The sequence below is a fragment of the Trachemys scripta genome, chromosome 1, assembly GCF_013100865.1.
Source record: "Trachemys scripta elegans isolate TJP31775 chromosome 1, CAS_Tse_1.0, whole genome shotgun sequence".
NCBI classification, from domain to species: domain Eukaryota; kingdom Metazoa; phylum Chordata; order Testudines; family Emydidae; genus Trachemys; species Trachemys scripta.
The window spans coordinates 263,673,367-263,817,545 of NC_048298.1; the positions used below are offsets into that span (position 1 = coordinate 263,673,367).

General features: G+C 41.1%; 1 long non-coding RNA gene across 1 annotated transcript; it reads right to left on the minus strand.

Annotated features, from left to right (window-relative positions):
- Window positions 1-15,176: 15,176 nt before the first annotated feature.
- On the minus strand, window positions 15,177-118,505 carry LOC117871504. The gene is made up of 3 exons (XR_004644260.1): window positions 118,290-118,505; window positions 108,589-108,638; window positions 15,177-15,601 (listed from the first exon to the last, which is right to left on the minus strand). It is a non-coding gene; the product is annotated as an uncharacterized LOC117871504 (long non-coding RNA).
- Between the last annotated feature and the right edge of the window lie 25,674 nt (window positions 118,506-144,179).

A 144,179-nucleotide genomic window follows, 5' to 3' on the forward strand; every position in this document is an offset into this window, starting at 1 on the left:
ATGGGAGTCCTCCTGCAGTCTCCTGGACAATCTCACTGCCTCCAGCAGGCGTTCAATTGATGCCCATGGTCCCTCTTGAGTCTAACTACCTTTAGTTTCTGGCAGCATTCCCCAGGTCTCACCTCTGGTTATTGGCTAGGAGCAGTCTTCCAGGGCCTCTCGCCCATATCACGTTTATTATATCAGTCTGCTTCCAAACAAGGGAGTGGAGGGGGAAGGAGATGTCAGCCACTACCCTAGGCTGGGCTACTCTTGCTACTGGAACTCATTGGCAGTCTCTCCTCCTGGGCAAACTCCCTGTCCCCTTTCCCACCATCTTGCAATAGTAAGCTTCACCTTTTTAAGGTCCCCTTCTACAGATGGAGTGTGTTCTGATGTGAGCCTAATTGGTGCTGTCAGAATGTAGGAACACTCAGACTTTCTATCAGTGGGATGGGGCATGTCCCACTACAGGGACATCTATGCAGTGGCAGAAGGCCTCCCCTTATGCATTATTTGCTGCTACCTTAAACCATCAGTCTTTTGATAGAAAAGTGCTTTGGTTTGTGACTTGTGGTAGCACCACTCTGTTCCTGCTCTCCCTCCACGCAACCTTCGCCACACTCTGAGCTATTACACTGTTTTGCTTAAAGCCAGATTGCAATTTCCTAAGTGCAGCAGTCTTCTGTGGTGCACTCACTCACTCCCCCCCCCATTTTCTTTGTTAAACAGTTGATGTATTGAACTGATGACTTTCATTCATTCAAGCTGGGTGCTGCATGCTCCAGGATGTGCATTTAAAATGACAGCTTAACATGGACAGAAAGATCAGATATGATATTTTCTATATCTAGCAGAACTTAGTGAGTCAGTCTATTACAATGCACTATTCTACTGTAGTGGGAACATAGGAATTCACTGAGTTAGTCAGTCATCACTTACAAGGGCTGTAGTATGAGCACTCAACAATTCTTGTATCAACAATGTATTAAATAAACTGAGGCTCACATTTTCAAATGTGTCCACTAATTTTGAATACAGCATGTTTTGGGATCCCAACTTGAAACAAGAGGTAACAATTGGAATTAGTACAATTCTGACAATTAGTGGACAGTTGGAAAATGTAGGGCCATTTAGTTTGCAGTAATCAATAGTTTAAACCCACGTGTAAATAATCTGTTCAGCAGAATGGGGCTCCTGCCCTCCTGCTTATGCAGATCACTTGATTGTTGTACAATAGATACACTGGTCATGATGGGTGGATCTTGAGAGTATTTTGAAAGTTCCATGGGATGGTTTAATAAGAAAGCACTCCAACATTGTTATATGAATAATGCAGTATTTTTTAAAACTATGATTTGCTTATATATCAAAAGGAGTGCACCATGTTTTAGTGTAGAAAAATTGTTCAAAGCTCTCATTTCAGGTAAACTATATTAGTCTTAGTTTAGGCAGGAGAAAGGTTTCGCTGTATAATTCTTAGAGGATTTCATTTGTAATAAGACATTTTGCTTTTATATGCAGTTCTACCTGAACAATTACTCAGATGTTATATGCATTATTTTTTAGCTCAAATTCTTATACCAGGATTGAATTTGCCCTAGTATGCCTTTAAACTTCCAAGGATAAATAAACAGATTTGCATTATGTTATAATTATAATTCCTAAGATTATCTGGTAATCAATTATGATTGTCAAGTACAACAAATTGAAGAGACTTCAAATTTTGGTACTGTAAATCAAGATTGATTTTACAATCTGGTATAAATTGTTATGACCACTCTCTCACTGTTCTGACAAAAACTATAAATAACCTATTTAAACAGTTAAAACTTAAACTTATACATTTGTATAAAACTTTCCCTAAACTTAGCTATTCTTGTTTCACTATTTAGCCACAGAGAAAATATGCAAGACTCATTTAGAACAAATTCTAATTTTTCATTTAGTACTGGAAAGGAAACAAATATTATTAAAGCAGGGATCAAAGGGAAAGGGAAATGCAGCTGACAACCTTGTAGGCAAAAATTAGTAAATTTCCAGTAGATTTATTGGAAATAATTGATTGTCCATTCTTACCAATAGAGAAATTTCAAGCAGCTAAAAGAATCCAATAAGCAAAAGATATAGTATCCCAACAGAAATACTACTGTCTCATTAAAGAGAGCAAAATTTTAGCTTGAAGAGTCTAGGGCCTGATCCTCCACCTGTGTAAATCACTGTAGACTAATTGATACAAATGTACCTGCATTGCCTGATCAGTTATTTTATTTAAGATGATCATCTTCATAAACACATCTACATTCTTAGCTTTTTCCTTCTGGATAAGTTGATCTTGAAGCTTATCAAACCTATGGAGACTTGCCAACTTTCTGACCAAACAAAACCAAACACCCTTGTCCCGCCCCTTCTCTGAGGCTCCGCCCTACTAATTCCATCCCCCGTTCCTCCGTCGCTCACTCTCCCCCACCCTCACTCACGCTCTTATTTTCACTGGTCTGGAGGAGGTTGGGGAGGGTCCCTTTTCGACCAGATGTTCGGTTGAAAACTGGACACCTGGCAACCCTAATACTGTGACACTTAATTTGTTATCCCTTTCTATGCATACAGGCCATTCTTGCTCTCTCACTCTCTTTAGAGAATGATTGTTCCCCTTAATACCCATACAAGTTCCTTATATAATGTAAAACATGTAGCTTCTAGCTGAGACATTAGCATTATTTGGGGATAATTATTACAATTATGCATAGAGGCTAATCTCTGTGGGCTAGATCATGCTCTTAGGGTCCACTTGTGAAGGAAACCCTCCCCACATGGATCTCCCTCTCACCATAGAGGAAGGGGTCAGCTACTTTCATAGCTGGGTTTCCCCCTTTCCTCACAGAGTGACAGAGGCATGAGAATACCTGTTATCCAATTACACCATATGAAAACAAAATATAGATGTTAGGCCATATTATGGCTTCTACCCCAAGCACACCATTCTGGCTACATAGATGGGCTACAAAGGAACCCCAACAGCCTGGGAGAGAATTTCCATATCACAGGACCAACACAAAGCCAGCTGGGAACTCATTGGTGCTGTGATGCCAATGGAACAAGACTGCTAGGTAGCCACACGCAGCAGCAGGCCCACAGCTGACATTGAGATACAAGGACCCATACAGATTTCAGGATTAAGGGAGGTTTATGGGCCAGTAGTGGTGCAATCCAAAAAATTTGGACTTTGCAGATTGATTTAAAACATGGAACAAAGAAGCACAAGGGCTCTGCCTGTGAAAGACTTAATTCAACAATGTTTTGTATATTATAAATCCTTTGTTGAGTTATGAGTGAAAGATAGAAAACCCAACTGTAGAATGCACAATGCAAACAATGCAGAGCTGGATTCTTCCTTCTTTTTTTTCAATTGTTTTTAGTTTAGAAAGTAGAAGTTTGACACATTCTTATCTTAGGATAACATTTTTGGCAGAGTTTTTCAAGAACCAAAAGAAGTCATGGTGTTAGCAGCTGTTGGACTCCATCATAGTTCACACGATGAAAGGTTGTAGGTGCTACTTATTTAGAAATGTATACAGAACCACCTTGTGTTAGGAATGCAGAGTTGCAAGGAAAAGAGTACTGCCACTTCTCATGTAGAGTGGAAAACTGATAATTGTTAATATTTGGTTTGCATGTATTAATTTTAGTTTGTTTATGGGGTGGTGTGTTGGTGGCGGTCCGTTACTTCTCCATGGCTAAAAGACATAATGGTGTAAAAGTCTTTAAATGGGGAACAATATATACATACAAGGAAAAAACAGAAAGAACCTGCATGGAGAAGTAAAGGAAGATCCTTGGCTAAAATCAATAAGGATTGGACCCAAAGGACAATAGAGTTGGTTTCTAACGTTAGGAAGTTACTCTAACCTAGGAATTCATTTGAGATCAATAGCTTGTGTAGGTTTGATTTCAGCAGAAGAGTTTCAGTTCAATGCCTTATTGTCCTTAAGGATACATTTTATAAAGGGGTGATTGTAACAGATGTCAAGTTACTGGGATTCTCTAAATTAAAATGGAGTTTTTTTATGAAATCTTAAACTAAGTCTCTTATTTTGATATTTATAAATAGAGCTGAGCAATATTCATTATTTCCATCCCATGGGAAACTGACATTCCAACATTTGTTTTCATCCCAAAATGAGATGAAATATTGAAATTTCAAAACTTTATATGGAACAAAAATTCTGAAAAATGTTTATTTGAAAGTGTTTCATTTTGAAATCTTTGATTGAAAAAAAAACATTTGGTCATTCTTGAAGTGAAACTGTTTTGAGTCAGATCAACATTCAACTACATTCCCGTTGCCTTATGGGAGTTATGGTTTACCCTTCCTTTGTCTTCTATGGGCTGGGCTCCCCAGAGAACTGCATCTCCCACAATGCAATGTAGACCCAGCTGAACGAGTTGTGTGGTGTATCTTGGGAGTCACATGACTCTGGATGCATCAGAGGAGATGTAGTCCAGCCACGGTTCCTTGCCCATAGGGAAGAATGGGGACATCAGGCTCCATGGTTGAACATCTTTCACACTGCATCTATAGTGACATGATTCCCGAGATGCACCACGCAGCTCGATCAGATGGAAATCTACATTGCATTGTGAGAGATATAGTCCTTCACGGAGCCTGGACACAGGAGACTATAAGTGTCCAAACTACAACTCTCATAATGCAATGCACTAAGCAAATACAGTGTAATGGGTTTTCTGGCCAACTGAAAATTAAATGTTTTGATTCAGGTCAAGCCAGCCTGAAAAAAATAAGTTCCATCCAGCTCTATTTATAATTGACTCCTGGCTTTCTGCTCTCCCTTACTTGACTGTACTTATGAGTCTTTAACTAAACCCAGTATTTGCCAAAAATGAACACATCTAACTGAAATTTCACATCTGAGATCTTAGAATGGGGTAGCATTTTTCTGCAAAGTATGCAGTAAATTTTACAAGATGTTTACAAAACAGGAATAGCAGGGAGTTTCAGTTATGGAATATTTTCCTGAGGTCTTTTTGACCATCATAATATGTCTCAGGCTAGAAATTATACATTTGTTTTAGTAGGATTGTTTTGGTATTTGGAGGTTTGTTGTTGTTGTTGTTTTTACTATTTTGGAGGACTGAGAAGGGATTACTTAGTTATGAACAGCTGTTTCCATGTACTTAATGAAGTCTGCATGGTCAGCACACAATTTATGAACCACACATTGGGGCCATAAATCAGCCAAGCAGATTGGTCTCTGGGCTTTCTACACACAAGAGTTGTACTGCTTTAACTACACCTGTATATTTCAAGCGGTACAATCCTCCCTACTGCGGGTGCAGTTATACTGGCTATAAACATCTTTATAAACAGCATAACTTGTTCTCATAAAGGAGGGGAAACAAGCTATACTGATAATAAGTCATCTTTATACTGGTGCAACTTTGGCCATACTAGGGATTTTAATGATATAACTATGCTGGTAAAGAAAAAAAAAATCACTTCCCTAGCTGAAATAGTTATACTGGTACAAAAATTATATCTAGATCAGGCCTCAGTCCATATCTGTAGCAGGCACATCTTAGGATCTGAGTCCACAATATAAGAGTTCTCTTGGATTCCTCACTAACACCTGGTTCTCACATCACAGCAGCAGTGAGTACAACAGATAGTTCAAAAATTTCAGCCTAGGTCTTCAGGTGGTGTAAATGGTAACTCTATTAAAGTCAATGGAGCTACATGGATTTGCAGTTAGATGAGGATCACACCCATAACTAATACAGTCACCTTCCCGATAAGCTCTAGACTGACAAGCATTCAAGCATGATTGTTAAGCCTCAACAAAAGGCACACCTTTGAAAGCATCTTCCTCCCTTGAAGCTCACATACAATGTAATTATAGGCATTAGATCTCTGTGGGCCTTTCAATCCTACCTACTCCATTCATGTGAAACATAATTCCAATCCAACCTTGGCATGGCTGAGCATCTAGCACTGTCTAAACAGGTTTCAGTATGCTTTGTATTGCACACATGCCATGTAGTCCATTTCTGCAGCTCTCAATCCCCTGCCAGCATTCATACACCGTTCCAAATTGGTGAGTTGGAATACGTCCAGAGCATGGATCCAATACTTTTCTGGAGGACAAAGGAAGGTCTAGCAATATATGCTTTGGAAAATTTTTTGGTAAAGCATGCCCATGCCCAGTTATCAACAATGACATGAGAGAATGAATGAGATTGCAGACAAGGAAAATCTGTCTTTCAAGAAAATTCTACAGAGAGCTTCATCTTGCTCCCTTTGAAGTCAAGACTCCCATTTACTTTAATTGGAACAGGACTGAGCTGTAGTAGCAGGTTGGAGGTGCTTCTCGTGCATCATCAATAGTGAATAAAATATCAGAATCAGGACCGGCTCCAGGCACCAGCTTACCAAGCAGGTGCTTGGGGCGGCCACTTCGGAGAGGGGGCGGCACATTCAGCTGTTCGGCGACAATTCGGCAGAGGTCCCTCACTCCTGCTCGGAGCGAAGGACCTCCCGCCAAATTGCCGCTGCAGATCGCGATCACAATCGCGGCTTTTTTTGTTTTGTTTTGTTTTGTTTGTTTGGCTGCTTGGGGTGGCCAAAACCCTGGAGCTGGCCCTGAGCAGAATGAATGGTTTTATGATAAGATGCTTACTGAAATATAGCCACTGTAATTCCTGGAGAACTCAAGGTGACATGCATTCCTGTATATCTCTAATAAAGTGATTGGATATTCTGAATGTTAGACAATATTGTTCTGATTTTGATCACAAATAAATTACTCTCTTTGATGCACAGTATTAAAGTTGCTATTTGCCTGTGTGCCTTAACATGAATGTTTTGCTCTTCTATAGTATGTTCTAGTGCAGGATATTAACATAATTACAATAGTTAACCAATTTCTTCTCATGTTACACCTGGGAGCCAAGTAAATAGTATTAACCCAGTACTATAGATGGAGCAACAGAGCCACAGACTGATTTAGCACCTTTGAAAACCAGGACATCTATTTTGGAGCCTGTACGTAAACTGAGATGCTTAACATCAGGCACCAGTTTTGAAAATGTTGAATCTAATGACCAGTCCAAACTCATGGAAAGAATTTGTAGCAGAGCAGAAAATGGAAATTGGGATTCCTGACTCCCAGTCACACACTAAAGTCACAGTGCCATCATTTTCGTCTTAACAAAATAAATATTCTACTTAACTTGAAGGAGGTTTGGGAGTAGGGAAACCACTTAGTGCACAATGAGATCCTATCAGAAAGCAGATACATATCCAAACATAGATGAGGTGTGCTCAGGTGTTTTATAAATCAGTTCCTGTGCTTAGCTCCTCTGCTGTGTACACATCTGGTGATGTGGCAGCTACTCCTATCAACTTGTTGGGTGAAGCTACGGTCAGTGATGCCCTGTCATGGCAACCTTGCTCTACAACCTCAAGGAATTTAAAGCAAATAAAATCAATGGGAGTTAGGTGCCTAAATACTTCTGAGATCGGGGCCAATGTCTCGAAGTTCCTGCTGGGGTGTTGCATCTCCACACACATCCATAAGAAAGAACTTTGCAATAGAGACACAATGTATCACCTACACATACTGTACACTATATGTACACACAAAATAAAATATTTCTTTAAATTTTACGGCAAAGCCTCAATTGCATTGCACAAATAACATGTGAATAAAGTCAGAATGATCTTAATGACTGTTGACAATAGGACTCTAATATATTTACAATGTGATAATCACACTGAATAAATGAACCATATGTTAAAAGAAATAATGTATGTTGGCAAACATACCAGTGGAACTTACAAGCTATAATTAGGAATTTAACTTGAGTTAGCAATTAACAAGGGAAGTTTGGTGAAGAGGGGGATGGTATTTGTAAAATTAAAAGACAATATTGGAATTACAGCAGTTAGGCAGTAATGATAGGATTAAATTATTTCTCCTTCTCACACTCCAACTATTTCAAAGTCAGTGGATTTCCTACACAGTGGGTTTCAATCTGCTGGGTTTTACATCTCCTTCAGTTTTGCTTTGGGGTTCGGGTTTGTACAACATGTCAATGTAAAACTCATTTGAAACTGAACTTAACTGAATTTTGTGTTAGAAACCAGGCAAAAGTGAATTCCATCTCACTTCAGTGGAAAATGCATAACTACAAAATGGTGTGTAGCTGGCTAGGAAGTAGTACCGCTAAAAAGGATCTGGGGTCATAGTGGATCACCAATTGAATATGAGTCAACAATGAGTGAAGCAGTTGTGACAAAGGCTGATATCATTCTGGGGTGTATGAACAGGAGCATTGTATGTAAGACATGGCAGGTAATTGTCCATCTCACTCAGCAATAATGAGGCCTCAGCTGAAGTAGTGTCCAATTCTGGGCACCACAATTCAGGAAAGATGTGGCTAAACTGAAAAGAGTCTAGAGGAGAGCACCAAAAATGGCAAAAAGTTTAGAAAACCTGAGCTATGAGGGAAAACCGGTCATGTTTAGTCTTCAGAAATGATAACTCGGAGGTTTTCTGATAAAAGCCCTTAACATATTTGAAGGATGTTACAAAAAGAGGACAGTAATCAATTGTTCTCCATGTCCACTGAAGGTAGGCAATGGAGATTTAGTTAGATATTAGATATAAGAACAGGTTAGAAAACACCAGTCAGGCATGGTCTAGGTATAGTTGGGCCTGCCTCAGCACCAGGGACTGGAGTAGGTGACCTCTCAAGGTCCCACTGGGCCCTTTCTAGGATTCTATGACAATCATAATCTAGCCCAGGTTTACCCAACGGTTTTGTCAATGTTAGTAAACGTTATGGCAAATTTGCTCGGAGGCCCAAATTCACAGCCCCAAACAGGAATATTTTGCAGGATTTCAGGTTTCATTGTGAATACCTAGCACATATCTAGTTCATATTCTAAATTCTCCTGTGCATTTACAAATGAAGATAAAATACTTACCAGCTGAGTTCACCCATAGAAACCATAATGTTCTCCAACATATGCAAGTTGGCATTATCACACTGACCTAAACTGGGGCACATTCTGCTTGACTTATTAACTTTAGTGGGTCTATTTCCATAAAGCAGTTAGGATTTGGGGCAGAAACTTCAGCTCTCACATAATTATAAACATTAAATTGGACTGTTTTGTATTTCAATATTCCACAGTAAAAAATAAACACTAAAACAGTTAAATAAGTATTACAGAAGATTTGATATTTACACCCATTCAATTTCAATTCCTTTCATCTTAAATAAAAATGTATAACTTGAAAAGAATTTCAGCCAAATCAGATATGGGGAAAAGTCATAGTAATTTTTCAAAAAACTACTTTAAATGTATTATAGGGAGTACAGTAGGTGGTGACACCTATGTTAAGGTTGCCCAACACTTCCCATTGTAAGATCCTGTTTTAAGTTGCTTATAACTTTGCCAAATTTTAACCATTTGGGCTGACATTTTTCATGCTCAGTGTCTGCCTCAAGCTGAATATTATTACATTATTATCATTATTTAAGTTTAATCACAAATGGTTCCATCTTTTTTTAGATGGAGGATAAGAATAAATAAGTTGTTTTGTCCAGGTTAAAAATGTTTTATGTCTGGTTTGTTGAGAAGTTCTTGCGTCTCCATATATTGTGGTTGAGACTTGAAATTTGGCAAGGTGGGTTATCCTATGGTCAGAGATGTGTCTTTTTATTATCTATTAAAATCCACCTAAATTTGGCCAACTCACAAGCCTCAGAAAGCCTCCATTTTTTTCATGCTCAATAGAGGCTAAATAGAATGTGTCAGCTACGGAAGCTAAGTAGACATTTCCCTGCAATTGCTCTTCCTGGCTGCCAGAGCTGCTGTTGCACTAAATACAGGAGTTGAGAGCAGGGTGACTTCCTTTTTTGGGTTATTAATACTCTCCTGGGTGCTGCCTGGGCCCAATGAGAAGGAGAAACTCCTCTGCATTCCAGCCTAGATCCTGAGAAGCCAGGGCTTGGGGAAGAATGTGCAAGTGGGAGAGAGCTGGAGCTAGAGCACAGAGCTGGAGTAGGAGGCAGAGAGAAGGAGACTGGCACGAGGAAAGGAGAGGGGCGCAAAGAAGAAGACGGGCACAAGGACAGTCTAGAGAGGCTATGGGCATAAGTATCTGTAGCCACTGGAGTCAATTCCCTTCAGAAACTGAAACAAAGCCCCTGATTCCAGAATCTCAATATTCCTCTCCTCTGAGCAAATAGCTGTGAACTCAGGCAAAATGCATTTCTCAGCTTCCTCTAGTGCAGGGATTGGCAACCTTTGGCACACGGCCTGCCAGGGTAAGCCCCCTGGTGGGCCGGGCTGGTTTCTTTACTTGCCACGTCCGCAGGTTCTGCCAATCACGGTTCCCACTACCCGCGGTTCATCACGCAAGGCCAATGGGAGCTGCGGGAAGCGGCGCGGGCCGAGGGATGTGTTGGCTGCTGCTTCCCACAGCCCCTATTGGCCTGGGATGGCAAATGCGGCCAGTGGGAGCCGTGATCGGCCGAACCTGCGGATGCAGCAGGTAAACAAACCGGCCCAGCCCGCCAGGGGGCTTACACTGGCAGACCGTGTGCCAAAGGATGCCGATCCCTGCTCTAGTGTCTGCCTCACAACCTCCTACCGTTATCAATTACTCAGTTAGCTCAAGGGGCAGAGGTCTCTGTGGAGGATCTAGAGGTACCAGCCTTGATGATGAACAATGTGGCAGTCAATATTCTTCTACATCAGTGGTCCCCAAACTTTTCACGACTGTGCCCCCCTCTCCCCAGGAGGCAGGGCCAGAGTGGGGACATGGCTCCAGGGGGTCGTGAACAGGGATAAGGGGGCTGAGGCTGGGGCTGCAGCTAGGGGCAGGTCTGGGGCTGGGAATGGGACTGAGGCTGGAGGCAAGTCTGGGGGCGGGAGCAGAAGCTGCAGTCAGGCCATGGTCGGGGGCCAAGACTGGAGGCGGGGTTGGAGCAGACCTGGGGGCAGAACAGGGCTAGGTGGTGCTCCCTCCCCATCCTCCATGTGGGGTGGCCCTAGCCCAGTTGTGCCCCTCTGACTGTTGAAATCATGACCTGAGTACATCCTAAAGACTCAGATCCAAGACGGCAAATTAAAAATACATATACCTCTATGTAGATATACAAAAGGTAAATCTCACGATTTTTGAAAACTTGGGGTTGGCAGTACTCAACCATGCAGCCAGGGTTCTACTGTGGTGGGGCTAAGTTCTTCACTGAGCGGCTGCTTTGCCCTGCTTCATAGCTCCTGAACAGAGTAGGCTCCTGTGTAGCTTAAGAGCGGCACAGTATTGGAGGGTAGTTGTCATGAGACGTCTATAAGCCCTGCAAGAACAGGGCACTGTTCCTGCATGGCATAGGAGCTGCTTATCATGTGACAGGAGCTACCACATTGAGCACGTAGGGCCAGATTCACAGAATTATTTAGGTGTTGATCTGCTGAGCATTGCAGCATCTAATTTCTAGGTGCCTGATGCTCAGTGGAATTCCCAGCAAGTTAGTTACCCAGGCTTCCCATTCAATGCATGGGGGGAGTTAGGCATCTAGGGAAGTGATCCTCAGAAGCCAGCAAGCTGAAAGGGCAGCTGCCTTAGCTGGCCAGGGTGTGAAATGCAGAGGAAAGGGGTGTTGCTTAAGCCCAGAGCCTCATAGGTATTTAGGAACCTAACTCCCATTGATCAGGGCCTCTAGGTACCTTACTAATAGGTCAAAGGGAGGCACCTCCCTCCAATTGGATTCTGAGCCATGGACTGCTGGAGTTAAGCACATAAGCCAGGTCAGTAATTTATCATGAAAAACCACAGTATACAGGGAGAAGAGAGCAAAGACCCCACAATAGTCAATAGCCTAGTGGTTAGGGCATTCTCCTGAGATATGGGATATGAGATTTGACTCCCTACTCTGCCTGATTTGGAACAGGGACTTGAACCCGCAACCTTGGTGAGTGCCCTAACCACCAGGCTATTGGATATTCTGGATTGGGAGCGTCTCCTGTTGGAGCTCTTTCACTTTGTATAAATAATTTAAATATTCAGTGGAGCAGCGACATGAACCCAAGTCTCCTGCCTCCTAGGAGAGGACCCAGATCACCAGAGAACACACACACATCCACTTGTGACTGTTTGCTCAGGCTATCTCTTTTGACAGGTGTGAAGACTTAGAGCACATCTATGGGATCAGGCTTCACTATCAAGATAGTCCAGGGAATGCCTAATTTGAGAATCTTGCTTCGAGGCCTGAAATACTTTGAATTGAGCTTAGGCTCTGAGTAGTTCATTACTGTGGGGCAGTGTCCATGCATAGACAACTTTACACATCCCTACCATTGGATACTAACACAATGAGAGGACTTAGGTGCAGCATTTTGAGACTATCAGGGGTGCCTAAGTATTGGGCTTGGGTATCTAAGTATCTTTGTAAACGGACAGGACTATGTTAATGCAAACTAGGTATCCTTTAGAGTGCACCAGCATGTGCAGTTAGAGCAGTTAGAGCGCAACACATGGAAGTGCTCTACAAAGCAAACCCTTCTACAGCTGGGCACTGTGTACAAGCTCTCAGGGTACTCATACATTTTTCTAGAAGTCTACGTGCTGAGGTGATTGTACATCCTTTCAAAGAAGGAAGGATGGTCCAGTTAAGTCTCCTGCTTCACCACAGACTTCCTGTGTGACTTGGGAAAGCCACTTAAGTTTATAGCCATAAAGGTGAATTAGACTAAATGTTGCAACACAAAGTTTAGGTGCCCTGCAACCTCCTGGAAACCACAATGCCAAGTTTGGTGCCCAGGCTCCATATACAATACATGGGGAGAGTTAGGTCCCTAAGAATGGGATTCACAAAAGCCAGCATATTGAGTAGGCAGACACCTAAACTAGTCAATAGGAAATGTCAAGGAGGGGGGTGGGACCTAAGCCCTTCCCTCAAAGGGAGGTCGGCGACTACATCTGGACTGTTGGGAGACATCTCCCTCCATTTGGGATTCTCCTCCATCCACCATCTCCAGGAATTAGCCATTTAAGTCTGGTCGCCCCTTCCTCTCAAAAAAACTACGATAGTGGTGGTGGTGATGATGATGCCACCAAGTATACTCTATAGCAGGGATCAGCAACCTTTGGCACATGGCCCATCAGGGAAATCTGCTGGCGGGTCAGGACGGTTTGTTTACCTGCAGCGTCCACAGGTTCAGCCGATCACAGCTCCCACTGGCTGTGGTTTGCCATTCCAGGCCAATGGGGGCTGTGGGAAGTGGCACGGGCCAAGGGATGTGCTGGCCGCTGCTCCCTCCAGGTCCCATTGGCCTGGAACAGTGAACCACAGCCAGTGGGAGCTGTAAATAGCGGAACCTGCGGACACTGCAGGTAAACAAACCATCCTGGCCCGACAGCGGATTTCTGTGACGGGCCACATGCCAAAGGTTGCCGATCCCTGCCCTATAGCCTAGTGATCACAGAACTTACCCAGAGTGTGGGATGCTTGGATTCAAAGCTTCATGGTAATGTATACTGACAATGACTATCACTGGGCTAAGAAAACCAGGTGAGAATGACTCTATAGCCTGGTGGTGTGGGCACTGACCTGGGAGACAGAAAACCCAAGTTTCCTATGTCAGGTAGAAGGGGGGATTGAATGTTAGTCTTCCACATCCCAGGTTAGTGCTCTAGCCACTGGGCTAAGTATTAAAAGGGAGGCTGCTACTTGACGAATATTTTGGGTGGCTGAAATAAACTATTTGAAAAAAATAAAGCACCCAGCTCCATTTGACATAAATGTTTTATGATCTATTTGGGAAAATGGCGTATTTATCTTTTTTATAGACCAGTTATTGTTTTAATAATTTGTGAAAATATGAATCTATTATTTTTATTTTGCAATAGAAAAAGTAAGGACCCTGTCCAGCTCCCATTTAACTCAATGGAAAGGCTGCCATTAGCTTCAAAGGCAGCTGGATCAGACCCTAGAAATATATCTTCTGTGATGATGGCCATTTCCTTTTGGCACCTGTGATCATTCTTCTAAAGACTTTGAAACTGCAGTGTAGCACTGTTAGTAATTTAATGTGATTTTTATCCCTGTTCCCTTGGCAGCTTCAGTAAAAATTGCATTAAACCTTCCTCTTCTTAGCACTCCTATTAATGACTTTAAAAAAACGTGTCAGGACAATATTTATTATTAAAGAGCAGAAATATTTGTCTTTGTCTTTCTGCTTTTTCTCTTTTCCTCAGATTTTTTTATACTTTTATTAAGCCCTGAATGGGCTGGTTTTGTTCTATATCCTATTATATCACTTCTCCTTAGCCAGGATTCTGTCTATTGGTTAACTCTTAACCAGTCTTTTTTAACTTATTAAATACTTCTCTGCAATCCTTCCTAAATTAATCCCATCAGATGGTTGATAGTTACTCTGAGATTGAAACCATTTATGTGAACTCTTGTAGCCTTAAGGCTTTATTCAGACTACCTGCAATTATCTGCAACTATATGGGTATGCAAAAGTGAGGCTCTCTATATACAAGGCTTTTAAGATCAAAAAGTTGTCATTCAGGCCTTGAGATTTGACACTTCAAAGCATACATTAATAATAAAAGGATGGCTTTTTTTTCCAAAATGGCTGGGAATTTTGTTTTTGTTTTTTTAAAGCACTATTAAGTGAAGAATAACAGTTTTTATTAAAGTAAAATTATATTTAACTCTCCAAGTATTGAAATATATATATTACTAATTTAGGGGAAAGTATTATCCAATTGCATTCCATAGACTTGACAGGACGATTCTTCTGAGCACCAGGTGCAGCTGATGGAAACCCAGCACTTTAAAGAGGTTGCTTTGCTTTCTATGGTGGAGCAAAATTTCAAAATGTTGATAGATTAAGCCATAAAAATTAGGTGTCTCTTATTAATGCCATCTTGTCTTCTAAGAGTTCCCATGTGGCAAGGTTCTTAGCACAGTAATGGGGGGTGGGAAGAGGAGGAGCCTTCATTGTTCAAAATACTAATTTCAGTTAAATCAGACCACGCTAAATCTAAAGAACATTACCATTGGAATGCTTCCCATTTAAATATTATACTTTTGTCCTTATTTGAAATGGTTGGCTAAAAGTATACTGCAGAGACCAACATTTTTCAGCTGAATAGGTGTCTGAAGTGTGTTCAGTTTTTACTGGTAGGTGAACTCAAGACAGTACAACAATTTAGTTAGGGGAAGCAGTCAAATGTCTGAACCACGTTTAAACGGAACCCTTCTTGGATCTACAAAATTAGCCAGGGAATGAAATGATAATAGTATTTTTGTGGTATTTTAGCATTGCTGCTGTCAGCTAGAGCCAGAAAATGCAGAGGTGCATTTAGCATTTAGAGAATATGGTGACTGCTCTAGTAATATCTAAGATGGACAGATAGGTACGCCAATGGAATGATAAGCAGAAATATCAACTAAACTTTTTCTGGTCTTATGTTTTGTTTGAGTTCTGATCAAACTTCATGTTTATAATTGGTCCAGATTGCTTTGCCTCTTCTTATAACCATCATCTCACAAATCCATTGACAGTCCAAAATCCCTAGAGGTAAAGAGAGAGAGAGAGAGAGAGAGAAAGGTGATTATGACAATTACGGTCCTCATAACAGATGATTATTTGATTTCTCATGATATCAGAGTTTGTGTCATCTGGGTCTCTAGTACCACAAGCAGAAGGGGTCCAATGCATTAAAACTGCTCATGTGATGTAGATATGTGTGTGCTCACACACATCTCCCTACATGTTACAGTTCTGATTCACTATTTTAAGAGAAATCATAGAAGGAGGTAGTAATTCCTGAAAATGGAAAATGATTTTTTTTTTCTCAAAGGGACCCCAAACTATATCACCAGGCCAAACCCAAAACTTCGTTACTGTTAGATGTATAGGGAGACATTTGAAAGGGAGTGTTGCTGCAATTTTTTTCTTGTCAAAAGGAAGATATTAGAATTACATGCCATTTGTGTGTCTTCATTTGGACCAAATGTTGGCCCATTCTGCAGACGGCAGTAAGGTAATTCCTCATGCAATGGACAGCAGCGCAGTGGGGAGATCAGTCTTCCAAGGACCATTATACTACTGTGGTCACGTGGGTGGGAAATAGTGGAGCCTTGGCTCCACCCCACAAAGTGCTCACAGGCTAGAGGACATCCACTGTGCCAGATATAGGATTGACCCAGGATACTTTCTCCCCACATTCTCATGGCACAAAATAGAGGGTACACCATGAAACAGAGTATGACCGATTTACAATCTGCTTCATAAAATCATGGAAGATTAGGCTTGGAAGAGACCTCAGGAGGTCATCTAGTCCAACCCCCTGCTCAAAGCAGGACCAAACCCGTCTAAATCATCCTAGCCAGGGCTTTGTCAAGCCGGGCCTTAAAAATCTCTAAGGATGGAGATAACACCAACTCCCAAGGTAACCCATTCCAGTCCTTCATCACTCTTCTAGGGCTGGTCCCCACTTAGTCCGGACTTTGGACTAAGGTACGCAAATTCAGCTACGTTAATAACGTAGCTGAATTCGAAGTACCTTAGTCCGAACTTACTGCGGTCCAGACGCAGCCGGAAGTCTCCCCCCGTCGACGCCGCGTACTCCTCTCGGCGAGCTGGAGTACCGGCGCCGACTGTGAGCACTTCCGGGATCGATCCGGGATCGATTTATCGCGTCTTAACCAGACGCGATAAATCGATCCCAGAACATCGATGGCGTGCCGCCGGACCAGCCGGTAAGTGAAGACATGGAGAAATAGTTTTTCCTAATATCCAACCTAGACCCCACTGCAACTTGAGACCATTGCTCCTTGCTCTGTCATCTTCCACCACTGAGAACAGCCTATATCCATCCTCTTTGGAATCCCCCTTTAGATAGTTGAAGGATGCTATCAAATTCCCCCCTCACTCTTCTATTGCACAGACTAAATAAGCCCAGTTCCCTCAGCCTCTCCTCATAAATCATGTGCCACAGTCTCCTAATCCTTTTAGTTGCCCTCGTTTGGATTCTCTCCAGTTTGTGCACATCCTTTCTGTAGTGCAGGGCCCAAAACTGGAAGCAATACTCCAGATGTGGCCTCACCAGTGCCGAATAGAGGGGAATAATCACTTCCCCCGGTCTACTGGCAATGCTCCTACTAATGCAGCCCAATAGGCCGTTAGCCTTCTTGGCAACAAGAGCACACTGTTGACTCATATCCAGTTTCTCATCCACTGTAATCCCCAGGTCCTTTTCTGCAGAACTGCTGCTTAGCGAGTCAGTCCCCAGCCTGTAGCAGTGCCTGGGATTCTTCTGTCATAAGTGCAGGACTCTGCACTTGTCCTTGTTGAACCTCATCCGATTTCTTTTGGCCCTATCCTCCAATTTATCCAGGTCACTCTGGACCCTATCTCTAACCTCCAGCATATCTACCTCTCCCTGCATCTTAGTGTCATTTGCGAACTTGCTGAGGATGCAATCCATCTCTTCATCCAGATGATTAATGAAGATGTTGAACAAAACTGGCCCCAGGACCGACCCCTGGGGCACTCCTCTTGATACCAGCTGCCAACTAGATATTGAGAGGTTGATCACTACCCATTGAGCCTGACAATCTAGCCAGTTTTCTATCCACCTTATAGTCCATTCATCCAATCTATATTTCTTTAACTTGCTGGCAAGAATATGGTGGGAGACCGCATCAAAAGCTTTGCTAAAGTCCAGGTATATTCACTGCTTTCCCCACATCCAGAGAGCCAGTTATCTCATCATAGAAGTCAGTCAGGTTGGTCAGGTATGACTTGCCCTTGGTGAACCCATGTTAACTGTTCCTGATCACCTTCCTCTCCTCCAAGTGCTTCAAAATGGATTCCTTGAGGACCTGCTCCTTGATTTTTCCAGGAACTGAGGTAAGGCTGACCGGCCTGTTGTTCCCTGGATTCTCATTCTTCCATTTCTTAAATATGAGCACTATATTTGCCTTTTTCCAATCATCCGGGACCTCCCCCGATCACCATGATTTTTCTAAGATAATGGCCAATGGCTCTGCAATCACATCAGCCAACTCCCTCAGCACTCGAACACATTGCCTCCAGCCCCATGTCCAGATTGGTGCATGTCCAGATTTGTGCGTGTCCAGACTTTCTAAATAGTCCTTAACCTGTTCTTTCACCAATGAGGGCTGCTCCTCCACACACTGTGCTGCCTAGTGCAGCAATCTGGGAGCTGATCTTGTCTGTGAAGACCGAGGCAAAAAATGCATTGAGTACATCAGCTTTTTCCACATCATCTGTCAGTAGGTTGCCTCCCCCTTTCAGTAAGGGTCCCACACTTTCCCTGACCTTCTTGTTGCTAACATACCTATAGAAACCCTTCTTGTTACCCTTCAGATCCCTTGCTAGCTGCAACTCCAATTGTACTTTGGTCTTCCTAATTACACCCCTGCATGCTCGAGCAATATTTTTATACTTCTCCCTAGTCATCTATCCAAATTTCCACTTTTTGTAAGCTTCCTTTTTGTGTTCAAGGTCACTGAATTTTTATCTCTTAAGCCAACTTCTTGTTGCCATATCTTTCTGCACATCGGGATGGTTTGTTCCTGCACCCTCAATAAGGCTTTCATCTTCATATTAGCCTCCCCAGGATCCTGCCCATCAGTTCCCTGAGTGTGTCAAAGTCTGCTTTTCTGAAGTCCAGGGTCCATATTCTGCTGCTCTACTTTCTTCCTTTTGTCAGGATCCTGAATTCGACCATCTCATGGTCACTGCTGCCCAGGTTACCACCCACTTCTACTTCCCCTACCAATTCTTCTCTGTTTGTGAGCAGCAGGTCAAGAGGAGCATGGCCTTTAGTTGGTTCCTCCTGCACTTGCACCAGGAAGTTGTCCCAAACACTCTCCAAAAGCTTACTGGATTGTCTGTGCACTGCTGTATTGTTCTCCCAGCAGATGTCAGGGTGATTGAAGTCCCTCATGAGAACCAGGGCCTGTGATTTGGAAACTTCTATTAATTGTCCGAAGAAAGCCTCGTCTATCTCATCCGCCCGGTCTGGTGGTCTATTGTAGATGCTCACCACAACATCACCCTTGTTGATCTCGTCTCTAAACTTAACTCAAATACTCTCAACAGGCTATTCTCCAGTTTCATACTGGAGATCTGAGCAAACATACTTTTCTCTTATGTACAATGCAACTCCTCCATCTTTCCTCCCCTGCCTGTCCTTCCTGAACAGTTTATGCCCATCCATGACAGTGCTCCAGTCATGTGAGTTACCCCACCAAGTCTCTGTTATTCCAATCACATTATAGTTCCTTGACTGTGCCAGGACTACCCAGTCTGCTCCTCAGGCAATGCAACTACATACTGCCCCAGGAATACTGTTGATTATAAATCAACAACTATGTCCTGTATAACTAAATACAGAAAACCCCTTTAAAGGCCACAGATTAGTTTTGGCTATAATCCTGTTAGGAAAAATTTTGCAAACTTTAATCACTTTGAGTAATTTCATTGATTATGGTTGGCAGAGTCTGGCCAATGATAAATTGGGAAGGTGCTGCTGCTATATCCTCTCCGATTAATGACTTTGGAGGATGCTGCAGTTGTCTCATTGTTTTTGAGAAACTAAGGCCCACATTGGTTAAGGAAATCTGTTATTAAAACATTCATTTGTTCTGATCTATCCTTAAAGCCCCACCACCACTTAATTCCCCATGATCACGTCCTATCTCTAAATTAACACTTGCTAAAGGGTTTGTCTACACAGCCCACAGAGGCAAGCATCCCAGCCCAAGTTCACTGATGCAGTCTGGTGGAGCTCACTCTATCGCTCTAAAAATAGCTGTATAGGCAGCACTTTGAAGTTGCAGTTTGAACTGGAGCATGGGTAGTGAAGCCCATCCCTAGGCTTGAGTGCCTGAGCTTCAGCCGAAGTCACAACTTCAGAGCGCGGTCTACACAGCTATTTTTAGAGTGCTAGCATGAGCCCTGCTAGCCCAGCTCTGGGCTGGGAGGCTCGCATAGACATACCCAGAATAGTTAGGAAATATCTGAAGGGTGTTTTTATAGATATAATCACTTCCCATTTATTTGAAAATTTAGTATGTACTTCATCCTTTGTCCCATGCAGCCTCACATCCTCAGGAGCAATTTCCTGTAAACATCCACAAAGCTACCTCAGTATCTCCCTTCAAATACCTGCTTAAAAATCTCTTTTACTATGATGCCTACACAAATATAGACAACATGTAGGCTGTTGGGCAGGTCTACAATGGGACTTAGTCACCATGATGCTCAGCATTGCAGTTCCTAAATTTTAGGCACCAAGAAAATCACAGAGACAACACTGCAACTCACAAAGCCTGAGATAGGCAGTTAGGTTCCACATACAATGACTAGGGAGAGATAGGTGCCTTAGAATGCAATCTAAAAAGACAGCACAGTAGGCAGGGAGCCGCCTAAGCTAACCAATGGGAGATGCTGACCAAAGAGGTGTGCGCTAAGACCCACCCCGTCATAGAAATAGGTGCCTTAGTCTGGGCTTCAGGGATGCTCTTAGCTCTGCTAGAGAGCCACAAACTGGGAAAAGATAGGCATTTGACTGCCTAAGCCATATGCATAGCTCGATGTGATAGGTGTACTCAGAGGTGACCTAACTCTACAAAAGGTTTTTTGGGGGAAGAGGTGGAGTTCCCTTGTAATATTTATCCTAGTGGGTAGGTTATTTATCCAGGATATAGGAGACCCCAGGTTCAAGTCCTCCTTACTTGGAAAGGGGTCTGTCACCTCTCAGGTGAGTTCACTAGGCTATTCTAGAGTTATTCTCTTTCACTGTCCCAATTAATATTTAATTATTGAATTAAAGTGGAACAACTTCAATAGGAGGGATTGAAAAAAGCACACATCAGAATATTCCATAGCCCAATGGCTAGGACAGACATCCGAGAGATCCCTGTTCAAATCCCATCTTCTCATCAGACAGAATGGGCAGTTGACCAAGGTATTTCCCATATCCTGGGTGAGTACCCTAACTACTATGCTAAAAGATGCTAAGGGTGTGCCTCCTTCTTCCACCTTGCTGCTTCATGTGAGGGGCTCATGCTGGTAGGAAACTCCTCTGTCTGCTAGTATCCATCTGTTGTCTCTTGTTTTATACTTAGATTAAATGCTCATTGGGGCAGGAACTGTTATCTTGATCTGTGTTTTGTATGGTGCCTAGTACAACTGAGTTCTGGTCTATGTCTGGGAATCCCAGGCACAATAGTTACACAAATAATAAGTACTATCAGAAGAAAGAAACACCAGCAAAAAAGTAAATCCATTAATAAATGAATAGATCAAAACAAAAGTGGTATGGACAATTAGAAATTAATTAAGATTTTGTCAGCATGGCTGTTGATAAAAGCATGTAAGGGATATTTGGAAAATCTGAGCATATATAAATAAGCAGATCAGTATGATATGAATCCCACAGTCTTAAGGGAATTAACTAATAAACTCACTGAACCACTTGCAATTATGTTGCAAGCATTATTGAGATAAAAGAAATACCAAAGGATTTGAAAAAAGCAAATGCATAAATAATGAGATCTATAATTAGACTATGGTTCAGTGTCCTGAGGGAAGTTGCAAAAATCCCAATGCTTGAACCATTTAAAACAAGACTGGACAGAGCACTCAAGCATCATGACTTAATCCAAAGTGCATTGAAGTCAATGGAAAAAACAACTCTGGTATTTTCAAAAAATGGATATAGCCTAAAATGACTTTTACAATTCTCCAAAAGTGGAATAAAAATGATACAACAAACCACATAGCTCTCCAGAACAAACACAAAGAAAAAGCCCAGTCCCATGCTTACTAAACACAACAGCCAAACTTTCACCCATTGAACTGGGCTTTCTGGTCCTGATGCGCAAAGGATTGTAGGCACCTAAACTCTAGTTTTAAGCACCACTACAATCCACAACTCCACTGTGCTGCTGCCTGTAAGCACCTTTGTTTCTACTTCTAGGCATGCACACTGCTGCCTAACTTCAGATGTCCGGATGCCTATTTCCTGCCAAAGTCCTAGTATGAGCCACAAACCAGAGAGAGGTGCACCTCCACCTATTTTGCCTGCAATATCTGATCCAGTAGGCATGCTCTAAGCACACCTAACACCACACAAAATGTCACAGGAGATGTATCCTTATAAGCTTTAGCCTGTGTATTCACCCAGGATGTGGGAGACACTGTTCAATTCCTCCTTCTGACTGAGGAAAAGGGATATGAGTAGGGGTTCCCTTTCAGGTGAATAGCTTAACTTTTTCTCACAAGAAACAGTTTAGTTGCCTAAGCTGCTTAACTTTAAGAATGTGGTTCCTGGTTGTGGATCGCAGACAGAAATAGGTGCCTTCCTGCACCCAGACTTAGGCTCCGAAGTTTGTGATGGGGCTGGGCTTTAGAAGCACTCTCCCATCTACTTGTGAATGTCAACTATTTCTTCCCCTAGCCCTAATGCACTCCTACCATGCGACAAAATGTTCGTTTTTAATGTTGGTAAAAAATCAATATACCATACTTAGGAAAAATATTGCCCCCCCCATCTCCTCCAACTAAAATACCACTTGACTTCATCAACTGTGCTCTAAAACAATTTAAAAACAAAAACAGCCTTATCTAAAAATAATTACACATAAATTTTATATTTACCTTGATAATTAAAGTCACAAGGGAAATGAGATCTAGAAGCTTCATTTACATTTTTGCACTTAGTTTAAAAAAATGGACTTTAAGAATATATTATTTAGAAAATATAAACAGCAAAACCAAAATTTATTTGTTTGTTTTTTCCTGTAATATATAAAATCCCCTATTTCCACTCTCAGCTTAAAGCAGGCTTGGCCAGTGAATATGATTGAAACCAGAGCCATACATCACAGCAGAGGGTGTAGGAAGTTAAAGGGTCAGTTCCACATGCTGAGAAAGATTTCAAAGGCAGGGCTTTACTGACAAAAAAGGATCAGCAAGTGCTCAAGTTCACGATGCAGAGGCATCTGCAGAGCAAAAAAGCCCCATAGAAATGGTATTAAAGAGATTGTAGTTAATCATTAAGGTCCCTAAAATTCACATTTGTTCGTAAGTATGATTTTCTTTTGTGGGAGAAACATTTCTGAATCTTATTTTCATTGTTTTGCCGTGGGAAGGCAAGTTGGCGTGGAGGTGGGAGACAGTGAATGCTTTTCTGTTTCTTTAAATATTGTTTCCTCCTTTAAGTAAAAAGCTGCTGGAAGCATATTAGAAGGCAGTAGTCAGAGCTAAGAAGACAGTTAAGTAGCAACAACAATGTTGGGAGTAACAGGTCAGCTGCTGTAGCAGCATCTTCTTCGAGCTGTAATTCCCCTGTGGTTTTATAAAAGCATGTGAAGGAGGGGTGGTAGCATGCCTAGTCCTGGTGCCTGACCCAAAAGTCTCATAGCGGGTTCTTCTGACTTGGTCTCCTGCTTCCATAATAATTTAAAAACATTAGGCATATAGAATAGAGATGCAGCAAGGTCAGTGGAGGCTAAAAGTAAATCTCAAGTCTTTGTTTTTACAAAGAAATAGCACCTGCAGCATCTTTCTTCTTCAATGCAGCAAGAGTAGCAGCAAACAGCATTAGAATGTTATGGACTCAAATAATATGCAATCCAATGGTTTTGCTTCAGTCCAATCCATTTCACTTTGTGTTCTGAGTTCAAATGAGATCAACATCTCATAGAAAACCAGAGTCAAAAAATCTCTGACTTCCAACTGCTTTCACATCAAATCCACGGAAAGCTATCCATGTTGCATGATTCTGATGCAAAATACAAAAATGTTATTGTGCAACTAGAAGGATACTTGCGTGTGCTGTTTACCCTTTTTGTGGAAAAAAAAACCCACCCAAGTCTTTCCTGGATGTGAAAACCTTGATCCTGCAATTGACCCAGCACAGAGCTCAGCAATTGAGTTTGATCGGTCAGTTATAGGATTGAGCATTAATCTGAGGGCTGACCCATATTTGAGAACTTGTCTGTTACTGGCTCACTTTACATTTTCAATAGTCATAAATTGTTGATCACACACATAAGACCTCTACTCACTAACCAAGTAATCTTAGTATAACTTCAGCAGAGAGGGGTAGCTCGGTAGTTTGAGCATTGGCCTGCTAAATCCAGGGTTATAAGTTCAATTCCTGAAGGGGGTCATTTAGGGCAAAATCAGTACTTGGTCCTGCCTAGTGAAGGCAGGGGGTTGGACTCAATGACCTTTCAGTTCCATGAGTTAGGTATATCTCCATTTATTTATATTTGCCATAATGCTATCAGGAACATTAAGAATGACAAAATGAACAAAGATAAAAATATTATTAAGCCCTGATTTTGAGAACTGCCAAGCACCCACAACTTCTTAGGAAGTCAGCAGCTCTCAGGATCAGGGCCATAATTTGCTAAACAAAGTGCTCAAGATGTTACAAAGTGGCTCCAGAAAAAAACACACAACAGAAGCTGTCTGCAGCCTATGTTATCTTATAATGCAAGAGCGCAATAAAGGCTTGTTCCAAAGCAAGAAATGAAAATAGATGAAAGGAAAACAATAAGAGCACCATCAGCATTTTAAAATTCTATGTGGCAGAAAGTCAAATTGCAAAATTTTCATTTGAGAACTACTCACTGAGTTATGCCAGGGCCAGGGCTGGTTCCAGCATTTTTGCCGCCCCAAGCGGCGAGAAAAAAAAAAGGGGTGCAATGGGCGAAATTTGGCGGCAGCTTTAACACCACCACCTCATTCTATTCTTCGGCGGCAACTTGGCGGCAGGTCCTTCCTGCCGAGAGGGACTGACGGACCAGCTGCCTAATTGCCGCTGAAGACCCTGACACGCCGCCCCTTTCCGTTAGCCACCCCAAGCACCTGCTTGCTGCGCTGGTGCCTGGAGCCAGCCCTGGCCAGGGCTCTAATGCCAGAATAACTTTAACAGAAAAACATCAAAGCCTAAAAAGCTATTTTCATCTGAGAATAAAATTAAAAGCAAACTGACTCAAATAAAATAAAATAAATAAAGCAACACTCCCTCTTTACATTTGCCGACATTACTACCATGGACTCTGGGGTCAAGGTACTTGCCTGTCTTTCTTAAAAGACTAAATGAAAATGGTTTCTCTGTGCAGCTAATTAGTTACTAAGTGATTGAAGGGTAATTTATCTATTACATAAATTGGTTACTTATTATAGAATACAACCCTTCAGCCAACTAGCAGCCTACCAAAAAAATAGACAGGGGATAGAAACACTGAAATTTGGATTATGTATATATCTTCTTTAAAGGCCTGATCCCACAAATGCCAAAACTCTGGTAACTTTAATGGGTCAACTCACACAAATACGCAACATAATAATTTAGCCCTTGAAGGAAAATTACCCAAGTTTGTCAGTTTTTGCAGGATCAAGCTTTAAAATTGCAGTTAAAGAGACACATTGAAGATTTTCAGGATCAAAACGATAACTGACCTACTTTAAAAACGATAAGAGTGTCAGAATTTTAAATGTAGTTTTTAGAAGACACCCGCTCACTGGCAGAGAACTTACAGAAACTATTTATTTTTTTGTCTGGCAAAAAACAACAAGAATGGTTGTTGTGCCCTCTGCTGGCTCTGAAGTAGTAGCTAACTGTTCTTCCATCAATTGTTGAAGATAAGTAAAGCATAAAGCAAAATGATTGGCATGAGAAGATTTAATAGAAATTGATGTTTTAAGACAAAAATCTGGCATGTGAATTTCAGATCCCCTCATAACACAGGAAAATGTTTGCTAAATGGAGAAGCACAAGACTGATATAGTGGATAAAATATAGATACCTCCAAGACAATCATTAATTAAAATACCACCTATTAAAATAGCAATAGGAAATCATTGTTATGTTTTTGCAGGCTTTATTTTTGTTTTGTGAACTCACAAAAATCAGCTCAAATGTTGTGAAAACTTTATTTCTCTTCCCATAAATATACCTATATGTTTTACAAGGGCTGTTCAATTAATTTGTAGCTAAGGATGTGATGCAAACAATGTAGTCAACTGTGAAAAATATTTTTGCATGCTGTTTTTTTTTCTGTCCAGGAACATAAATAACCGAACAGACTAATGATGAGTTGTCTTGATCTCTGCAGAAGAGGCAGAAAGTGAATGGGTGGCACTATATATCAAAAACTTTTAAATACTAGGGAGCCACAAACTGATAGTGTGGTTAATAAATTTTGAGTAAGGTTACAATAAATAAAAACCAACAGAGGAATGGTCATGCCCAGACCAATATGGACAGGAGGGGAATGGCGAGGATGGAAATCATATACCCATTCTTAAGGCCACATTGTACCCGTGAGGCATTTTTACTATCCAAACATCTATTATACAATTCAGCCAAAACATAAGAGCTTCCCATCTTACATAGATGGCAACTTTACAGTCCAAAAAATAGACTGTTTCTTACTTACAGTCTGTAACTGATTGAGTCTGTATGCATCTACTTTGATGGACCTCTTAAAACTGTCCATTTCTGGATCTGAAAGCAGTAATCTAGCTAGCTTAATCTTGAAAGGTTACGGCCAAATTATTACTCTTAAAAGCAAAGATACATAGGGTGATGAGGATATGGAACACCCAAGTTGTGGTGCCTGTGTACACTGTGTCTCTGCAAAGCAAGTTGTCTTCAGGATATTGAGGGGTACCAAGAAGCGGTGGTACTTGCTTCACATGTAGAAAAGGCAAGGCTCTGGCCATTCCCACACTATATCCAGACACTCTTCTCTGGGGAAGGCTGTTTCATCAGCACATCTGGATTTTCATAGCTCATAACACTTGTAGTCCAACTCTCTAGATATGCTCTAGTTAAACTACAGCTATTAGACTTGAAGCTGCAATTAATTCAAGGAAGTCTTAAGGCCTGTGTTATGCAAGAGATTATACTAAATGATCACAATAGTCCCTCCTGGGTTTAAAATCTATATGACTATGAAACTGTACCTGTCTCCTGCAGGGGAGTGTGAGGAAGAAGGGACTTGCAATATTGTCTCCTGCCACCAGTATATCCACAGAGGCAACTATGATTTAGGTCTTAGCTTTTGAGTTCCTAAATTGCTCGCCAACAAATACAGATGTCTATATAACAATCCTCCCAGGCCTTTCTCCTCCCTTAATAGCATTGCTACTGTGGCTTAAGGGAACCATAAATCCTGTATTGAAGAGAATAAAATGTTCTGGGGCTGTGTTTGTTTGTGGCAAGAAATTTCTGCCCTCTGCTCTATGGATTGAATTACAGACAATTTTGTGCTGTCAGTCCTCAGGGGGATGACAAAAGAAACTGCATGGGTAGAGGACTCTGGAACTCTGCAGGGTTCATTTTAACATGTTTATGCTTTGGTAAGGGATTTCCTGATTTCTCTTGTTTAATTGAGATGAAATCAGGCTTGCTAACTGAACGAGCATACAATATCACAGAGATCAGCAACCTTTGGCACATGGCCTGCCAGGGTAAGCCCCCTGGCGGGCTGGGCTGGTTTGTTTACCTGCTGCATCCGCAGGTTCAGCCAATCGCAGCTCCCACTGGCTGCGGTTCACCGACCCAGGCCAATGGGGGCTGCGGGAAGTGGTGTGGGCCAAGGGATGTGCTGGCAGCTGCTTCCTGCAGTCCCCATTGGCCTGCAGCGGCAAACTGCAGCCAGTGGGAGCCGCGATCAGCTGAACCTGCGGAAGCGGCAGGTAAACAAACCAGCCCGGTCCGCCAGGGAGCTTACCCTTGTGAGCCACATGCCATGGTTGCCGATCCCTGCAATATCAGAAGGCTGTGGATAGATTGAGTATATATTCTAATGGCACAGGACTTCTACCCGCATTGTTAAAAACAGAACACAGAAGTAGCCTGCCTTAACTTTGTTTGTTGTATATTTGACCTTATCTAAGCATAAACTCCTCTAGTTTGCTAGAACTCAAATCTCCTGTGAAGCTAGCTGTCTGCAGTAAGGCTCCCATTTGCACTCTACGGTCCACAGTTCTCTCTGTGTAGTGTTCAGTGGTAACTTAGTCCCAAACCTACAAAGAGACATGGCCAATGAGTGCTGCAATGCCTAACTTGTAGACACCTAACCACCCAATAGAATCCACAAAGCCTGAGTTAGGCACCTAGGCTCCCTATACAATGCAGAGGGAGAGATAGGTGCCTAAGAACAGTATCCATAAAAGCAAGCATGCTAGGCAGGGAGCTGCCTAAGTTGGCCTAAATTGGGAGTAGGATGACCATATTTTCAAAAGGCAGAAGTGGGACACATGCAGGAGCCCTACCTGCTCCGTTACCCTGCCACTGCTCCTCCTCTTCCCCTTGAGGCTGTTCCGCCTGCCAGGCCAGAAGCCAGAGCTGGGCTGTGATAAAAGCTGCTCAGGGAGCTGCTATGTGGAGCCCCAGATTCTCCACCTGCCATGGGTTGGGGGCCGGGGTTCCCAAGAACAGCCCACAGCCTGTGTTTCTACCCCTTGGGGCACACCATCCTGGGCAGGTGGAGGGTCTCAGTGTTTAAGGAGCTTGCTAAAACCTGCTTTTTCTGTATTTTGTTTCAGTTGGTTGTGCAGAACAACAGGAGCTTCACAGTGCCCCACCCTGACTCTCTTTCTGGGAAGCTGAGCTCTTAAAGACAAAGTCCCAAGTACCACAGTATGGCCATATCAAGACAACTTTGTTTACATTCCCAGCTTCTCTTCCTCTAAGCCAGTAAAATTATCCTGCCAATTACATAGTACTCTCCAACATGGTTGTGTTGCAGCATTTTACTTCACTCCATTTTTCCTTTCTCCCTTTTGTTCTCTTCACTTAAACATGAAATGCCAACTCTTCATTCACTACATTTACATCCATCCCAGATCATTACAATTCTACACATATACCTCCAATTATTTTGTACAAAGATCAAATGTAGAATAAAGTCATTAATATGTAATAATGAAGCTTAACAATTTTCTCAGACTTAGTTAAAGTACTCTATAATCCAAAAGCAAGAAAGACTTGAGGCAGGAACAAACTTGATATTCAGTATAAGCAGAAAAACCGGTCACACGCTGGGCTAATGTTTTGCTTAATCATTAATTAACATTAGGCTAATGATGTATTTTCCAGACAGTTTATTAATAATCTCCAAATAAAAATGCATGATTATCATGGATTTAACATAGTATGACTATTCTCAATGTTGTATAGATGTCATGGGATTTACCCCTGTACCATTAGCCTACTGCAGATTTATTTGCACAGCTGTTGAATGAAAATCACATGGAAAACACTGTTGCCTTCAGATCATTTGATTCAGGCATGTCTACACTGCCCCACAGTTTGGTCTAAGGGGATGTGAGTAGCATTGTGCACTAAAGTGCTGCATTTAACTCCCCCAGGTCCCTCGTTCACATTAATGTGGTCTTCGTTGAAGAGTTTTGTCAATATCTAAATTTTCCGGGGGGTGGGTAGGAAAGACTGTGTTTATTTGTTCCATCAACAAAACAGAAACAAAATATCCCATGTGGTTCGAGTCAACATTATTTTCCTGTGTCCGCCTCAGCTCCCATTGTGCCTGTTCTTATACTGTGCTTACCATTGTGGTATCTGAGTGTATTAAGCAACATGACTGTGTTTGTTCTCTCATCCTCTCCTTCCACCTTGCAACCCAAGGAGGAGAAGCATGCATAGTGGAGTGTACTGTTTTGGTGGTGGTATTTTTTCTTTTACATGTACATGAGGACAAGGTAGATGTGGTAAGGTTTGTGATGGCCAGGGAAGTTCACTCCACAGTCTTGGAGCAGCCCCTGAGAAAGCTGCAGCTCCCACACAGACTAACTTTTACCCTTATAGTAAAGAAGTCCATTGTTCCTAAGAAGCATCACTATAGACCACAACCTTCATCCCGGAGATATAGAAGGTCTTTTAGAAAACACTGTCAGCTACAGAGATAGATTGACATGCATCATGGGAGATGTAGTCCAGCCAGGGGGCATGGGTCATAGGAAAGAATGGGGACAGGAGGGCTACAGCTCCCATGAAGCACCACAGCAGCTCAAGTAGATGTACATTAACACTGACCTTGCTCTAAACAAAAAATTTTAACATTGTCAAATGAAAAAAATTCTGAACTTTTTGTTCCACAAGAAATTATTGACACCCCAATTTGGGTTGAAAACAAATCTTGAGATGACAGAATTTTCTGCAAGATAAAAAATCTGTATTTCAATCAGTTGTACTGAGAAGTATTTACTCTCAGGAGTAGTCTCATTGACTCATTTTACTCAGCGAGATTGAAGAGGGGAAGAATCAATCCCAAAGTTAATTTTCTTCAGAGCCTTTTAGGTTTCTGCCAGTTTAAATATTCATTTCTTTGCCATTTTATGTTAATAAGGGCTAAATTCTCTGGCCATTTTATTTGGATACCTAAATGTGGTTGTTGGCTGCTGAGCATTTTTGAAAATCTGGACCTTAATGTTTTGAGGCTCTGCATGCCACATACTCCACATCACCTTGACACTGCCCTCAGGAGCATCTGAGATAAATGTCTTCTTTTCTTTCTCTGACTCTTGAATTCTCTGTGTCATGTCTCCCTTTCTTCCTGTCTATGAGCCACGTGATATGCAATATATGTTATATAGGGTTGCTTTGAGGTTTTTTTTAAGAACCTTCCTGATATCTACTAGTCTGCTGGGATTTCTTGTGGTGGTGTTTCTTTGTCTGATTATGTTAACTCTATTTATAGTTACTGTAATGGGCATAGAATCATTTTTAAAATTCTTTTTTAACACTAAAAAAAATGATTTTGTATTAAGTCATGGGAGTGAGTAGGAGGGAGAGAGAGATAGAAGTTACTGTGTAGCTTTACATTTACAAAATATATGTAATTGGAGAGTTGAGAGCAGCTTGCTGCCCTCAGACCAGCTGAAAGGAAAAGGAGAGACAAGCATTAGGTGAAGGACCTGTGCACTTTCCAGTTAACTTTTTATGTGGCTGTTTTCTTGGTGCAGACACAGTTTAAAAGGTGTTTTGCTTTAGGAAAGGAAGCTATTACCTGATGTAGTCTCAGAAGTGTGCATAGCCAGTGAGTTAAAATGTACACCAAACTTTCTAATGAGCTGCTAGATGAGGAAGGTACAAAAACTGAAATCAAAAACTCATTTAATCTATTAGGCACTTTTTAGTGACAAAAAAGGCTGATAATTTACCCCTAAGTGTTATAAAATCTCATAATAAAAAAAAAAAAACTAAAATATGCATTAGCTCCTACTACTAACATAGACATACTGCCTTAAAATGCAGTGACTAGAATTTCTGTTTCATCTTCTTCTAAATATATTTTAAGTGCCTGGAAGATCTTCTGTGTAAATGGGCAAACTTCAAAAGGTTCATTTCAGATACACCTACTGACTATTATCTGAACTGCATATTGATCTGAAGCTTATCTGAATATGTCTGAATCTTTTCTGGCCTCTATTCATTTCCCCCCAACTCTTTCCCACCTTCTACATATTTTTTCGCTTTCCTCTGTGTTCAATGTTATCTTTCATCATTTATTCACCCCCATTCTTCCATTTCCCTGACACTTAGTAAAATCTCCTGTGTCCCAAATTCCTTCCCCCGGCTCCTAAATACCTTGCTCTCTTTGGTGACATTCAATTCAAGACAGAAGTTATCAAATGGGGCTGGGGGGCACAGTAACCTTCAAATAACCTCCTCCTATGCCCTAGAAAAGGGATTGTTAACTGGGAGGTTGTGGTGTCCTTGGGAGGTGCGTCAGACTTTAGAGGTGGGAAGGCACGGCAAGCCTTCTGATGGTTCAGTGCGTATGGCACAGGTGAGGGTTTGGCACTGCCAAATTTGAGTGAGTGGCATTGTGACCTGGCATTGTGACCTGGGATCACAGAATCGCTCTGCTTTAGCCTGGCTACCCCTTACACTCTTGGCTGAATCTGTCATCTTTAGGGTTGCCAGGTGTCTGTTTTTCGACCGGAATGCCCGATCGAAAAGGGACCCTGGCGGCTCTAGTCAGCACTGCTGACCAGGCTGTTAAAAGTGTGGTCAGCAGCACAGCGAGGCTAAGGCAGGTTCCCTGCCTGCCATGGCTCCACGCAGCTCCTGGAAGCAGCGGCATGTCCCTGCTCCTGCTCCTAGGCATAGGGACAGCCAGGGGGCTCTGCGCAATGCGTCACCCCAAGCGCCAGCTCTGCAGATCCCATTGGCCAGAAACTGCGGACAATGGAAGCTGCAGGGCAGCACCTGAGGATGGGACAGCGCACAGAGCTGGCTGTGCCTCCATGTAGGAGCTGGAGGGGGGACATGCCACTGTTTCCGAGAGCTGCCTGAGGTAAGCACCACCCAGAGCCTGCCCCACATCCTTCCCTTCCTCCCCCAGTTGGAGCCCTCACACACACACCTGCACCCCAACTCCCCGACACAGTCTGGTGCCCCTTCCTGCACTCCAAATCCCTCATCCCTGGCCCCACAACAGATCCCGCACCTCCAGCCAGAGCCCTCACACACACACCCATATCCCAACCTCCTGCCCCAGCCAGGAGCCCCCTCCAACACCCTGAACCCCTCATTTCCATCCCCAACCGAGAATCCACACCCCTAGCCCAGGGCCTGTACACCCTCTCACACCCCAACCCCCTGCCTCAGCCCAGAAACCTTTCCCATACTCTCAACCTCTTGGCTCCACCCCCCAGCCCAGAGCCCCCTCCCACAGCCTGAGCTCCTCATTTCTGGCCCCACCCTGGAGCCTACACCCCTAGTCAGAGCCCTCACCCCCCCCCCCCGCACCCCAGCCCCCTGAGCCAGGCCGGTGAAAATGAGCGAGTGAGTGGGTGTGGGGAGAGCAAGTGACAGAGGGAGGGAGGTTGGAGTGAGCAGGGGGAAGGGCCTCAGAGAAGGAGTGGGGTCTCAGAGGAGGGGAGGGGCAGGCGGCGGGTCAAGGGTGTTCGGTTTTGTGCAAGTAGAATTTTGGCAACCCTAGTCATCCTAGGCAGCTGCCTAGTTTGCCTGTAGTTTGCCTGTAATTACAGTGGGTCCTGCCTACTTAAAAGTGGCTAAGCCAAGGCCCAGATGGGCCCCCACCACCCAGCTCTGCAGTTTATCCAGGAGGTGAATTCTGTACAGCTGTTCTTATTTAAATCTTGCATTTTGGGGAGTCTCTCGGGTAAGGGGGACCTAAGAATATATTCCCCTTCCACTTTCTCAAACTTGTGTGATAAATGAGCCACCTGCCCAGCAGAGAGTGTGAGACCTAAAAAGGTTCATAGATGAATTTCAACACAATTAATGACTTGTGAAGATTCAGAGAGAGGAAAGGAGGTACAGATCTAACAGATATGCGCTAGTTTAACTACCAGTTGTTGGTCTAGATGAAGGAAGCACTGGATGAAATGTATGGCCTGTTTGTAGGAGTCACGCTAGATAATCACGAGGATAACGTACGCCCTTACAAAACTATGAATCTGGACCTAAATAATTTTGAGTTTGTTAAAATTCTGAGCTTCTAAAATTATTCACACATCTCTAGAAAATATTCCCTCCTCCTATTAAATACAAACTTGCATCATTCCTTAAGATCATCATAATCTATTATATATTGAATACTGAAAATGTCCTTAGGGATGTCCAATACATAGAGGAAGCCATTAACCTTTACCCAAGAAATGTATAAGGTTGTATAAATACAAAATCAAAATGTTTTATCTGTTTTGTAAGTCAAATTAAATTATACATTAGTAGTACAGATACATAATAAATTGCTGGACTAGATGGAAGTGCAAGCTAAAAGCTATATAACATTCAGAAAAATATGTTGTATCTATGATGGAAACTTCCACAAAAAATCCACTGATACCCTGATACTATTTATGCTTCCTACTTTGCACAATATAGGGTTTGAAAGTAGATGGCCTCTTCTTGGCTATAATTGTCATAATTGGATAAGATATCTGCTCGCCCAGGCTTGCCCAGGCAGTCATCAGCAAGCTGCTGCTGTGATCAGTGCAGTGTTTAAATAAAAAAACAACAACAACATTTCAATCAAATCAGAAAAGTGTCTGCTATGATAGATGAGACACCAGAATGTGCTGAATTGAGGGATTTTTGTTTTGTTTTGAAATAACTGCTTAGTCATAGCAAACTTTGATGAACAATGGTGCAGTGATCTTTACAGTGTGCCAGCTCTTTTACGGATTCCTTTGCTTTCCTAGCAATCAATCAATAATTTTTATTCTATCTTAAAATATTGTTGCCTGTTTTTGGCCCAAACAGCTAGTCAAAGTTTGGGGTCCTGCAGAAATTCCATTTGGGAGCAGAAACTGATGAAGAAGTGGAAACTGGTGTTTTCTTTGATACACTCTAGTATTTTTAAAAGGAATATACAAAGTCCCGCTTCTCTAAATGTAGGAGAACAAAAAAAAAAAAAAAGAGTAGTTTTTTGGCTTATAGACCCAAGCTTCTCTCAGCCAGCATCCTGACCCAGAATTCTCTCTAGGCTTTTCCCAGGACCATATTGTCACAGTGCAACTGCACCTGTATTCTACTCAGTGGTTCAGCAAGGGCCATCACCTCAGCTTCCAGCTCCTCAGCTGTTGTCTTTCTGGGTGGGGAACTACATCTTTTTCTATTCTGACCAGGGTATTCCATGCACAGTTCCCTGCCCTTACGGGATATTTCCTAGAAAAATAGTCTGACTAAACAGACTTCCTTTCTTTCTCTTCAGTGACAGATAACAGAGTGATTGTTACAGATCTAAGTTACCACACAGCTCTTTTTAAGCAAACCCACTTTATTTGTAGGTAAAAAACCTTGCAGTGAAAAAAATTATTAGGAACATTAAAAGAACCGGCACACATGCTAATAAGCTTATCAGGCATCACCCCTCTGGAGGGGCTTCTTTGTGTTTACAAGTTCATCAGAGCTTCAGCTCAGAACAAGCACAGTCTTATGGAGCCTCAGTAGACTAATTTCAGAGTAGCAGCCGTGTTAGTCTGTATCCACAAAAAGAACAGGAGTACTTGTGGCACCTTAGAGACTAACAAATTTATTAGAGCATAAGCTTTCGTGGACTACAGCCCACTTCTTCGGATGCATATAGAGTGAAACATATATTGAGGAGATATATATACACACATACAGAGAGCATGAACAGGTGCGAGTTGTCTTACCAACTCTGAGAGGCCAATTAAGTAAGAGAAAAAAACTTTTGAAGTGATAATCAAGCTAGCCCAGTACAGACAGTTTGATAAGAAGTGTGAGAATACTTACAAGGGGAGATAGATTCCCAGTCCTTATTCAATCCTGAGTTGATTGTATCTAGTTTGCATATCAATTCCAGCTCAGCAGTCTCTCGTTGGAGTCTGTTTTTGAAGTTTTTCTGTTGTAAAATAGCCACCCGCAGGTCTGTCATAGAATGACCAGACAGGTTAAAGTGTTCTCCCACTGGTTTTTGAGTATTATGATTCCTGATGTCAGATTTGTGTCCATTAATTCTTNACACAAATCTGACATCAGGAATCATAATACTCAAAAACCAGTGGGAGAACACTTTAACCTGTCTGGTCATTCTATGACAGACCTGCAGGTGGCTATTTTACAACAAAAAAACTTCAAAAACAGACTCCAACGAGAGACTGCTGAGCTGGAATTGATATGCAAACTAGATACAATCAACTCAGGATTGAATAAGGACTGGGAATGGCTGAGCCATTACAAACATTGAATCTATTTCCCCTTGTAAGTATTCTCACACTTCTTTTCAAACTGTCTGTACTGGGCTAGCTTATCACTTCAAAAGTTTTTTTCTCTTACTTAATTGGCCTCTCAGAGTTGGTAAGACAACTCGCACCTGTTCATGCTCTCTGTATGTGTGTATATATATCTCCTCAATATATGTTTCACTCTATATGCATCCGAAGAAGTGGGCTGTAGTCCACGAAAGCTTATGCTCTAATAAATTTGTTAGTCTCTAAGGTGCCACAAGTACTCCTGTTCTTTTTGCGGATACAGACTAACACGGCTGCTACTCTGAAACCTAAAATTGTTCAGTAGCATTCTAATACAGAAAAATCAAAAGGAAAGAAATAAGGGCACTGTGTTAAAGTTGTTACTTTAGATTTTTTGAAAGCAAAGAAAATTTAGTCTGAGGCCATTCCAGTTAGCACATGTAAATGATTGAACTCTTACATTGTTATTGGTTGGGTGACTGAGTCAGATGGCTGAAAAAAATGGAAGTAGCACCGAAAAACACAGGCAGATGGAAACACCGAGAACAATTTTAGATGTTTCATAGTAGGATTTTTTGGAAAGGCATGGGTAAGGTTTATTTTAAATTGGTTGGAGCAGCAATTTTAAAATACTATAGATAAACTTGGGGCGGGGGGAGAGTCTAAAACAGTGGTGGGCAACCTGCGGGCCCACGCCACTTCCTGCAGCTCCCACTGGCTGAGAATGGTGAACTGCAGCCACTGGGAGCTGCAAACGGCCATGCAAATGTAAATAAACTGTCTGGCAGCCCACCAATGGGTTACCCTGACAGGCTGCATGAGGCCTGCGGACCGCAGATTGCCCACCACTTGTCTAAAACGTTCAAACTCTGTTTGTGTATGTAAAACTTTGCATATATACAATCTTTTGCACATACACTTTGCATACAGTATCACTTGTGCCAGCTTCATTTGTTTAGTGATAATAGACAAAAATGTGCTCAGAAATGGAGGCCAAATTGAGGGATACATTAGAGATTTGATCTCAAGAGTGACGAGGGTTTTTCAGTCTCACTAGTTACTTGCTGATACTTTTCACCTATTCTTACCAATATGTTGTATTGTACTTTTAAATTGGTGACATATAGTGGCCTTTGTGTGGGGGCACAGGGGGATTGAGGATATTAGGGTCAAATGTGCAACCTAGGTAAGACCCAGAGACAGAAGCAAAAAGTATACTTTCAGAGGTGCATATTTCGTCAAAAGGGTGGGGGCGGAGAAACATGGCTATGGAACTGCATAAATTCTGCAAGGGAGCAGACTGGACTCACCATTGGAGAACGGGGGTGGGAGGGATTCACAATCCCGAGGAGTTGGTCAATCTTTAGGCTCACTACATGAATGATACTATTGATCAATCAGTACTGTCATGATCTAGGTACTTCTGTTACACTGAAATTTAGGCTTTGGGGCATCCTAGAATAAACTGCCTATTGCCCCCTTAATCTGCTCTTCCTGGGGTATCAGTCTGTAGAGTAGGTAAGAAAATCCTTGAAGGACATGGATATAACCTTCTGATAAAGTGATTGACATAGATAGCATGCTTTCCAAAACAAAGTATCGTTTATTAATGTAACCAACAATCCCTACTGCAAAGTAATCTAAAATCCTAAACGAGACAAATCCCTTTCACAAATCCTTTACTGCAAGCTAAAGAACATTTAAACTACAACAGTATATATGCCTCTAAGCATACATACATTAAATGACTCTAAACAATGTGCTCTATAACAGATGGCCAATCTGCTATAGATCGCAGATAGAAATTCTTAAATATGCCCTAAATTTTACATAGGTAAATTGCAATTAATAACAGATTTTGTGCATTCTCACACACACACACACACACACACACACACGCACGCACACATTACCTATCCTATACTTATGCTATATTATAGTTAAAAAGCTAGAAGACTTACTTTATAAATCCTTTGGTATTATTCTTTAATCTCTGTATCTGACTGCTGCTTCTATTTGCTGCTGCTGTTTCTGCTTGCTTCTTGGTCAGCTCTGGTTATTCACCTTCACTCCAATCTTCTGCAGTCAGGTCTCTCAGCAACTTCTAACTTCCTTTTCAGCAGTTCTTCTTGCTGTCTTTTAATCTCTTTGTCCGTCCTCTCCCGATTGCTAACTCTGCTCCTGAGCATCTGACTTTTATACTATGCTATCAGTGCTCAGGTCTTTGCCTGGGCATGTTTTGCTACTACACATTACCTCATTCTTGGATATATGCCAACACTTTGCAAATACTCACTGTTGCAGTTTACTTCAGAGTTATGATTCTGCCTACCTTTTCACTCACTTGGCTTTTTGCCAAGGCAGCATCTTGAGCTATTTGGTTACGTCAACTGGCCTTTCATCCACTTGGCCTTTTGCCAAGATGCTATTTTAGTATTTCTGGGCTTTTTGCCAATTAACAACACTTTTCACCCTTTTTCAGTACCAAATATGCTCAAGATCTGCAGTTTCCATCTTGGGATGGAGTGACTCCTGCTGATTCAGAATAGAGCTTAGATGCACAAAATAGAGGCTGGAAAATATCTCCAGAAGCACTTCTATAATACTATGGGGTTTGGAAGCTGCACATATAGATCAATTATTCTAATATATCCTTCCAAGCTAGTTGAGTCCTCTCTGACTCCCAGTTACCAATTTCCATTTTCTTTTTTAAATTTCTTAATCACCAAGATGTTGCCTCAGCTTTGCAGACAGAATGAGCCTCCTAGCCAGGGTAGAAAATCAATGGCTCTCTCTGATCAGTACTTAGCTTCTAACAAAAATGAAAAGAGTGAGGCTGCATATCATTGGGGATGGTAGCAGCCATGTGCAGTAGACTCATGGAAAGATAACATCACCAAAAGAACTCAACTGCAAATCCTAATTGCAGCTCTTCATAAATGGGAGAGCCCTAGACCTCAGATTAGAGCTGAACACCAAAGCTACACAGTTTGACCAAAGAATTTTTGCAGAAACTGTGCTTAACTGGTAGTGGAAGGAGTCTTTGACTACCTCAACAGTCTTGGAAAATGGTGGGGGTCAAAAGCTAAGGCATCTTCTCTCAGATACTACCTGTGGGTGAGATTAACAGGGCTGTACTGAGATCCCAGCACCAGGCCTATTTTTTTTTTTTTTTTTTATTTTTAGCTTTGAGAAGGAAGGAGTGAGCAATTCATGGAGCAGGAGTGGGCATCTTCATGGAGACACTTGGAGGCATGAGAGTCTTTTGGTAATACTCTTTTCAGAAATAGGTTTAGATAAGAACTAATAAATATTATACAGTAAGAGTTCTTTTGATTTTTTTTCTCGCACCTTAGTTTTCCATCCTAAATACATGTACAGTTATTTCCCTGTTTCACAGGCCTATTTTATTGTTATATTTAGAACCCATAGTTTTAGAGCTGGAAATAAGAATTAGCTTGTCTTTTTGTTCTCACTTTATACAAAAGCTGGTCAAATGCTAACTGTTAAGTTCATTAATTGTGAAATGCTGCCATATTTCGTTCAATACATGTATTTGATCTACCATTTCCCCCCACCCTCTTGCCTTCAGCCAGTAATAATTGGTTCACAGAAGAATGCAGTGTATTATTGGTGGAAGGTGCTGAAGGCAACCTTATTCAGTTAGAATGATTCTGATATTTCTATAGAGATGTTGCACTCAGACAGCCCTTACTCCTGAGCTCTTTTACAAAGAAATTTGAGCATTTTTGTGGCACACTGGATTTAATCATCCAACATTTCATATTTGCTTTGAGTAGAAATACTGGTAAGAAGAAGCTGCACAATAAATGTAAATCCTATTCCTTTAAAGACAGCCTGAGGTTGGCTCTAACTATTGCCTCCAGCCAAGAACAATCGATTTGCAAACCCAGATCCTGTCACCTCAACCCTTTTGCTGACAAAAGTTCAGGCCAGAGCAAAGTGGGATTTGAAATACTAGGTTCTGAGAAGGGAAACTGGAAAATCTATCCAGAGTGAGGATGTAAGCAGATACAGGGAACAATAGCTATTTTATGGAGAACAGAGACTATTTCACTTCCCCCAGATAATTCACTAGATCAAACACTACAATGCTGAAATGCTGATATAACCTAGACCTACATGCTTGATATGATAATGAATTCTGTCACACCTTTAATATTAAAAGTGGTTATACACTATAAAGGAGTAGGATGCAGGGGGTACAGAAAACTCAAAAGACTTAAAGGAAAAAGTATCTGACTGATGATCTACACGGTTAAGCGAGTCAGAGTGAGAAAGGAGTGCTGGAACTACAAAATCCTTTTTTGTTCACTCAACCTCATGGGACCCTATCTAGATGCAGGGTGTTGGACTAGATATGTTATTCAGAACATTTCTTTTGTTTTAATATGATTCTCACTCTATTCTTAAATAAATCTTTTTTTAAATTAGACAGACCATTTGTAACATGGGGGACGGGGTGGACTCTTAGTTGGTGTAAGTGAGTGTCACTACATTGACTTCAATAGACTTATACCAATTTATACCAGTTCAGAATCTGGCCCACTGAATGTTCAGGGAATCTCACAGACTATTTCAGAAAAGTTAAACATACAACCTCTAAAACAGTAGTGAAGAAAGGGCACAAACTAAGAAATCCTTTCTCAGAAGGTATTTCAGCCTGTTAGATGCATGGAAAAATCACCTAGATCCACAGGCACAAACTCTGTGGGTGCTCCAGAAAAAAAATGGTGTGTGCTTAACACCCACCAGCAGCTCCCCATCAGTGCCTCTCCCTCCCTCTAGTGCCTCCCACCCACCGTGATCATCTGTTCCGTGGCATGCAGGAGGCGCGAGGGGGAGGGGGAAGGAGTGAGGGCCGGGAGCACTTGGGGAAGGGAGTGGAACGGGGCAGAAAGAGATGGGGTGGGGGCGGAGCGGGAAGAGGCAAGGCGGGGGTGGGGTCTTGGGGGAAGGATGGAGTGGGAGCAGGGCCTGGGGCAGAGCCAGGGAGGAGCACTCCCCGGCACATTAGAAACTCAGCACATATGCCTAGACCCAAGATCCTCAACAATATTTAGGTGTCTAACTCCGTTTTGAGGATTTGGGATGTAAAGTCCACAGACACGAACTGGGCTGAAGGAGGGAAAAGTGACAGGTCTCTTTCAGTACAATAGTGGGGGGCAGGGGGAAAGAAGGGGAAGAGAGTTCAGCCATGGATGAAAGGGCATCCAGGAGAAACTACAAGAGAGAATAACTTAACAGCTCAGCTGATTGTTACATTTCATGTGTCAATGGCCATAGGGATGCAGCTTGTTTTAAAAGACATGGTTTGGTAGAAGAGATGAGTACAAAGCTGGGTATCTATTTGACTCATTGGAAAGGAGGCAGCTTTGTTCCCTTCTTGTCCTTGCTCTTCTAGGGAATCACAACCTCAACTCCCTTATGCTCTTCAGGACACTCATCTCCCAAGCCCCCTCTCAATCGTGGCCCTCTCCAGTTTCCTCTTTGACCAGTTATGGGGCTAAATAATATTTGCAGGCCAAGATTTTCAAAAATGAGTGTCTAAAATTAGTCGGTGTCTTAAATCGATATTTAGATGCTTAAACAAGTGGCCTGATTTAAAAAAAAAATGTAGATCAGCTTGCAATTCCCATTGATTTCAGTGGAGCTGCTGAACAATCAGCACTTTTGAAAGTCAGGGGACCAATCTTGTTTGCAGTCCTTTCCCCAGTCCACTTCCACCTGGGTTTCTCTCTCCTTTTCCCCCCTTCTTGATGTCTCCTCAGCTGTATGTAAGTCTTTAAGCTTTTACTGGCTCCGTCTGAATCACTGCATTCTTATGGTTTTGAGTTTCATAGTGGAAATTTTGCACAGCTCACCACCATATAATCTCTCCTGCGCTTTTATCTTGTCTTTTGCCCTCTTTTTGTATTCATTTTGTTTGGTTTCTCCTTTTTAAAGTTTGAATAACTGCAAATGACTTCAGACTTTGCATATGTATTTGAGTTCATTCAAGAATGCAAATCCAAAAGTGGATTTGTGCAAAGCAGAACAAATTACTTCTATTCTGAGGGCTCTTTTCCCTTTCTTTCCCTATTATAAATACTGAGGTCTGAAAATTATCAGGATGTTGAGCTTTTAGTTTAGAATGATATAAAATTATTGGAATAATTTATTTTTAGGATAACTCTAATTTTCCAAAATGAAGTACTTTAACTGAACTACTCTAGTAGTTTAAAATTGGTCTATATTGAACCCTTTAATGAATTTTTATCATTAGTAGCTCTAATAATGTTACTGAACAAAAATATTTTAGAAATGCTTAATGTGGAAGAAAGGTAATTGTACTGGTTACTTTATTTCAGTTTATATTAGTTTGGCAACATACTCCATAACCTTTCCTGATGATTGTCAATGTCTTCTGGCCATTTCTATCTATTTTATATTTATAGAGGTGAATTGTTTAATTATAGTTAATAGGTTTTATTTTAACATTTTATTGGTAGGTGTATCAACTTTAACCTATCAATAATTCATCTGTAATATAGAGTAAAACCATGTTAATATAGAATTACTTGAAAAATAGCAGTCATTTCTCTTCAAGGTAAGACCCTAAACCAGGGACAATAAACATTTGAACAGAGGTTAGTTAGCATGCCACAACGATTTCCTCGAAGAGTAGACAATCACCTTGGAGGTTCAAGAATGATAATTTGAGCTGAAATAATTATTCTGGGCATAAACTTTCAAAAGAATGTTTGGATAAATATGAGAGGCAGGGAAAAACAGGAACCCCCACCTGTTTATATGAAGTTAATGATTACTATAGTGAATGATTCTGAAAAAAAAAACACCATGATGTTACATCCCTATCTCAGGGGTTGCCTATGTAAATACCTTCAATAAATGAAGATGAAATGTACCCAGATCAAAGAAACTGGAAAAGTATATCAAACTGGACACCAAAGTCCATTTTTCAACAAATAACTTCCCAGTGATATAGGTTTTACCTTAAACAATCAAATGAGACCTTTAATCAGTTCCAACAGACATGAAAGGAATACAGTCAATGAAAGATGATGCTTATGAATTCTGAACCATTCCTATTAATATTGTATAATGTAGAAAAGGGCCACTGGCACTTAGAGAATCCATTGTGTGCATGGGGAAAAGACTGAGTAATGCATATACAAGTGAGATTTTGCTTCTGAAACAATTGTTAATGATACAGGCTTGGGTAGTAAAAGTTCTATTGCAGGTGGACATAAAATAAAGTGCTTAAGGAAGGTGAGTGACTCTGGATGGGGACTACATTGGGAATGTAAGAGCTTCTGTTGTGGATATCAGCAGTACTATATTTTCTGGAGAGCTGCTAACATGAATATTCATTAAAATTAGAACAAGGGGGGGTCAAAGCAAAGTAGTTTACGAATTTGAATGCTATTCACTTTCATATACATTTAAACATGTGGGGCATAGGAATGATCATGCTGAATCAGACCAGTTGTACATCTAGATCAAGCATTTGTCTACAACAATAGCCAATATCAGATGCTTCAGAGAATGGTGCAAGGATTCCTACAATGAACAATTATAGAAATATCTTCCCATAGGAGAAGTTTCTTCCCAATGCTTGACTAAAGTTAGTCATAGGCTTATGACCTAAAGTATGAAGGTTTATATCTCTGATTTATTTATTTTTATTTGGTGGAACTGTGTATGGTTTCATTAGCTATATAAAGGTGCAATCCATTTTGAATCCTACTCATCTCCTGGTTTTGATGTCATGCGGTAGTGAGTTCCAAGGATTAATTATTCCTTTTATAGAAGTGAATGTCCCTCTCACCCATCGATAAACAATTCAACTGTCAGCTCATTTACCTGCTCATACAATTCAAAATTGCCTCCTTATTTCAAACCCTCCTATAGACTTGTTCCAGCCTACATTATGGATGAAACCCTAGCCTTATTAACATCAGTAGCAAAACTCCCATTTACTTCAGTAGGGACCGGATTTCACCCCTTTGCTATATCTACTCCCCTTTTCCATCCTTATTCTTCTTTCCCATCACACAGTCTCATCTGTGTTGTTGGTATGACTTTTTCCACTGAAACTCCTGCTAGCTTGAATAGCTTTCATGCGTCTTTCTAGTCTACCAGCTCAGTATCTACTATCAGATTTAACCTGTAATGACAAATTATCTTGAATTTATGAACTGGAACTTCTCATAAGAAATAGCATATCTACCATGAAGAAAGGTAGCACAACCTCCAAGGGTGGGAAATTGTAGCCTAACCAGTCTGTTTTATAAAACTATATTATGAAATGTATTTTTACCTGAAATTTTTATTTCTTTAGTCTGATTTGATCTGGTCCACATTACTATTTTTACATATTTGTGGATGTATTGGCTTAGGATTTCTGTAAACAAAATTCTAGAAGAAAAGGCACAGAATATAGAATTTGCCAACAGTGATCCAAGGTACTGTTTCTATGAAAGTTTCACTATACAAAACTGCAGTTTGTAACTGAACATTACTAACCAAAATGGGCAGAGTTCTGCAGATTTAGTTTGGTGATAGATAGGATTCCTGTTAGCACAAAGATATCTCTTGGTTCAGTATAAATTATGTTTGACCAAAAAAAGAACTTGGAGCTAATTAAAAATATATTTGTGAAAGTTTTGCTTTGGGGGGAAGGGTTGTGCATTTTAGGCCCTGGTTTTATACAGATTCATCCATACCTTTGCATAAGTGCACATGTGATGCTTTGTGCCCTAAACATGATAGCTTCAAGTGGGATTTGGAAGGGGAACTTGGCCATAGTAACACTGAGCATTGCAGTGCCTAACTGTTAGGCACCCTGACGCCTAGCAAAATTCACAGCCCTGAGTTAGACACACGGACTCACTATGCAATGCATGGGAAGAGTTTGGCTCTTAAGAATGGGATTCAGAAATGCCAGCATGGTGTGTGGGGAGCCACCTAAGCTAACCAGTAGAAAGTGCTGTGGAAAAGGGTGTGGCCTCATCTCTGCTCCCCACCCCAAAGAAGGTAGGTGCCTAACTCCAGGCAGAAGGAGGCACCTCTCTGCTTGGGATTCACAGCTGGGTATAGTCTCAGCATTAGACCACCTAAGACAGGTGTTATAGCACAGGGCATCCCTGGGCAATCCCTTGAAGTCTGCTGTGGGACTGCAGGTGAGCCCTGCCTTGATTTCTCTTCACCCAGGGTATAAATATGTCCATTCCAGGATGCAGGTACTGAAGAACCACTCCCTTTGGAGGATATCATTTATTTAACAGAAAAGATCAATACAAAGAATATGCAAAACCTTCACTCAGCTTCTCCATCAGAAAACCTTCTGCCTCTGGGTTTATCAATCTTACATCTTGGTCTTTTTAGCCACAGAGCAACCTCACACTGATTTCCTCATCTGAAGCCAGCGTCTCTGCAGGGTGCTCTGCTGTCTGCCCCTTTTCATAGAATCATAGAAATGAAGGGCTGGAAGGACCTCAAGAAGTTGTCGAGTCCAGCCCCCTGCATTGTGAAAGTAAACCTAGACCATCCCTGACAGCTGTTTGACCAATTTGTTTTTTAAAGCTTCCAATAATTGGGACTTCATGACCTCCCTCAAGCATTTAAGTGTCAGGGCTCAAGCCATTCTTTTTCTTTCATATGTTTCTTTCTTTTTCTGATGTTCTGAAGATGCCTGGGCTATGAATTGCCAAGCCTAGTTTGTTTATCACATCTACTGCTTCACTCCATCCACTAGGTCCGTAACTCTATCAAAAGAAGGGAATTAAGTTGGTTTGGCATGATTTGTTCTTGACAAATCCATGCTGACTATTCCTTATAACCCTATTATCCTCCAGGTGCTAACAAATTCATTGTTTAACAATTTGGTCCAGTATCTTTCCAGCTATTGAATTGAGACTGACTGGTCTATAAATCCCTGAGTCCTCCTTGTTCCCCTTTTTAAAGTTAGATACTATGTGCACCCTTCCACAATCTTCTGGGATCTCTCCCCTCCTCCAGGAGTTCTCAAAGATAATTGCTAATGGCTTTCAGATTGCTTCAACCAGTCCCTTAAGCACCCTAGGATGAATTTCATCAGGCCTGGCTGACTTTAATACATCTAACTTATCTAAATATTCTTTAACCTGTTCTTTTCCTATTTTGGCTTGGACTCCTTACTGCTGGTTGTTAATATTAATTGTGTTAAGTATCTGATCATCATTAACCTTTTTAGTGAAGACTGAAACAAAATAGGCTTTAATCACTTCATCTTTCTTGATGCCATCAGTTATTAGCTCCCCTTCCCCACTAAGCAGAAGGCCTACACTTGCCTTCATCTTTCTCCTAATGTATTCAAAGAACATTTTCTTATTGCCTTTTATATCCCTTGCCAGGTGTAAATGATTTTTAGCCTTAGCCTTTCTGTTTTTGTCCCTACATACTTGTACTGTTCCTTTGTACTCCTCATTGCTACATTGACCTTGTTTCCACTTTTTGTAGAATTACTTTTTGATTTTCAGATCATTAAGGGGCTCCTGATAGGAAGAATAGTAAGAGGCCATCATGGATCTATCATTCCTTTGCATGAGAATAGTTTGCTGTGGTGCCTTTAATATTGTCTCTTTGAGGAATGCCAGCTCTCTTCAACTCTTTTTTTCCCTTAGATTTTCTTTCCATTGGACCTTACCTACCAGTTCTCTGGATTTGTTAAAGTCTGTTTTCTTGAAGTCCGTTACCTTTATTCTGCTGCTTTCACTTCTTCCTTTCCTCAGAATCATAACATCTATCATTTCATGATCACTGTCAGCCAAATTGCCTTTCACCTTCAGATTCACTACCAATTCCTCCCTGTTGGTCATAATCGAGTCTAAAATGGTTGTTCCCCTGGTTACTTCCCCCACTTTCTGAAAAAAAAGTTGTCCATGATTCATTCCAAAAAATTTGTGTTTTGCCATATTACTTTCCCAAAAGATGTCTGGGTAGTTTAAATCCCTCATTACTACCAAGTCCTGTGCGTTGGATATTTCTGTTTTAGAAATGCCTCATTTACCACCTCTTCCTCATTTGGTGATCTATAGTTGACCCCCCCCCCCCCACACACACACACACACCATGAGATCTCTCCTATTTTTCAAACCCGGACAGTACATCTCTTTGCTCAGTAAGCCCCAAATATCTTATCTGGGAGGTCTCTTGATGGATCCTCCTCCCAGGCAACTCCCTTTTCCCTCCCTGCAAGTCTTCTTCCCATGAGTCCCTTCTTCCTGGGAGTACCCAACCTAACTGAGCTTGGGCAACCTTTTTATGAGGACCAAGTTCTCAGTTTCCAATTATCCATCAAGAAGACACTTGGGGCAGTCAGTTAGTCCCAGGTGGGCCTTCAGAAGGCAATCTCAGGCAGAAAGGGCCCTGACTCCCCTTAAAGGGGCATGTTTTGTGTAGCACCAGGTCAGTCATTAAAAAAACAAAACAAAATAACAAGATAATGACCAGTGGTTAGAGCCCTTGCCCAGGATGTGGAGCAGGAATTTGAATGTACATAAGAACAGCCATACTGAGTGAGGCCAATTGTCCATCTTGCCCAGTATCCTGTCTTCCAACCATGGTCAGTGGCCAGTGCCAGATGCTTCAGAGGGAATGAACAGAACAGGGCAATGTATTGAGTGATACATCCCCTGTTTCCCTTCTGGTTTAGGGACATCCAGAGCATGGGGTTGTATCCCTGACCAGCGTGGCTAACAGACATTGATGAACCTGTCCTCCATGAACTTACCAAATTCTTTTTTGAACCCAGTTATACATATGGGCTTCCCAACAACCCGTAGAAGTGATTTCTACAGCAGGGGTAGGCAACCTTTCAGAAGTGGTGTGCCGAGTCTTCAATTATTCACTTTAAGGTTTTGCGTGCCAGTAATACATTTTAAGGTTTTTTTTAGAAGGTCTCTCTCTATCCGTCTATATTATATAACTGAACTATTGCTGTATGTAAAGTAAACAAGGTTTTCAAAATGTTTAAGAAGCTTCATTTAAAAATAAATTAAAATGCTGATCTTATGCTGCCAGCCTGCTAAGCCCGCTTCCAGCCTGGGGTTCTGTTCCGCTAGGCCAGCAGCAAGCTGAGCGGGGCCTGCGGCCGGGACACCGGCTTGCAAGGGGCTGGCAGCCAGGACCCCAGACCTGGGGGAGCGTTCAGGGGTAAGGCAGAGGGCTGGGGGTGTGGGGGGGTGCAGGGCAAAAAGCTGTGTGTGGGGGGGGGTCAAGGCAGAGGGTAGTGGGGATGTGGGGGGGTTCAGGGCAGAAGGTTGGGTGTATGGGGGAGTTCAGGGGTCAGGGCAGAAGGCTGGGGGTGTGTGGGGTGCAGGGCAGAAGGCTGGGTGTGTGGGGCTGTTCAGGGGTCAGGGCAGAGGGCAGTGGGGACGTGGGGGGTTCAGGGCAGAAGGCTGGAGGTGTGGGGGCTTCAGGGGTCAGGGCAGAGGGAAGTGGGGTGTGAGGGGTTCAGGGGTCAGGGAAGAGGGCTGGGGTGTGTGGCGGTGCAGGCCAGAAGGCTGGGTGTGTGTGTGGGGGGGTTCAGGGCAGAGGGCTGGGGTGCTCGGCTCGTGGGGGTGCTCCCAGCCCCCTGCCCTGAGCGGCTCATGGCAGGGGGCTGGAAGGAATATGCCCTGTTCCACCCCCTACCCCAAAGACCCATCCCTACCTCTTCTCTGCTTCCTCTACGGAGCAGGGAGCATGCTGCCACTCATCCCCCTCCCCCTCCCCCTCGCAAGGGCGATCAGCTGAAGGAGAGGAGGAGGGGCAGGAAAGCACCATGCTGGGGGAAGAAGCGGGAGAAGGGAGAAGCTTGGTTGCCGCAGGACCAAGCTTCTGTCTCCGCAGGGGAGAGCGGTGGGGGGGTCCCAGCCCCCCCCCGCCCCCCCCCCCCCCCCCCGCCCACCGCTCTCCCCTGTTGGGGCAGGAAGCAGAAGCTTGATCCTGTGGCAGCCAAGCTTCCCCCCTCCCCCGCTTCTTCCCCCAGTGTGGTGCTTTCCTGCCCCTCCTCCCCTCCTCATCCTCTCACCGGGCAGGCAGCAGCGGCCACTCAAATAGCTTGCGTGCCATGTTTGGCATGCGTGCCGTAGGTTGCCGACCCCTGTTCTACAGATTGACTGACTGCATGGTATGAAGAAGTACTTCCTTATGTTTGTTTTAAACCTTCTGCCCATTAAGTTAATCAGGTGACTCCCTCGTGCTTATTGTGATGCCAGCAGACCAGGTGCCAGCTCCTGCCCAGGCTTTAGGCCTCAGCTGAACACTGACAAACTCATTGCTGGAAACCAGTCTGTTCCATCTGTGAGTTAGTATGGTTAAGATGGATAGTGAACTTTAAAAATGTGTTTAGTGTTTAGACTTTATGAAGTGCTTGTAAGTTGTTGCATGCATTAATCTCATTTATAATACCTTTATACATGCTATAAAGTAATGATTTGCTTTATGACTATAAAAATCTTTGCTTTGAAACTGTGAACCCAGTCAGGACAGATCATCTTCCAACCATCAAGAAAGGTTATCAAAACTAAATGGGCCATTATGGGACAACACAATACAAAGATTTTGTTAATTGTCCTTTCACACCCATGTAGAGGCTTCATGCAAAACAGTTCATCCCATAAGCTTGAATACTGGAAAAAGGAAATAAAAATAGCTGATTTTTTTCTTTTCATTTCTTTTGCTGTTTGGACTCTCACAGGACTGGAGCTATGAAACAAAAGCAGAGATCCCCCCCCAAATCAACCTGGATTAGCCCTAAAAGACATTCAAAGATGATGGATTAGTACAACTTTAAAGCATAGACTGTAACTCATTTGTGTATATATACTTGCCTGCTTAAACCTTGTAATAACTCTCTCATTTCTTTTTTTCCTAGTTAATAAATCTTTAGTTAGTTTATTACAGGATTGGCTACAAATGTTGTCTTTGGTGAGAAATATGAGGTACACAATGACTGGGTTAAGTGACTGGTCACTTGGCACTGGAAGCAACCTAAATATTTTGTGATCTTTGTGTAGCAACCAACTATCTTGGGTGGCAAGATAAACTGGAATGCCCAAAGGGACTGTCTGTGACTCCATGATAAGACTGCTATAGTACTTCAGGAGTTCACATTTGTTACTGGGTTGGTGAAATCTAATTATACAACATACAACCAGTTTGGGGCCTTTGGCCTGAGGCTGGTACTTACGGTCATGAACAACTCCAGACACTTGTGTTACGTGAAATGGTAAGTGACACTTCCTCTACACCATTCATGATTTTATGGACCTCTATTGCATGCCCATTTAATCCTCTTTTCCAAGAAGAACAGTTTTCTCCTCTATTGACACCTTATTTTCAGACAGTTTCTCCAATTTGTCACTTTAAAAGAACGGTGCGGGTGTGGGACTCTCCCTCATATCCTTGCAGTGAAAACTGAAACAGAGAAGTAAATTATCTTCTCTGTAAAGGCCTTGTCTTCCTTGAGTGCCCCTTCAGCAACTCAGTTCTCTAGTGGCCCCATTGATTGTTTAATAGTCTTCCAGCTTCTGATGTACTTCAAAACTTTGCTGTTAATTTTTGTGTCTTTTGCTAGTTGCTCTTCAAATTCTTTTTTGGTGTGCCGAATTACACTTGATTTGCCAGAGTTTATTCTCCTTTCTATTTTCCTCAATAAAATTTGACTTCCAATTTTAAAAAGAGGCCTTATTTACTTAGTTTTTTTTTAGCCAGGATGGAATTTTTTTGGTCTTCTTACTTTTCTTTATTTGTGGTATGCATTTAGTTTGAGCCTCTATTATGGTGTTTTTAAACAGTTTCCATGCACCTGTCAGGCATTTTACTTTTGTGACTGTTCCTTTTCATTTCTGTTTCTCTAGCTTCCTCATTTTTGCATAAGTACCCTTTTGTGAATTTAAATGCTACGGTGGTGGATTTCTTTGGTATTCACTCTCCCCCCCAGTATATTAGTTACCATAATGTAATTAAATTTATTACCAATCAATTCAGCTATATTCACCTCTTAGACCAGATGTTATACCCCACTTAGGACTGAATCAAGAATTGCCTCTCCCTTTGTGGTTTCCAGGAATAGCTGCTCCAAGGAGCAGTCATTAATAGTGTCTAGAAATCTCATCTTTGCATCCTGTCCTGAGCTGACATGTACTCAGTCAATATGGGGATAATTGAGATCCCCCATTATTTCTGGGCTTTGTGGTTTTGTAGCCTGTCTAATCTCCCTAAGCATTTCACATCACCATCGCCATCTTGATCAAGTGGTCAGTAGTATGTTCCTACTGCTATGCTCTTAGTAGTCAAGCATGAAATTTTAATCTAGAGGGATTATATGGTACAGTTTGATTTGTTTAAAATTTTTACTATACTTTCCTCTATGGTTTTTCACATATAGTGCCACTCCTTTACCGGCATGTACCTACTCTGTCATTCTTACATATTTTGTACCTTTGTATTACCACATCCCATTGATTATCATCATTCCACCAAGTTTCTCATTTCATACCAGGAACTCAAGTTCACCCATCTTATTACTTAGATGTCTAGCATTTGTATACAAGCACTTATAAAAATTTGTCAATATTTAGTTATCTGCCTTCATGTGTTGCAATTCAATGGGATTCTGTTTCATTTCACTGTTTCTCTTCAATTTCTACTTATACTTGATCAACTTCTATCCTTTCCTCTTTACTAGGATATAGAGTATCCCCTTTAATAAATCCTCCCCTAAGGGATCTTTCTGTATGAACTGTGTGCTCCTCCGTATCTGTTAGCTTAACTCCAGACCTTAGTTTACAACTACCCCTTTTTAAATTTTAAATGCCAGCAATCTGATTCTGTTTGGACCCATCATTCCTGAATCATAAAATCATAGAATATCAGGGTTGAAAGAGACCTCAGGAGGTCATCTAGTCCAACCCCCTGCTCAAAGCAGGACCAACGCCAACTAAATCATGCCAGCCAGGGCTTTGTCAACAGAGTCCTCCTTTCCCAAAAGGTTTCCCAGTTCCCAATAAACCTAAATCTCTCCTCTCAACACCATCATCTCATTCACACATTGACACCCTGCAGCTCTGCGTAACTGGCTCATCACATGAAATGGGAAGCATTTCAGAGAATGCTACCACGGACATCCTAGACTTTAATCTCTTATCTAGCAACCTCATTTTGGGCTCTAAGACCCCTCTTTTGCTTTTCCCTATGTCAGTGGTGTCTACATGTACCATGACCACTGCCTCCTCCCCAGCACTGCACCTAAGTCTATCTAGATGTCTCGAGAGGTCTGCAACTTTTACACCCAGCATGCTATTCAACACACAGTTCTCTTGGTCCTCACCAACCCAACTATCTGTATTTCTAATAATTGAACCCCCATTATTATCTCTCTTCCTAATAACTGGGGTCCCCTCTTCCACAGGTATATCCTCAGTGCAAGAGGATACCATGACATTCTCTGCTAGGACGGATTCCACTTGTGTCTCCATATTCCCAGGAGAGCATCTAGAGCATTGGACTACGTGGTATTTTGGCCTTCCCTCTCTAAATATAATGTAATTAGAGCAGGGCGACTGGAACCTGGGTCTCCCACCTCAGTCCTCTAACCGCTGGGCTATACAGTCACTCTGCCGCAATGGATATTTAATTTATATAAAGTGGAACCGCTTCATCAGAGCACCCTAGAAGTTAGTGTACTCTCCTAGGAGGGAGGAGACTCACGTTCATATCTCTGTTCCACAAGAGACAGAGAGATCCATGTCCAGGGGAAGTGCTGTAACCACTGGTCTAAAAGTTAAGGAGACCACCACTTCCTCCTCTGGCTGTTTTGTGTGGGTTTAGATAGGCTCTGAACACACATAATAGATCAGACCCTTAAGGCAAGCTACAAAGGATTTGGGATGGAGTTAAGTACTGAGTTGCTGGGCAGTGTCAGGATTTAGGCAGCTTCGTGTACACCCAGTCACTGAAACATTAGTGCCTTGGGGACTTTAACAGTGGAAATTTAGGCACCGAGGGAACTTAGGCATCTACAGTGTTAGTCAGCAGCTAAGCAGGGCTTTTGTGCATGCCAGTTGTTCAGTTTAGGCACCTAAGTCCCCCTTGTGAATCTGATCCTTACATCACATATACAGTTGCCAAAGGGGTTGTGTGCATACAGATGCTAATGACAGTATATTCAGATATTAATTGAAAAATACTTAATTGAGAACCCACTGAAAATCAGGCCTGTGTAATCATTACAGACACAGTTTAATGGATTCCTTATTTTTGCCTGTGTATTTTATTGTTCATTAGTTTAGTTCTAGCCATCATTTTATATCAGGGGTCGTCAACCTCTGGCACGCAGCTTGCCAGGGTAAGCACCCTGGCAGGCCGGACCAATTTGTTTACCTGCCGCGTCCGCAGGTTCTGATGATCTTGGCTCCCACTGGCCGCGGTTCACCACTCTGGGCCAATAGGGGCGGCGGGAAGTGTCGGCCAGCACATCCCTCGGCCTGCACCACTTCCCGCAGCCCCCATTGGCCTGGAGCAGCGAACCGCGGCCAGTGGGAGCCACAATCGGCCAAACCGCCGGATGCAGCAGGTAAACAAACTGGTCCGGCCCGCCAGGGTGCTTACCCTGGAGAGCCACATGCCAGAGGTTGCCAACCCCTGTTTTATATGAAATCTAAAGGCCAGATTCAGCCCTGTTGTCACAACATTCTGTTCAATAAGCTGAATTCTCTTACACTAGGGATGAATTCAGCCTCTTGTATATACAAAAGTTCAGATCCCTTAGCATACTCTTCAGCTTCCCATTAATAACCTGCTTTACTATGCATTGCTGTGTCAGGGTTAATCTCCAGAACTCCTGACAAGTGGAAACAGAAATTAGGCAAGACAAAATATTGCCTGGCCTAGCTTCACTTGTTTTTATTTCTTCTTTTTTTCTTGATCTTGACATTAGTTAGAGTCAAAGAGCTTTCATCAGATAACTAAAGAAAGCTCAATTGCACAGGAAAGCAAGGTGGTGTAAAAGTGCTATCCAATACATCACAGAAAGCATGAAATATCAGCTGAGTTATTACTGAAAAACCCAAAATCTATACAATGATCATGTTGCTCATTTAAATTATGTAATTTTATCCATAGAAATTTAAGTGGTGAATTATTGGAAGGGTAATTAAAGGAGTAGATGAGAAAGTGAACTTCAGTAAGGAGGAGAAAAGGCTGTGAATTAAGATTAATTGATTTTTCCAACTTTTAATGGGAGCTCCTAGAAATATTGTGTCAGAAACAAGCACAGTGTTTCTAGGGGGCACAGGAAGACTGAAAATCCTGCTGCTGCACCCTTGTAAAAATAACCCCATTTGCTCTACTTCTAACAGAACAAATGTTTTAGTGTAGGAAGCTGCACCAATGGGGTTGGTATCTGAAACCTGACAATAGGCTTGATCATGCAAGGTTCTGAGCACTCTGACCCCACTCTAGCAAAGCAGCTTAGCATGTGCTTAACTTTAAGCAAGAGTTCAGAACATGCTTAAGTACTTTGCTGAACTAGAGCCAGAATGTTGAACATTTGGCAGAATTGAGCCCTAAAAGAATGAGGAGACCATATCAACTAGCCATTCCTGTATTTAGAGCCTAATCCTGGAACAATAAAGTCAATGGGAACTTTACCTTTGATTTAATGGGTACAGAATCAAGCCCTTAAATCTGCAGAATCGATCCAATCTTGAAAAGTGAGGACATTACAAGAGTAAGGAGGCATATAATGGATGAGAAACTATCCAAAATGAAACAGTAGGTGAAAATCCAATGACTCAGATTGGATAAATTCCTTGCTTTTGGGAGGTGAGAAACAAAATTGATCTATGGCCTGATCACGGCAGGGAACACCGATAGCACTAAATTGCAATTCTACAGAATCCTTGTTAATGGCATATATTACAAGATATACATATTAATGTGATGTATATACTTATATTACCATGAACCTACTGAAAATGTAGACCTTTTCAGGATGCTTTTAGTATAATTTAGAAAATCAACTTTAGACAATGATTTTGGATTAGGTAATGGCAAATGCATGATAAATAAATTTAAGAAGGCTCTTGAGGATATGAAACTATTATTAAATTAGAACGTCAACTAAAATGATGAGGCCTAGTGATTACAGTTTCATTAGTTGTGTATTCGACAGTGTCACCTAACAGCTTGTTGATTGTACATAATTGACTGTGCTTTCAAAATTCAGCACAACAGAGTCTCTCTCTTTAAAAAAAAAAAAAAAAAAAAAAATAAAATAAAATCCAGACAGTTTCCTTTAAAGGAGAAATGCAAGGCTAGAATGAAAGTGGAATTGAGTCTGTTATTATTTTATATGTACACACACACACTGGCAAATGTTGGCATCCCTGGGAACATAAATATGTTTAAACTTACTTTTCATAAAATTATTTCTCCTCTATAGCTTCTTGATTCACTAAAGTCATCCCAGAATATATCATTCTGACACTGCTGATAAAATCAGCCCCATGCAGTGCATTCAGGCTGGTTGTTATTTTTCCCTGAATGATTTCTCTTACCCATCCCTAGAGATGTTTCATCCCTAGATCTCTACTCAGCCAAAAAAAAAAAAAAGTTAATCGTGTTTATTATGGTAGTGCTTAAGGACCAACCAAACTAAGGACCCCATTGAGCCAGGCACTGTCCCTTTCCCAAAGAGCTTACAATCTAAATGCACAAGACAGACACAGAGTGGAGGAGGGGGTCTAACACAAGCAGAGTGATCGATGTGGTAGCAGCTAATGGCATGAAATCGCCATATTTTCAGGGGTGGGTTAGTTAGGAGGGGTTACAAAAAAGGGAAAGAAAAAGTGACGGAAAAGGGGTGAGGGGGACAGGGCAGGGTAGAAGAGGGTAAGAGGGGCAGGTGTGGAGTAAAGCTGAGGCAAAGATATTGTGAAGGGGCTTGGCAAGGACAGCCAATCAGCACAGGGCAAAGAAAGTCCAGTCAAAACTATAGGAAGTAGTCTGAATGTCCACAAGTCCCTCCTTTTAGCAGCTTCTGAAGTTGCTTCTTCCAGTTGGAGTCTGTGGCTGGCTCCTCTCTGCATTTTTCTCCCTAGGCTAGTGGAGGGGGCAGCACCTGGATCATAGTGTCATGTAGTGGGGTGGTCACCCGCTCCTGCCCTGAAAGGGTTACAGCCAGCCCTGGGAGAGGACTGGGGCTGCGAGCCAAAGACGAGGTGGATGGGGAAGGCAGCCACAGCTGGCCCAAAAAAGGCTGTGGGCCAGGAGCTCAGGCAGTCTCTCTCTAGCTGTGGACAGAGATGGGCCTGGCTGCTTGGCAGTACCAAGAGTGGAGTAGGGCTGAGGGAAAGACCAGAGGAGCTGGGGAGCTCCAGCCTGGAAAACCCCCAGGCTGCAGGCCTTGGTAAAGGCTGGGAAGGGTACTGGGGTTGCAGAGGTGCAGCCCAGGGTAGGCAAAGGCAGCAGATCCAAACCCCCCTTGCTGATGATGAGTGGTATAGACTTCAGTCTGCCCCAGTGAGTGGGGGCTAGATGGTGACTAGCAGTAGCCACTGAGGTGAGATGGGTGTAGAGGGTTGGGGGTTCCCCTGGATGGGGAGACCCAGAGAGTGGGGGTACTGCCAGGGGGCAGCACCCAAGGTAAAGGGGCACTGGGGTCCGGGAGGGACATGGGGGCCTAAGGCAGGCAGGACATTGGCCAACAGAGGGCGCTCTGGAGCTGGAGAGCTAATTCCAGGATGACCAGCAAATACCTGAGAATATACACTTGAGGTTTGGGAATCACTTACTGATATTCATAACCTCTGATATTTCATGCCTATTATTTTTTTATTTGCTTTGACAGATATATTAATTAGGTCTTTCCAGGTCTTACATTAGGAACTCCAATATTGTACTGATGGGTGCTCTCTGTGGCAGGAAAGAGACTACTGTTTTGGAGGGGTGCCATTTTTGGGTACTAAATTTGAGACAATTTAAAAGGGCCAGATGTTCAGAGGATGGATGCCGAGAACGTTCTGAAAGCCTCCTTAGGGTGTCCCAAGTTAGGTGTCAAAAACAGAAACACTTAGAATCCCCAGTCATTTTTTAAATCTTGACCAAAATGAGTTTGAGAAAGTAATTCCATATTACAATTGTGTTAAAACAGACCAGCTTTTAACTAAAATCCTAGGGCTCAAATGTTCCAACCTTGAGACTTGAAATATGGATCTGGATTTTGCAGCTTGGGCCCATTATTGATTATAATTTTAATGGAGTAGACAGAGCAGATTGGTGCTCCTGCATACGTGGAAAAGAGACTACAGTATTGCAGTACTACAACAGAAAAAAAATATCCTAACTTTATTATGCTCAGACATTAAATACACTGCAATTCAACAGCTTTTTCCATTACTTTCTGTTTCAGATTTCTACATTATGAGCTATTGTCCAAGGACAGAATCCGCCCACAATAGAAGTTAGTAAGCTCAAAATAAAAGTTACAAGAATACAGAGTCTATTAACTTGTCTGGAAGTAGCTCCGCTCAATTGCACTTGCCTCATTGATTAGCAGCTCTCTTGGTTCACCAAAGTTTACCTTAACTATATAGTTGATCTGTAAGACTCCTACTAGGAGTGCCCCCTTTTAACAGATTGGGGCCTTTTTTATTTTCCCTTTCTCCTTCCTAATGCAACAGTTGCACATGCCTTTATTCAATAAATGACGTCTCCAAAAAAACTGTTCCTCATTCTGATTTTTTCATGTCTTACTCTCAAAAATAGAATTTTAGTATAATTGTTCTATTTTTGTCCGAGAACAGCCGCTGTTTTGTTGATATATTGTTATATTGTCACAGAACAGCTGAGCAGTACTTGTGAGTCCTTCGTGAAATTCCAGAGTAATTGTTGCCAGTAGCTTTTTATTTCTTGTTAGTTATTAAAAAAATATTTCAGGTGAACAGAAGCAATTAATTAACAGGCAAATAGGAATAAGCACATGATCTAGTGTCCTGGGGTCTTGGTTACTTCTTACTGTCCATCTAAACATTGGAAGAAGAGCCAGCATATACCCACTCTAACTGAGACCTTCCAAACACCTTATTAACATTTAGCAATATACGATCATGAGTATGCAATCTACTACTCAATGTCTTTCACATTCAAATCCCTAACAGTTCCAGTGCTCCTCATGTCTTTGAGACTAAGTTCAAATCTATTACATGTATCCCAGTTTAAAGTCCAACAGAATATTGCATATTTACACACATTTCAACTTTCAATATTCAAAACACACAACTATAAAGCTCTCCATCTTTCCCTTTCATGCCTTTCTTATATTTTATATGAATATAGAAAGATGCTTTACAATTTGGTAGGCCAGAGCCTCAGTTTTATACATTAGCATAGCTCAATTGACTTCAAGAAAGCTATTTCCATATACACGAGCTGAGGATCTTGCTTTCTGTTTTCAACAACTGGAAGTGCTCCTTCTCCACCAGTCTTCCTCCCTGCCCTCCCCATTATAACTATAATTATATTTATTATATTACAGGGATCGGCAACCTTTGGCATGCGGCCCGCCCAGATAAGCCCCCTGGCGGGCCGGGCTGGTTTGTTTACCTGCCGCGCCCGCAGGTTCAGCCAATCGCAGCTCCCACTGGCTGCAGTTCACCGCTCCAGGCCAATGGGGGCTGCAGGAAGTGGCGCAGGCCGAGGGATGTGCTGGCTGCCGCTTCCTGCAGCCCCCATTGTCCTGGGATGGTGAACTGAGGCTAAACAGCCGAACCTGTGGACGCGGCAGGTAAACAAACCAGCCCGACCCGCCAGGGTGCTTACCCTGGCAGGCTGCGTGCCAAAGGTTGCTGATCCCTGTTATATTATATTATATTTCAAAAGGATAAAGCTAGCTGTATTTTATTTTGTTTTTGGATTGTGGAACTGTTCTTAAAAGGTAAGTTACAGAATTATGTATTTTTTAAAAGTAACCATAAGCACATCTACACAACGCACAGCAGGGAGCCTCCCAGCATGGGTCAACAGACTTTGGCTAGCAGAGCTTGCACTAGTGCTCTAAAAATAGCTGTGCAGTGTTTTGAAGTTGCAGCTTGGGCTCTGAGGCCTAGGGAGGAGGGTGAGCTTCAGAGGCCAAGCTCCAGCCCAGGTATAACCACAAAGCATTGTCTACATGGCTGTTTTTAGAGAGCTAGCACAAGCCGCACCAGTCCAAAGCAATCAAACTGGACCAGGAGGCTTAAACCGGACTAGGAGACTTACTGTTGCAGGCTGTGTAGACCTATCCTATAAGGGTGGATACAACTTCACTGAAGTGAGTATGAGTTTTAATATGGACTTCAGTGGCAGTAAATAAGTCCCATGGTATACATGAAAAGTGTCAACAGCACTAAAAACCAAATTTCTTTTTTTTTAAATGGAGATATCCTATCTCCTAGAACTGGAAGGGACCTTGAAAGGTCATCGAGTCCAGCCCCTTGCCTTCACTAGCTGGACCAAGTACAGATTTTGCCCTAGATCCCTAAGTGGCCCCCTCAAGGATTGAACTCACAACCCTGGGTTTAAGCAGGCCAATGCTCAAACCACTGAGCTATCCCTCCCCCCATTTAACTGTGTGGCAGGGTCCACTCACCCCTGCCTCTGCTCAAGCCCACAAATAGCTCAGAGACCTTTATGTTGGTAAAACACCCTGTGCAGTTTATTTACAGAATAAGTTCCCACCACCCTTGTACATTATACAACCTTACTCCAACATTCATAGGGGGCCCTCAGCTCCTGAGGCAAGCAGGAAGAGCAAATGAGCAAAAAAGCACTGACTCACTCACACACATACTCTCTTTTTATCTATCTGCTTCCCCTCCCCTTCCTTCCTTTTTGTAGTCTCTTCCTAATGGCTTAATTAGCCTTTCATCTCTCCTCCACTATCAATTAGTCACAACTCTTCTTAACAAGGTCTGTTCTGCAGTGTTAAATTGGAGCTGCAATGACCAGAGTGCTGGCTCAGGCTATGTCTACACTACTAATTATTTTGATATAACTTATGTTGCTCAAGGATGTGAATAATCCACCTCCCTAAGCGATATAAATTATACTGACCTAAGTGTCAGTGTGGACAGTGTAGCCTATAGGATTAACCTGCTTGCTTGCATATATATATCTTTTCTTATAGTTTAAGTATTTGGTTTATTGTAATAGGCTTATAGATTTATATTAAAGTAAATTGGCTGTAATGCACAGGGACCTACAGGCCATATCCTGTAAGTTAAACTAAGGCATATCTATATTAAGACTTTTAACTAGATAAGCACCCACACATATGTCTAAGACTTTTTATCAAGACAGATAGACCATAGAAGAATGGTATAAGGGGGTTTCCGAGTTGGTGCCCACAGACTTAACAGGTACACCACAAGGAAAGAACTGAAATGACTAAAAAGAACAAAAATAACATATGTGCATACATACATGTCATCAATACGCACAAACATACTAGCCTATGAAGTAAGCATACCCTAACATTTTGTGGGTGAGGAATGAAATTTGGGCATAGGAAAAAGGATTTCCAGCACTTGTGCCCTATAAAAGAGGTGACCCACCTTGCTAGAGTATTCTATTTCTACTCTATCTCTCTTCGTCTTCTATTCTATTCTATCTACTACAACTACTACTATTAGTAGGCTGTACTTGTTCTTCTTAACTTTCTAAGTTTCAAGGGAACTAGGCTAAGCTTGGTTTCCCTAAGCTTTTGTTTTTAGTTTTGTTTATTAAGTTTTGATTTTAAGTTTAAATTAGTCAATAAACCCTAAGTTAGCTTTGATAGCTCTTAGCATTAGTTTTTTCTAAGCACTGCATCTCTCACTCAAGAATTGAGAAACCTGAACCGGGAGGCTGGTCCTATGTCTCTTACCACCAGTTTATCAAGGAAGGGTGTGAGTATATTAACCAAAGCTTTGTAGCATATAATACTATATTACCATATGTATCTTTTGAATAACAGTAATGCAATTGTAACTTTGTAACTCTGATTATTTTACCATTTAATTACTATTTCATTGATTTTAATAAAAAGTCTTTAAGGCTATATCTGTCTCAGTGTGAGCTTCATACCCCGAGAGTCTTTTATAAATTCTGTGGAGCCTGATTCGGGACAAGAACTTTTATCTTCTGATCAAATAGATTGCAGAGCCTAAAACATATACTATCTAAATTAATATTATTAACATCCTAAATCAGACAACAATAGCACTATGTCAGCGGAAGAGCTTTTCCCGCTGACATAGCTACCACCTCCCAAGAAGCGAGGAGTTATTAAGCTATCAAGAGTGCTCTCTCCTGTTGGCTTATAGCAGGGATCGGCAACCTTTGGCATGTGGCTTGCCAGGGTAAGCACCCTGGCGAACTGGTTTGTTTACCTGCCGTGTCCGCAGGTTCGGCCGATCACGGTTCCCATTGGCCATGGTGTGCTGTCCCAGGCCAATGGGGCTGTGGGAAGCAGTGTGGGCCGAGGGATGTGCTGGCCGCCGCTTTCTGCAGCCCCTATTGGCCTGGGATGGCGAACCGCGGCCAGTGGGAGTCGCGATCGGCTGAACCTGTGGACGCGACAGGTAAACAAACCAGTCCGGCCTGCCTGGGTGCTTACCCTGGCAAGCTGCGTGCCAGAGGTTGCCAATCCTTGGCTTAGAGCGTCTTCAGCAGAAGTGCTACAGTGACGCAGCTGCATCAGTGCAAATGCGCTGCTGTAAATGATTTAGTGTAGACATAGTCTCAGTTGTTGTTGCCCAGCACTCTGTCACAAACTACAAAACATATCCAGTTTGGGCAGTGGAGGGGCAAGATTCCATGATGCTGTCATTCTACTCCACCCCAAGAAGGAGGAGCCATATCTTAGAGAAAAAGAATAGTTCATGCTCTATGACTAACCCCTGTCCCATGCTTGCCATCCTTGCTGAGACTGCCAGTAGTTCCGATTTTGATGTGAAGTTATTGTATTCACTTGGAAAAGAGACCACTTCACAGAGGGCACCAAATGTCAATGACTTTTGGTCTGGAGTGAATTTTTGATACCCAGAAGGATTATGGCAGGTGCCAAGAGGCAGTTCTGTCACATCTTCATGGTCTGTTTGCAGAAAGGTATATAGTAAGGCCGTGTCTACAAGAGCACTTATGTCTGCAAAACTTTTGTCATGTAGAGGCATTAAAAACACACCCCTAAGCAACATAGCTTTTGTCCATCATAAGTGCTCGTGTGAATAGCACTATGTCACTCTCCCACTGACATTGCTACTGCCACTCATTGAGCTGGTTTTATGTCGATGGGAGTGCTTTCTCCCATCAGGCAGTTATATGAGCAATCTAACTGCAGCACAGCTGTATTGGTACAGCTATGCCACTGGAAGCTTGTAAGTGTAGACATGGCCTAAGAAACACACAAAGCCATTGTGACATTCCCCTTTGGTGCTGTCTGGACCAATGATCTGCTAGGCCTCTCCAATCCTTGACTCTGGGAGCCAGCCTTACGCTGCTCTGCTCTGAGAACCCCCACTCCTGGGCTGTTCACGCACAGCCTCTGGCATGTAAGCTGCTCCTTGGATTGTGCAACCGAATGACACTAGCCAATATCTCCGGTCCCAGACACAACCCTAGGAACCTCCGGCTTCCAGTGTCCAGTTATGCCCACTGGACGCTGCAAGCTTATATGACTTCATCAATTTAACACAGAAATTGATATGTACCAGGCTTGTTATCCTAAGGAGAGTCTCTGACACACTTCAAACCAAATGAACTGCTTCAGTTAGAATAAAAAAAAAATTATTAACTACAAAAATAGATTTTAAGTGATTCTAAGACAATGCATAACAAGTTGGATTTGGTCAAATGAAATAAAAGCAAAACACATTCTAAGCTGATCTTAACATTTTCAGTGCCCTTACAAACTTAGATGCTTCTCACCCCAAACTGGCAGGTTGCCCTTCAGCCAGGCTTTCCCCTTTGATCAGGGCTTCAGTCGCTTTGTGGTAGTGGTGTCTGTAGATATAGGTGGAAGAGAGAGGAAGAGCATGGCAAATGTCTCTCCCTTTTATCATATTCTTTCTTCCCTCTTGGCTTTGCTCCCTCCCCTTCAGAGTCAGGTGAGCATTACTTCATCTTAGTCTCAAACTGAGGAAAGGAACGGGGTGGAGGGGGATGACTCACTCGAAATACCAACAGATCCTTTTTTGCTGTTTAGGCCAATGTCCTTTGTTCCTGTGAGGCTATGCTGAGTTTGACCCACACATGCCCTGATGAGGTGTGAACTGCCACTCTGCTCTTGGAAAGTTTTTGCCTGGGCTTGTTTTAAGCCATGAAGACACATTTTCAACCTCATAACTATATACATGAAATTACAACCTATAATATTACTAGAACAACAATGCTCAGTGCATCATGAGCCTTCCAAAGACACCCACCATGACAAACTTTGCTTTGGATACCACACAATCATTTTATAAGGATGAACATGGGGGTGTAGGGTGTTCCCCCCAGGTACAGGGAACCACAGCCACTTTTATTTTAACACCCTTGTGACTGTTCTCATCGCTTGATGCTTCTTTTCTGTTAGTATTGAGAAGAATATAAATCAAGTTTGTGTATTGACTTGGGTGTATTTCCCAATTCAGTTGCTAGACATTGTTCAGCAAATCTGGACATTCTGCAAAGATTTTCCAGGGCTTTGAAACAATCTCAGGAGGCAATGAAACAAGTACTTTGACAACTGCACATCTAGTTTTGGCAAATAAACAACTGTGCACAGAAATGCAATAAAGGAAAGTTGAAACACTAATGTCCACCCTCCCACGTCTGTCTCCCCAGATGTTTGCAGTTAGGGTTTATTTAATATACCACCCTGGTCTCTATAGCATAAGAACTCTTCCAGCTGACTGCATTTCTACAACAAAAAACAAATGGTGGCATAGAAAAGAAGTGACATATCATAAATACACAGACTGTCCTTACAGTCACAGCACCATATATCCCCTCTGATTCATCTTTCTCTGCTTTCCTTTTCAAACATTGCTGCTTTGTACCAGGGAAAGGCAGAATTTAAAAAGAACCCCACCTATCACACCAAAATAAGTAAGAGTCTGATTCTGCAAGCTGCTGAGTACCTTCAACTCAGCTTCCATTAAAGTCAACAGGAGCTGAGGGCACAAAGCACTTTGCTGGATTGGGTCCTGTGAGAGAAACAGTGTTAGAAAATACCCATTAACCATTCTAAGTAGCTGGAAGGATTAATTTTTAATTAGGACGTATTTACACTACAAAGTTAAATCAACTTAATTTAAGTTGACATCCAGCTGCTGCAGCAATTATGTCGATTGGGCTTATCCATACCATGCTCATTGCGTTGGTGGAGTGCCTCCTCACTAGCAGCACTTGCATCGATGCACAGAGCAGTGTATTGTGTGTAGTTATCACACAGTGCAACTAGCCGCAGAAGGTTTGGGGAAGACTTGCAATGCCTCGCGGGACAAAAACATTGTTGCAGGGGGGAATGGGAACATGGCTTCAAAGTCCCTTGATGCAATTTATTCCCTCCTTCCCTCCCTTCCCTGATATCAATGGCAACAAACCATACTTTTTCGTGCCTTTTTTTCAAAAGGCTGGCTTAGCCGATTGTATGCCATAGTCTGAGAAGCATGTATCCTTCTCAGGTATGTAGTCTTGTTGTGAGCATTACAAACATCTCGTGCCTTATCCTGCAGTATTTCCAGAGTCAAGACAGGAGCCACTGTGCAGAATATTGCAATGTCCTTCAAGCACCCCTGGTGCAAGTCATAGAACTTAACAATTCCTGGTTGTTTGTGGCAGTTGGGCAGCAGCTGAACACAGTGGAGCACCGTTTCTTGTCCTGGAAAATGAGCACTGACTGGTGGGATTGCATCATTATTCAGTTATGGGATGACGAGCACTGGCTGTAGAACTTTTGAATGCAGAAGGCCACTTTCTAGGAATTTTGTGCAGAGCTTTTCCCAGTCCTGAAGTGCAACAACACTAAAATGACACCTGCTCTGACAGTGGAAAAGCGAATGCTGAACGCTGTGTGAAAGTTTGCAACGCCAGACTGCTACCGGACAGTAAGGAATCAATTTAGAGTTGGATCGCTGTTGTGATCCAAGTATGCAGGACCATTAATCAACTTCTGCTAAGAAGGGTAGTGACCCTGGGGGATGTGCAGGACGTACTGGATGGTTTTGACATGATGGGGTTCCTTAAATGTGGTGTGGCAATCAATGGCACTCATATTCTTATCTTGGCACCAGTCCACCTTGCCAGAGAGTACATAAACCAAAAAGGATACTTTTCTATGGTATTGCAAGCACTGGTGGATCACAGGGAGTGTTTCACCAACATCAATGTGAAATGGTCGAGAAAGGTGTATGATGTGCACATCTTCAGGAACACAGGTCTGTTCAGAAAACTGCAATCAGGGACTTTCTTTCTGGATCACAAAATAACCACTGATGATGTTGAAAGGCCAATAGTGATCCTCAGAGACCCAGCCTACCATTTTCTCCTATAGCTCATGAAGTTGTTCACCGGCCACCTGGACAGCAGTAAGGAGTGGTTCAACAATAGGCTGAGCAAGTGCCAGTTGGTGGTGGAATGTGACTTTGGACATTTAAAGGGTCGCTGGTGCAGTTTACTTACTAGGTTAGACCTCAGTGAAACCAATATCCCTATTGTTATCACTGCCTGCTGTTTACTCCATAATATCTGTGAGGCAAAGGGAGAGAAGTGTCCGCAGGGGTGGGGCAGGGCCGGCTTTAGGAAGTGCGGGGCCCGATTCAAACAGTTTTGACGGGGCCCCGGCAGGGATGACTGAAAAAAAAAACGTAAAAAAACACGTGGGGCTTGTACTCACTGGGCGGCACTCCTAGTCTTCGGCGGTGGGTCCTTCACTCGCTCCGGGTCTTCGGTGGCACTGAAGGACCTGCCGCCGAAGTGCTGCCGAAGACCCAGAGCGAGTGAAGGACCCGCCGCTGAAGTGCCGCCGAAGACCCGGAGCGCTGCCGGGTGAGTAAAAATTAACAAGGAGCCTCTAGTCAGGGAAGGGATTCTCAGCCACTTGCCCCCACCCCAGCGGCCCTGCCACTGGGCGCGGGGCCCTCTTAGGTGCGGGGCCCGATTCGGGGGAATTGATGAAATTGGCCTAAAGCCGGCCCTGGGGTGGGGTATGGAGGCAGATGGGCTGGCAGCAAATTTTGAGCAGCCAGATACCAGGGCAATAAGAAGAGCCCAGCAAGGAGCTCTGTGTTTCTGGGAGGCTTTGAAAACCCATTTCAGTAATGAGTCATAGTAATGTGTGCCACTTATCTGCGTTGTGCCTTTTCATATCATCCTCTCAATTGCATCCATTTCCCTGTTCCTTCCCCCCTACCCCCAGCCCCGCATCCATGGAAATGTTGACTTTTATTGCACAAACATAAAGTAAGTGGTAACCTTGGACAAACCATGAGATAAAATTGGGAGGGGAGAAACCAAGGCAGCTTGTCTGTAATAGCACAGTAGTCTTTCCCATCAAAGGTCATTGAAATGCCTCCTTTTGTTCTTAATACCCTCCCCCGGTTTGAGTGGAAAAGATACCTCAGTTTCCACCCGGCACCCACCCTCCCCACCTCCTGGAACATTTGTGGGAGAAGGATTGGAAATATGGCGATGTTTGCAGGCCATTCTGCAGGGGCTGCAAAGCGCATCTACCCTCAAGCTGTTTCTCTTGAAACTCAACCAGACACCTCCATGTGTCTGATTGGTCCTTCATAATCTGCAGCATCTCATCCTGTGTGTCACATTGATGCTCCTGGGCTGCTGTCCTCCTCTCACTCTAAGCTGCGTGGTCAGGCAGCCACCCAGGAGTGATTCAAGTCCCTCACACTTAATTAGCAGAGCTGCACACATCCGGCAGCATGTGTTCAGGTGCCCCTCCCCCCACTGCTTTACAGACACCTTGCTCCTGCAGCTTCTCTTGGGACCCTCCTGCTGGCTGCACAGATTGGGGGAGGGGAGTGCTGATGTCACAGTGTTCCCTGCCCTCTGCTTGCTACCTGCTCATCTACCCCATCTCCACAGAGCAGGGGAGAGGGGACAGGACTCAGGACTCACAGCAGCTCTGAGGTCTGAACATGACTTCTGAGTGGTGAGTGAATGCCTTAAATTGACAGTGCTCAGTCTCTGAGACTTCCCCAGCAACCAGCACATACGGTCTCTGTCTCTGTCTCTCTCTCTCACTTTCACACACACACACATTCTGTCTCTCCTCCTCTCACCTGCCCATGTACCCCATCTATGCAAAGCGTGGGAGGGGAACCTGGCTCAAGAGGATCAGGAGAGCTTTCAGTGAGTGCTTTAAAGAGACAGTGCAGAGCATCTCTCAGAAACTTCCCTAGCAGCCAGCACACACACTCTCTCTCTCCCTCTCTCTCTCTCTCTCACTCACACACACACACACACACACACACACACAGAGTCTCTGTGTCACTCACACACACACACAGTCTTTCACACAACTCCCAACACATACTTGTATTAATGTTGTTGTTACTTCTTGGTACTTCCTGCAATGTACATATATTCTCTGTCATTTTATTCTTTCAAAGTGTGTTACTTTAGTTTTTTGACTGGTCTGTGCATTTCATAATTTTTATTTCTCTCTTATATGTAAATTTAATCTGAGTAGAAAATTCCTAACCTGTCCTAGCTGGAGTAATTATTCCTATAGTAACTTTTTAAAAATATATATCTAGGTTTTTTTGTATCTATTGGTGGCGCACATCCCCACATACCTCAGTGCACATAAAAAATTTTATTCCGCATATGGATGGAAAAATTAAAGGGAACATTGCTCCATGTCCATGTCCAGTTTTTCAAACAGTGAAATCCTCCAGGCTCTTAGCTCCATGTCAGCTGTCCCAAAGGCATTCATTATCCTGTTGAACATGACACCATACATTCTCTTTTTTCATGTTCAAATCTGGGAAAGCCTCTGCACCAGTTTGGAGGATGAGCTGAAAGCTAAACTTTCGACTGTCAGGTATGCAAAGCACAAGGTAACTATTGTCAGTGCACACCCAGGGTCTAGTACAGGGGTTCTCAAACATTGCACCTTGACCCCCCCTTCTCACAATAAAAATTACTACATGACCCCAGGAGAGGGGACTGAAGCCTGAGCCCACCCAAGCCCCACAATAGGGGGAAGAAGCTGATGCCCAAGGGCTTCAGCCCCAGCAGGGGACCTGTAATCTGAGTCCCAACGCACAGGGCTGAAACCCTCAGGCTTTGGCTTCAGCCTCCGACAGTGGGGCTGGGCTTTGACTTCAGCCCTCAGCCACAGGAAGTCTAAGTCAGCCTTGGAGACACCATTAAAATGGGGTTGTGACCCACTTTGGAGTCCCAATCCACAGTTTGAGAACCACTGGTCTAGTATAAAGTTACTATTTAAAAATCACTCTTCTTATTCCACTGAAGTGCAAGACAGAACATAATCAGTCTCCCTAGCTATTCAATGAAGCATTTTGCTATTCCAGCCTTGGTGAGTATAGCCCAGGGATGCAGGCAATAGGCCTTGTACTGCAACATGTAGGCAACCCACATTGGGAGCAGAAGGTGGGCAGGTGGACAATGCCCCCTCCCCTTAGCAACGTGGACAGTGTGCGGAGACCAGGGACCAGTGTTGAGCCTCCCAAAGTGTGGTCCATATCCAAGATTGCTCTGGGAGTATGGCAGTGGGTTGCGGCAATGAGAAGAAACCCACACACCCCTTCCCTTCATGCTGATGGTAGCAGTCTCCCTGGGCTTGCAGATTCTTAGGTGAATGCCGATCCCTGCCACCTAAACCACTGCCATATTAGGGAAACCAAGGTTGAGGGACCCAGAAATCACCATGGTTGGGGGGCACTTTCTCTATTGTTTGTGGTACGAGCACTTGGAATGAACACGTCCACTGTCTCTCCTAGGTGACCCTATTCGATTTCAGTCTCCTGAGGGTAACACAGGCAGCAAGGGAGCAGATGCTGCAAGCGTCTGGGTATAGACCTGATCCTTCTTCTACTATGCTGTGTACTGCAATGATGCCAGCAGAATTAATACTGGAATGGCATGGGAAAGTGTCATAGTGTGGAATAAATAAATAAAGCAGCCCACCCCAGAAACCTCTGGAAAGGGTTGCAGACTACCTCCATGTAAGTTTCCTGGAGATCTCCATCCTGTGCATATAAAAATCTTTTCCAGGGGGGCACCCTCTGCATAACTGGAGAAGCGCCTGGGAATCAGATACCCACCCCATCTCACTTTTTCTTCATATTAAATATAAAATATAAGCACATGCAACCCCTACAGTTTGATTGGAATTTCATACTCACCAGAGGTGCCTTCCCCATCATCACGCTCAGCCACAATGCTGTCCTGCAACCAGCTGGACTGCTCTGGGTTTAAAAATAGCTTCTGGCTCTCAGGGAGAATGGATCCTCCCGCTCACCTGTTTCCCATTCTCCTCCTTCTCTTCCTCATCCTTTTGTTTTAGTTCCAATTCCCAGATTCAAGCTAGCAAGTCTTAATGAGACTTAGCAAGTTTCATATATTTGTATTTGCAAGAAAGGTCTGTTTTATATTGTATTATTTTCCTGTTTGGGTTACTATATCGTTGGCTGTTAATCCTTTGATTGGAATGGATTTGCGTCATTGGCCATTTCCTCATAACAATGACCTGGAAGGGAAAGCAGAGCTAATTTTTGTGTTGGTTTGTTTATTATTGTTTCAGTAATTTTAATTATTTTTCTTAAACGTGTCACTTTTTTTGTATAAAGGTTTGAAACAATCAGTATTACTTAAATATGTAGAAGCAGCAAAGAGTCCTGTTGCACCTTATAGACTAACAGACGTATTGGAGCATGAGCTTTCATGGGTGAATACCCACTTCTTCGGATGCATGTAGTGGAAATTTCGAGAGGCAGGTATAAATATGCAAGCAAGAGTGAGTCAGGCTAGAGATAACGAGGTTAGTTCAATCAGGGAGGATGAGGCCCTCTTCTAGCAGTTGAGGTGTGAACACCAAGGGAGGAGAAACTGCTTTTGTAGTTGGCTAGCCATTCACAGTCTTTGTTTAATCCTGAGCGGATGGTGTCAAATTTGCAGATGAACTGAAGCTCAGCAGTTTCTCTTTGAAGTCTGGTCCTGAAGTTTTTTTCCTGCAGGATGGTTACATTTAAATCTGCTATTGTGTGTCCAGGGAGGTTGAAGTGTTCTCCTACAGGTTTTTGTATATTGCCATTCCTAATACCTGCTTTGTGTCCATTTATCCTTTTACGTAGGGACTGTCCAGTTTGGCCGATGTATATAGCAGAAGGGCATTGCTGGCATATGATGGCGTATATTACATTGGTGGACGTGCAGGTGAATGAACCGGTGATGATGTGGCTGATCTGGTTAGGTCCTGTGATGGTGTCGCTGGTGTAGATATGTGGGCAGAGTTGGCATCGAGGTTTGTTGCATGGATTGGTCCCTGAATTAGAGTTACTATGGTGCCGTGTGTAGTTACTGGTGAGAATATGCTTCAGGTTGGCAGGTTGTCTGTGGGTGAGGACTGGCCTGCCACCCAAGGCCTGTGAAATTGAGGGATTGTTGTCCAGGATGGGTTGTAGATCACTGATGATCTGTTGGAGAGATTTTAGCTGGGGACTGTATGTGATGGCCAGTGGAGTTCTGTTGGTGTGAAATGTAGAAATGTTTTAGATTAAGTGACACAAACAAAGATGCAATTTTGATTTATAACATCCACCTTATTAATAAACATTGTGTTCTGTGTAAATTGAGATTTTTAAACTGTGTAATAAATGTTGCAGCCTGTACAGCGTATGCCAAAATGTCACTAGGGTCCCAGTTCAGCAAAACACTTAAACATGTGTTTAGCTCCCATTGATTTTAATGGGGCTTAAGAGTGTATTTAAACGCTATGCTAAATTGGGGCCTAAATATGACACAAATTAGCTGTATTAAAAACATCTCATCTGCTACTCCTGCTCTTGCTAGGCCTAGTCCTGTAGAGTTCTGAGTTCTCATGCAATGTTATTAAGAAGTAACAACCCCTATTTAGCTAATGGGAGTTAACGCCTCTGAGCATCTGAGAGGATCAGGTTTGAGGCACTGGGTACTATATTTGTTCTCCTCTAAAATTAACTGAAGCTTTTGGGAGTGGTTGTTGGTTCTGTTGGGTGGGGCAAAGATATTTTTCCCTATTGCACTAGTTCAGTCAGAATTTATTGGCTTGATATAGGAATTGCTGGCTGAAATGCTATGCCCTGTATTCTGCAGGAGGTCAGTGTAATGATCATAATGGTCCCTTCTGACCTTACAATGTATGAATGTATGAATCTAGAATTTCATGATGGGCTGTCGCAGTACCTCAGGCTGTCGCAGATGGAGAAAGCCAACAGTATTTTGTATTTGCTTAAAAATTTCAAATGAAAATAGAAGTTTTCACACATGAGGAAAACTATAGATGTTTAAAGTCAGGACTGACATTTCTGGTCATCTAATCTGACCTCCTGCAGAACAAAGGCCATGGAAAAGATTTTCATTAGTAATTCCTGCATCAAGCCCAATAACTTGTCATTGAACTGGAACATATCTTTTAGAAAAGATATCTAATTTTGATTTAAAGTCTACAAGTGATAGAGAATCCACCATATCTCTTGTTTTCCCAATTTTTAATCACTATCTTTGTTAAAAACTTGCTCTTTATTTGTAGTCTGAATTTGTCTAGGATCAACCTCTTGCCATTGTTATGCCTTTGTTTGCTAGAGATATGAGCCCTCTACCATCAGTTGAGCTCTATGCCATTAACTAGTCCCATTCATTACATGAAATGTTTGCAGGATTGATGTGTATTTTCTCGCCTTCAGAATTCCCTGCTTCTCCCTTTCCATTTCTCTCCCCATCCTAGAAATTCCTTTATTCTCAGAATCTTGCTTTAATCTGCATCCTCAAATTCTCTTTGTCTTTTTTTCTTCCTGAGTCTTAACACTCTCTCACACACACTCCTTCATTCGTGTATCTAGAGTTGAACCACTTGGTAATGGGGACCATAATGTAATTAAATGTAGCTTTCTCATAAGGAGGAGATACCAGAAAAACCCATCACAGTAACAATTAACTTTATAAAGGGGAATTACGAAAGAATGAAGATGCTAGTTAGAAAGAAATTTAAAAGAGCAGCTGGAAGGGTAAAATGCCTGAAAGCAGCAGGAAGACTACTTAAAAAGACCATAATAGAGGCTCAAACTAAATGTAACCCCCAAATCAAAAAATGTAGGAGGACCAAAATAATTCCACCATAGTTAAACAGCACAGTAATGGAGGCCATTAGAGGCAAAAAAAAAAAAAAAAAAGGTATCATTTAAAATTTGGAAATCAAATCCTAATGAGGAAAATAGGACAGAGCACAAACCCTGGCAATAAAAATATAAAAGTATACTAAGGCAGGCCAAGAAAAATATTGAGAAGCAACTTGCTAAAGATGCAAAAACTAACAGTAAAAATTTATTTAAGTACATCGGAAGCCAGCCAAATAGACAGAGGGGCCTATAAATGATAATGGTATTAAAGGAGCACTCAAGGAAGACAAGGTCATTGTAGAGAAACTAAATTAATTATTTGCATCACTATTCACTGAAGAGGAAGTGGTAGAGATATCCATATCAAAGCTATTCCTTTTGCACAACAAATCTGAATTACAGTCCCAAATTGATGTGTTGATGGAAAATATTTTAGAACAAATTGATAAATTAAAGAGTAATAAGTCACTGCTCCAGATGGTATTCACCCAAGAGTTCTGAAGGTTCATTAACCATCTGAATGAAGAGGTTAAATATGAGCTGGCAAGGTTTGCAAATGATACAAAATTATTCCAGATTGTTAAATCCACAGCAGATTGCAAGGAGTAAGAGGGAGCTTGCAAAACCAGATCACTATGCAACAAAATGGCAGATGAAATTCAACACAGATAAATGCAAAGTAATGCATATTGGAAAAAAGAATCCCTAATGTACACATACAAAGATTGGTTGTAAATTCGCTGTTACCATCAATGGAAGAGATCTTGGAGTCACCACAAACAGTTCTCTGAAAACATGTGATCAATGCACAGCAGTGGTCAAAAAGGCAAACTGTATGCTAGGAACTATTAGGAAAGGGATACATAATAAGAGAAAAATTATCATAATGTTAAAATATAAATCCATGGTACACCCACACCTTGAGTACTGTATCCAGTTCTATCCATCTCAGAAAAAGATATAGTAGAATAGAAATGGTTCAATAAAGATGATTAAGTGTAATGAATGGGCTTCCAAATGAGGAGATACAATAAAATGTAGGGCTGTTCAGCTTAGAAAAGAAATTACTCAGGAGGGATATGATAGAGATCTAAAAAGCATAAGTAGTGTGAAAAAAGTGTCATTTACCCTTTCATACAATAAAAAAAAGGCATCACCTGATTAAATTAATATGCAGTAGGTTTAATACAAACAAGAGGAAGAACTTTTTCACATGGCATACAATTAAGCTGTCAAACTCATTGATTTGGGATGTTGTGAAGACCAAAAGTATAATTGGGTTCAAAAAATTGAAGGATTGTTCCATCAATTGCTGGTAGCCTAGGTGGTCATGCTCATGCCTAAACCTCTGACTACCAAAATCTGGGAGAGGAAGACAAGGGTGGATCACTCCATGATTGCCCTGTTCTATACACTCCCCCTGAAGCTCTTGTGCAGGCCACTGTTGGAGACAGGATACCAGGCGAGATGGGCAATGCTCTGACTCAATATGGTAATTCTTGTATTTTGCATATAGTAAAATATGGAGAAGGAGCTATGGGTTCAGATATGGATCATGCCTTTTTTTTTTTACTTACAGGTTAGTATTTGATGACATCGAAATCTCACAAGCTGTTCTTTGTATGTTTGTTTTTAAAGAGTGTGTTTTGGCACATCCAAACCACATCTGGAAAACGGTCTCTCCTAGTTCATCTGGAAACAGGTTTGGATCTTAAGCTTCCAATCTGAACCCTCCTGAAAATTCAAAAAGATCTGGATATAAGGCTCCAATTTTGGCCAAGATATTGGTCATCTATCTTTCTACCCCAACACCTTATCTGTTACTGTGTTGATTTTTCAATGATGCTGATGCTCCAAGGTAGTAGTTATGATGTGCTTTCCCTGGTTTACAATTTAAAGAAGGAACATTCCAACAGACATGTTTAGGTCTTTCAGATGGTTAATTCTGAGAGTAAGTTTTAAGCCCATAAAGTCTGATCTTGTAATTTATTTGAACTCACTCTTCCATCCCTAACAGTTTGCTGTGCAACAGATTGAATTTGACTTAAGACTGTTTCCCAAATCATTATTAACCAAAGTTGTCTTGTGAATGATTTATTTGTTTTTCTACTTAAAAAAACCCGATAAGTTCAGAGATATTAATCACAATGAGTGCAATTTAATTGAATACTTAAGAAAAAATACATCATTTATAATAATTGAAAATCATTTAATTAAAGATCTACTGTGCTAATTGTGCAACATCTCTTTATAGATGAATACATTAACTGTTTAATTTGCTTTTTAAAGTGTTTGCTGGCAGAAGAATTGGAAAATGTAGATGTTGTCCAGATAAATAGATTTAAGTAATATTGTAAACTGTGGGCACTGCTCTAAAATGAAATGTGCTTTTTAAAAGTATTATTTTTACATTCTTAACGAGGTTGCGTAAACTAAAATGAAATTAAAGAAAAGCAAATTGTTGCTTTGTTTTTCCATGGATGAAACTACATATTATTTTATACAGTAAGTGGAACATAACTGAGATAATACAAGTTATCTTGTATTATACTATACTTGTATCACACTATAGTGAGAGTACTGTGCAACAAACCCTTTAACTGGTCCCAATTACTGTAAATAAAAAATGAATAACTATCCTACAACACCACTGCAAAAGGAAGCAGTGTCAGACCACACATTTTTACACAGTGTAAAATAATTATTCCCTTTTTGTAAAAACAATCCGTCCACACCAGTGGTGGGCAACCTGCAGCCCGCAGGCCGCACACGCCCCATCAGCGTGATCCACTGGCGGGCTGCGAGACAGTTTGTTTACATTGACTGTCCGCAGGCACGGCTGCCTGTAGCTCCCAGTGGCCACAGTTCGCCGTTCCTGGCCAATGGGAACTGCGGGAAGCTTTTCTCTCAAACAAAATCAGAATTAATTCATGGAGAGAAAATCCAATCATAAAAATGTAGGATAAAGGGAAGAGTCAAAATCCCCCAATGCTTTATATGCAGTGTAAATGTGCCTCCATTTCTATAAAGTATGTTTACAGAGAACTGAATTATGAAGACTTCTTAACATCAGGTTTAAGTGATGCACAGGACCTTGAAGGTAAATTTCCCCTTTAATATACTTAAGTGATTGTTGTAGAAGCACACCACATATTGTATTAAATGAACTTTATCCATTAGCAAACATTATCCCACAAATGCAGCAGTTCAAGAATGGCAAAATCCTCCTCAGATTTGTTGCAGGGGAATTTAGTAGTCATGTCATTACATGGGATTTATCATTAATCTTGTTAAGCCTGCAGTTCCACTTTTCTTTGGATCTTGCATTCTTGCTTGAGAAGTTTAAAACATGTGTAGTCTCTAAGCATTTGTCTTAAGTCTGAACCAGAACTTTGGTCATATTCCTTTAGTTACCGTGAAGAATAATACAGATGTAAGCAGATTGTGAATGAGCTCTCCCCTGACATCTAGTGGTGAGCTGTGGAAAAGGACTTCAGGAGCTGATCTTGTTTGCATGGGCACACCTATTGTGCCTTGGTGATCAGCATGATGGGATTGCTTGCCCAAATGGTCACTGTTGGTTGGTGTGGGATCTCATCTCCTTGTTATTGGGGCAGGAGTAATAAAGGGTTGTTATCCTTGTTGTGTGAATCAAGGGCAGCAGAACTGTACTTGGCAGTTCCCGATTGAGGGACCCACCCTCCAATAAACAGCAGTCACTAGGCAGGGAACATGGGTTTCAAAGCCCAGTGACTTGTGAAAGGATGGGGATAGGTCCTTGCACCTGGTGGTGTGGCCCTTGCCTATGGGCCCCAGGTACCATTTGACACTTCCTCTCTTCACTGTGCAATATCCGAGCTAATTTAAACTCAATTGAGAGTCTTGTTACATGCTGCAGAGCTGATGCAAGAGACTGCCCAGTGTGATCCAACAGTGAGGCTTGCCCTCTAACAACTGAAATCACTGAGAGCTGTGTTAAGTGTGAGGCCCTGAAGACATCTTGGTGTGGCTGGCAGGGAGGTGTGATGAGCAGCCAGCATGGCGGCTGGCGGAGAGTACCAGAACAGAGCCTCGCAGAGAGGGGTGGCAAGTGAGTGCCCGAGCAGTAGAACGAGTAAGATGCCTCCTTACCCAGGGTGGAAGGTTATCTCTGCAGATGCACCTCTGAACTCTGGGGCTGCACTGGCCCAGGACAGCAACTGTGAATGGGGTGCAAAGAAGGGACAGGCAGGTTAAAGGGATTTTTGGGTTGCTGAATTTAAGAACCTGAGGGGAAAAGGACACTGCTCAACTTACTTGATAGTGAGTCTTTTGATCATGGTTTATGTTTATAAAACCTGTTTGTGATGTTTCCCCAAATTAATGCCACATTATTTCCCTCCTTTTATTAAAAGTTTTTTGCTACATTCAGACTCTGTGCTTGCAAAGGGGGAAGTATTGCTTCTTAGAGGTGCCCAGTGGGAGGTGTGTAATTGTCCCAGGTCACTGGGTGGGGCCTCGATCCAGTTTTGTGCTACATTGTTGAAAAGGAACCCCTAGTTACTGAACCTGGCCCTTGTTGCTGGCAACTCTGACTGGCAGAAGGGTTACACAAAGTTTGATTGTGACATTTGCTATCAATATAAGCTATTGAATTCATGGCTGCTCAGGTAACATGGCTCGCAAAAATATAGTGTGTAAATGATTTATATTTATCTTTGTCTCTTTCCTATAGCAGCAGTGCCATTCCATCATTTAATCTATTCCTTCAATGAAAACGCCCTTATCTGGTAAAATTAATAGAAAAATAGTTTCTATAACTGCAAGAAAATCTTTGGTGTCTTTTCTTTCAGCCATTTTGGAAGCCACATTTTTATTTTCACACTTTTTTGTTCTCTACTGTGTATTTCTGTCTCTTCATTGTTTCTGTAACCTGCTAATTAATGGAGCAACACACTTTTAATGAAGAATAAAAACTAAATTTTAAAGCTCAGTAGTAAAACTACATATTGTTCTCTGTTGAGATTCTGACTTACATAAAGAACCCAGACTAAATTGATATTCTCATCTGGCCTGTCATTTTCTGATCTCTACACTATTCTTTATCTTTCATTATCTCTACATGATATAAATGACTAAGTCATCATGAATTTTGAAGTAAATTTAACAGCTGGCTCTTTTCATTCTCATTATCCAACAGACCTAAAAAATAGAGAAAGAAAAGCAGAAACTCTCATCAGCTGAAACAGATGCTACCTGTGAACGGAAAATGATTCTTCATCCAATGTGCTCAATTACTCTCCTTTGCTAAAATGCAGTCATAAAGAAACATTGTCTGAGTAGGATTTTAGTGCTTGTTTTGGTTGGTTGTTTTTACAGAAGCAAGCTTAGTACCAAAGACTATAAAACTATATTGTTCTCAGCAGATACATCTTGGCAGTTACTTTGCATATGCTACACTAGACTGTAACAACAACTTTCATGTTACTTCCTGAAACTGTATGGATAATTGAATTTTAATAATTGACTAGACTTTTAATATATTTTTTCTTAAACAAGCATTTATTTCAAAGTGTTATGGTGTTTGGGGAAAATCGATTTGTCACCCAGAAAACAGATAATTTTGCAGATATACTTATTGTTGGGGATTCCCTCTAAGACCTCTTTCCACTCAGAAATTTAATAATTAACACATGGAGAGAGGCCTCAGCTGTACTTACTAAAGGTTTTAGAATATTAGTGGAAGTTTACTGTTTTAGGAAGTTTATTCTCATTTAATTTATTCCCATGAGGTAATATGCTTCCTTATACATTTTGTTTTGGAGTGTGATTTCATTTAAGTGGGCTACACAGTAATAACTTTTCATAACATTTCATTTGCTAACAGAAAAAAAGGAAATGTTTGGGCCACTGAATGTAAAGGAAAACTCTTCATCAACCTCTGAGGTCAGTTCACACCACTCATGTGCATAACTCTTAGAGCTGTCTAAATACCTTTAAAAATTCACAAATACTCACCTGAATAAAGAATAGATGGATCTCGGGTGATTTTATGCTCTGTTGTTATTTGCCGTCTACAGATATTCTAAGGGAGTATGATACTTTAGTAAGAATATTTGGAAAGAGTGATTTAAGGAAACAAAAATATTGCTAGAAAGCAAGATTTTAACTTATAAACACAAGTATTTGCACAGGACACCTAGGATGAAATGCTGCCTCCACTGAAGTCAATAGCAAAACTCCCATTGATTTGATTGGGACCAGGATTTCACCCCTGACTTTCTTACACTTGTCCATACCATGTGACCTGTTTCCCCACAACTGAAACTAATGAGCACAACTCCAAATATTCAAATACTTGCTGTGGTCTATTACAGACACATGAAATACCTTTGTGATTATTGTTTCAATTTTATACATGTTATATGTATCTGTGTGGGAAGAGGGATTACAGGAATTTCCTGGAGGAACTAAAAGCACTGGGGTGGAGGGCAATTATTGCAGATTCCTAGGCAGGCAACAAGTCTGGAGAAGCCTCCCTCACTTAATCCCAGGGGAAATTGCATATTCTGGGTAGAACTGAGAACTTTATAAAGGGACCAACCTGACATAAGAGAGGGGTATCACTCACATTGGTATGATACTCTAACCAAGAGAGACCGACCCAGTGGGAAGAGTTTGAAGTACTTTGTTCTCATCAAGGTCTCAATGTGGGAGATGCGTGACTGCCTGGAAAACTCAGACCTGCATGTAAGCTGTTTAGAATTTTTAACATAAGCATTTCAGAAAGAACCTTTGTTCTGAATAAATAATACTTTGCTTTAAATGAAGGCTAGCAGATCACTGATTAAACCTGTCATTGCTCCGGAGAGAACAGGACTGCAGGTGCTGAACTAAGCCAGACTTGCTAAGATAATCATAATGAATTGCAGGAGGTGTAAAAGGTGGGTCTGGGATAAAGACAGTTCCCATCAGAATAAGTTGGAGAACCGCAAGGAGCGTGGTAGACTCAGAAGCTGCATGTATCCTAGTAGTGATCACCTTGATTAAACCACAGTGGCAACAAAGAGGGATGATGATAACCATCCCACTGTGCACACGTGGAAAAGAATATTTCCCTGTGGCCTTCATTCTATTGGAGGTGAGAGGGAGATTTAAGTGGCAGAGAGTAGGTGTATTAAAGTCACTACCCTATGTGGTCATGATAGGAATGGAACAGACTTAGTTTCCCTTAAGTAAGAAGGGCAAAAGATGGTAGGGAAAATCTCAATTGTAGATCTTCCAGATAGTCCTCAAGGGGAAGTGAAAAAGCACCCTAGACATAGGTTAACAATCCCAGATATAACTAAGACACTAGAGGACTTGGTGGGGGGAGAAAATCTCAAGAGGGGGCAATAGATCAGGGAGTACTAAAAATCAGAGATACTTAAGAGAAGGAGGCTCAGCTGATTCCCAAAAGGAAAAAAGCCATGGGCATGGTTAGAGGTAAAGGGCATATTGAGGAGGGGGTGTAGAGTCCTGATAATGAGGACTCATGGATGAACTAACCCTGATGGTCCCAAGTCAGGAACAAGAGAAAACAGAGGAGGACACAGATCACGGAATTGAGGATCTGGAGGGACAACTTACTCTGGTGGCAAAAGAAACCAGAGTTGAGATCAGTGGGGTGTGATTGGTGCAATGACCTATAAGTCGAGAGGAGGTGGGGGGAAAACCTCTTCCTTCAAAGTGCACTTTTTGTGGGTGGAAGGCAGGAGATCCTCACCGGTGACCCATGGAAAGCCAGTCTGAAAGGACATGAGAAGCCCCAGTAGAACCCCAACTCCACAATGAGGATGGGGCTTGAACAGTGAAGAAGACCTCCCAGGAGGCAAGAAAGGGTTTCAGTTGAAATAGGGGGAAGTTATGTGACAGAATGCTAGCAGCAGCACTCTGATCACTGACATTGCTGCAAGAGGAAGAGGGCTGTAGGCTCAGCTGTGAGTGATTAAATACTTTCTGTTGGAGTATTATGAGCACCTAGGTGGTAATTACTGGGCAAATGATGTAAGTGGGAGGACATAAGTGGAAGGAAGAGGAAACAAGGGTGGGGGCTCAGAAGATGAGCTGTGTGGAAAGATCCTGCTACAATAGGCCTATGTTAGGCTGTGTGTGTAAGAGGGAAGGAATAAAAAGTACATATGGTGAAATGAAAATAGCCTGGACATGTTTGAGAGCAAGGTGACAAACACGCTAGTCAATGCAACATACTGGGCAGTTGAGAGGGCATACTGTGACGAGGCTCAGTTGTGCTTTTAAATGATAATCCTATATTGAGGGTAGTGTGAAGCTGCACTGGCCTATGGAGAGCACTTGGATCTGAATCCAGCAAAGCATTTAAGCACAAGCTTTACTTTATGCATATGACTAATCTTACTGGGGGTCTTAATTGACTTCAGCAGGAACACTCATGTATTTAAAGTTATGTAATCTGTTTAAGTGCTTTGTTGGATCAGGGTTAGAGTTATTTTTTTTCTCCCAGAGCACCCTATTTGTAGAGGAAGCACTTCCATGACTATGTCCCCCTATGATAGTTAAGTAATTCACAACCTGGTGTAATGGCCCTTTGCACAAGGGTGAATTTCACAGTATAGGGTTGATAACTAGAAAGACTCTTATTGAATTCTGTGGCCTTTGAATCAAAGTCAGCTAGTCATCCATGCACAATGGCAATACAGTGTTGAAAATAAGGCATATTCTACCTTACTGGTTGGGTCAGCTTTCAGATAATTATTTTATTCATTTTAAACAGACACTGGAGTACAATTTTGTTGTTTTAATATCAGCACAGCTTAACAGTCTTGACAACATAGCAGAAGTTATCATTGTGTTGCTGACACTGATTTTTTTCAAATCAGTTTTCAGCTAAATTTCCCTCAGTATTTGTACTAAGCAATTTTTAAAATGCACTCTAAGCAAGCCTGATGCTTAGTTTGCTAAAAGAAAATACAGTTAACATATTCTAGCAACACTGCAAAGGTAGTCATTTGCTTTTTACATGACTTTCTACAGGAAAAAGCAAACAAACAAAAAAATCACATATTGCTTGCCATCAAACACCAAAACACTTCAGCTTTATGCAGTAGATCACTGGCCTAGAATACTATAACCAGTGGAAGTTCCCATTCGAGGGAATTCTTGGGTAGTACACTCTGCTCGTTATCCTAACTCCATTACAACCTTGAAAAAAATGTTTTTAGCCTTGAGAACTCAGCAAACAGCCAAGTCCTACACTAAGCAGAAGCTTTTGGCAGCTGAGGCCTCATGAAAATAGTTATATCCACTGATTTTTCCCATCCAGTTCTTTTTCTGGTGTTGAAGCAAAGCCTTTTGGAACCCAAAGAACAAAATCTTAACTATCGTTCTGAGCCAGCAATCAACTCCTGCACATTCTTAACTGTACAGACATGATAAGTGTTTGCAGGATCCAGACGTATGTTAATGCTTTATTAGCAATTACCAAATTTAGTTAATGGCTAAATATTAGACTGTCAATCAAATGTCAGTTAAACCTTCCTTTCATTATTATTAAACAATATACACTAAGTACCACACCCAACTGGTTAATTATTTTGATATAAAGATTCATAGCTAAAAGTTGATTGAAAGAAATGTGGAGGGATCAGAGACGATACCATAACCGCCTGAGGTTTAGGATATGTCTACACTACAGCCGCATAGCTATGGTGATGCATCTATGCCGCTGAAAACCTGTAGTATAGACAGTTCCTACATCAACAGAAGGGTTTTTTTCCTGTCAGTGTAGGTAATCACTTTCTCAGCGGTGACAGCTAAGTCAACGGAAGAATCCTTCTCTGAGGGTAGGCCAACTAAAATTGTGGCCTGAGCACTATTTATGGTGCTCAGGCCACAAAAAAATTAAAAGGCCTGTTGTATGTCTGAGACTTAGGTCAACCAAGCTATGTTGCTCAAGGCCAAGAAAAAAGTTTATGACAAAATGAAAAAGTAAAAAATAATGGTTTTGACCCCCAAATGAAAGATTCATTTGACCTGAAAGAAAATGTTTTGTTTTGATTTTGAGGTTTAAAAATGTTTATTGTTTTTAAATAAAATGAAGGGAAATTCCAAAATAAAACATCTGTGTGGAAAAAAGTCAATGTTTTCACATTTCCATTTTTAAAAAATACCAAAATAATTAGCTGAAATCAACCTTTTTTTTTTTTTTTTTGTAATTTGTAAAATTTTTTGGCAAGGGAAGTATTGCACACACAAAAAATTTACCCAGCTGTACTTGCAACTAGTCTTGTAAAGATGCTGGAGAACCCATACATCTACCAATTCATATCTTCTGTACATTTTTGTATATTTAATTATTTTAAATATATTGTTATATTTACTTTGTAGCATTAACGGTATCCATAGCTGAATTGTGCATTGAGATTGCCCTATAAATTAGCCTTCACCAACCCTTAAGGTGAAATCATTGTAATAATTCATGTAAATCAGAGTAAACGTTCTCTGTTTGACATTTAATAGCTGTGATGCCTCTTATAGCGTCTACGTTAACCTCTACTGAAAAGGCTAACAGTTTTTCCCTCAGTGTTTTGTTTTTAGCACTTGAGATTATAGTAATGAACAATCCCACACAAGTGTGGAGGGATGGTCTTCTGTCATCTATGATAAAAATGTTATGAAGGTTCCCACAGTTCCAATCATGGTGTTCTTCATTACATACACTTCCCCCCTTTTGCAGAAAGCTTATCCAATGCAAAGCAAAACAGATTAATGAACTGGAGTAAATTTTCATTCAAATAGGAAATGCATTTTGTGCTTTACATGCAAATTCTGTAACATTGTTATTTTGACATGATATGTTTTTACATTAATAAGAATCTGAGTTCACTGGAGACAGCAATCAAATAAGTGGACAGTAGAAGCTGAAGTTACTGGAAGCAACTTGCAAACTAAGCAGAAATAAGAACAAAAGCATTTCCCTTTATGGAACTGATATAAAATCTCCTGGTCCCAAATCTGTTTCTTGTTGAAGGCCAAGATGAATTTTCCTCTTTGTGGACTTGTGATGGATATACAAATCCCACAATGGAGAACAAGGGGTTAAAGAGCAGCTCTGGGCCCAAGAAGCCCTGCCAATCTGCACCTACAAAGCCTGCACTAGTTGGAGGAGGCGCTTAAAAGGAGAAGCAGAACTGCTCACAAAGAATCAAGCAGTGGAGCTCTCCTCTGAGCTCTAAGGACATGACATAGCCCTGGAGCTCTTGTTGCCTGAGACCTAACCAAGCCTGCAAAGGAGAGACTGGTGATTGGGAAGCTCAGCAACTTTATTTTCATTTCAGTTCTTTAATTTATTCTGGGGGTGGGTGAGAAGGAGAACTCAGGTAGGATGTGATCCAGGGAGGCAGCTATTTAGCACCCCAAAGTACAGAATGTAGCTGCTCACATTTGGCTCTGTATTGGAGTCCAGTGGAAAGAGCGGGCCCTATCAACTCCTGAAGATGGGGCAACAACAATAAGGGTCTCCCTTCTCAGTGGGGAATCCAGCTGGGGAAGGCCCTGAATACATCATGGTCCAGACTCTGAATCCTGGCGCTAAGGAGACTTCTCCATTATTGGACTTTTCTTTGCATACTCCTAAAGGGATGGATTAGAATGTGTGACCTGGCTGGAGGGTTGAGCCACAAAAGAAGGGATTAATCCCACAGGGCAGAGTTGCAGAAAAAAGAGAAACCACCAGCCTCACCCCTCCCTTGCCAATAGGCAGGGCTCCGCTGGTGAGGGTTGCCTTTCACAGAGCTTGATCCCAATCCCGTCGAAGTTAAAGGATTTCAACAGGCTTTGGGGTCAGTCCCATAACTCATAACCAGAAACATGTACCTCAGTGGCACAAACCAAACACTTAGTATCAGAGGGTCGTGTTAGTCTGAATCTGTAAAAAGCAACAGAGGGTCCTGTGGCACCTTTAAGACTAACAGAAGTATTGGGAGCATAAGCTTTCATGAGTAAGAACCTCACTTCTTCAGATGCAAGATGTTTTTACAAACACTTAGTGTCTCCTCCCAGTGTTACCAAATAGACTAGGCTGAGCATTCTACAAGGAAAAGGCCTCTTCATCGCTGTATCTACAATCAACACCGAAGAGATTCAGAATATTAATACTTTGCATGTGAGACTTTAAGAGCTTCAGTAACATTAATGTATTAAGCCTCACAATACCTTGGGTCAAATGCACTTCTGGGCCTAATGCCACAAAAAATCTCTGCACGACTTCAATCCCACTTAAGGTGTATACAATATGGTTTATGTGGTGCATAGGCCCTGTGCAGGACCCTATGTACAGGGTAAATATCACCCCATGTGTAGTGGGGAAATGCCTCCACATTATGTAGCCTGATAAACCCTTTGGAGTTTTCCATGATGAAAAGTGAAATGTAAATGTAAGATACAAGTGACAACAGAACAAGTCCTCCTATTGTGCCTCATACTTGTACAGTCATGGTTGAAATCTTTCTGATAAACATTACTCAGGTTCCCTGTCAGACTTCTTGTTACAGACCATAGGTCAGGTCAGGGAATAAGCTCCTACTAGCTGATGTTTAAGGAGGAAATGGTACATTTCAAAATGAACAATAAAGTGTATTTTAGCAAATAAATTTAACAAGGTATCAAAACTATGTCCATGAAAATATTGCAAGCAACCTTTACTAATCAGTGATATAGCTAGCTAGACAATATATTATGCACTAATGGATATCCTACTTGTTCATTCTAGTGATCCATTTATAATTCCTTCCCTGACAGTTCATATTCTGGTTTACATAAATCTAGACTTTTGCATTTTAATGTCTTATAGATGCACTTTTCTTATGTTACAAATCATAAACCTTAACTCCTGTACAAAAGACCTTCACAGAGCATTAATCTTTGTTTGCCTGGCCTCTTCTTAGATTGTTTTCATTTTAATCTTTATGCATAATTCCAGAGAATCAATATTGCAATTTATTCCAAGTACCAGCACCACAAATATACCCGAAACAGTACACTTATGGAGATAAAGTAGACTGCTACCCAATGACCTAGAGTAGATATAAAATATGTTCAGTAGTTCAATAAATCGTACAAAATAGGGAGTGGGAGGAGACTTGCTTATATATTTAGTTTTTTTGCAGGTCTGAGTATCTAAAGGAATAAAATAAAAAGAAGAAGAAAATTGCTGCAATGTGGAACCCAAATTTTCTATACTATCCCTTTTTGGAGACAAGAATATTTTTATAAAGAATGTGTGAGACTGTGAAAAAATTATTAAGATTTAGCTCAGACAGTATTACAGTGCCAATGTATTTTATAGTAGGGTGGCAGGAATGTGTTTCAGAGGGATTTCAAACTAACTTAAACATTTTTTAAAAACATTTCCCAGGAGAAAAGGGTATTTTGTAAATCAAGTTCTTGATAGTGAGTAGTGTTAAAAATATTGGAGTCAGTGTAGATGGGTAGTGATGTCTGTAGATACAATTGTGGTGTTTGTATGGAGGAAGCGTAGGGAGATGGAAAGCTGTTGGATCAAAGGCAGAAACCTGTAAAGAGAAACCAAAGGGGTCCAGACAGGAACATAGGAATGGCCATACTGGATCGTAGCCATAATCCAGTTAGACCAGTATCCTGTCTCAGGCAGTCGATAGTATTGGAAGCTTCAGAGTAAGGTGCAAGAACCATGTAGTAGGTAATTATAGAATAACCTACTCAACATTTTTTCCTAACCTCCAAATTTAGAAGGTGGCTGAGCCCTGCAACATGGGGGTTTATATCCCTGTGTTATAGCTTCCAAAAATACTTGTTTAAATACGTCATTCTTATAGTAACTCTGAATGCTGCTTTTATGCACATAAATATATAGCCTTTTTTGGAAGCCTGCTAAACTCTTCGCCTCAATAACATCTTATGTCAATAAGTCCACAGGCTAATTGTGTATGATGTGAAAAAGTATTTCCTCCTATCCCTTTTAAATTTGCTGCCTTTCAGTCTTATTGACTGACCCTTTGTAAACAGAGATGCCTATTCCACCTTCTCTATATTATAAACTAATTGGTATACCTTTCTTATGCTCCCTATTATTTTTCTCCTCTTTATGGTGAACAATTCCAATATTTTCACTATTTGTATAGAAGTTTTTCCAGGCCCTAATAATTCTTGTTGCTCAGCTTTGAACCTTTTCCATTTCTGCTCCATCTCATTTGAGATGGAGTGACCAGAACTGGACAGTGCCCATGAGGCGGTTGTATCATTCAGTTACATGATAGCATATTTTCAGTATTCTCCATTCCCTTCCTGATACATTCTAACATTATGTTTTGGTTTTAATTGGAACTACATATTGAGCACAGCTCTTCATTTAACTTTCCACAATGGTGCCTAGGGCTTTTTCCTGGTGCTTTCATTTTAAATTTAGAACCCAACAAGGTGTACAAGTAGCTAGTTATTTCTACAAAATACATTACCTTCCATTTGTCAACATTCAAATTTAATCTGCCCACTCATTTAGCTTTGTTAGAGGTCCCTTTTGAAGTTCCTCACAGTTTCCCCTTGTCCTGACTAACCTGATTTTGTGTCATTTGAAAATTTTGCTGAGTTATTGCTCACTCTCCTTTCCAAATCATTAATTAGTATGTTAAACACTACTAGTCCTCGGAGGGAAACATCACTGGTAGTACCTCATCATTTTTACTTGAAAAAAAAATGGGTGCAAGATAGATAGCTCCCTAATGTTATGTCATGAAGATGAAGCAATGAAATCATTTAGCTTTTCAGCAACATCCCCATCCTCCTAAATTGCTCCCTTTATTCCTTGTGATCCAGTGAATCTACAGATTCTCTTACAACCCTTGCAGATACTGATCTACTTAAATAATTTATTGCAATATTTTTTTCTTTCCACTCTTTTGATGTTTGCTGTTCAAATTCGATCTTAGCCCTTTTAATATCAAGATTTTGTATGGCAATTCCTATGTGCCAGTTCTGATCAGTACCTCTCAGGATCAGATCTAAGTAATGGAGAGGCTGGAGCTTGTTGGATTAAGGTGGATTAGAAGGTAAGGAACTGAGGCCTGAGGGGATGAACCTTTGACTTTATGAATGTCATTTACTGAGAACAGTGTTGAAATTGGAAGCTCTTGCTTTAAGAATAGGGATAGGGGAGTATTTCCAGGTCTTGCTTGCAGGGTAAAGGTCACTAGCAATGTATCTGAGCAGAGTTATACTGGAAAGAACCATTTTATAGGTAAGGTGGGATGAGTTGGGTGTTGCTGCTTTAGGGAGCTGTCTCTTTTCTCTTTCTCTCGCTGGGTTCTTGTGGTTTTTTTCCCCTGAGGCTTGACCCCAGGAAGGCTCCAGGAAATATACATTTCTTCATCACCTTTCTGGCATTGATAATGGCATAACAGATGCCTTGTCTCATTTTCAGATGCAAAGATTTCTGGAGCTGGCACAAAGAGCAGCTGGGAATCCAGGCAGATGCCGCTAGCGCTACGGAACCTTGGCGTAGGATGGTCATCAGTGTGGTGCAGAGATCAGTTGCTCCACGCACATGGCAGAGCTATGAAAGGAGTTTTAATGATTTCATGCAATTTCAGGATCAGGAAGGTTGGTCTACAATATGGCCCATTACAGAGGAGCAGATGCTGCGGTACACTGGAACCCATCAACTGGCATTCCCAACAATCTTCAATCACCTTTCTGCCATTACAATCGTCAGTAGACTAAATAGTTATCCAGATCCTTGCAGCATTTTTTTTTTTTAGTTTGAAGTTTTCTGGCGGGGTGATTGCATACCAGTGGCCCCAGGGAGGATTAATGTAATCCCATCACAATTTATATGCTCAGTGATCTCGTGCAGTGCAGATCCTCGGCACTGTGTGTCATAGATGTAGAGGACAGGATGTGGCCTTGTTCAGGGCAGCATTCTTGATAGCATTTTTTTGTGCTTTCAGGATTAGCAAGCTAGTCCGCTATGGACTCTATGGGAAGGACTTTGGAACTGTGTGATGTACAATGGAATGAGCATTCAGTGATATTTCTCTTGAGCAAGTCAAAGATGGATCAAGTAGGTCAGAGTGAATCTGTTATCCTATGGGAGGACAGAGAGCCTGAGGTCTTCCCTGTGCAGGCTTTGAGGGCCTATATGGTGAAACAGCTTGGGGTGGGGGTGTTACAGTGTAGAGATGGGAACTGATGAGGTTGGGGGCTTAACAAGGTTTGATTCCCAATCACTCAGACTTGGGGTAGCAACAGCAGCAGCACAATTAGCGGAGCGGAGACAATTCAAGCAATCGAGCATTGGCCTTCAGAAGCATACCGAATTCATGTGAGACCTCAGGTGAGCAGTCAGCATTCATTGGTGTTAATCTCATTCCAGTTGTTGGATGACCAGCCATGGTTGTGTGGATCTGCAGGCAAAATATTGTCTTTTGGGCACATAGGCATGTGGCCAGGTTGCCTGAGGATTCACAGTGGGGGTTCAGCAGTGAAGCAATATTGAGTTGGCATGGAAAAAGGGGCACGTAATGGGATCAGCTGATACCACTGCTGTATGCTGTAGGGGCCTGTCAGCGGCCACCAGCTATAATTGCAGTGCATCTTGGGGAAAACGATTTAGAAATGTGTAAAGGGGTCCAATTAATGCTCAGAGCAAGGGGGGACTTGAGGCTGATCCTTGAACTTTTCCCAGGAATTACAATTGTATGGTCAGACATACTTCAATGCAGGGTCTGTTGGGGAGTCATGAGTCCCATCCCCCCGACAAGGTGGACAAGGCAAGGAAGTATTTGAACTGGAAGGTGGCAAAATTCCTTGGGACCATAGGAGGGGCGGTAATTTCACATTCTGGCATAGTGTATGGGGCACCAGAGTTATTTGGGGAGAATGGGGTTCACTTTCCAGATCTAGGTACTCACATGTTGTTGACTGATATAAAAAAGGGCACTGCGAGATGTCTGGGGACCGAACTGGGTTTGTGGAGGAGGCAGCCAAGCTAATTGCTGGTGCTCCCTTATTGCGGATGTCCAGTGCAGGTACTCCATAGGGAAGGAATACAGTAATTGGATAAATGGTTTGGAAAAGGATTTAAAAGCAGGTGTTTGTTAAAGGAATTAAGGGGGGGAGGGGTTGGGGACTCCTATGATTGGTATGGCAGGAAGCCAACCCGCCTTTCTTATAGTTCACCTTAACCCACCTATGAGGTTGGGTGGATGGTAAAGTCCCAGCAATAGATTGGCTGTGGGGACCTGGATGGAAAAAGTGGGGGAGCTGGGAGAAGCCCCTCAAATAATTATGGAATAAACATGGAGTTGCCTACACTGCACACTTTTATCTGCCAGGTAATACAGTTGCGGCCTGATTAAACCCATATCAAATGATTCCTGTCCTTCTTTTGGTGTAGCCAGACAATATTTAATCTGCCCTGAGTGCAGGGGATTGGACTAGATGACCTCTCGAGGTCCCTTCCAGTCCTATGTTTCTATGATTGATTTCAGTTAACTGTGACTCGGATCAGCAAGACAATTGTGATCATAATCAAATTGTTGAAATGAAAACTCATGTGCAATATTTGAGAAGAGAGTCACTTTTCCATGAGATTTTTTTAAAGTGTGAAATATATTCTTTAGTATTAAAGTGGTGAGCTGCAAAGAATTTTCTGCAATTTCTCTTATAGCAAACTATATTTTTTTCACAACTCTGATGACTCAAAATAAAATTCAATTTAATTTCTTTTTAAAACTTATGCCCAGATTTTATAATTACTGACATGAGCTTTGTCCCCAGGGATCAATTTACAATGAAACATCTAGCATAAAGAACAATGAATGAGAGCATCACTTTCACATAGTGTCAAGTGGCAGATGGAAAATATTTTATAGAGCAAGATTGTCCTGCAGATATATTGGTGATTATTGTACAATTCGTAGCCAGGACAAATTCTATCTCTGTATAGAAGTACTAAAAATTGTTAAACAGGTTTTTATTCATAAAGCAAATCAGTGGAGAACTTGAAACAATTGGTTGTAGTTTCATCTCAAAGCTTAAGACAAACAGTAATAATTTTAAAACCTTTACAGCTGAATTCCAGTGTGGGGTAGAATTACAGTATGTATAATTAATGTTTCTCTGATTTTTTTTAAACTGCCCTGTGACTGCATAATGGATAAAACAAAGCTGAATGAACAATCCATTTGACAAATTTCTCTCCCCTTTATTGTTTGCAAGTTGTCCATAAGGAGTTTATGACTTCATTGGTTATTTAAAGTTAGTCACTGAAAAAATGACCAATAACACTTGGTTCGTAGCATGTTCACTAGCAGCTCATTGCATTTATTCAGTATTTGAAATATGAACTATGTTGGCTAGTCTTGATTGGACACACAGGTTATATGGTTGTGGTTGTTCTCTTATTGAAGGAGCATAACTCTTAGAATTAGGTTGTGTATGTGAATCTGATTAATTTAAAATTTTGCTTCCCAAGAATATATAAAGTCAAGAAGAGCAATTAAAATCAGCTAGCTTGACCTCCTCCATAAGACATGCTATAGAACTTCACCCAGTAATTCCTGCATCAGGCCCCTAACCTCTAATTGAGCAATAGCATTTATTTTAGGAAGATATCTAATCTGGATTTAAAGACTTCTAGTGGTGGACATTCCACTACATCCCTCACTAATTAACCATTGGAGTTACTTACCCTCACTGCTAAAAAAAAGTTGTACCTTATCTCTAGTCTGAATTTATCTAGCTTGAGAATATGTTCTAGTTACTATTTTGGTGAACATTCCTGGAAGTAAAATTGTTCAGGGTATTCAAAATGAACACAAAAAAAGAATAAACTCAGTTTATTGGATTCATTTTTCTGATCAAGCAAATATTTGTGGAAAGTGTCAATTATTTGTCAAGCCCTGTCTTAAAATACATAGGAAAAAGACTGTAGTTCACTACAAACAATATAGACTGAGTATACCCCATATCCAGAGGGACAGTTTTCTTTCCATTGTGGAACACAAACATGTGATTTTGACTTTTCATCCCAATTTGGGACAGGAAAAAAATTCAAAATCTTGAACACTTTCAATGAACAGAAAAAACATTTCCCACCCACCTCTAGTTTTGTGCAGGCTCTTTTCACTGTAGTTGAAATTCACACTATGCATAGGAAAGAAAGGGGAGTGAGGGAAAAGGAGGAACAACTGGTTATAAGAAAAAAGATGTATTAATATGAGTAGATATATTTATATTTATTAAAGTAAGACAATAATAGTTTCCATATATAACTGGTGATCTGTATACTAATCTTATATTAAGCTGTCATTTATAGATGTTTTTATGATGCACTGTGTCTGACTTTAATGTCAATTATATTTTTGCAATCATAATGCTTTGATAATGTTGCATTTTATTTTTATTACCTTTTGTCTGATTTTTAATGGTAATTTTCTGTAGCAGTAAAATTGTTCTTCAGATTCAGATAACTGAATTTAAATTCTCATTTTTCTCTTTCACTGACTTGTCAAAAGATGTGTCTTAATATGCAAAGTTATATATTTTTAAATCAATTGTCAAATTACTTATTTTTTTAGACAAATGGTAATATGATCAGACAAGCTGTAAATTTCAACACAAACTTTGTTTTCGTACTGGAAGGTTGCAGCATAATAGTACTTTATTTTTTAGAATTCAGAATCGTAATATTCAAGAACCCAAAAAGAAAGACACAAAGCAGGCTTCTTCCTCTAGCAGAAGCTGAGGATGGGCGACAGAGGATCTATCACTTGATGATTAACTGTTCTGTTCATTCCCTCTGGGGCACCTGGCATTGGCCACTGTCAGAAGACAGGATACTGGGCTAAACGGACCTTTGATCTGATTCAGTATGGCCGTTCTTATGTTTCTAAAGCAGAGAACCACAACTCAACACAACTTGTTCCAAGATGGCTTGCTGCACACTGACTGACCACATGCTTCTGTATGGAACTCCATGCTCTGCAAGCAGGAACAGGAACCCTTAAACATCGAAGTGACAGCTTGCAATTTTAACACAGTTTTCTTACACCATACGTTCCCCCAACGCTTTCTTGAAAACCAGATGGCTAGACAACTGAAAAAAACACAACTTGGAACAAGAAGAATTTTGTCTTGCCCCAGCCCTCCAAAGGGGAAACTTTTTCACTGTTGGAGAATTCTCCTTGTAAGATCATTAACCCTTGTCATGGCTGAGTGAAGGATTGTTCAATGCTTGTTCATAGCTATCCATAGCTGCAATATTCATTGAGCTTTAACCAATGCAGACCACTCTATAGGCAGCAACTCAAAGACTACTGCTGTCAATAAAGCTGTAAGGCTCAAAGCCAATTTAATTGTTCAGCATAATCAGCCTCTGGAAGCTTCATACCATTTTGCAAAAATAAAGAGAGTATTAGCAGATAACCGCAAATGCAGATAAGTTTGGGTGTAAGCAATGAATATGTTAAAGTGTGCACTAGTTTCTAAGAGCTCTCTTAGGGATCTGCCCAGGTGCATTTTTATATTAGGAGCTAGAGAGTAAAGAGATGATGAGGCAGCTAATTGCACAAATGTTATAGCAGAAAATATTTTGAGAATGGTTTGCTCAGCTTTCTATTTCTCCTGTGACCAATATAATCTAAGGGTATGTCTGCATTGTACTAAAACACCCAGGGCTGGCTCAGTTCAGCTGACTCGGGTGCATAGGGCTCAGGCTTTGGGGCTATAAAATTGCAGTGTAGACAGTTTGTCCCAGGTTCCACTGAAATTTTATAGCCCTTCAACCTGAGCCCTGTGCACCCGAGTCAGCTGACCTAGGCCAGCCACAGGTCTGTTAGTGAAATGTGGACATACCCTGAAACCAAACAAAAATGTGAACAGCCAGGCTGTGCACCATGGCAAATCCTTTCACGGAACGTTCCCCAAGCCACTACAGCAGCTGTAGAGTTGTCCAGTAGCTGCAACTCCAGCTGCTGCGTGTCTTCTAACCAGGGGACAATAGCCAGTGAATCCAGAGTAGTATGGTGACATGTGCACCAGACTTAACCAGATCCTTGACCCACCCTGCTCTCAAATCCTTTTTACACAGTAAAACACAGGGAACCCAAAGGATTTAACTATCATTTGCCGGGTTTGCACATTACCTTAGCAGGCTCCTCAAATTCTCTCCCTTTGCCTCCAATACATTGTAATCACATTGGTTCTTCTTTATGAATGTCTACCATAGCTACAAAAAGTGCAAAGGACTTATAGCTAATAGCCCAGTTCAATGGAAGCAGTGCATCTAAATGAGGACACTTTTAGCATTTAACTAACTTTATTTTTCTGAGTTTTCTTAGTAGCATGGCTCTCCAGCCTCTTTGCAACATAAGAGCAACACAAATGTGCTGGTGTGGGAGAGATTATAGGAGTTGTAGTCATGCTATAGTGTTGAGAAAACACCTGCCATCAATCAAGAAGAGTTTGGCCCAACAAGTTCCCCTTTCTTTTGAAAGTGGAAAAGATGCCAGCTGAATTCCTACTCAGAAATTGACACACACACACCACCTTGTCCGATCAGCCAATGCCATTTTCAATAAAACAAAACTCTACTAGGATTCCCATCAGCTTCTACAAAGTGTACACACATTATAAAATGTCAGACATAGAATATATTATCTATAGGTGATGAGTGAAAACTTTAAAGAATTAAATATATTAGATACGTGGCACAAGCAAAATAGGTGAAGTGAAGAGAGTATACTATCAGATATAGCTTCACGCATTTGATAATAACAGTACAGGAGATATATCAACACATTATTATATATTCATTTTTTTCAATGATGGAAAGTCAGCTTTCAGGACTAAACTACAAGCAATAAGATTCATTTTGTTCCCCAGAAGCTATGACTTTTGTACAATCTTTTCTGCAATGCATAAGCTATATGGTCTAGACTGCTTCCATTAAGTTGCTTTTCCATAGTACTTCAAAACAAAATAATTATTTAAATTACCAAATAAAATCACCTCTGCCATTGTGAGTTAATCTCTTTATTAAAACGAATGTGTACTACATAGATTAACATTCCTTTCAAAATAGTCCAAAAATATGGGGATTTGGATTAACGGTATCAACATAAAGGGTGGAATAATGCCTCTATTAACTAATTCCTGGAGTAGGGGAACTAAATATCTCATTGAGATTGATAATGAGGTATAAAATCTTCCAATTCTAAGTCAGCAATTCAAACCCAGCTAGCTCTTTCTTCTAGTGAAGTCTCTCTAGTTGCTATGGTTGCCACAGTGGTCATGAAATCACAAATTAATCCTGAAAAGCCAGCATTAGCACAAAGAATGAAGTCACACACCACATAAGGTTTGGGTGATCCCAAATAACCCTTCAAACACAGTATTCTAAAAATCTCAACTGTGATTTATGGATATATAACCAGAAAAAGACATCATTATGAGTTCACTGGAAAAGTGTTCAGTCCTTTATGAACAATATAGTAAAAATTTACCACAGTATAGTATTTTGATTTGTGAAACAATGCACAAATCCTTGGAATACTCACTGAGTGGCCAATACTCTTTATGTACCATAGTTCTTCAATAGGTTGACACAATAAAGGTCCCCGTCCCCCCCATCTGACTTCCTCTTATCTGTGAAATCTCAGTTATACCTTTTGTGGTCTGGGCATCTCTAAGCATAGATGGAGTTCAGTCATAGAGAACGGTTTATTATGATACTACAGAACTGCAGTTCAGCTGTAAGTGGAATATACCATGGGTGCTTCAATTAATTTCAGTCCCAAAAGAACATTAAATATAAGGATGAGAACTAATCTAAAAAAAAGAGAACCGTTCTGGAAGCTTTGCTTTCATACCATAGAGGTTGAAGAAAAGTTTAGTTTCTCCCTGAATCCATGGCCCACTATCCTTCCCCTTTTTCCCCTGCAAAAACCAACCAAACAAAGCATGCACGGGCACACACACACCTCCAGTGTATGCTTTCTTTGGGGATGAAATAGCCTTCTCCTTGTTTCCATGGCAGGTTCTCTTTGTAAGTGAATAAGAACCCCTTTTATCAAGACTGCAAGAGTTTATGAGAACCAGTAGCCTTTCTAATGAATCACTTTCTACCATTTTCAAATTCACAAAAGGCCCTTTATGGCTGAGTTTAAAATGTGGGAGCCACTGAGATCCTCAAAAGCCTGGTTAGACTTCTAATCCTGTAGGTACCTAAAATTTATAGGCATCTAAATTTTCATGGTAAAAGTCCCCTAAACACCTAGGTTTCTGCTTTTAGGCATACACACTGCTTCCTTAGGCAGGTACCCAGGTGCCTCTCATATGCCTAAACTCCAGTATGATCCTCAAACCAGTGTAGATAGGTCTTCCCCCACCTATCTGCAGATCCCAGTGTAGGAAGCGTGCTCAGAACACACCTAACTCCACACAAAACACCCAGGAGGAGGAAGTAGCCTTCCTTATAACAGCTGTTAGAGTTCTTATCTAGGATGTGGGAGATGCTGTTTCAATTCAGCGTTTGATTTGAACGTGGTGTTCAGGGTACGTGAGTACCCTAACCACAAGAATAGGGGCTATTATGATGTGAAGATCTCAGACTGTTCAGCTGAAGCTAGTCCACTGTGATACATATAATTAAATAGGCATTAGGTGATATGGCTTGATAGCTCAGTGGTTAGGCCTCTCACTGGAAAAAAAACATCTTCAAATCCCTGCTCCTCATTAGCCTGAGAGGAGAATTGAACTGGTGCATCCCACATTGTGTGCGAGTATCCTAACTACTTGGCTAAAGTTTATTTAGGCTACTGCCTCCTGACCTTACTTTTCCCTCTACCCCCATAGAGCATTAAGTGTGTTACTGCTATACTTTCATGAAACAAGGAAAGGTTTCTGGCTGTGGATCCCAGGCAGTGACAGGCTCACCTCCAGCCCAAATGTAGGTGCCTAGCTCTGTGAGAGGGGTGGATCTTATGACACACGTCTCCAAATCAACTGCTATTCACTAGTTTAGACAGCCCTTTCCCTAGCATGCTGGCTTTTGTGGGTCCCATTCTTAGGTTCCTATCTCTCCCCATGAATTGTAAATGGATCTTAGATACTTCACACAGGGTTTGTGGATTCCTCTGGTTGAATAGGCACCTAAAGGTTCAGCATTGCAACACAGTCTCTTTTTGGTTCTGGGCCTTGGTACTTTCATGTTATTTGTGCTCCAGCCATCATTGCAAGTTTTCACCTCTGAAAGTCCAGAGCTGTTTGAATACAAGACATTCTGGGATTTCAGAATGTCAGGGTATTCTGGAGTTCAACTATTGGAGAATCCCAGATTGTTGCTAAAACAAAAGTTCCAGATGAATGGCTAATGGATCACACCACCATCTGCTGCCAGCAAAAGGGCAAGATGTCTGCTTTGCTTCCCAAAGCTTTAGGAAGAGGGAATGAACTCCTCAGCCTCTATAAGGGATTATATATACCAGAAGGGTATAAAATATTTGGTCTTCCTCTGAAGACCAACTTTCAGGCATAGAGATGGTGGATCTCCCAAGACAGGACATCGCAGAGATTGTTGGAGGGTGTCTATGGATTGAATTTTGGGGCAAAGGACAGGAGTTGTCCTCCTTGAACCCACCAAATCCCTAAACTGTTGAATTCCTTGATTAGTTAGTGGGACCTCATGCTCCTCGGTGCAAAATCAAAACATAATGTGTTTGTTGGGGTGCTTGTGCAACATTAAATGCCTTTCTCCCCTCCAAAATGGCTCCTACCTAGGTGTGAGTTCCATCTTGGAACAAATGAACTCCTCTGTGTATCTCCGCAGTTCTGGATACTGGCTGACTCAAGAAACAGAAGAGTGTCAAATGCCATCAGAAAAGTTGTTCTGACAGAATTTATGGCCTGACAAAAACCAGGAAGTACAAAAATAATGCAATAAACCCTGTTCTGGCCTTATTTCCAGCACAAAATCAGTTCAAATACTGAAGTTGATGGAGATATGGATAAGTATCCAAATTGCTGCATATGTAGCCAAACTGAAGTAGAACATTTATGAAGTTATAATCATCATGTTCTAGAACATGTATAAGGCAAACAAACAATATTCTGGGATCCAAAGTAGCCTCTTTTCTAGTAGGGAATTTGTTCTGCAGCTCATTGATCCCTTGATTTGTGTCCACCAAATATACAGGTAAGTAGCTCACATGATCTAGCATGTTAACTTACATGTCTGATGGATATTTTGGTACCCAAGTCTTTGCTTCCCAAAACAGTGCCACTTTGACTTTACAACATACATTTACCAGAATGGGCAAACCCTGGACCAACAAATAGAGGCATGCCATTTTAGTATGGCAAGCTGTGGGTGGATGAAGATGCTAACTCAGTGATCGGTAAGCTTTGGCACATGGCCTGTCAGGGAAATCCGCTGGCGGGCCGGGCCGGTTTGTTTACCTGCAGCATCCACAGGTTCCACCAATCGCAGCTCCCAATGGCTGTGGTTCACCGTTCCAGGCCAATGGGGGCTGCGGGAAGCAGCGTGGGCTGAGGGATGTGTGCTGGTCCCCATTGACTTCCTAACCTAGCCTCCCAATTACCAGGAGGACAGTATTTATGCTAACCTGGAGCTCAGCTTTTCTTGTTCCTCCCTTATTTATTCCCTAGCAAGTGGTCTTTGGGCTCCAAGGAGGTGTCCCAATGTGAATTTCCTAATATGCTGCTCAGAAGCATTTAAAAAAAATTATACTACAAACAGTTTGTCACATGACTTGAATCATACAATATTTGGGGATGGATTATATAAACTCTCCCTCCATAGGCGGAGAAATACAAAGTAAACTGTTTTTCCTTTTCTGACTGTACACACACAACTGGTTCTGAGAGTATTTCTAAGTGGCATGGAGCTGGCTTTGTAATTCTCGATCAATGCAGGAAAAAAGAACCATTTACATTTACTACGTTTTTCTTCATTCTCACTTATGACCTTATTAAGATGCTAAAGAGCCTATATTCTCTTTTCTTGGATATCATTATAGGTCTCCCTTGACCTTTCCAAGTGCTTCTAACAGTCAGCTTCCATCTATTCCTTTGTGCCTTGTAATGGAAATTGCTTCTGTTTTCATCCCCTTGTTTATTTGCTTTACCTTCCTTGCCCTCCATTTTAACTCCCCTTTTTTGCCAAGTTCCTCTCAGCCAATCCTGCCTTAATCACATTTAATATCTGCATCATGTAGCTAAACTGAGTATTTTTGCTACCACAACCTTCTGTATCATTATTCCAAATAACATGCTCTAGCAAAATATGTCACAAAGAACAACCTCCAACACTACCATTTTTTCATGGATGTGGTCTTATATTTAACAGCTTTGTAAAGGACACACAAGCTATTTAGCAAGAAGTGCTCTAAAGTTATACAGATGTAAACACAATGCTGTTTAAACAGTACAAGCCTGATAATCTTCTGCTATGATTTGGGGGATGCGGGGGGTGGGGGGAGAAGCAAAGGAGTTTATAATTCTTAAAAATATTTAGGGAAACCATATTTTACTTATTCAATTACTGCCACTAACTATTTGTGCAGTATGTGAAATAGAACTTCTCTGTTTCTCAATATTAAGGTTCAGAACAAAGGAAATCTTTAGCTCACTAGAAGCAAACTTCTTTTGGTATTAAATCTTCTCTCATTCTGAGTCTCATTTTCAACCCCCTTGACATTATATCATTATGATTCTATAGGTTAGAACTGCTTACAACTCATGAGAGGACTGCTCTGCAGAGCCATATATACCCTGCAGCTAGTTTAAAATAATAACTAAAAAGCACCACTTTGTAAATAAGCTAAAATTGTGTGAAAAGGAAAGAAAAGGGATCTAGGTACAGTATATTCCACATTGGTAAAACTTGTCAGATTCTGAGCATTGGATCTGACGTTCCACAGTAATATTAATGGAATTAGGGAATTTAAGATATTTATCAAAAAATCTAATATTTAACAGATTTTTTTTAATACATGGAAATATGTAATACTCATCATCTCTACATCTAAGGTCCTGATCCATCAAAGCATTTAAGCTTAAGTTTAAGCACATGAATAATCCTACTGAAGTCAATGGGATGCGACTTGTGCTTAAAGTAAGCAACATTCTTAAGTTCTTTGCTGGATTCAGGGCCTTTAACACTTATTTTATAGTACAAAGCAATGGTTCCTTGATTACTTTTATTACAGCTACAGGATGGAGACAGTCACAAAGGTGCCAGATGTGGAAAGAACTTAATAGATTGCCTGTGCTCCTCTTTTCCCAGTAAAAATATCTTTCTGACAAGGCTAGACCAATTAGTCTTAGACTAACAGCACAGAGTGAGTGGGAAACAGGTCTCATTCTGCAAGGGAAAAGTCAATAGGGCTAAAATTATTCAGAACTTGGAGGACATAATATTCTGCATTAAAGTTTTACTGCCTTCCCATGTTCAGATTATAGCCTAGGTATTTTGGAAGATGCAGCCAGCCTCAATATATTGGTCCCTGGTTTTTGCTGAAGTAATAAGTGGAATGGAATATTCTACTTAAAAATCAATAATTAATGAGCCAAGGAACTTCAGCATGGTTTGAATTGAAATCAAAGTTTAAGGCAAGAAGGGACCATCAGATCATGATCTCCTGTATAATCACAGGCCTATAACACCACCAAGGGCTGCATGTTAAACCCAATGACCAATTAGCTTAATTGCAATGTTAAAACTTGGCACTACAAATCATGGTAATTTATTTAAACACTACCACCAACATCACCACATTTAATTCAAACAAGTTACTATACATGTATTTTTCTGAGCTACCTGCTATCCACCTAGGTAACATTCCATTCTGTCTAAATATTTGATACCACACCCATCACTGGGAGTGGGAGAGAGAAGGAAGAGGGGAATGTAACCTGCTATGAAAGCAGAAACCACCAACGAGGTCCCAGGACTCCCCCTTAGTCCCACCCCTTCCACAGCTTATACCACAGTTCCTTACTATCATCCTGTGTGCCTGAAACCTGTTTCCTCTTTCTGAGAGTTTAGGGAGTTCTGAGGAGAAGTTATTTATCCAAAAAAGCAAAATGCAAAGAAGCTCTCCTTATTCCTCCAACATTACTGCACAGGATGCATTCCTAATGCTCTGCTCTTTAACTTTACCCCCATGATTTCCCCATCTGTTGTGAATGAGGTATTATCACTAAAAATCAACAGTTTTTCATATATCATTTTGTACTTGAAGGTTACTGTATTTTTGTGCAGTAAAGCCTTTTGAAAACACTGAAAAATAATCTTTATAGCTAAATGCCACTTTATAGAGTTTTAAGCTCAAAGCCATTTATGTGTTGAATGGTTTCCCCAAGAGCTGTAACATCGGATTCATTTTGATATTACTGTATTTTCTCTTATTTTGCATATCTCTTTATGATAATACAAACATTGAAGCAGTGTAAAATACTAAAGCATGTGGGGAAACTGTTACATGGATAGGGTCAAATTCATTGCTGACATAAATGGATATCTAGCCATTAACACCAATGGAGTTTCATCTACTTTATGTAATGTTGATTAAGCATGAAATATGAGCAGTGTTGGATTGAAAATCCAAGGAGGCTTTAGGTTTAGTCTTTATAAATACCTTGGAAATGTATGGAGGGGAAGCTTCAGTTGACCTTCTTTTTGTGATTAAACGTGTGCAGTGACACACACTGGCAGAAGGGTTAGAGAAGAGAATGTTTTCATCAGTGCCCACTTCTCATCTAATCTTTGTGATGATGTCAAACACTCCTCAGTTTCCATCACACTGTGAATTATCTGATGCGTGTTAAGGTTACAGAGAGTTCATATCTTGACAGGCACTGGATATAACCCAACAGCATTCACCACTTCATGAATGTAATGTGATGTGAAGTGTAGCCTCTGCAATTCAGGTTTATGATAGGGTCAAACCCAGAAGTACGTGTGATGTTTTATTTCTCATTTATCTTATGTGCTGCAAAAACATTGTTCCTAGCCCAAAAACAAATGCATCACTGCATTTCATTTCTTTGAAAATGATCCTGAAGCATGCAGATCACTTTTAATACAATTTATAATTTACCGAGTTGCTATTGTGAGGTAAGTAGTATAGACTGATATCTCCCATTGTGTATTTAAATGTATTGTACAATATTATTCAGATATTCAGAAAAGATGGATATTTAGCTCACTAGTTGAACTGAATATCCTTTCCAATAAGTGTTCTTGTTTTTTACATGTGCTGCAGTGAACTGAACTGCTTATTAGGAACCCAGCATCTTTCCAAATAGCATTATTATATTCCACCTCTTCCCCACCCTTGACTCCTTGTCCTACTCCCAATGTCCTTGCCTACCACAGTCCCAATCTCCATTCTTCAGGTTTCTCATTCCATTCTCCTTGCCCAGCCAGAATCCCCATCCAGTGTCTCCCACATTCCCAGTCTGAGGCTAGGTCTACACTATTGCGCTAAGTTGATTTATGCTACGCAATTCCAGCTACATAAATAACATAGCTGGAGTTGACATACCTTAGGTCAAGTCTCCACCATGGGGGGTCGACAGGAGAAACTCTCCTGTCGACTTACCTTACTCTTCTCGACAGGTTTTCAGTAGTCCTGCTAAATCGACCACCAGTGGATCGATCTCAGAGTGTTGATCCCAGCTGTAGTGTATATGTAGCCTCAGTCTCTTTGCCCAGCCATTCCTACTTCCCCCTCCCATCACCCCAGGTCTTTGTACCCAGTCTCTTTGCCCAGCCAGTTGCAGTTTCGCCTTCCAGATCCCTTGTTTGATCAATCACGCCCGCCCCCCCCCACTCCCAAAACCTACATTTCCCATCCCAACAGACTCCTCATTCCAGTCTCCCTCCACAGGTTAGTTGCTGTATCTCCCTCACCACAATTCCTTCTCTAGTCCCATTATCCACCCTTGATTCCCCATTTGATGTCAGTCCCACTCCCCCACCTCTTCTGTCCCCAGCTTCCAGTCCCAGGCTCCTTGCCCAACCAGTCTCAGACTCCTCTTCCATGCCTCCATTCCTAGGCACCCTACCCAGCCATCCCCAGTCTCAGCCTCCACCTCCCCAATTCTCAGTTCCAGTTTCCCTCCCCCAACTAGGGTCCAGTTCCAGGCTCCCATTGACTACGTCTCCAGGACAGTCTCTTTTCCCCTCTGTATTTGAATAAAGCAGCTTCCTCCTCCATGCTGCCTGGACATTGAGAGGACAGAAAGAAGAAACTGCGCCTCTGTCCTTTCAGGTCTAGTGCCCAGCCCATAGCTGTAATTGCAAGGAAAGTCTTGTTCAGCCCTGGCTGGGGTGTGCCCCGTATGCATGGAGTCTATGGGGAATTTAGTTGTGGAGCTCTAGCAAGTCTCTAAAGAGAATGTGGAAACCTGATTTTACATAAGCTTAAATAGGACAAATTTGAACAAATTTTCTTGGGGAAAGCAAAAGGCACATCCCTGACACAATGGCCACACAACTACTAAATTTCTGAAGCAAGGGGGTGTTTTGAGCTTCTCAAAATAAAGATTGCCAGATTTTTTGTAAAAAACATGAATTAAACAGTGTATTTTCCCTAGACTTTTTCTCAGAAAGGGCTGAGCCATTTTTACCTGAAATTTGGCATTTATCTCCTCCTCCCCTCGCAAAACTGAACCTGAGGCAGACTTCAGTAGGGAAAACTTCAGTCCAAAACAGTTGAGGTTTGGCAAAGTTATAAGCAAATGAGAAAAGAGTCTTATGATGGGAAGTTACTGGCAACGTTAATAACATGCAATGCTACCAATACTGCCTATAATAGGAGAATCAGAAATATGAAGAATCCAAATTACTATTTTTCATTAGTATTCAAAAATCAAAATATTTACCTCTCATTTTCCCTTTTACTTTTGCACTACTGGTAATTCTTTCATTCCGTTACACAAAATATAATATTTCCACTACATATATACTTGTAAAAGAACAAAAAAATCTTGAAACCTAATAAAAAACAAATTATTCGTATTTGTATTGTATAATATATTGTTCACTTAAAGATTAGCAATGGCTCTGGAATAACGAAGAGAAGGTATTGTCATTCCAATAAGCTCTGAAGTTTAACCCAATATGGAAAATTGGATTATTGCCTCATGGAAAACAACATTATCATTGCTGTGCATGTATAGCTATTTTACATCTAAATCTTTTTTTGTTATATTAATGTTTTACATACACCAGTGAAGATTTCCTTAAACCTGTTTTTTAGCTGTTGTAACCCAAAATATACCTTTATTGTGGTGTCTTTCAGAATACAATTACTATAATTCACTGAAAACAAAGAATCACTAGTCTGGCTTTCTGTGGTATTATCCATGTGTGTGGAGTGGGGGGACCAAACACCTATACTTGAAATGAAAGAGGAAGAAGGCAATCAAACAGTATACTCAGAGTCAGAGTTTGAAGGGAAAATATAAGGACAGATATAGGACAGAGACAAGATGGTCCAATAGTTAGGACACTAGGCTGTGTCTTAGGACCTGTTTCAATTCTCTTCCACAGATTTCCTGTGTGACTGTGGACAAGTCGCTTAGCCTCTCTGTGCCTCAGCTCCCCATGTGTAAAATAGGCAAATAGTTCCTATCTCATGGATGTTGTGAGGATAAATATGTTAAAGATTATGAGGTGTTTGGATACCACACTGATGGGGGTCATATAAGTATCTAAGATAGACTACTACTACTGACAGGTTTCAGAGTAACAGCCGTGTTAGTCTGTATCCGCAAAAAGAAAAACAGGAGTAGTGGGCTGTAGTCCACGAAAGCTTATGCTCTAATAAATTTGTTAGTCTCTAAGGTGCCACAAGTACTCCTGTTCTTCTTTTTACTACTACTGAGTTAGTTTTAGCCATAGGAAATAAAAAGGTCTTTTACAGTTATATAGTATAAATATATGGGCAGGTATCCACCTTTAACTATGTTTTCCAGGCGCTCCCTCTCCCTTGAGAGAGCAGTGTGCCATACTTCTCTCCCCACCAAATGAAAAGAGATTTTGGTGGAGGGGCCAGAGTTGGAAGGAGAAAGTTTATACTAAGCATATAGGGTAAGTGTGAGGGAAAATTCTGAGAGATGCTGGGTATAGGTAAGAAAGAATGTACCGTAGGTGCAGACTGGATGGTAAGGGTGAAGGAAGCTGCTAGTCTGGGAAGGAGGAGGAGGAGGTGTGGGACTGAAAGGTAAGTGCCAGGGAGCACAGGGCTTAAGTAGAAGGGAGGGTGGTACAGGTCTGTCATCTGCTCCAGAACAAGCCAGAGAGAAGTAGCTGGTCACTGATACTATGGAGAATTTTTTTTGAGGGGGCGGGGGATGAAGGTTGTGGCATAGAAGAGCAGTGTTTTAGAAAGGGAACATAGGGAAACAATGCTGCTTGTGCAGGGGGGGCCTTGTCACAGAAGGAGGCCTTTGTGCTTATGAATTACTTATGGGGATGTGCAGGAAGGGTTGATAGTAGAACCACCAGGCCAGCATGTGCCAAGCCATGAGCACTTGACGGGGAACTTCAGTGCTGGTGCCTCATTTCCTGTGCACACAGAGGTAGATTTACAGTAAAACACAGGGTGCCCTGGCACAGGACCCTGCAACGACAGGGGGCCCCAGTGCCGGGCAGATGCGGGGGCAGAAGCTTGGTCCTGCCGGCTTCTGCTACAGGCTCCGCATCCACCAGCAGCCAAATTTCCCCCTCCCCCACCTCTTCCCCTGAGCATGCCGCATTCCCACCTCTCCCCTGCGCTTCCCCCGCCACCAAACAGCTGCGTGCCTGCTCTCTGGGAGGGAGTGGGAGGAGTGGGGCTGCGGCGCGCTTGGAGGAGGAGATGAAGAAGAGGCAGGGGCGGGGCCTTGGGGAAGGGGGTGGCATCGGGGCAGGGCAGAGCAAAGGCAGGGCCCCCGCACTCTCCCTACACATACCCCGCCATCCCCCTGCCATGAGCCGCTCGGGGCAGGGGGCTGGAAGCCCCACGACTCAAGCCCACACCCCCAACACCCTGCCTGACTCCTGCACCCCCCCACTCTCCATGCCCTGATTCCTTCACTCCCTCACACACACCCTGCCCTCCCTAACTCCTGCACCAACCTCACACACACCCAGCCCTGACTTCTGCACCCCTCGCACACACACCCAGAATGCCACTAGCCATCACCTACAGCCCCCAACTAAAACCTCTCCAGTGCATCATCAAGGACCTACAACCTATCCTGAAGGATGACCCCTCACTCTCACAGATCTTGGGAGACAGGCCAGTCCTTGCTTACAGACAGCCCTCCCAACCTGAAGCAAATACTCACCAGCAACTCTACACCACGCAACAAAAACACTAACCCAGGAACCAATCCCTGCAACAGGCCCCGTTGCCAACTCTGTCCGCATATCTAGTCAAGGGACACCATCATAGGACCTAACCACATCAGCCACACCATCAGGGGCTCATTCACCTGCACATCTACTGTCAGAACTATAAAAATCACAGCCAGTGTGGAACCGGCTGTCCAACACTATCTGTGATTTGGGGGGGGGGGTCATAACTATAAAGGGAAGGATAACAGCCCTCCTGTGTACAATACTATAAAATCCCTCCTGGCCAGAGACACCAAAATCCTTTTACCTGTAAAGGGTTAAGAAGCTCAGGTAACCTGGCTGACACCTGACCCAAAGGACCAATAAGGGGACAAGATACTTTCAAATCTTGGTGGGGGGAAGGCTTTTGCTTGTGCTCTTTGTTTTGGGGGTTGTTCGCTCTTGGGACTAAGAGGGACTGGACATCAATCCATGCTCTCCAAATCTTTCTGAACAAGTCTCTCATATTTCAAACTTGTAAGTAACAGCCAGGCAAGGCATGTTAGTTTTATCTTTGTTTTCTCAACTTGTAAATGTTCCTTTTGCTAGAGGGTTTACCTCTATTTGCTGTAACTTTGAACCTAAGGCTAGAGGGGGTTCCTCTGGACTCTTTGAATCTGATTACCCTGTAAAGTTATTTTCCATCCTGATTTTACAGAGATGATTTTTACCTTTCTTTCTTTAATTAAAAGCCTTTTTTTTAAAGAATCTGATTGATTTTTCCTTGTTTTAAGATCCAAGGGGGTTGGATCTGGACTCACCAGATGAGGGGGAATTGGTGGGGGGAAAGGAGGGGGAATGGTTAATTTCTCCTTGTTTTAAGATCCAAGGGTTTGGATTGGTGTTCACCAGGAAATTGGTGAAAAAGTCTCTCAAGGCTAACCAGGGAAGGGTTATAGTACTTGGGAGGGAGATATTCTGCAGGGAGGTAGACAGAGTTTCCCAAATGACTCATAAAAAATTTGGGTGGTGGCAGCAAAACCAGATCTAAGCTGGTAGTTAATCTTAAAGGTTCTCATGCGGGTCCCCACATCTGTACCCTAGAATTTAGAGTGGGGAAGGAACCTTGACATCTACCAATGTGATATATGCTATCATGTGCCAGAAATGCCTCCTTGCCATGTACATTGGCCAAACCGGACAGTCTCTACGCAAAAGAATAAATGGACACAAATCAGATATCAAGAATTATAACCTTCAAAAATCCGTAGAACACTTCAATCTCCCTGGACACCCAATAACAGACTTAAAAGTGGCAATTCTTCAACAACAACAAAAAACTTCAAAAACAGACTCCAACGAGAAACTGCAGAACTGGGGTTAATTTTCAAACTGGACACCATCAAATTAGGCCTGAATAAAGAGTAGGAGTGGATGGGTTACTACAAAAATGAATTTCCCCCTGCTGACACTCACACCTTCTTGTCAACTGGTTGAAATGGGCCACTTTGATTACATTAGCCTCATTAGCACTACAAAAGTGATTTTTTCCTCCCTTGGAATTCACCCTTTCTTGTCAACTGTTGAGAATAGCCCACTTTCACCTTAATTGAAGTGGCTCATTAGCACTTACCCCCTCCCCCCTTGGTAAGGCAACTCCCATCATTTCATGTGTTGTGTATTTATACCTGCCTCTGTATTTTCCACTCCATGCATCTGATGAAGTGGGTTTTAGCCCACGAAAGCTTATGCCCAAATAGCCTGACAAAGGTGATTTAGAGATACAAGGTGGGTGAGGTAATATCTTTTATTGGACCAACTTCTGTCGGTGAGAGAGACAAGCTTTTGAGCTACACCAGGGATCGGCAACCTTTGGCATGTGGCCTGCCAGGGTAAGCACCCTGGTGGGCTGAGCCAGTTTGTTTGCCTGCTGTGCCTGCAGGTTCGGCCGATCGCGGCTCCCACTGGCAGTGGTTCGCTGTCCCAGGAAAATGGGGGCTGCAGGAAGTGGTGCGGGCCGAGGGATGAGCTGGCCACCCATTTCTGCCACCCCCATTGGCCTGGAGCAGTGGGAGTGGGAGCCGTGATCGGCCGAACCTGTGGAAGCGGCAAGTAAACAAACTAGTCTGGCCCGCCAGGGTGCTTACACTGGAGGGCTGCGTGCCAAAGGTTGCCGAACCCTGACCTACACAGAGCTCTTCTTCAGGTCTGAGAGAGCTTATTCAGAGACTCACAGCTAAATATAAGATGGAACAGATTGTTTAACATAAGTAGTTAACAAATTTCAAGGAACAATTCAAGGTGAATTGGGGAATGGCAGCTGGGTGGGGGGAGGCTGAACTTGACTATTGGCTTTTCCTTGCAGTGATAAATTAAATTCTGAACAAATAATGGAAATAACTGCTTGTGTTGGCATTTATAATTAAAATGGTGGCCTATGTCAGACATTACAGAATAAATGTGTGTGAGACATCTGGACTTTGTTTCTGTGGTTATTTAAGCTAAAGAAGCCGTATCCCTGCCCTGCCTTATATTTTTGGAGGGAATTTCAAAAGAGCTCATTTTGAAAAAAATTATTTTGCTAGACAACTAAATATATAAATGGAAAATTACATGGGTCAGTGAACAGTGAGAATATTAAATTTGGAGACTAGATTTAATCTTTAGAGTATAAAAATGAGAGATTTACTCCTGTGTTAAGTGCAAGTTTCTTGACTATGTAGTTCTAGGGCACCACCATAATACCTGCAAAAAGACAATCACATTTTCTTGCCAAGAGTATACAAAAGTACCAAATGTACACTTACAGCCCTAAAAATTGATGTTTTATGATATACCTTTGCTCAAAAGTCACAGAACTGGGTGCATAGGAACATCATATTCCAGGAACTGCTTTCAGTTTAAAACATTCAGTAACTGTCAGCCTGAAGTCACATCCTCTGGACCTTTAAACATCTTGCAGGATCTTTATTTTTAAGTGACTGAATTACCTTTGTGTCTCTCTTCCAGCCATTGGTAATTTTCATTGACTTCTTTTAGGCTGCAATGGAGAAAAGCACTAATTAACTTCATAATGAGACTGCACAGGAACTAAACATCTGTCTAGAGAACTGAACACAATGCAGAGTACTAGCCCACACAGATTTTTGAAACAGCAGTTGGATATGTAATTTGTGAATAGCTTTTACAATAGCCAGTAAGAGAAAATAACTTTTCATTAACATTGTTTGTAGCCCGTTGTAAGCCTCACTTGGGTTACAGTGCACTAAATGAAAAATAACCAAGAGTTATGACAAATACTGACAGGATATAAACGCCATTAGAGCCAATAGAAAATATCAGTTTGACAGAAATTTCTGTCCTTGTTGACTGAATATGAATAATTTTTGGCATCCAAGAGCCATAGTACACGGTATTAAAACAACCTGTTAATATGAAGTCATTTACAATGCAGCACAGGGGCCACAACCAAAGCTGTAAGACATGATATAAAACATAATATACAATCTTGGTGCCTTACAATAGCCCCAGGCTCAGCTTGTAGGATGAATTCCATTCTGTGCTACAGCTTCAACTGATCTCCTGGGATGGCTAGATTTTCAACATAGCTCATTAGTTCCCAGACGGGAATGATTATATGATAGTATTGACCCTGTGGGGAGTCATGCATATTCCAAATGTATAAGAATTCATCATGAGCACCTGAGAGGATGAGAGAGACTGAAAGTGGCTCAGCAGTATGCACAGGAAGGATTCGTGTGGCTCCTGTATTCCTTCTTCTCACATTCCACATAGTGAACAGTCAATATTGTGAAGAACATGGGAGATATTTATATTTTGTATGCTACTGAGGAAACACGATTCATGATCAGGAGTAGTGTAACCAAGAGACTCAGTCTAAACACAGGTGAGTCATGGACTTCCATCAAGTCTAATGCTTGAGAGGGGTGTCCAGAGAGAGAGTGGAGAGAGGTCAAAAAGGTACTGCTTACTCTGAACCACAGCACATATAGACCATATGTGTGGCACAAATGTTATCCTTACTTCCAACAAGGTGTTCACCATAGTTTGTGGGGAAGGGTGTTAAACTTTGGAAAGGTCTTCCTCACTTGGCCTGAATAACCTGGAATGTGTTGACTTTCAAGGCATACTGCAAAGCCCATCTCTTTGCAGGTTTTTGGTTAGTGCTGGTTGAAAAAGAAGAATTCTGTTTCACAAAAAAATTGAGATTTCAAAGATTTTTGAGCTGATGCAGAACAAAAATGGGAACTTTTGAAATGCAATGAGTACACTAGCCCAGAATAGACTACTGGTTAGGGCACTCACCTAGGATGTAGGAGACCAACATTTAAGACTTTGCTCTGAATTAGGCAGGGCAAGGACTTGAACCTAGGTCTGCCTAGTGATTTCTTGTGAAGGGAGGTATGATAAGTGCTGATTTTTAGTAGAAGAATGGAATTGTGTTTAGAGTTAGTTTTACTGTGGCTCTTTTTTTTTCTGGCTGGGAGATTAACAACTCCTAGATACTGGTTTTATTTTTAATATTTGGCAGAGTAGGTATGTCCATCAAAAATATAACAAAATGTAGGTACCCCACATAACTTCAGGAGACACAGGCCATGAACGAGTTGTGCCTGGGGACTTTAAAATTAGACTGGGACATCATTATTTGGAATTTTAGTATAATGATAACTTTCTGCGGGTCTGGTGGCTGCTCCTAGGAATGACTACCTTCTTGCTTTGATAACTGTGAGGGAAACTGTAGATAACTGAACATAAAAATCCACAGGATAACCACTTTTATCTTGTCTTGTGATCTTAGAAGATGTTGACCAAGGATTTATGTCACAGCTCCAGTGTAACTGCACCTTTGAGTCCTTCGTGGCATCCTTGAGGCCTCCACCCCCTCAAGTTTCTGGCCTCTATCCATCACCTCTCTTCCTCTTCATCCAGTTGTGGGACTTAGACTGCAATCTGCTTGCAATTCACTGCACTTATTCCAGCAGGTCTGACTTTAGTCCAATGTCTGCAGTTGTGCTTTCTTCCAGAAACTATGGCAGGATTACCAGTAACCAGTCAGCTTTCCCATAGCACAGTATATTTATTTTAGGACATAGCATAAAGCAATGAAATAGCCTACATACATGTCAAGCTTACCAAGGGTCACCCATCTTCCACACAGAGATCCTGACGGTTCCAGTCATTCAAACCTTTCAAGCATGGTTTTGCCCCCTTAGGATACATTTGTGTGGTGTTTAGATGCTGCACGTGATTATTAGAACTGGGAGCACTGGCTGTTGGGAGTCTGAAAGGACAGGAAACAGGAAGGATGGGGGAGGAGTTGAGGAGGCTGGGAGAGTTACAGAGTGTGCAGCTACAGCTTGGAAAAGAGACTTCCACTGTAAATAAACTTCTGCTGAAGTTGTTAATACTTTGCTTGGTGGGTACAACAATTTGCACTGCAATAAGACACCTGCAGATGGCCCAGCTCAGTTGACTCAGGCTCTTGGGGCTCAGGCTGTGGGGCTATAAAATTGCAGTGTAGACATTTGGGCTTGGGCTGGAGCCCAGGGTTGGGGACTCCCAAAATGGTGGAAGGTCTTAAAGCCCAGGCTCAAGCACAAACCTCTACCTTGCCATGGTATAGCCCCAGAGCCCTAGCCCCATGAGCACAAGTCAGCTAACCTTGGCCAGATGTGGGTGTCTCCTTAGAATATTCATAGACTATTATCAATATGTGCCCTCTCAATATTAGTGTCTGACATTTCCACTCATCCAGTCTCCCATCTCCCCCATAGAAGAGAAAGAAGTTAAGACCTTTATACGTGATGGGTAACCATATAAGATGGAGGGAAAAGTTACACATATGCTTTCATAAAAACTGAAGTTTTCCATTTCTCCACAGTACAGTATGAGACTAGACATCAATCTACCTGACTGTTACCAAAATTCTGCATCTTTGGCAAGTTCTACATATTCTGGTGAATTTTCTACCATAAGAAGATTAAAGGTGACCATGTTTCTACAAAATGAGAGCCAAAAAGCAACCTAACAGCACACCATTCATATCACTGATCTTAATAAGACAAATGGGATAGAACTGAGTTCAGGAAAACCTGACTGGGGAGCAAATGGGGCTTTTGAAAAGGGCAGTAAAAGTATCAAACTTACTAGATTAGAGAGGAACTTAATCACACTTTGAAAATATGAACCCAACACAACTGGAATTCAGAACACCAAATAATTTGGCTGCAACATTTGACAGTGATCCTGAATCTCTTTTGTTTTCCTCCGATTTTATGACTGAGGATATTAAGTGATAATTGTAACACCTGTAAATCATGCCAAGTCCCCTCGCCTCACTGCATACTGACAAATGCATAAATGAAAACCAGTCTAGCTCGCCTGTGTGTTAGTATTGTTGAAATAGATATTAGAGTTATAAAATGTGTTTAGACTTTATGAAATATTCTTTTAAGATGCTGCATGTATTAATCTTAATTTTAATGTCTGTATCCTGTGTTATAAAGTAATATTTAATTGTTTGCTCTAACTATAAAAAATGTTTTCTGAGACTGTAAACCCCCACAGACAGGAGAGATGGATTGTCAATTGTGAAACACTAGGTTACCACAAGAGATGTTATCTTTACCCGAGCAAAGGAAGACCCATAGATACCAGACAAGACATTGTGGAATGTCAGTTGTCAAAATACTTTGTTGGTTGCTTCCCCACAATCCTGAAGAGTATATGTGCATAAGCCCTCATCCAATCGCAGCTTGAATGCTGGTGGAAGGGAATAAACATCCCTGTTGAGGAGAAATTGAATTCCTCTGTTGCTTGAACTCTGAGGGGCAAAGGTTACTAAACATAAGCAAGGGCTCCACAGCTGTTTAGCTTGGGTTAGCATTATAGGACATATAAAGCTTGCATATTATAGCAGCTACTATCAACTTTGCAACCTAAACTAACTCGATGTATGTTTACTTGCTTTAACCTTATAAATAACTAATTTCTTTTTCCTACTTAATAAACATTTAGTTTGTTATAGGATTCTCTTTGAGTCTGTCTTTGCTGAGAGATCTAGGGTCTTACCTGGGGTAAATGACAGGTCCTTTGGGACTGGCAGTAACCTGCTTCTCAATGTAATTTTTGGTGTGAGGGACCATCTATCACAATGGTAAGCAGGCCTGGGTGGCAAGACAGACTGAAGTGCACAAGGGGAATGCACTGACTCGATGGTTAGGGTACTATAGTGCTTGAGGAGTTCACACTCGATACTTATTTGGTGAAATCTAAGTTTAGAACACACAACCAGTTTGCGGTTTGTGCCCTGTTTCTTGACAGTGTGCACTGAAGTTGGCATCCATGACTGTGAGCCACTTTAGACAGCTTGATAATATATTTTAAACGCTTGTTTAAAATTAACTGTGAAATTATGCAGTGGACTATCTTTATAAAGGATGGTCCTCCTTATCCACCCTAAGAAACTTACTTAGCTCTGGTAAACATACAGTTGTTCATATTTGCTAGTGAAGAAAGAAAGGGATGAGCTGATCCTTCAAGTTGTTTGCTAGTATCACTATTTACTGCATTTGAATCTGTCTATAGCATCCTATTATTCTGCTTCCAGATCACACTTCAGAGCAGAAGTGACAGCAGGGGTTTCAGGCTTGCCACAATTTATTTTGTCATAAGATTAGAAGCAGTATAAGGATGCCAGAACAAATTTTGTATATTTTGATTGTATAATATATTTGTACTGCAGCAAACAGTCAAAGGCCCAGATCGTGATCTGAGGGCCCCATTGTGCTAAGTGTTGTACAAAGACATAGGAAAATAGTGCCTGCCTGCCCTGAAGAGTTCACAGTCCTATAGAATTACTTTTCTTCAGTTCATCACATTACCCTAATATCACCCTTCCAACGTGTTTTGGAAGATAATCTTTGAAAGGACGCTTGATAATATCTCTTTAGAGATATGACCTCTGTTCTGTCTGATCCTGGGGAAATAAATCTCCTGCCAGAATCACTGAGTCTTGCTAAAGATGCAACTGTCACATAACCATAACTTTGTGATGAAAATGCTGTAATGATAGCTTCAGTACTCAGAGACGTTTAGAAATATTTAAAGATATAATAGAAAGATGACATTGGAAATAATTACATAGGATATCCAAACTAATAGAAGGTAAATTTTAATTAGATTTCAGTATTATAAGATGGTTTTAATATAAATTATAAAAACTCATACGAATTTTTCTGGATTTGTTTTAGTTTTAAGTGTATACAATGTACTATGAATATACACATGAGGGGCAAAATTCTTATATGGTGTAATTTAATTTCAATGAAACTATATCACTTTTCACTGGCTGAAGTTCTACCCTCTAGTTCTTTTGAAGCTCTCTTTTTGATGTGCACAAGGCATATGCTTATTTAAATCTAAAACTTTGTGTTACCGTAGCAGCTAGGAGCCCTAGGCGTGGATCAGGTCCACAGGGCGCTAGGTGATGTACAGACACAGAACCAAAAGATGGTTCCTGCCCCTAAATGTCTCTTGCCTGATACTTAGAGTATGAGCTAACAGATGGCTATAAACAGACAGAAGGGGGGAGTACAAGGAAATAATAAGACAATATTGATCATCATGATAGGCAAACCAGTAGCCTGTTAAGTTTTTTTTATAGGCATCACGGCAAAGGAGAGTTATAGAGAGGGTTATATAATAGTAAAAAGACATTTATATTTCACACCAAGGGCCTGATTTTGCTACTTTTATTTATGTTGAGTAATGGTTACATTAATGATCCCATTGAGTAGTATAAATTGAATTCAGTGGACTACTCAGTGTAAATGTGCAGAATCAGTTCCTAAGATTATTAAGGTTAATAACAGTCATGTAGCGAACCTTTGAGATTTACTCATCATCAAGGGAGCTAAATTGGAGTTATGGTGCAATGTCATAGTGCAACTTTTTGTTGCACCCGTTACTACAGATAGGAAATGTATATTATGTAAGCTCTAACTAATTAGAAATTCCTCTGCCAACATCCACTCTTTCAGGGAGTTTGGTGCAACCTAGAATTTCATAGTCTCTCAAGCAGCTGTCATGTAATTGAATTAAAAGCTTTGCTCCACAATAATTCATTCATGTGACATCTTTCCCTCTGAAATCTGTCATGTATTCTGACAAAAAATAGTATGAATGTGAAACAAATTGTGGCCTTCAATGAAATAATAAGCCTTCTAGACAAGACAAAAACCAAATACTAATTAGTGCTATCATCTGTGCTAAAGATGGCTTCCATATTTCTATTTTAATTCACCAAGAGGCAACAGAAGCATCATCTTCTATACAAATGTGATACAAGAAAGACCTTCAGGGAGGAAACTCAGATAGGAAGGACTTAGAATCTGATACCTACTGACAGATCTGTAGATTCCTTGATATCCAAATAAAGGAGACAAATAGTTTTTAACAGATTTCTCCATAAGCCACATGAGAGAGAATATTATTTAATCATATGCTGTGATCTGTAAACCTGATGGTTTTCTGATTATTGGTTTACTTTCTGGGCCCATCCTTACGACTAGGCTAATATGTCTGAATTCCAACGTCCCTATTTATATTCTACAATAATGTTCACAAAAGATATAGTCCTAAATGCACACAAGGAATTAGGCACTGAATTCCCTGGTTTAGGTGTGTAAGTCCCAGTTTTGGGACCACTGCAATGCACAAAACTCCTGCTGAGCTTTGGTGGCATGTAAACTCACTCAGCACCTAAGTTTTCACAGTAAACAAGTTACTGTGTGTCTTGTAGGTGACTGTGTGTCTGCCTCCAGGCATGCACACTGCTGCAACCCTTTAGGCACCTATCTCCTGTCTATGATCCAGATTCACAAACCAGGGGAAGATAGACATTTTATTACCTCTGACCCTAACAGCATCCCAGTGCAAGAGGCTGACTGGTATCTGGTAGACTGTTTCAGCTGGCCTGACCAGTCAAGTGGATCCCAACTCACTAAATATATAATGTGTATCTAAAACATGTCATGTAAGATATCAATAGAAAGCTAATACACTGATCATTAATATTGTGTGGTATATGTATAGAGGACACATTCAAAGTTACCATAATTTCCAATATATTTGTATCAATCTCTGCCTGCCAGGCAGGGTTGAAGTGATGCACCCTTGACAAAGGAATGTGGTTCTGGCACCTTGAAGGTACTTCCAAGGTACATTAAGGAGACAATGGGAATGCAACTTACAAAGAAGGTAAACAGGACCATCAAGCCAACAAAGGGAGGAGACAACCACTCAGCATCATGGCAATGGGAGGAGATTACAAGAAACAGATCAATTTGCATTTTAGCAAACACCAGTGGGGGAAGAAACCAGCATGAAACTTCCTTCACTAGTTGACTCCATGTCAACTTCCTCACCGTTTCAATTAACTTTAGGGGTTATCCTTCAGAAGGATCCATTTCGAAGGTTCAGTGGACTATATAAGAGAGGGGCAAAGACCCAAGTTATCTTTCAAAGGAACTGAGTACGTTGGACTTTGTGGAAGATACTGACCAGAAAGGTGATCAGTGATCTTGCTGGAAGGTAGATTGGTGAGGAAACTACCTTGAACAAAGGCTCTAGCTTGTTTTAAGTCTTACCCTCTAGAAAATGTTTTTCACTTAATTGCTTCTAACCATATCCTTTATATTTGGTATTACTTAAAATCCTCTCTCTTTTTGTTAATAAACTTGTTTTATTTTTAATCTAAATCAATCCAGTGCTGTGATGATAGTTAATTCCAGTTAAAGTTATAAGCTGTACTTTTTGTCTCTTTGAAGTAGCATTTCTCAAATGAGGTCACCAGCAGATTTTTTGCAGCCACAACAGCCTCCAGAGCATGGGTGGATATTGAGGAGAGCAAAGCAGTGGCCTCTCCCTGCAGTGCCAGGCTGTTGCTCCTGAGTAGGTGTAACCAAAGGCAGTGAGACGTATCGTCTTAGCATTTGCACTGGTGCTGCCAGCAAGGATCAGCATCCTGGACTGCACAGCTTCCTTGGGGGCTCCAGGCAGCATGTCTGGATACACATGGGGTCAGTGTGCACGGTGCTGGAGACAGCTTGTCAGTGAAGGCAGCTGCGGTGTTCAGTCACTGGGGCGATCCCCTAATAGCTCGTGCACTCCCATCCAGCTGGGATACGGGGAGTGTGGTACTCCAGAGGCGGCCAGTGTGTTCCCGTCCCACCTTCCCTGAGGCAGGCTTTTACTGAAGGGCCACAGGAGGCAGCGATAGAGAGATGGGTCAGCATTTCCCCAACCTGGGGCCCCACTTGCTGTTGACAGTTGCTGTAGCTACTGCAGCAGTTCAACAGCTCCGGGCTGCTGCAGGGCTTGGCAGCTTCCCAGCAGGGTGAGGGGCTCCTGCTCCTTGACTCACTCCAACAGAGGAATAGGAGCAAAGTCCGGGTGTGCTGAATGGAGAACTGTACTTCCCTACCGCCTTCCTACTACATACATTACAATGATTTGGAAGAGTATATAGTGGATATTTATTTTTATTTTTTTCTAAAGTTAATTAAGTATTTTAGGAAAAATTATCAGAGTGGCCACCAGCAAGAGTTAGTGGCCACCCTCTGAGGCCACCAAAAAATGTGTTATGAGAACATCTGCTTTAAAGGGCCAAACAAACCTTATTCTTCCGAATTGGACTTCCAAGAAAGGGCTGGACATTGCAGAGCACATAGTTTTGGGGAAATTTGGCACTGAAGGGTGCTGGGCTCATCCTGCCAGGTGTAACCAAAACTGGTGTATATCAGTGTGTGGCTGGGATGTAACAAGCAGGCTGCTGGAATCAACTGCTGAAGCAGAGCTGCTTAACACACTGACATTCAGTGCAAGCATGTCTCTAGGCCATCAGCATGCAGGCTGTGAGACACAGCAGCAGAGCATTTAAGGCACCACAGTTACAGGGCAGGCACCGACAACATCTCATTGGTCTGGATTGCACGCCAGAAAATTACACTGCCTAAATCATGTAGGGGGCCTGATCCAGTAGGCATCCTTGGAGCACTCGTACTGGATCAAGCCCCTCAGAAAAGTTTGTATAAAACAGCTGGAGGAGGACTTCTCTCAACTTTTAGCCCAGTGGTTAGGGTACCATATCCCTGATGAGGAGACTGCCAGTTCAAGTTCCCCCTCCACCAGAGGGGAAAAAGGAGGATTTGATGAGGGATATGTCACCTCTCAGGTGAGCACTGTAATCATTGGGCTATGACATTCTGACAGATAGGCTTCCTCAGTGTCTCCTGTTCAAGGTGATGCACTCTTGATAAAGTTCTTGGGAGCAGGGAAAGTGCATGCTGGGTCTCTAGCTTTCCAGGTAAGTGCTCTAACCACCTAGCTACAGTAACGGCATGCTTGAGCACTCTCTCAGGCCCAAATAACAATCAGAGAGAGAGAGAGAGAGAGAGAGAGAGAGAGAAAGCACATGTGTACACATGCACACACAAATACAAGCCTGAGAATGAATCTAGCCTGGTGACTAGAGCACTCACTCGGGATGTGGGAGACCCAGGATCCATTCCCCCTACTCAAATGATTCTAATTCTTTATCCACTGTTGAAGCTTTTTCACTGAAGAGAATCAGAATATCCCAAACCCCAATGACTAGAGCACTCACCTGAGAGGTGGCAGAACCCTGTTCAAATCCATTTCCTCCTCCCTGCCTTCAGGAGGAGTGGGGACTTGGACCAAATTCCTCCCATATCCTAACCACTGGGCTAAAAGTTATGAGGGAGCATCTCCTGTTCCTTCCCCAATTCTTGCTAACAGTGTAGGCCTCTAGCACCAAGAGAGGGTTTGCAGCTGAGAATTCCAAGCAGCAATCTTTTGTGCATCCAGGCCATAACTGTGAGTGCCAGTTTATTTTTAGCTTGTGTGTTATGCTGTGATAAGACATCCTCCTACATGAGAGCAAGTTACTTGTGTTTCTGTGTTATTTGCAAATTGTTCTAAACCTCTTAATCTACGGTTTTGATAAAAAGTGTAATTTTCTCTACAAGAGTACATCAAGAATATCTAGGATAAACTCTTCAGTTTAAAACATAAATAGCCATCCAGAGTACAAGCTTATCCATAGGTAAAATCTCTTCATTAAAATATTAAATTCTTAGCTTTTACTACTGAAGGAACAACATAGATAATTGAGATTAAAATGATGGTAACGATAATAGTCTCCACTTTTCTTGCGTTTAGTAGAAGTGCTTTGTTAAAAAGCATTAAACAAAATAGTGGTTCAATAACCTACTATACATTAACTATAGAACGAGTTTCTGTGATTTGTTAACCAAGAAAATAAGCAAACAGAATGTTTAATAAAAACATACACTGCAAGAGAAAAGACTGAGAATACCCTTTTTCAAAGGGTCAGATGGCAAACTCCTAAGTCACACTGGTGAGTGATTTTTCATGATAGTAGTTTCACTGAAGCTGGGAATGCTCCTGTGAGTAACTGCTTACCCAAGTAAGAACTTCACAAGCTGATCCAGAAAGTTTATCTTTAAGGATGACAATATGCAGCCCTTTAAGTTACATTACAATTCTTGCCTACAGAACCACCATATACGTCTGAGAATGATAGGACTCGGGCTTTACTTTGAAAAGTATTCTTTTGTCAGTTCTTATTACTTTAAATATATTAAAGTATTACATGAAAGAGAGTTTAAAAATAGCATTAAAGGCCATATTTTCTGTACAAATTTCATTTAATAGATTGTTCAATTACTGGACGTGATTTACTGACATTACTAGTGTCTCTGGCAGTGGCTAATGGTAGACCAAAAAATCAATGAGGTCTGGTTATACTCTTTTGGCTCCTTACGTATGAAGTCATGAATAAACTACTCAATTTTATGATAATCACATTTTTAAGCTTTTTACACTTAACATATTTAGTCTCCTTTTTTCCCCAAGAAGCCTTTAGGAGATAGAAAATAGATTATTTAAATTGGAATATTAATGATATCTTTTTTCCATATGAAGTTTTATGTTCTGACTCTATTATAGATTTAATATACTGATATTTCTTAAAGGCCTGGATTTGCCACTTTGCTGTTGGATAGTAGTGTCTTTGAAAGTAGGCCTACTGAAATTAGTGGGACTACTCCGCTGAATAATTGTTCACCAATTTGGCTAAGGGTTCCAGAAGTGAGACTCAAATATGGCTATGCTTTCTTATAAATCCTTGACCTTTGAAATAATGGAGGCAGCAAATGGTCATTGCTTTGCAGAATCCCCTATGAAAAGCCTATTAATATTATTGTATATTGAAGTTACTGTTAGGGCAATGGGCCTGTTTTGATGAGTCCTCCTTGGAAACTACTGGAACCAGAGATTCCAAAGGGCTCAGAGGAATAAGATTGTTCTACTGACAAATCAATGTTGATTGTTTGAATAATTACACTATTCTTATTGCCAACTGTCAATAAAGCCGCTCCTAAGAGCCCTCTTGCCAGGTTTTGACATCACAGGGTTCTTCAGTCATCAATGGTCATGTGAAAACTAAAGTGGGAAAGGAGGCTGGAAGGTGCACCAGTGACTGAAATCTTAACTTGAACCAGATTGATTATGAAAAAGGTATTTTAAAGTTATATGTTATGGTTCTGACAGAGAAAGAAAAAAATGTTTGCAGCCACTATAACACCCACAGTCAGCAATTTTTTTTCAGGTTGAGGGCAGCATGGGTTAATATAACTTCTGACTTCTTCTGACCTCTCATTGTGAGAAAACGTTTTCCTATTTTACATAGGAAACTCTGATTTATTTGGTACTGTCTGTCTCTGTGGAACCAGACTACATGTCTGAGGGAACAAACCCTATCTTCTTAGCTTGAATTTTAACCAATGTCATTCTCTAAAGAACTGGAGGGGCTAGGGAAACTGACTATTAAATTGTACATGAAATTCATATCTTTCCTGGCTGGTAAAGGCCTGCAGGGACATATCAGGCCCCTTGTTGTCAGAGATTGTCCATGCCTACTTGAGGGAGGGCAGAAGAATGGAAGAGAAGGAGGAGATGCAGATGTAGGCTGGAGTGGAGTTGTGCATAACCTTGGCAGTGATACTGAGGAGTTTGAATATGATGCAGAATTGGAGGTGTGGGACAATAGAGCCCCTCCCCCTTAATCTCTTCCTCTTCCTCCTGCCAGTCCAGTCTTTTGGGGGTGGGGCTATTTATCCACCAAATGCACAATTCCAGAATGGGGACAGACAATATAGGCCACAGAATGATCAAATTCTCTTTGGAAGGCCTATGAGAAGAAGAAGAGGAGGTGTCAGTTACCCAATGGGTGAGGGAGTTACCGATAGAACTTAAGAAAATGGAGTTTAAACTGTCTGACGCCATTGAGAAAGCAAGAGACTATGTGGATTCTCGTGTGGCTCAGGACAGTAAATGATGGAAAATCGGGGATAGAGTAATGTATTTGAAAATAACATCAAAAAATCATGTCCTGGAGTCTAGATGTGTTGGACTATTTTCCATCATGAATAAAATTTCACCTACTGTATTGCAGATTAACCTGGGAGAAAAGGGAAAGTGGGTCCACCCATCACTATTAAAGTTATGGCCTGAAGATTAAATAATGTTCCTTTCTTTTCCTTTTTAGTTTATTTTGCAGAGGGGAAGGAATGCCCAGTTACACCAGAAATTATCCTGTACAGACCTTGGATTTTGAATGTGAATATGGTGCTGGGATTTTTGTAATTGGCTTACTGCTTATGCTTGCTTGGCTTTGCATTTTTTGCTTAGTAGAAGAATTGTGTTGTATGTATTATATTTTAGGAAGAAAAAAATACTGGAGTTCAAGTAAAGATAGAAGAGGTCAGTGTAAGTGTTTAAAATAATGCGGCCGGAAGCATCAGACATTATTCCTATGGAATGATGGCCATGGCTTCAATATCAAGGATCCTAATAATTCAGGGGAAATGGAAAAAAATCAATGAAACCCTGAAGGGTGGAAATATGGTTTTTGGCTTTTATATTTTATGAATATTTGGGAAAATTTAAGGCTACATGGATGTACATATGGGAGCACTTCTAGGATGGAGGTATGGATTAAAGGGGATAATACATTTGACTACTTGTGGGACAGAATGGGAAAAACAGGACCAAATAAATCCAAATCTGAAGAAAAACCTTTTGAGGTAAAATTTGAAATATGGTGATTATGGAAAAAAAATTGACATAGGAATATGTAAAACTAAACAATTTGGAAGACCAATGGAGATATTTTTATATACTAAGGGGAGAAGGTCAGCTAATGCTTAGATTTAGTTATGATGAAAATAATATGAAAAGGAGTACTCTGCACTGTACTTTTTGGAGTTTGGGATTTGATGTAGTCACCCTAGATGTGATTCATGAACAAGAATTGACTAATATTCATGTGGGATGGAATGAATCAATGGCTCTCAAATTATGGAAGTATGGTGCATTCTTCCATAATGATAAAATCGAGTTGCTTCTGAAAAAATAATGAGGGAGTATATTTTGGGGGATATGGTTGTTATTTTATGTTTATTAATCAAATACCAGTAAACAAAATTGCACCAAGAATCATGGCGGATGAGCACCCATATGGAAGGGGAGAAGTAATTGAGGCTCCCAACTATTGTGGACCAAACAATTTGGTTACAAGGAATGCAAATAAACATAAGTGCATCCAGAGTGTATGTCATATGCCTTACCTCTATTACAAGTGTGGCAACACTTTCCCAAAACTGAGCTGGCTTTTGTAGGTGACAAATCTGAAGAACTGTCACAGATTGAAGTGTCACGAGAGGAGGTTTTGGAATTAATTGATAAACTTAACATTAACAAGTCATCAGGATGAGATGGCATTCACTCAAGAGTTCTGAAAGAACTCAAATGTGAAGTTGTGGAACTGTTAACTAAGGTTTGTAACCTGTCCTTTAAATCAGCTTCTGTACCCAATGACTGGAAGTTAGCTAATGTAATGCCAAAATTAAAAAGGGCTCCAGAGGTGATGCCAACAATTACAGACCAGTAAGTCTAACGTCTGTACCAGGCAAATTAGTCGAAACAATAGTTAAGAATAAAATTGTCCGACACATAGAAAAACATAAACTGTTAAGGAATAGTCAACATGGTTTCTGTAAAGGGAAATCATGTCTTACTAGTCTATTAGAATTCTTGAAGGGGTCAACAAACATGTGGACAAGGGGGATCCAGTGGACATAGTGTACTTACATTTCCAGAAAGCCTTTGACAAGGTCCCTCACCAAAGGCTCTTATGTAAATTAAGCTGCCATGGGATAAAAGGGAAGGTCCTTTCATGGATTGAGAACTGTTAAAATACAGGGAACAAAGGGTAGGAATTAATGGTAAATTCTCAGAATGGAGAGGGGTAACTAGTGGTGTTCCCCAAGGGTTAGTCCTAGGACCAATCCTATTCAACTTATTCATAAATGATCTGGAGAAAGGGGTAAACAGTGAGGTGGCAAAGTTTGCAGATGATACTAAACTGCTAAAGATAGTTAAGACCAAAGCAGACTGTGAAGAACTTCAAAAAGATCTCACAAAACTAAGTGATTGGGCAACAAAATGGCAAATGCAATTTAATGTGGATAAATGTAAAGTAATGCACATTGGAAAAAATAACCCCAACTATATGTACAATATGATGGGGGCTAATTTAGCTACAACAAGTCAGGAAAAAGATCTTGAAGTCATCATGGATAGTTCTCTGAAAATGTCCACGCAGTGTGCAGAGGCAGTCAAAAAAGCAAACAGGATGTTAGGAATCATTAAAAAGGGGATAGAGAATAAGACTGAGAATATATTATTGCCCTTATATAAATCGATGGTACGCCCTCATCTTGAATACTGCATACAGATGTGGTCTCCTCATCTCAAAAAAAGATATACTGGAACTAGAAAAGGTTCAGAAAAGGGCAACTAAAATGATTAAGGGTTTGGAATGGGTCCCATATGAGGAGAGATTAAAGAGGCTAGGACTCTTCAGCTTGGAAAAGAGGAGACTAAGGGGAGATATGATAGAGGTATATAAAATCATGAGTGATGTGGAGAAAGTGGATAAGGAAAAGTTATTTACTTATTCCCATAATACAAGAACTAGGGATCATCAAATGAAATTAATAGGCAGCAGGTTTAAAACAAATAAAAGGAAGTTCTTCATGCAGCGCACAGTCAACTTGTGGAACTCCTTACCTGAGGAGGTTGTGAAGGCTAGGACTATAACAGAGTTTAAAAGAGAACTGGATAAATTCATGGTAGTTAAGTCCATTAATGGCTATTAGCCAGAATGGGTAAGGAATGGTGTCGCTAGCCTCTGCCTGTCAGAGGGTGGAGATGGATGGCAGGAGAGAGATCACTTGATCATTGCCTGTTAGGTTCACTCCCTCTGGGGCACCTGGCATTGGCCACTGTCGGTAGACAGGATACTGGGCTAGATGGATCTTTGGTCTGGCCCGGTACGGCCTTTCTTATGTTCTTATGTTATGTTAACAACAATGGGGAGACGGGACTGTATGAAAAGAAAGAGGTGTAGGGGAATATATTGTAGGTGGCATTGGTGCTGGAGCTGGAGTTTTAAACCAATTTGATTTTGAGACATTACAAGAGAAAATGTCAATCTTGGGTAAGATTTGTAGCACAAAATGTTGGTGCATTTTTGGAGCAAGGAATAAGAAGTGTGAAGCTCCAATTGAAACAAACTCAAGCCTTGGAAATGTCTCTAAATGTAAATCTGTTTGGTGTGCCTGAAATTAACAATAAAACTGTACTAGCAATACGATGTGTACAGATGCAAACTTATGGGATACAATGTATATAGAGAATGGTCAATCTGTAAAGTAATGGGCAATGGCCTTTTGAAGGGTTCAAAGATCCTCGTATATGGAATCAATGAATTTTAAGATGGAAGAAATATATGGAGATTAATTGGAATCAAGCCACTCTGAGGGGAGAGTGGAAAGGCAGAATGATGTGACACTGCACAGGGAAGCAGAGAAAGGCAGCAATGGCCTGGGTGTTGCCAAAAATTGTTAATGAAAAATTATGGCAAATAGAAATAAGTGGGATCCACTTCGTTCAAGAAGAAGGGGGTTATAAATTAGTAGAATTAACAAAACATTGTGAGGAGTGGGAGTGAAATAAATGGGTGTGCCCACAGCTAACTTGGTCCATAGAGGGATGTCGTTTGAACCATTCAAATGGACAATGTACCATGCAATACTTAGACTCTAATGGCACAAGAGTGTTGATTTAGGCAATGGGTGTATTTGTGTGGCAAACACTGAAAAAAACACGTATTTTGGGGAAGTATGTCAGAAAAAGGCCCAATTGAGTCATGTAAATGTAATGTAACAGAGGTCATTATTGATGGAATTATTTACCGAGATCTTCTATTTATGAGAAAGGAAATTGTTTGGGAATCAAAAGATGTGGACTGGTACTTTGATTTGGGGATACATGGGAACAACGGAAAAAATGATTGATGAAAGTGAAAAAAATCAGGCAATATGCAAAAGATGTATCTAAATCTTCTCAGCTTGGAAAAATAAACATTCTGGTCCTGATGCTCAAATATTAAAACTGGGGAAAGAAGGAGAAGAACTGGCAATTTCTCATTGGTATTATATTTTTAAAAGATGGTCTCCCAGTGTCACAACTCTTCTAAATGTAATGCTACATCCTATTGTGATATTATTTTCACTAATGATTTTGTTAACCTTTATTATGCTATGTCTATATTGTCAAATAAGAAAACGACAAAAAGTTCTGAAGCAAGTGATATATAAAGTTGAATTGCTTACAAAATTATAAAGTAATACAATAATTAATGGTATTAATCATGTATCCAAGGGGAGGGGGGAATGTTGGGATATGTGTGTATATATATATATAACCATATAGCTATGTAATAAGTTATAGGCCATCAAGGCCCAGTGTGGATGGAGTCTGTTTGACATAAGTATGTGCATTGCATGTTGGGAACTGAAGCAACAACTTAAGGTTTCAAGCAGTCAAGGACTATTTGTACAAAACAACTTTGTTTTGTCCCTGGGAAATATAAGAAGAATCAGCAGATAAGGAAACAACACAAGCTGGACTGTTATAAAAATGTGTAAGAATTGGAGGAAATGGCATGCCTTGGATCATGGCTGCCTGCCTGGAACTGAGTTGTGGATGAAAGGCCAGACAATAGAGACAAAAGACTAATGATGTCAGAAAGTGGATTATAAACGGAGGCTTCACACATTTGCAATTTGGAGTCAGAAATCAATCCAGAGCCCTGATTTTGAAGAGGTGTGCAATGCCGGCTTCCATGCCTTATGATTAGAAGCGGAACTTGACTGGCCATCAAGACTTCATTCTAGTCTCTGGACCCTGGTGCAGTATGAAAGGGGTATGAATGTGGAATGAATGAGGTTTATTTTGTAAGCAATAAACGGTACTTAGAGTATTATATATCAAAACTGTATCCAGTATCTGCCTCCTCCCCCATTCCATAAGGAGGCCCCTACTGCAAGTCTAACAATGGCAGTTACAGAAATGAAGCCAAAAAGTGCATATCAAAATTAGATAGTAGCAAAAACACATAGCTCTGTGACCAACTGGAAGTGTCTGGAGAACAACAATTCCATTTTGTGACTGATTTTAAGGTTTTGAAATTTGTTTTTGTTCTGCACTGGAATGAAAACAAAACCTTCTGGCTATTTTTGCAAAATTGAATCGTAGAGGATTGTCAGTTTTCAGATTGAAAAGGTCAGGATTTTGATTTGAGTCTCTCTGAAAGTGACTGGGCAGACCCCTGGGACCTCAGAAATCCTCCCATTGAAAACTTAATTGAAATAAATATGTCACTGCTAAATGTTTTGGATTTGATGAAACAGCATATTTCAACAAAGAAAATCTTATAATCAGAAACATTCCAACTAGCTCAGTTACCTACTTTTGTCCAAAATACTCATACTCCTATTGAATACTAAGTGAATGTGGGAGGGGAAAAAAGAAAATGTTATGGAATTGGAACAAAGTTGGTTCCAACTTTTAATCTGTAGAATAGAATTTTTGTCATTTTGGTGTATGTTAATTAATATAGAACAACTATAGTGGAAAAATTACTACAAGAGATATCTATTTGCATAGTTTCAAAGGACCAGCTAAACTCAGATTAAGAAAAGGAAGAGTATTTTTGTGTAGGTTGTATATATGTTTGGGAGGGTTCAATAATTCTTGTTTTTATTTAAGAGTATGTTTTGCTTTGTTCAGTAGGCTAAAGCTATGCTCTTCTCAGAATATAACTGTTCAATGGTCAGATTTCATGAGTTCAATTTTAAAGAAACCATAATGTAAACAAAGGTATAAATGCTTTTGAACAAATATGCCAAGATCCTTTCAAGAACTGGGGAACAAAGTAACTTTGAAATGTCTTTTTCTTCTTATCTGAATCAGGTTCTCAGGATTTCCTGACATTTAAAATACAAACTGAAATATTTCAAAGCAAAATCACTACGGAAAAAGGTTATACCTACTTATTCTTTAGACCTTAGCCCCCAGTTAAGTCTAACCAAAATAAAAAAAGAACTTTTCTTCTAAATTATAATAAACTTATCTAGTCAAAAAGCATTAATGGTTTGAATGACTCTTCCATTTCTTGAGCCAATCTTCCCTCTTTATTTTTCCCTCACATCAAGACCTCATGATTTTATTAGCCATTACATTTACATATTTTGGAGATTTTATATGTACTATAGTCAAAGAAGAGGAACAGCACACAATTATTATAATTTCCATAGAATAAAGCACTCAATAACTTTTCATATCGTTTGTGCTTTCTAGCAATGTTTATAAGATGAGACATAAAGAGGTTCAGCATATTTGTCAATAGATTTTTGAGCCTGTGTTTGGCTATGTGTTTCTTAAATGCTTGCTATCAATATTTTGGTTGTGGTTCAGATGCAGAGAGTTCCCTTGCCATATACTTCACAGGTCAGAAATAAAAAAAAAAAAAAAGTTTCCAATTTTACCTTTAGTGTCTTTCTTGATTTTTGTAGAACTGTCATAACACACCCTTGTCTGGTCATTCAGGGCATTCAAGAAATCTCACTCATTAATACATGGCAACACAAAAGCTGTTCAAAATGGCAGCCCCTGCCCTCTTTAGTTTCGTAGCCCTGCTCCCCCTTGTTCACTGGCTCACAGACCAAGGCTGTCACACCTGGAGAAGTGATCTGCTACATCTTAGGGCTTGTCTATACTACCTGCTAGATTGGCGGGCAGCGATCGATCCAGCGGGGGTCGATTTATCGCGTCTAGTCTAGACACGATAAATTGACCCCTGAGCGCTCTCCCGTCGACTCCTGTACTCCACCGGAGCAAGAGGCGCAGGCGGAGTCGATGGGAGAGCGTCAGCAGTCAACTCACCACAGTGAAGACACCATGGTGAGTAGATCTAAGTATGTCGACTTTAGCTATCAGAGTAACAGCCGTGTTAGTCTGTATCCGCAAAAAGAAGAACAGGAGTACTTGTGGCACCTTAGAGACTAACAAATTTATTAGAGCATAAGCTTTCGTGGACTACAGCCCACTTGTTCCATTCTATATGCATCCGAAGAAGTGGGCTGTAGTCCACGAAAGCTTATGCTCTAATAAATTTGTTAGTCTCTAAGGTGCCACAAGTACTCCTGACTTTAGCTATGTTATTCACATAGCTGAAGTTGTGTAACTTACATCGATTTCCCACACACACCCTAAAGGCCTTAGTGTACTGTGACAGTGTACCCCAAAAGGCTTTATGGGGGTGTGTGTGCTTATAAATGTATGTATGACATAGCTGGAATATGTTTTGTGCTGCCTGTGCCTTGTAACATATCTCTGTAAAGGTTATGGTTTACTGTATCTATTCATCTTATTTGTTTATATATATCATTTTCTACTTGAGGTTAAGAATATGGGCTGTATACTTTCTTGGTTTCTAAGTAAGTTTTGTGAGGCATTTGGTCAGCTTCTTTAGGAAGGAATTTGCAAGGTTAAGTACCTGATCAGGAAACACTTGGGGAACAATGCACCTTGGAATGTTCCAATCCACATAAGAAGTTTTCCTGAAGACATACAAGATACCATGTAGACAATGGCTTCGGCCTGTAAAGACTGAGTCATGCAGGGACATGTGCCTTGCCCAGGTGACTCCAGAACTCCATCTTGGAGCTGGACTTTGAATAGGAGTGAGGAGGGGGTCTCCACCCACAAGAGAACATCTATTTAAACCCATGGGAGACCCCTCCATTTTGTCTTCAGCTGGCTAAGGAAGGAGCCTCTCAACCCCCATCCCCAGGATACTTGAAGGAAACTGGAACAAAGGACAGTAACTACAGGGGGTGTGAGTGATTGCTGGACCCAGGTTAAAAGGAGATAAGCCTGTAAAAGGGAGCATTCTAAAACTGGTGAGGAACTTATCTGTATTTAGTTTGATTAGACATAGATTTGCGCATTTTATTTTATTTTGTTTGGTGACTTACTTTGTTCTGTCTGTTACTACTTGGAACCACTTAAATCCTACTTTCTGTATTTAATAAAATCACTTTCTACTTAGTAATTAACTCAGAGTATGTATTAATACCTGGGGGAGCAAACAGCTGTGCATATCTCTCTATCAGTGTTATAGAGGGCGAACAATTTATGAGTTTACCCTGTATAAGCTTTATACAGGGTAAAACAGATTTATTTGGGTTTAGACCCCATTGGGAGTTGAGCATCTGAGTGCTAGAGACAAGCACACTTCTGTGAGCTGTTTTCAGGTAAACTTGCAGCTCTGGGACAAGTGATTCAGACCCTGGGTCTGTGTTGGAGCAGACAGGAGTGTCTGGCCTAGCAAGACAGGGTGTTGAAGTCCTGAGTTGGCAGGGAAAACAGAATAAAAGTAGTCTTGGCACATCAGGTGGCAGCTCCCAAGGGGGTTTCTGTGATCCAACCCATCACATGTGCATCCCCTGTAACTAAGGGACAGCACTGGGAGAGACTGTGCATCTCCATGGGGATCATAGGACAGCAGTATTTTGTGGAAGTCATTAGAAAAGTAATGGCAGATATGGTCACCAAGAATCAGGTAAACTGAAAATACTAAAGGTAGGTCAGCAAGGGAAGAGTCTTCCACACTTCAGCTTCATTTTCAAAGGTGCTAAGCACATAGCATCTTTTTTTCACAGCTGCACCAACCTTGTGGAGGTTCTGGGTTTACAGTTCTCTTCAGGGATGCATGATAGTGAAAATAAATATACACTGGTTTTATAAGGCTTCCAAGAACCCATCATCCTTTGGCTACATCTGCACTTGGAGCTAGGGGTATAGGCACTCTCACACTAGCTCTGAGAGATAGCAGACTAAAAATAGTGTAGCCACAGCAGTAGGGGTAGCAATGAGCAGTGGCACAGGATGACCACCCCAAGTAAAACCCACCCAGACCCCAAGGGAAGTATTAGCCCTCATCCAGCCACTTTCCTTCTTCCTTAGCTGGGCATGGAGTGAAAAAGGACCTCTTTGATACAAAGGCACATTCCTCTCTCCATCTCAAGCTTCAAGTGTATCTGTGAGTCCCCTAAGTTTCCTCTGAGCCTTTCATGCCCTGTGGTACTTAAGACCTAGCACTAACATTTGACTTTAGTTCTCCTGTTTGGAGATTTTCCAAATGTCCTCACCTGCAGACTAAAATGATCAGATTATTTCTCTAAACTTCAGCCATCCTAGTCTCCCACTTGAATGGGATCCACCAAGATTTAAGACCCACCCAATATTCCTAGTTAGGGAGATACATGACACAGTCCCGACAGCACATGATTGACTCCATGTATACCAAGACATCCAATGATGGAGCAATTTCATAGCAGACAGAATTTATAAGTTGTACATAGGTAGATTCCCCAAACCATCACACTGAAGTACTGCCAATACGGCTCTATGGGCTGTATGCCTTGGTAGGTTCATGCAGCTTCCACAAACTATCAGCAACAGAGGTAATAGTTTCATAGCAGTACTGAAAACTGATAACAGAGGACTCTTCAGTCTAGCGGAGAAAAGATATAACAACATCCAATATCTGGAAGTTGAAGATAGACAAAATAAGAACAGGAAAAAAGTGCAATTTTAAAAAAAAATAGTTTCGTTAATCATTGGAACAACTCACCAAGGGTTGTGGTGGCTTTTCCATTGCTGAAAACTTTTAAATCAATTTTTTTTCTAAAAGATGTTTTAATTTAAGCATAGCTTTTGGACTGGAAGCTGGGATTCACACAGGGAAATCCTGTTTTCTGTTTATGCAGGAGGTCAGTCTAGATAGTCACAATGTTCCCTTCTGGTCTTAAAACAAAAACAAACAAACAAAAACTATAAATTACTCTCCTATACCAATTGTTTCTGCACAGGCTAGAGTTGACAGCTTTGTGAATGAAGTACTAGCAAGCAGACTAAAGATTCTGTAAGCTTCTAGTAAAGTGTCCTTTACCATACTTTGATTAAAATACCCGATTCCTTCAAAAAATGTCTGTTCACAGTGACTGATCAGTAATGTTGGTAACTAGTTGGAAAACTGGTATTTTCCCCCATTGATGAGAAATTTCAAATGAAAATTTGTTTAAAATATTTTGGATGTTGTTTTTCCCACAGGAAATTTTGTACTAATTTGAAAATAAAAACTTTTCTTTTCAGTTGACATTTCAAAACAAAACTATCATTTTAAGTTGCAATGACATTTTTGTTAAGGTGTTTAGGTTTAAAGAAACCCAAAGTGACATTTTAAGTGAAAATAATCAATAGCCATTTCAAATCAGCATTCTGACATAAACTGTTAAGGGGTTTCTGTTTTGTTTTTAAACCAAAAAACTGCAACAAAATAATGACATTTTCAATTTCCAATGAAAATGGACATTTCCCATGGGAAAATTGATTCTTTTTCCCAATCAGAACTGACATTTTCCCCAGAAAAAAAAATGCTGATTTTGACTAAACTGCATTTTTTTCAATCAGGAAAAGTTTTAACCTGAAATTTCAACCAACTATATTGGTAACTTACAAACATATAATTAAGAATTTCTAGAAAATGTTGAATACATGACATTTTAAATGTACGCTGATATAGTTATGTTTGTGTTTGTAATGACATGATGGCAGAAACAGAACAAAAGAAAAAATTCTAAATGCTAAAGGAAAGGTGGGTAGATGTTGATTCAAGATTGTTTTTCCACATTTCAGGGTTAGCAGAGTTTGGCAAGACATGGGGCATTTTGTAGCCTAGGGAGCTTAGCTAACAATGGCATCTTAATAGCACACTTCCTGTAGCTACAGAAAATAGAACTTTTTTAAACAATGCAAAGGTTATTTTTACAATAGCTAACAAAGAAAAATTGTGAGCAAAGCTGATTTTCAGTGCTTGGACACAACAGGGTGCTTCAATAACTACTTAATTCACTATGCTGCTACTAGATGGATGCTAATTTCCATGCTCTTAATGTAGCCTGTCAAATCCTAAATGCTTTTACAACATACACTTTGATTAGTAAATATACATAATTTATATTACCATTGTCTTTGAACTGTCAAATTATTTATCACTAGTCACATTAATAAAACCTTCATTTGTATAACCATAATGATGAAAATAGGGAAGACGGGAAAATCACATTTAAGAGCCATTGGACATTACTATTTGCCTACCTAGTGGGCAAATTGTAAATCAATGTTTACGCAAATGTCAAGAAATATTTTAAAAAATCAATTGGAGGGGCCAAACAATGTGGTAAGACAATGACTCTCCTGAAAGACAAAACTGAAGAGATGACAGTGCTTAGAATGTATCCTGAATTTCCTTTCTGTTGTGGTTTTGGTCAAATTGTTCTCATTGTGTAGACTCTATGGTATTTAAGGTGTCCGGGCATTCATGTAAATTGCTAGCATCCTTAGAAGATTGAAAAAGGGCCTCTTTGATATAAAGGCATGCTCCTTGCTCCAGCTCAAGCTTTAAGTGTATCTGTGAGTCCCCTAAGTTTCCCCTGAGCCTTTCATGCCCTGTGGTATGAAGCAGTTTAAAGGTTGAAGTGAAAAGCAAAGGTGCGGAACCTTTGGGAGAAAGGAATTTTGTCTTCTAAGGTCAAAACAAAGAGAGAAGTACAGCAGAGCTGTGGAGTAGACTTTAAACAAGTATTGCAGGGTAACATTAAAAAGGTTTGTGATAGTTATCTAACATGCTGGAAAAGCTTTGGAGGAAATGGGAGTACTAAAGTGGAACTACTAAAGCAATGATGGCTTCCTTAAGGAGAACTGATATGCAGGTCCCAGGAAGCAAGAGAATTCTGATCAAAGGAACAGGAATGGGAAAATTTTCTGAGACAGTTTTACTGTTGGTTGAAAAGCCATTTTTTTGTAAAAAAATATATATATGTTGATGAAAAAATGTCAGCCAACTCTGATTCTGTTCCTTTCTTTTCTCCAATACAGTACATGTCAATTACACTGAACAAGAAATCATGTTTTCTTATTTTTTGGAAAAAATAAATAAAAAGTCTAGCACATTCTGGTACTACCATAAAATACAAATAACCAACATTCTCCTGTCTGCCCAAGAACTAAAAATTAATAGATTCCAAGGCCAGATATGACAACTGATCAGCTAATCTGACCTCCTGTATAAAACAGACCATGACTTCCCTGGATTAATTTATGTTGGAACTAGAGTATGTGTTTTCTAAAAGCACACAATCTTGATCTAAAAATTACCAGTGATTGAGAATCTACCACAATCCCTGGTATGTTATTCCAATGATTAATTACCCTCACTGTTAAAAATTTACACTTTATTTCCAGTCTAAGGTGTATTGATAATGGGTAGGACTGCCATCTTTTCTTCTGAACACCTCCTACATTGTGTTTTCTGAGAGAGGAAAGCTTGAGCAGCTCCTAGATTCAGCAATTAATAGTTGCATAGCTATTAACGTCTATTTTTCTTATACTTTTTTCAAAAGAGATGCATATTTAAATTGTTCCCTACAGGAAATTTGTTTCCTTCTTTATATCACACAATAACATGCAATTGTATTTTGTAAGGTATCCATTCAAATTTTAGCCCTGATCCTGCAACATTCTGGAGATGGGCTATCCTTCATGTCAGTGACAATCTGCATAGACACGGGTCAAGGTTTATAGCTTAAATCATATTGATTGATATAACACAAGGCAACAGATGATATATCATTTATATTATACAAAACAGGAGACACGTACATTCATACCACAAGATAGGTACATTTTCTTTAAAGGAAAAAGAAATAGAAAAATGAAATAGAAATTACGTAGCTAATGTGCTACATTTTAAGCCACATACATTTGCCATCTGATCTTAGCTTGATGAAGGGAGAATATGGTTTATGTCCTTTTAAGATTAGGAATGCATATTCATATTATCTTTGAAATTGTTCTAACAATATATTTTTAATAAAGTTCAGCTGACTACTTTAACTATAATAGGACTTCCAACAGAAAAATATCAAACTTTCTTTCACCCATCTTGACCTTCTCATTAGCATATAAGAAGTGTGTGTATGGAGAAAGGAGGAAGGAGGTGAATGTTTTATTAGACATAGTCACATATTCAGTTTTTAATCTGGTACTCAAAGGTGTCAAGATGTTGCCTTATTTTTATTATTATTATTTCAGAGGCATTAGTTATGTATTATTAAAATAAAGTGTACCATAGCAGGATGCAGAATCATTTGCTGCCTATGCATGTATGCTCTCTAGTGGCTTACCATGAAATGTAATCAATTTTTGTATCCTTTTTGGTAAAATGAGTTAAATACAAGTAATTTATATTCAGAAAAAATAAGTACAGCATGTTTTACTAAGCTAAACTTTAACCGTATAATGGACTATTAACTATGGCAATTTCTAGGGATCAAATCCCATTGTCTTTATTCAGCCAAAAATACTGTTAAATTCTAATTAACATCAACACCACTGTTTAGTTGATTTCCAGATCTGAATTTTAGTCATTTAAAAATATTTACACCAAATTTTCAATCTATATTACAGTAACACCTAGAGTCCTCTTCTGAGATTTTACAGTACCTACTATAATGGGGATGCAGACACAGAAAAAGACAATGCCTGCCCCAAATAGATCAGAAGATGAAAGTAGTGGGAGAAAGGAAATTATACCATTACATAAGCACCTCCTTCTGCATGCATGAAAAATCCACATTTATACATATATATTTGTACTGAAAGTGGCATTATTTTAGTGACACTTGGAATTCATGACAATCAAAAAGCAAATGTGATAAAATTGTTTCACACTCAAATTTGTATTTCAGCATTCACAGACATTCTGATTATTTGGATTGGATATAGTAATCATAACTAAATAATTAGCTAGTAAAATACTAAGCAGATTTTTAAAATACAGACATTAAAAAACAAACAAACAGCATGAACAGGTTTATCTTGCAATGACCAGAGATAGAAAATACATTTGTTTTGAGGTGCCTAAATGCTGCCTTTTTTATTGTTCACTCCTTATTGTATGATAACTTAATTTCACAAGTTGTCCTGTTAATTCTCTTTCTGTAATGTGATATGTAATTTAGAGTCAGTACCTACTATACAAGCTTCTGATTTATTTTTTAATAACTTTTTGTGAGTACATACAGTAACAATTATTCAGGAGGCCAAATGCAGTTGAAATTAGTATTTCAGCCCACTGAAGTTCTTCAGTCTCATTCTTCAGCTATTGAGTATAACAATTCTATATGGGAACACGACTATTTTCCATCTGCAGAGTGCTGAATTAGAGAATTTGCTCGCCACCCCATGAGCATGATCTTGAGTCAGGAGAGTAGGGCCAGCACAGTTTTCATATAATTGAAAATCAGAGAAGATGAAAAATACCATTCAGACATCTAAATCTCAATCTCTTCTGTTAAAGCTGTTCCAATTTGTATAAATAACTAAATATTAATTGGAGCAATGACTGGAACAGAGGTGTTTCCTCCATCTCCCCTCCCTTTCCAGGTGAGAGCCCTAATCACCGGACTATAGTATGTCTCACTCTTTGGTCCTATGAATATTGAATTATTTATACAAAATGGAATGGCTTCAACAGCAGAGAGTGAAAGCCATCTACCACAGAATAGCCAATAGCCTAGTAGTGGGGAACTCACCTGGGATATGGGAGACCAAGATTAAAGTCCCTGATTTGAACCCAGGTGTCCCACAATCCAGCTGAGTACTCAATAGCCCAGAGGCTAGGGCATAATGAGAGCACCAACACCTCTTCCTCAATTTTCTGAAGGACACATAAGTCCCCCCATAGACCTTCATTTCTAAGTTTCCTTTGTTTCCAGGTCCCCAAAATTGAAATGAAATGCTGTGTTTGACCTGTTTTGTTTTTGGATTTTTATTCACCAGAAATTCTGGTGGACTCAAAAGATATTTTTTTAAATTTTCAAAACTGCCAGCAAACAAAAAATAAATGAAAAAAAATCAGTTATTGGCACAGCTATTGTCTGTCATACTTAACAATCTGACAAATAGTAATACAGAGCCTGCAGCTTTTTAAAATGTTCTTTATTAAGAAAAAAAATCTTTGAAACAACAGAGGATGGTCCCTGAGGTAAGTGCCCCTAGAAGTATCTGTATTTTCTCAGTTCCTCTCTATATCCTGTGAGCACACTACCAGCTGAATGGGCGCATCTAGTTAAATTTAGGTCCATGTAAGAGTCATATTACCTACCGATGGTGATGACAAATTATCTAGATTCATAGATTAAGGCAAAAAGGAATCATTACAATCATCTATACCAGTGGTTACCATAACTTGGTTTATGGCTTGTTCGGGGTAAGCCCCTGGTGGACCGTGAGATGCTTTGTCTACCTGAGCGTCCGCAGGTACGACTGCTCCCAGCTCCCAGTGGCCATGGTTCGCCGTTCCTGGCCAATGAGAGCTGTGGGAAGCAGGACGGGCCGGGCCATGTTTGGGAACCCCTGATCTAGACTAATCTCCTGCATAAAAAAAATGTGGCATAGAATTTCATCCAGTAATTTCTGCATCAAGGCCATAACTGCTGATTGAGGTAGAGCATATGTTTTAGAAAGATCTACATTTAAGTGCATGGAGTTGAAATATGTAGGCCTTAAAACGAAAGTTTCTAACATGATGCTGCAGCATTTGTTAGAATATGTCGTTTGTGACTTGGTTGCTCTTTTGCATACAAGTATTACCAATATCAAAAGAAATATTTCTTTATTCTCATTACCTTAATCTCTGTGTGAGGTATTTCAGCTCTGGGATGAAATAGCATATTTGTCTTCTAGGCATAATGTTGTTGAGATCCATGAGAGAAAAGGAATAAAAAAATGCACTGCACTTCCACTTTTATCCTGGTCACATCCTTTTCTTTAATAATCCATGATGACATAAAAATAAAGCTGCCCTTCTTTTTGTTATATTAGGATATGGGCACATTTTAGCAGGGATGAGATTCCAGAATTTAGAGGTTTGGGTTTAAGTTAGGCCAAGACCACTGGCAAGTCCTGTATCATAAACACATATAATATTAATACTATATTAATAAATCCACATTAATCTGTATCCTCTTGTAAAGAGGGTTGCCAGTAACGTTACTAATGTCACTTATATGGTAGGTCAGGTCCATTAGTCTTTCTGAGCCATGAAAAGGAAAGGTACGATGGGTTGGTGTACTGGTACTGAGGCCAGAACAGACCCAAAACTACACAGGCTCAGGTTTCCAAAACCCCAAGACAACCGATGTCTCAACATCTGTACTGGGGCATATGTGTAGATGAGGGAGGGCAATCACCCATATTCTGGGAAAACAGATGTCTTGGCAGAATAGAAATTAAAGAACTGAACAAAGTGGACAGTATACTGCCTCTTCCAGATTCTTCCTTCACTATTATGGTTGCTGTCACTCCATATGAGTCACAGCAGATACCAGTCTAAGTATTGATTCGAAGGGGTGTGGGGTAGGAAAGGTGAACTCCCACGGGCTGCAGCAAGACTGAAGTTACAGGTAAGATGGCCAGCAAACAATCTACATATACTGCCCTTCGAGCTCTGAAACCCTATCCTTCACATATCTGCTACAACCTCCCAGATGGCATGAAAAAGAGTCTCAGTAGCTTGAGACAAGGAAAATCCATGCCCGCCTCCATCCTGTAACCCAGCTGTGCCACCATCACCCTCATTATCAGTCCTGGTTCTCCTGCAAGGCATCTTAAATATGTTTGGCCAACAGCAGGCAGTAGGGATGACTTCCAGCTATCTTGATGGGTGGGAAGAGAGAAGAACTAAACAGTAGAGATTCAGACTTAAAACCCAGAAGTTCTGTAAAGGGCCTTGCCTTATACGTCCAAAGTAGCCCATCTCTGGGCCAGCAAATCATTGTCGGTCCCACTTACCACCACAGTGTGATCCCAAATGCAGCAAGGACCCACATTCATGAAAATTTTTGAAATCATGTTATAATGATCTGGTTCTAAAATGAATCAATACTGTTTAGCTCACAACAGAACTAATTACCCTGTCCCCAACTTTTTGTTTATTAAACTAGAATCTGCTAAAACACGGGATCATTATAGGTTAATGGGTTAATGTCACATTTTATGACAAATTAAATAAAAGTTAAATTAAACATTGGCATATCTACTCCAGATTTGCACATAATAATGACTTCTGAAGACAAGAATGAGCATCCTATAATTAAGCAATTAAGACCCAACAGTGCATGAATTATCCTTAGATAACACCACATCTTTAGGGCATTATGAGAGATGAAGCAAAGCAGAGTTTTTTTCCAGTATCCCAGGTCTGGTATTACCAGACTACTTGAAGATTCTCACTATAATTATAAAAGAAAATCATTGTAATTAATGTAAACAGTGGATTTTATTTTTAACCTCTTTATTTGTGTATCATAGTGATAATTACAGATAAGTTCACACCTAAGTGTACACATATACACACACTTCCTACAACTATAATATAGTTTATGAACTCTCTAGTGGCCCTCATTGTCTTCTAGATTTCAGAAGACACAAAAATCCTGCCAGAGCAGCAGCGTGCATGTAGACAGGCCTTGAATGTTGTATGTTTTAAATAGTTATTTGGACCCCATAGGGTCCAGGCAGTTTCTTCACCACAGTGGCGCAGGAGTGCCATTATAGTCAAAGTGGCATCATGACATCTGTTTAAAGGTGAACAATTCTAGATCCTGTAAAATTGCCATGCTTAATTAAATTTCTTTGAAATTTGATAGGTATCAGAAGGCTGCAGGGTAGGGTTAGAGACCCAAATTTGAGTAATTTGGAGTTTCAGAGAGATAACTCCTCCCACACACACCAAAATAGTCATAAGACGTTTCTTGGTTTCTCTTGCTGTAGTTGTTTGTCCAGAGCTAGAGATGAAAGTATTGATGTGATGTGGGTAAAAATGGTCTTTTACCCACGTTTTATCCATGGCAGAGCAGGGCCCCCACTGGAGTCTTTGTGACATCCAAACTAAGAATGGTATTTTAAAAAGTGTACTTTTTACAATATGCATGTGTCAATACAGAAAAACAGATAAAGGGTTCCTATTCCCACCATTTTATGTGCTTAAGACTTTTAAGTGATCTAAAATCCAAGTGGTTGATCAGATTGCTTTGACATTTGATGTGCCTCATGGGGGAACAGCGTAGCATCAATAATCCAAATTTGGGTTCATTTGACTGAGGGGTTCCAGAGCTACAGCCCCCACACCCAACACCCCCAGCTTTCTTCTGCTGCCTCATACTGTTAAATGCCATTCACCCCCAACAACAGATAGGGAGAACTGATGGGGCTAGCAGTGAAAGGGGGACAGTCCCAGTACCAAGGGAGGGAAGCAGTTGCCAAGGAACATTAGGTAGCTCCTCCAGTGAGAGTTTCTGGCACCCATTGGTCAGCTAAGGTAGAGGGGTGCTGATTGGCTAGCATTCCCCAGCTCCCAGGATTTAGCCCAGTGCAAGACCCATGTGGAGCCTCTTTCACCTCTCTTCCAGCAGTCTGTGCTACCCACCAAACTAGTAATGGGAACTCAGCCAGACAGACACTATGGGTCTACTCAATCATATCTTTAGAGGGTCAAGAAGGATTTTTTTTCTTCCCTGTGTCAAATTGGTAGAGGACCAGTAGTTTTTGCCTTCCTAGCAGGATATGCAAGCAAGAGAGGGTTAAGTGGGAACGTTCATGGTACCTAAGTGAGGTACTGGGGTGGTGCTGCTTACTCCTAGCAACTCAAAGCCTGTTTCTAGTGTGATTAAGAGAATAAAATGAATCGTTCCCAGAGGTAAAAGACCTGGGATTCGACTTTTTAGGTCCAGGTCAGACCTTGTGTCCCTGGCTGGACAAGGTGCTCACCCTACTGCATCCTCTGTCCCCCTCATGGGGTGGGGAGGGGAGAAGGGGTGCTAGGTCTCAGAGAGCACTGATTATGTGGGGGGAGGATAGGGGGAGGAAAGCCTATCCCAGGTTATGGTAAGGAGCCCTGTAATCTCCACACTGTAACCAATTAAATGCCTGGTATGGGAGGATATGGGTGAGGGGCTGCCCCTCCTTGGTGCTAAAAGTTTCATAAAAGTTGTGGCCTGCCACTTAATTCCATGCATGTGTCTTTCTTCATTTTGCTGCTGTGTCAACATCAAACTGAATGGAACTGATGACAGGACGAATCACAAATCTCTTGATAGCTGTGAACTCACCCTTCAATTAACATATCTAAAGATTAATTAATCACAAGCCCCCATTTAAGAGAAAAGAGGTTTTGAACTGACTGGCTAGAGGTTGCTACACTGTGAATCACAAGTGGAAGTTTTATTTTGTGGGAATGTAATCAAATTATTTTTGGGGAGGGGGGAATTAGACATGTGCAAGCTGCCCAAGAGAAGAGGGGTACTAGGAGATGAGTGCAGGAGAGGGGTTTGGGGCTGCATGAGGAGAGGCTGGATGGGAGGCTAGAGCAGTTGGAGATGCAGGTGAAGCAGGCATGGTATCCCACAAGTGACAGTTTGGGTTTATTTGGAAATGACTTTGTTTCAAAATGTGATATCATATTAGACTTGTATTTTAATTTTTAAAGTCAGATACAAAATCATTTCAACTTTTGGAAAATGGAATATTTTGATTGTCTGACAACAAGATGTTTCTGAAAGTTTTGTTTAAGGGAAAACTGATTTTTTCCCTGTTTTGATTCAGAATACAAACAAATTTCAATTTTAGAATAGCTTATATTCAAAATACCCACATCTTTTCACTGATTGAGTTTATTAGCCCAATGCTCCAGAAATTAGACAATCACATGTTCTTGCTTATTGACTCAAAGGAAAGCTTTCTTCTTAATGGAAGTTGTTCATTTGTCTTTGTCAAATTTCATTTTATTGTCTATAGCCCAGTTCTCTAATTTATCAAGTTCCCTCTGAATTTTAGCTCTATCTTCCAAAGTGTTGGCAAACCCCTTAGCTTTGTGTCATCTGCAAATTTGATCAATATGATTTTTATTCCTACATCCAGGTCGTTAATAAAGATATTAAACAACAAAATCCAGAATTCTTCCCTGTGGGACCCCGCTTGAAATCTCCCTCCAATCTGACATTATTCCATTAATAGTTACTCTTTGTCTGTAAAAAGCAACAGAGGGTCCTGTGGCACCTTTAAGACTAACAGAAGTATTGAGAGCATAAGCTTTCGTGGGTAAGAACCTCACTTCTTCAGATGCAAGACAGTGTGGTTCTTACCCACGAAAGCTTATGCTCCCAATACTTCTGTTAGTCTTAAAGGTGCCACAGGACCCTCTGTTGCTTTTTACAGATTCAGACTAACACGGCTACCCCTCTGATCTTTGTCTGTAGTTGTTTAGCCAATTATGTATCCACTTAATGGTAGTTCTGCCCAGCCAGCATTTCTCCAGCTTACCGATCAGAAAATCATGTGGGACTGTGTCAAAAGGCTTGCTGAAGTCCAGGTATATTATGTCCATTGCATTCCCCCTATCCACCAAACAGGTTACCCACTCAAAGAAGGAAATCAAGCTGATTTGGCATGATGTGTTCTTAGTAAATTCATGCTGGCTGCTAGCTATTATCCCTTCATCCTTCAGGTATTCACAAATTGAATGTTTTATACATTGCTCTAGTAGTTCCTCAGGTATTGAAGACTGGCTCACTGGTCTATAGTTCCTGGCTCCTTTCCCCCCTTTTTAAAGATTGGGACTACATTAGCCCTTCTCCAGTCTTCTGGGACATCTCCTGTCATCCATGAGTTTGCAAATATTATTGCCAGTGGCTCCAAGAGTTATTTAACTAATTCCTTCAGCACCCTAAGGTAAATAGCATCTGACACCTCTGACTTTAATTCATTCAAATTGGTCAGAAGATCTCACACATGTTCTCTACTTTTCCCAATCTGCATCCCTTCCCCTTTATTGTCTATGGTAACTTTGCTAGCCATCTGGTCACATGTTATTTTTTGTGAGAAGACTGATGCAAGGTAGATATTGAGCAGCTCTGCCTTCCTATCATCTTCCGTTACCCACTCACCTTTTCCCTTGAGAGGCAGACACACACCATCAATGATCTTTCTTTTTTGTCTGACATATTTGAAGAACCCCCTATTGTTGACTCTAACATTCCTTGACAGCTATAACTCATTCTTTTCCTTGGCTTTCTTGATTTTGTCCCTAAATGCTCATGCTATTCCCCTATTCCCATGTATACAGTAACTCTTCACTTAGCGTTGTAGTTATGTTCCTGAAAAATGCGACATTAAGCAAAATGATGTTAAGCAAATCCAATTTCCCCATAAGAATTAATGTAAATGGTGGGAGGTTAGGTTGTCTGTTTGCAGGCAAGCCTTCCTGTGAGTCAGGCTGGGAGGAATGAAGGCTTGGGGTCTTACAATGACATATGATCATGTCACCTGAACTGGAATCCATCTTTAACTGGGTGCTTTTCCAGTGAGGAGGGGTGGGAACCCAGAGGGACAAAGGATTCCCACCTTATGCAAAAGATATATAAGTGGGTGGAACAGAACAAACTGGATCCATCATGAGGAATCCTCTAGCTACCACTTGAGCTGGAACAAGAGCTGTACCGGGAAAGAATTGTGCCCAGGCCTGGAAGGTGTCCAGTCTGAGGAAAAAACATACTGAAGCAACTCTAAGGGTGAGATTATCTGTATTCAGTTTGATTAGACATAGATTTGCATGTTTTATTTTATTTTGCTTGATGACTTACTTTGTTCTGTTACTACTTGGAACCACTTAAATCTTATTTTCTGTATTTAATAAAATCACTTTTTACTTATTAATTAACTCAGAGTATGTGTTAATTCCTGGGAAGGGGTGGCAAACAGCTGTGCACATCTCTCTATCAGTGTTATAGAGGGAGAACAATTTATGAGTGTACCCTGTGTAAGCTTTAGATAGGGTAAAACAGATTTATTTGGGTTCAGACCCCATTGGGAGTTGGGCATCTGAGTGTTAAAGACAAGAACACTTCTGTAAGCTGCTTTCAGTCAAGCCTGCAGCTTTGGGGCAAGTAATTCAGACCCTGGGTCTTTGTTGGAGCAGATGGGCATGTCTGGCTCAGCAAGCAGGGTGTTGGGGTCCTAAGCTGCCAAGGCAGGAAAGCAAGGGCAGAAGTAGTCTTGGCATATCAGGTGGCAGTTCCCAAGGGGGTTTCTGTGATTCAACCCATCACAAACCCAAAAGTTCCTTTAACGTGCTCATCCCTTCTTTGCACTCCACTAATAAAGGGTTGTTATCCTTCTTGTGTGAACCGGTGGCAGCAGAACTGTACATTTTATACCCCAATGGAGGGACTCACCCTCAACTGAACAGCACTCGCTAGGAAGGGGACATGAGTTCCAAAGCCCATTGAGTGGGGAGGATGCACTGGCCTGTGTAGCAACTGTGGTTGCTACCCTTGGCCAGTGCAGCCCCAGAGTTCAGAGGTTCATCTTCATAGTTCACCTCCCACCGTGGGAGGGGGTGGGGTGTAAGGAGGCACCTTACACGCTCTACTGCTGGGGCACTCGCTTGTCACCTCAATGGCTGATTGCCAGGCCTCTCTGTGGGCTCTACTCTGGCCCTCTCTAACAGTTTCCCTGCTGGCCATGCCTCTCCACCAGTAGCACAGCTGGTCACACACCAAGATTTCTTCAGGGTCCTCCACTTAACACAGCTCTCAGTGATTTCAGCTGTCAGTGGGGAAGCCTCCCTGCTGGTGCACACTGGGCAGTGTCTTACAATAGAGACACTGTCCCAAAGTAGGTCTAATACTTAGACCTAGGTATCAGTGATTTTAGCTCTGCAGCATGTAACAAGACTCTCAATTGAGTCTAAGTTAGCTCTTTTATTATACCATGGAGAGAGGAAGGGTCAAATGGTGTCTATGACCCTTAAACAGGGACCACACCACCAGGTACAAGTATCATATCTTTTCTTTTT